At 42.6% G+C, this 117,155-nt stretch overlaps 5 protein-coding genes across 5 annotated transcripts in view; 1 reads left to right on the top strand and 4 right to left on the bottom strand.

Annotated features, from left to right (window-relative positions):
- Nucleotides 1–7,848, bottom strand: part of LOC115104656 (GTPase IMAP family member 8-like) — a 7,984-nt gene extending 136 nt beyond the window's left edge. Inside the window, exons 1-6 of the mRNA XM_029626008.2 lie at nt 6,502–7,848; nt 5,672–6,397; nt 4,266–4,985; nt 3,895–4,019; nt 2,906–3,593; nt 1–2,767 (exon numbers count right to left, since the gene is read on the bottom strand). The exon at nt 1–2,767 is cut by the window's left edge and continues 136 nt beyond it. Of these exons, the coding sequence (XP_029481868.2) occupies nt 2,481–2,767; nt 2,906–3,593; nt 3,895–4,019; nt 4,266–4,985; nt 5,672–6,397; nt 6,502–6,529 (2,574 nt within the window). The 5' untranslated portion in view covers nt 6,530–7,848 and the 3' untranslated portion in view covers nt 1–2,480. The remainder of the gene's footprint in view (nt 2,768–2,905; nt 3,594–3,894; nt 4,020–4,265; nt 4,986–5,671; nt 6,398–6,501) is intronic.
- A 7,772-nt stretch (nt 7,849–15,620) lies between these two features.
- upk3b (uroplakin 3b) lies at nt 15,621–20,320 on the bottom strand. The gene is made up of 6 exons (XM_029627554.2): nt 19,331–20,320; nt 17,893–18,060; nt 17,416–17,647; nt 17,226–17,308; nt 16,991–17,120; nt 15,621–16,832 (listed from the first exon to the last, which is right to left on the bottom strand). The coding sequence occupies exons 1-6, from the start codon at nt 19,563–19,565 to the stop codon at nt 16,637–16,639; spliced, it is 1,044 nt and encodes a 347-aa protein (XP_029483414.2). The 5' UTR covers nt 19,566–20,320; the 3' UTR covers nt 15,621–16,636.
- A 2,815-nt stretch (nt 20,321–23,135) lies between these two features.
- prkrip1 (PRKR interacting protein 1) lies at nt 23,136–32,693 on the bottom strand. The gene is made up of 6 exons (XM_029627555.2): nt 32,539–32,693; nt 29,553–29,631; nt 29,170–29,270; nt 28,996–29,081; nt 28,821–28,885; nt 23,136–23,897 (listed from the first exon to the last, which is right to left on the bottom strand). Exons 1-6 carry the CDS (start codon nt 32,665–32,667, stop codon nt 23,800–23,802), a joined length of 558 nt encoding a protein of 185 aa, XP_029483415.1. The 5' UTR covers nt 32,668–32,693; the 3' UTR covers nt 23,136–23,799.
- A 6,894-nt stretch (nt 32,694–39,587) lies between these two features.
- Nucleotides 39,588–85,878, bottom strand: LOC115105466 (vacuolar protein sorting-associated protein 37D-like). Its single transcript, XM_029627556.2, has 4 exons — nt 85,606–85,878; nt 73,638–73,809; nt 43,441–43,523; nt 39,588–41,032 (listed from the first exon to the last, which is right to left on the bottom strand). The coding sequence occupies exons 1-4, from the start codon at nt 85,726–85,728 to the stop codon at nt 40,499–40,501; spliced, it is 912 nt and encodes a 303-aa protein (XP_029483416.1). The 5' UTR covers nt 85,729–85,878; the 3' UTR covers nt 39,588–40,498.
- Nucleotides 85,879–86,593: 715 nt separating this feature from the next.
- Nucleotides 86,594–103,108, top strand: nup88 (nucleoporin 88). The gene is made up of 17 exons (XM_029627558.2): nt 86,594–86,865; nt 89,787–89,956; nt 90,342–90,467; nt 90,844–90,930; nt 91,031–91,207; nt 92,308–92,494; nt 92,696–92,846; nt 93,017–93,115; nt 93,231–93,318; nt 93,470–93,574; nt 94,128–94,280; nt 94,557–94,682; nt 99,644–99,709; nt 100,339–100,419; nt 100,614–100,740; nt 100,831–100,949; nt 101,603–103,108. The coding sequence occupies exons 1-17, from the start codon at nt 86,629–86,631 to the stop codon at nt 101,664–101,666; spliced, it is 2,163 nt and encodes a 720-aa protein (XP_029483418.1). The 5' UTR covers nt 86,594–86,628; the 3' UTR covers nt 101,667–103,108.
- The last annotated feature ends 14,047 nt before the right edge of the window (nt 103,109–117,155 follow it).

Raw genomic sequence — 117,155 nt, forward strand, 5'->3', positions numbered from 1 at the left:
ACTAAAACACCAAAACTACCACTGCAAGTAGCCCCCAAACTACAACTACATTCTCAGTAAAGGTTACATAAACGTTTGACTTGTTATGACTGTTTTATGAGGTTGTTTATCAACCTCAGTTGCTCTTAATAAGAGCGTCTGCTAAATTACCTAAATGTAAATGTGCAAACTGAGAACTATTCTAATGAGCTCTGCCCCAAACAATTTGTATTTTAACAAAGATTTTACTTACGTTTTTTCGATGCCAAACCCACCACTAGTGTGTGTGTGGTCAAAGAGCTCTATTTTCGTATCATCTGACCATAGCACCGCCTGGAATGCTAAACAGCATTGGCACTTGGTTTGAAACTGGTGCTATGGTCAGATGACATGAAAATAAAGCTCATTAGCCACACACACCAGTGGTAGGTTTGGCGTCGAAAAACTGAAACATGTGCATCTTTTATGTTATGGGGCTATTTTGCCTCCACTGATCCTGGGACCCATGTTAAGGTCAGCAGCATCATGAACTTTACCAAGTACCCGGACATTTTAGCAAAAACCTGGTTTCCTCTAGTCTGGATACCACCTAACTCGAAGTTTCCTGACTTCAGAATCTAGAACGGCTCTTTTGATGTTGTCTGCATGAAAAACTGCATGATGCATTGATAATAAAGGGGATGTTATGTTTTACTGTTTGGTTCTGCTAGGCCTTTCTCACTCAAACAAACACACAGCCCCCGGTGGGAAGTTCATTATACCATATGATGGATATCAAGGATCTAGAAAGATTCTCTATGAAGGAATGGTCTAAGATCCCTCCCAATGTGTTCTCCAATTTCAGAAAACATTTGATAAAAATGCTCAGTGCCATTATCCTCGCAAGGTGCGGTACTGAAATAATTGAAAACAGGGGTCATATTTTTTAGATTTTTTTATTACTATATTACAAAATATTTTTCTCTGAGCATTTGTATTACTTTCAAATAATATATATCACTTTTTGTTTTTGCTTCAGTATTTGTATTATTTAGTTCATACAGTCTTTTTTGCTCATCTTTATCAAGGGTGCCAATAATTGTGAACCTGACTGTTTATGAGTACATTTTTTAGAACCTACACATAAAAAAATGCATATTCGATCAAATAAGCCTCACATAGCAAATTAGCAATATATTTTATTTTGACCAAATTCGACTAACTCATAGACCTCCAAATCCCCACTTCCACTGATTAACGCTATAATTTTGCACAGCCAGATTTTAGGGTGGAGTCAAGCCTCTTGCTTGTTTGGGTACGGAGCTCATTAAAATAATACCATGTGTGCTTTGCAAGTGCTCATTTACATTTAGGGCCACAAAGTTGTGGATAAAACATTTTTTAATAGAGAAGTATTTTATATTTTGAAAATACAAAAATACAGATCTCTAAAGTTTATTGTTACAAAACTAATCTAATTCTTGTTGAGGCCAGTGAAATATAAATGACGGAATACACAAAGTTAATGGAAATACATATTTCAAATACATGTAACAGAAATACTGCCCATCTCTGTCAACATACACTGAGTGTACAAAACATTAGGAACACAATTCATTGCAGCTCTCAATCTTTTCAGTGGCATGTTGAAAGAGTCATAATAGTAGAATAGTAGTATATAGTAGTCACATACATATCTGTTCAACATATCATTTGTTAATTGGTTTGACTTGATAATGTACACTGAGTATACCAAACATTAGGAACACCTTCCTAATATTGAGTTGCACCCTCTTTTGCCCTCAGAACAGCCTCAATTCGTTGTGGCATGGACTCTACAAGGTGTCGAAAGTGTTCCACAGGGATGCTGGCCCATGTTGATTCAATGCTTCCCACAGTTGTGTCAAGTTGGATGGATGTTCTTTGGGTGGTGGACCATTCTTGATACACATGGGAAGCTCTTAAGCCTGAAAAACCCAGCAGTGTTGCAGTATTTGACATAAACCGGTGTGCCTGGCACTTACTACCATGCCCGTTCAAAGGCACTTAAATCTTTTGTCTTGCCCATTCTGAATGGCACACATATACAATCCATGCTTCAAATGGCTTAAAAATCCTTCTTTACCTGTCTCCTACTGATCATCTACACTCATTTAAGTGGATTAAACAAGTGATATCAGTAAGGGATCACAGCTTTCCCCTGGATTCACCTGGTGAAACCAAGAGCAGGTGTTCCTAATGTTTTGTACACTCAGGGTATATGTACACAAATACATGGAAAGATACAAGTAATCTGCCACCATCTTCAACTAAAAAGAAGAACATCAAGAAACTCCCATGACAAAGCTGAAATATCCTGCAAGAACATTTGCTTATGGCAATTCTCGGAGGAGGTCCTGATATTATGCCCCAGATGTGTCAAGCCAAGGCAAGAGCTTGTTCCATGAACAGTACATGTGTTATGTATTTTCTCAAAAGTAGGTATTACTTTTTACTCTTAGTATTGTCATTTTGAACTATGCTCAATGTGAATTCCTACGTTTGGTTTTCACCCCATAAGTGTGGGCCTCTGACTTTGCAGGACTATCCAACATCCTTGCCCTTATCTTGCCGTCCCCCAGACTCTCCTTGACTAGATTCTCCCATCGGTCCAGAGATTCGCCCATATAACTGACTGCTGAACTCATAGTGCCGTGCCCAGAGGATGCAGCAGATCTCCCAGCATACTTCACTCTCCATTCAGACACCTTGGCATGTGCTCCATAATTTATGTAGGAACTCCCAACTTCAGAGGGAGTCTCACAGCTCACTGAAAACCAGGGAAACAAACACTGTTAGAAGATCCCTTTGACTGGAATACCCAACAATAAATGTTAAGGATTCTAAGAAACATTTATAAGATAAAAAAAAAAAAAAAAAAAATTGGAAAACGTAATGTCAAACGTACTGCTGGGGATGAAGAAATCAATGCTTTCCTTCCCCTGTACAAATGGCAGTTTGGAGTCCTCTGGTTCTACCACCACTGCCTTCAACATCCGCTCTATGAGTTCCTCTTCTCTCCTGTTCCATTCCTCTTCGGTCATCATGCCCTTTCCTGCTAACCAGTGAAGCATTGGCTTCTGCCTACTCTTCTGTTCAATCGTGAAATTGTGCCCTTTGTTACGTACAACCATCTCCTTTACCTTCCTCAACAGTGTTGTGACCTGAGAGCTATCATCCCAGCCACGGCAGTTCATTACATGATACCTGTTCCCACATTTTTCAACAAGTTGTTGGAGTGCCTCTCCTTCTCTCTCAATATATTCCTCAATGGCTCTGTCTCCTAGCCAATCTCCCCAGGTGAACAGCACCATTGTGTGTCTCCAGACTTTCTCAGTTAATAGCCCAAGGTGCTCCTCTACTGCTTTGAGGTCTCCCTCTGAAAATGGTGCAGAAATGGGAATGACCAGAAGAAAAGCATGGGGGCCAGGTGGACAGAGAGACACACTGCGCACCACTTCATCTTGAACCCAATCTCGTGCATCCTGTGGGGTTCTCTTCCACCAGCCTGGTGTATCTACAACTTTGAGCTTCATCCCAGCAACTCTCTTTTGTTGCATTACACACTGCATAGTTCTGTTTTGAATTCTGAATTCCTAAATATATCAACAACAAAAACATTTATAATCAGAATAATTAAGCAGAAAATAACTTTACCTGTATTTAGGAGTTACCAACAGGGGAATGTCATAAACAAACATCACTTTATGTTTTTAATTTCAACAAACTCCTTAGTATTAAAGAAACATTTCCTGGGCTTTAATTTCCACTTTAATGATAGAGACACTTTAAACGATAGTTTCAGTTACAGGACAGGAGGACCCAAAATCTCAAAGTATGTTGCACTCATACAGTATCTGAAGGGATATAGAGCAGGGTGAATTCAAGTTTCCATACCTTGGTCAAAGCTGTCGGAAACAACTCTCCAACCAGTATTGTGTTTCCTGCCACACTCTTCCCAGCCTCTCTTCTCCCAACAAGTACAATTCTCAACTCATCCTCAGAGAATATTTGTTCCTCCCCTTAAAAATAAAAATCTACAATTTCTGCATGCTCTTGTTACAAAAAAATTAACTTTTCTTCTATTTCCTCAACTCAAGGGTGTTTACAAAGACTAATTCCAAACTAAATCAATAACAAATGCCTTTTTTTAAACCTAGGAGATATGCACAAATGTTTGTCCACAGAGGAAACAGAAACAACAATGTAGAAGTTGTGAAAGTAGACATAATCTGTTAGTTTTATGCTTACAATTCAAATAAACTCACCTTTAAACAGTTCTCTGAGTGTCGTCATTTGTCTCTGCACCTTCATTGTGATCTTTTGAGCTCTTTCTTTTCCAGCCCTCTTTTTCTGTTCCAAGTCTGCTGAAACATCTGTGTCAATTTCATAAGGACAACCTCTGTTTTCTGCCACCATCTCCTCTACTTTCTCCAGCAGCTCGATTACCTGTGTTGCATCACTTCGATTCTTGTTGTCAAAAACATGGTATCTGTTACCACATTTCTCAATGAGCCACTGAAGACCCTTCCCTTCACTCGCAATGCGCTGCTCAACAGTTGTGTCTCCCAGCCAGTCTCCTCGTGTGAAGAGCACAATCGTGTGCTTCCAGACTGCATCTGTGAGGAGACCCATGTGCTCCTCAACAGCTCTCTCATATGATTTGTTGAATGCTGTTGCAAATGGAACCACCAGAAGGACCGCATGGGGTCCTGGAGGACATTGAAACACACTGTGCACTATCTCAAATCTATCCATCTTGGAGGTGTTCTGTAGAGAACTATTGTAGTGCCAGCCTGGTGTGTCAACCACCGTAAGCTGCCTCCCTGCTACTTCACCATGTCTTGTCACACAGTGCACTGTTCTTCTTGTATTATCAGCAACATCAAACACACCTTCCCCCAGAATGGTGTTTCCTGCTGAGCTCCTGGCAGCCCATTGTGCCCCAACAATCACAAGCCTGAGGTATGTTGGGCTAGTTGCCTCTCCTTAAAAATGGAAAATAAATCAGAAATCTACAGGGAGGATAAAGATCAAATGCTCTGAGGTAAGAGGTGGTTGCTCCTGTGTTATGCAAATTTTCTGGTACTCAAGAAGAAACTATATGTATAATGCTGCCAGGTTTCATTCAATCTTGTCCTTAGTATTTCACATACACATTTTTTTATTTTTTTTTTTTTTTAATTTGACCCCTTTTTCTCCCCAATTTCGTGGTAGCCAATTGTTGTAGTAGCTACTATCTTGTCTCATCGCTACAACTCCCGTACGGGCTCGGGAGAGACGAAGGTTGAAAGTCATGCGTCCTCCGATACACAACCCAACCAAGCCGCACTGCTTCTTAACACAGTGCGCATCCAACCCGGAAGCCAGCCGCACCAATGCGCCGGAGGAAACACTGTGCACCTGGCCACCTTGGCTAGCGCACACTGCGCCCAGCCCGCCACAGGAGTCGCTGGAGCGCGATGAGACAAGGACAACCCTACCGACCAAACCCTCCCTAACCCAGGCGACGCTAGGCCAATTGTGCGTCGCCCCATGGACCTCCCGGTCGCGGCCGGTTACGACAGATCCTGGGCGTGAACCCAGGGACTCTGATGGCACAGCTGGCGCTGCAGTACAGCGCCCTTAACCACTGCGCCACCCAGGAGGCCCCCACACACACATTTAAGCTCACCTTTGATCAGCGCTCTGAGTCTGGTCCTTTGTCTCTGTACCTTAGCCATCATCCGTTTGGCTACTTCAATCACTGCTAATCTCTTCTCTTCCAGCTCTTCAGACAGAGCTTGGTTTGCCTCATAATGATTGCCATCGTTTCCTGCCACCATTTCTTCTATCTTCTCCAGCAGCTCTGTGACCTGGGTGTCATCACCCCTGTTATTGACATTCAAAACATGATACCTGTTCCCACACTTCTTAATAAGCCATTGAAGATCCGGCCAAACGCTTATGTGTTTCTGTAAACGTATGTCATTGGGGGGAGTGATTGTACTAAACAGTACAATAGTGTGTCTCCAGACTCTATCATTGAATAGCTCCAGGTGTTCCTGTAACGATCTTTTGAATATGTTGGGAAAAACGGTGTCCACGGGAATGACCAAGAGAAAGGCTTGGGGTCCAGGATGACATAGATATACACTTCTCATGATTTCCAATTGATCCAATTTGGGAGTATTATCTACAGGATAACCCCACCACCAGCCTGGGGTATCAATCAAAGTTATCTGCCTCCCATACACATAGCGTTGTCCGCTCACACATTGGGCAGTTCTTCTTCCTGTCTCAAAAATGTCTCTGCCCAGGATGGTGTTTCCTATTGAACTCTTCCCGCTGGCTTCTATATCCCACATCTGTCTTCCCCCAATTAGCACAATCTTCATCTCTGACCGATGGTGGGTCTCCCCTGTCAAAGAAAGAGCTCAGTATATTCCTGAGGCACTCCTCAAATGGGAATGAGTTTTTCTTTTACAGGGTACTGTATATCCTGAACATTGCCACAGAACTTACCGAGGGAGGGAGGAGCCCTACTTGCCATTTTGTGTTCTCCACACTTCTTCCTCCTTAGCCGTCACTGGCAGTAAGACTTATTACCCCTAACAAAATAAAACTGACAGACATTATGTTTTTATGAGAAATTTGACTAAATGAAGCACATAATAGAACTTTGAATGTTGCATCGACATCAAATTGCTCTCATAATTAGGTATTTTTCAAGATTATGTTTTTAGACAGATATACATCATACCCAAGAAGACTCAAGGCTGTAATCGCTGCCAAAGGTGCTTCAACAAAGTACTGGGTAAAGGGTCTGAATACTTATGTAAATGTGATGTTTCCGTTTATTTATTTTTTTACCCACTTTTTCTCCCCAATTTTGTGATCTTGTCTCGTCGCAACTCCCCAATGGGCTCGGAAGAGGTGAAGGTCAAGTCAGGCATACTCTAAAACATGACCCGCCAAACCACGCTTCTTAATTAACACCCGCACGATTAACCCGGAAGCCATCTGGACCAATGTGTTGGAGGAAACACCGTTCAACTGAGGAAAAAACGTCCAGCCTGCAGGCGCCCAGCCCACCGCAAGGAGTCACAATTGAATCAATTTTAGAATAAGGCAGTAACGTAACAAAATGGGGAAAACGTCAAGGTGCCTGAATACTTTCCGAATGCACTGTATACCACGGCTAAGGGCTGTTCTTAAGCGTGACGCAACGCGGAGTGCCTGGATACAGCCATTAGCCCGTGGTACATTGACCCTATACCACAAACCCTGGGGTGCCTCATTACTATTATAAACTGGTTACCAACGTAATTAGAACAATAAAAAGTATTTTTTTGTCATACCCATGGTATATGGTCTGATATACCAAGGCGTTCATCCAATCAGCATTAAGTGCTCGAACCAGGTTTATAATTGTAAATAAATCCCCTTTGCGCATGTGCATAACTGTAGATAAATCCGACAGGAGAGTTTGAGTGATGAAAATTGGTCAGAGGATCACTCCAGTGTTAATCTGCTAAATTGTAACTATTCGCTCCTATGGCCTATTTATTGCCTACCTCTTCATGCCTTTTGCACACACTGTATATAGACTTTATTTTTTCTACTGTGTCATTGATGTGTTTATTGTGTTATTGGCATGTTTATTGATTACTCCATGTGTAACTCTGTGTTGTTGTCTGTGTCACACTGCTTTGCTTTATCTTGGCCAGGTCGCAGTTGCAAATGAGAACTTGTTCTCAACTAGCCTACCTGGTTAAATAAAGGTGAAATAACATTTTAAATAATAAACAAATGGCCCATTTGCGAGATCAACTTGTCATTTGGCCTCTGGCCTATTTATTGCCTTACCTCCTCACGCCATTTGCACACACTGTATATAGACTTTTTCTAATGTTTCTAATGTATTACGTAGTTTGTTTATTCCATGTGTAACTCTGTGTTGTTGTTTGTGTCGCACTGCATACATATATATATATATATATATATATATATATATATAAAATCTGGGTTTAGGATTGTAAATTTTGCCATGGTTTGCTTATATAAAGGCAGGTAGCCTATAGCCCCTGATAGGCCTACATCTCATTTCAGATAGTCCACAGTAGCCTAGGCAAGATGTAGGCTAGATGTAAACTGAACGATTTAGCAGCTAAATTAGTTCAAATGAACAGACTAATTTATTCAACATGAATAGCGAGGCGATTTCGAGGTAATAAATGCTTGTGTTTTCCAATAGCCTGCTGGATTGGCTACTGAGGATGGGGTCATAATTTCAATCACTGAATTAAATATGAATAAACCAAATATGCTTGCGAACAACAGCCAGTGTTGTTGACAATCATTTTTTATATATATATTTTTTATACCTGTAGCTTAATCTGACTATTGTTGCGTCAATCTAATGCATTCTAACAACTGATCGGCAATTGCCATAGAGCTTTGATAACTTCCAATTTAATTAACTAAACATGTCCATTAATAATTGCACAAGGCTACAACAACAAACTGAAGTTATAGGCTATTTATTCAAATTGGTTTGACAGCTATACAAGCGGCACAAATTGATTTGCAATGACTCCAGTGATATCGTCATTTCAACATATTGTAATGTTTTACCCATTCGAAAGTCTCAGCCTATCACACAATGTTATACAAATTAGTTGCTGTATGTGAGGATGCGTGAGGCATGCTGATAGTTTTTGGGAAGGCGTTGTGTGCGGTTTGTCAGTGCTGGTGTGCACTCTGTTCATCCCCCAAAAAATCAACTCGATTATTCGATGGGAAATCAGTGTCCAAGACTGTTTTCGCTAGTCAACAAACAACGTGCGAGTTTCGGTGGGATTACAGGATCGTTACAATATGCATTGTATCAAATAGTATCCTATTTGATGGCCAACAGCGGCAAATGTATCATTTTCCACATTTAATGTCAGTTTCATTGAGAACTTTTCCCCATAAAAAGAATCACGTGAGGGAGTTCCATAACTTCCATTTGAAATTTCCACTCGGGCAGCCACCGAGACCCAAGAACTGAGCATGCATAAAACAAATCCGTTTGATACCGTTTTATTTAAGCAAACTCAACATTAGAATACAGTTTAAACCGCCTTCTAGGGAATTATTGTAGTGCGCCAAAGTCGTTTTCCAATGCTTCATTATTTATTGATGTACATTAGTTCTAGCGTATTAATGTTTTATGGAAAAGGGGTTGGAAATAGGTATCTAAATAGCCTATCTACAACTGGTAAAACGTTATCACGTGTGCGCTTGCAGCGGTCTCCTCTCGCTCACGTGACTCAGCCAATAGCTGTACACATGCACTCAATCTCCCTCCCACTACTCAATCAGTAGCCTGACTCGCTTTCTGACAGTCAGTAGCAAGTAACCGTGAATTATATATGTTCTAAGGGATATGCCTTGGCGGCCGCCGTAAGATTTAAGAATATCCCAAAAACCTTCAAACCGCACCAATATATTTCAGCCGTCAAATCGTTTTCAAAGCAAGAAAATGACGAATAGTGCATTACTGGTTACTGTTATTGTCCCCGCCTCTTATTTTCTTCTGTGGGGTTTATCGCGGTTGGCATCCAACGTTGTGGTGCATTACCGCCACCTCGTGTACGCGCCCCCGACTCCCACCTATGTACCGGAGACCTAGTTTAATAAAAATTGACCAACAGATAGAAGTATGAAGAGGGGTTCCAGCACCCTTACAAAAAATATATCAAGTTTGAAACTGCAGTAACGACTGTGGTGTTTGGATGCAGTATTTTTTCGTAAGGGCAGATACAGAAATGCCCACATACTGGAACGGCCCGAAATGAGGACCGCAATTGCACCCCTCTCAGTTTTTGGGGCGACCCGAACAAATTAATCTACAAATGTGAGTGTAAATCTGAGAAGCGGTAGACCTGTTCTATTTGCACCATTTCTTTTCTCCCCTTAAATAAAATTGTAGCTTTTACTTTCGGTTTTGTACACCAGTTTCAAAGTGCTGAAATGGGGTATTTGGGTTATTGATAATATATTTCTCAATGCTTTAGATGGCACAATGATTCTGCACGCTATACATTGCTCGTTTTGTCACAAACTGAAATTAGACGAACCATTCAAATTTCGGCAACTGGGAAGTGTACGCATATTGTAAAGTAGTATTAGTAAGTGTTTTTTCATGTTTAAATACTGCTAATTTATATGTCAAAAGTTTGTCGTCGCAGAATGGTAATAAACAGTATATAAGACAAGATCCTTGTGTTACACTAATTGATTTCAGCAACTTACCATATGTTGAATGAGATGACTTGGTACAGTATCTTGTCGCAAAGTCAACAAAAAGAGTAGCAGGTGAAAGTTAAATCTGAACACACACACACTGGCACTAACTTTCTGAGTCTGCATTCCAGGGTTGCATTTCGAAATATAACATTAGATTCACAATGTTTAAAGGCACAGTCAATTTAGTGTATGTAAACTTCTGACCCACTGGAATTGTGATACGGTGAATTATAAATGAAATAATCTGTCTGTAAACAATTGTTGGAAAAATGACTTGTGTCATACACAAAGTAGATGTCCTAACCGACTTGCCAAAACTATAGTTTGTTAACAAGAAATTTGTGGAGTGGATGAAAAATGAGTTTTAATGACTCCAACCTAAGTGTATATAAACATCCGACTTCAACTGTATGTCCAAGACATCACAAATATTTTTGTGTTGATATTGAGACAGTCCATTTTAAAAACCATCTAGGATCCAGGTAATACACTTGTGTCCCCCGTGCATAGCCGCAGGAAGTAGGGGTGCTGCAGGTCCCTTTGAAAAATCTTAAAATCTTAAAAACTTAAAAAACTAAAATATATATACAGAGTCTTCGGAATGTATTCAGGAATGTACTTTTTCCACATTTTGTTAAGTTACAGCCTTGTTCTAAAATTGATTAATTAAAATGTTTAAAAAAAACTCCAATCTACACACAATGCCCCATAATGACAAAGCGAAAACAAGTTTTTAGATTTTTTTGCCAATTTATAAAGAATAAAAAACAGAAATGTCTTATTTACGTAAGTACTCAGAACCTTTGCTGTGCGACTCGACATTGAGCTCAGGTGCATCCTGTTCCCATTGATCATCCTTGAGATGTTCCTACAACTTGATTGGAGTCCACCTGTGGTAAATTCTTTTGATTGGGCATGATTTGGAAAGACACACGCCTGTCATTATAAGGTCCCACTGTTGACAGTGAATGTCAGAGAAAAACCAAGCCATGAGGTCAAAGGAATTGTCCGTAAAGCACCGAGACAGGATTGTGTGGAGGCACAGATCTGGGGAAGGGTACCAAGAACTGTCTGCAGCATTGAAGGTCCCCAAGTACACAGTGGCCTCCATCATTCTTAAATGGGAGAATGGCCTTGGTCAGGGAGGTGACCGAGAACTCAATGGTCACTCGGGTGGTGAGGGTAGGAAACAACATCTCCACCCCGCTGATCCTCCACACTGGGGCCCCACAAGGGTGCGTTCTCAGCCCTCTCCTGTACTCCCTGAACACCCATGACTGCGTGGCCATGCATGCCTCCAACTCAATCATCAAGTTTGCAGACGACACAACAGTGGTAGGCTTGATTACCAACAAGGACAAGATGGACTACAGGGAGGAGGTGAGGGCCCTCGGAGTGGGGTGTCAGGAAAATAACTTCACAGTCAATGTCAACAAAACAAAGGAGATGATTGTGGACTTCAGGAAACAGCAGAGAGAGCACCCCCATATCCACACCGATGGGACAGTAGTGGAGGTGGAAAGTTTTAAGTTCCTTGGCGTACACATCATGGACAAACTGAAATGGTCCACCCACACAGACAACGTGGTGAAGAAGGCACAACAGCGCCTCTTCAACCTCAGAAGGCAGAAGAAATTTGGCTAGTCACCAAAAACATTCATAAAATTTTACAGATGCCCAATCGAGAGCATCCTGTCGGGCTTGTATCACCGCCTGGTACAGCAACTGCTCCACCCACAACCGCAAGGCTCTCCAGAGGGTGGTGAAGTCTGCACAATGCAACACCGGGGGAAAACTACCTGCCCTCCAGGACAACTACACCACCCGATATCACAGGAAGGCCAAAAAGATCATCAAGGACAACAACCACCCGAGCCACTGCCTGTTCACCCCGCTATCATCCAGAAGGCGGGGTCAGTACAGTCAAAGCTGGGACCGAGAGACTGAAAAGCAGCTTCTATCTCAAGGCCATCAGACTGTTAAACAGCCATCACTAACATTGAGTGGCTGCTGCCAACATACTGACTCAATCTCTAGCCATTTTAATAATAAAAAATTTGATGTAATAAATGTATCACTAGTCACTTTAAACAATGCCACTTTTTATAATGTTTACATACCCTACATTACTCATCTCATATGTATATACTGTACTCTATACCATCTACAGCATCATTCCTTTACACTTGTGTGTATAAGGTAGTTGTTGTGAAATTGTTATATTACTTGTTAGATATTACTGCACGGTCGGAACTAGAAGCACAAGCATTTCGCTACACTCGCATTAACATCTGCTAACCATGTGTATGTGACCAATAACATTTGATTTGACAGAGCTCTTGAGTTCCTCTGTGGAGATGTGAGAACCTTCCAGAAGGACAACCATCTCTGCAGCACTCCAACAATCAGGCATTTATGGTAGAGTGGCCAAACGGAAGCCACTCTTCAGTAAAAGGCACATGACATGACAGTGCGCTTGGAGTTTGCCAAAACTCAGAAGTTGAAGCATGGTGGTGGCAGCATCATGCTGACGTGATGTTTTTCAGTGACAAGGACTGGGAGACTAGTCACGATTGAGGCAAAGATGAACAGAGCAAAGTACATAGATCCTTGATGAAAACCTGCTCCAGAGCACTCAGGACCTCAGACTGGGGCGAAGGTTCACCTTCCAACAGGACAATTACCCTAAGCACACAGCCAAGACTCTACAGGAGTGGCTTCGGGACAAGTCTCTGAATGTTCTTGAGTGGCCCAGCCAAAGCCCAGACTTGAACCCAATCAAACATCTCTGGAGAGACCTGAAAATAACTGTGCAGCAACGCTCCCCATGCAACCTGACAGAGCTTGAGAGAATCTGCAGAGAAGAATGGGAGAAACTCCCCATATACATGTGTGTCAAGCTTGTAGCGTCATACCCAAGAAGACTCGAGGCTGTAATCACTGCCAAAGGTGCTTCAACAAAGTACTGAGTAAAGGGTCTGAATACTAATGTAAATGTGATAGTTCAGCATTTAAAAAAACACATAATGTAAATGTACATTACCATATTATACATATCAATCAATCAAATGTATTTATAAAGCCTTTTTTACAGCAGCAGATGTCACAAAGTTACATAAAATATATATATTTTATTCACAAAAGTAGTGCACTGGGCCTTTACTAGTCCTGTATTAGCAGATGACAGATGTCTTCAGTGCGCACATTTTCCAACAGCAAATCGCAGCCCCACCTCCAAACTACTTCCCACGGCTATGCACTCACTACTGTAAGTTGCTCTGGATAAGAGCATCTACTAAAAGGGAAAAGGAATGAATAGACCATTTCAGTTTCCACATAGAAATACGTTGCATTTCAAGAAACTCTAAAACATACAGTACTGGTCAAAAGTTTGGACACCCCTACTCATTCAAGGGTTTTTCTTTATGTTTTACTATTTTCTACATTGTAGATTATTAGTGAAGACATCAAAACTATGAAATGTCACATATGGAATCTTGCAGTAAGCAAAAAAGTGTTTAAACAAATATTTAGGTTCTTCAAAGTAGCCACCCTTTGCCTTGATAACAGCTTTGTGCTGTACAGTATATCAAGCAGGGGCACAACCTTCCCTGAGGACAGGGGGGACATATTTAAGATTGGAATGTAATACAAAACATGTGTGCTTTAGGACCCTGCGGACGCCTCCGAGCAGTCGGGTAGGCTTTTTGGAGTGTTTGCCCGACTGGATTTTGGACTGTGCAGACACCACAGAGCGGTCTGACAGGCTGTGTGAAGGCAAAGTTGAGCATAGTTCAGTGTGTAACTTTTGCGCTCTTTCACTGAGTTGTAAAAGGTAGCAGAACAGAAACTGGCTACTCTTTAGATGACTAATGTAGCTGGCAAGGTAACTGTTGTTTAACTTAACAGGAAAAACTAAACTAGTGTTTATTCGCAGTGCTGTGCTAGTATTGTAACTGACATGTAACGTTAGCTAATGTTTCATCCCCTCTTGACTGAGGTGAATGAATACACTAGTGAGTAGCAACCACAGCCAGGTCAGCTCTAGCCTCTATTTATCAGTCAGACAGCGATATGAGGTGGCTATTATTACTATCTAACAGCAGTTGTTTGTATGGAAATGTTTTGTAGCCTTTGTTTTGTCCCGTTTCAGAAGTTAATGAACTAGGCAAGCATTCACCAGTCGATGTACCGTTAGAGAGAGAGCTGGTCAAAAGTTGGCTTACATTAGCTATTATTTTTGCCTCACTCAAACTTGACCTGAATCAACGATGAAACAATCGGCCAAACGATTGAAGATTGATCTTTTTTTCATTGCAATGTGAGTTTTATAAGTCAGTATGGCAATGTCATTTTATTGATCTGTTAGTTTGCCTAGCTAATTCCCTACTTTTCACACTGACACAGTAATAAACAGCTCTAACATTACAGGCTTCACTGTCATGGTGCACAGTAGAGGTCTGTGTGGGACCGATTTCTTCATCCTGCTCCTGCTGGCTTTCTGTCTGACTCCCACCCGCTGCAAGAACTTGTCCCAAGTGCAATTTTGCAGTATATTCAGTGAATGATTCAAAGTTCCATCTTGAATTGATGCTTAAACCTATAGTAGCTACATGACAGCTGCTTAAGCTTAAAGCTACTGTCTGGGATCTGGGAATAACTGGTCATTTCAATTATTGCAACACAATATTGATTATTGAATTATCATGGATCTAGTTCAGTCTTATCAATCACTTAAATATATTTAATAATCGCTTACCTAGCTTGATGTCTGTGGGCATTTTTGCTTACTTTTGTTTTTCTAAATAGAGATGGCTAGAAGGGCCATGTGTCATAAAGAATTGTGTAGAAATGTGCTTTAGATGCCCCCAAAAATGGGAGGACCAGGGACTGTAGTGACACCCCTTGCACTGAGATGCAGTGCCTTAGACTGCTGCACCACCCGGGAGCCCTAAAATAAATCATAGATTGACTATCAATAATATAATAATACCTTTAGCAAAAAAAGTGTATTTTTAATTTACAATAATGTAGGATCTATGAGAATAGAAAGGTACAGAACTTTTGTGGAACATCACAGCACAGTTTAAAAATATATGGCACATAGAAATAAAAACTGGATGGTGTTCAGAGGTAGATGGGAGGAGTTGAGTGGAGATGTAGGATGGGAATAAAAACAAAACAAAAGATAACTATTGTAAAATATACTGTGTCCGTAAAATGTATATAGTATGTATAAGCTGGAAGTAGAAACCTAAGTGTTGTTGTCCATGAGTTTACTCTAATTAGGGGAGGGATGCTAGGGTAGGGGAAAATAATAAAGAAAAAAAATTATGCATTAATGGCAATGCTGGTAAATGCTTGAATACATTTAGTTTTTTTTTAATCACAAAAGTAGTGCACTAGGCCTTTACTAGTCAATCAATCACATGTATTTATAAAGCCCTTCTTACATCAGCAGATGTCACAAAGTGCTATACAGAAACCCAGCCAAAAACGCCAAACAGCAAGCAATGCAGATGTAGAAGCATGGTGGCTAGGAAAAACTGCCTAGAAGGGCAGGAACCTGGGAAGAAACCTAGAGAGGAACCAGGCTCTGAGGGGTGGCCAGTCCTCTTCTGGCTGTGCCGGATGGAGATCATAACAGTACATGGCCATGATGTTCAAACTTTCAAAGATGACCAGCAGGGTAGGCCTCCTCCGTCTTGTGACCTTAGCATACGTGTAGGTATGTACGGCAGGACCAGATCGGAGAGATAGGTAGAAGCAAGCCCATGTAATGCTTTGTAGGTTAGCAGTCCTTTATTACTAGTCCTTTCAGCACAGGCATCACCCCCAGCTGTCATTTATGTTGATTTAAAATGTTAAGGGGTTAGCTATTATCTGACAAACTTTGGTAAACAATTTTTTTTCATGTTCATTTTCCTAGAATGACCCATTTACACACTACACAGCAATGATGACAGCATATAGGAGATATGAGAGAAATTGAGTATTATGAACATCTCTTTCTATTTTGATTATTGTAAAAAGGGAGAAAAAAACTATAAATATATGGTTAAAAAATTGAGTTTTGATTAGCTTGGTGCACTCAATTGCATATTTATTTTGTCTAAATAGATTATATTTATGACACAAGTCATTGCCTCCAAATAAATTTAGCCTATAACGTGAATTTAACATTGTATTTTAAACATAGGACTCGACTCCAGCTATTTTAAATGAAGCAACAAAATTAGACCTCTAAATAGCTATCAAACCCCCAGCCTTAATATCATAAACATATTGATCATGAATGACAGTAAGAAATTGATGTTGTGTCAATGAACCACTAAGTGCAACATTTTCCTCTCATAAACACTTACTACAATTCTGTGGCTGGTTTTTTCAAATCATAGTCAGTGTAGCTCTTGAGCCTAATGGGGCTAATGGCTGTGGGTCTCTGTGGCTCATCCTCATAAGCACGGTTTACATAGGGGGAAGGCTCCTTCAAGTTGTGAGTGTCATACATGCGCACTGATCCTGGAACTTGGATTTCCTGTTTCTCCTTCCGACAGCAACTGCAGAGGACATAGAGGGTTGGAGAAATCAATGAATGTCAGGTAGCCTATTAGATACATGCTAAGTAGCCAACTATGGAAATGGAAATGAACATTGTGTCTATGAACCCTATGTCTATGAAGTTTAACTGGGAAAGGCAGTAGGTAATATGACTCACAGGACATAGCTCAGCATGATGAGCAATAGCAGCAGCAGCAAGGCCAGGAAGGAACACAGGATAGCTGTAATGACAATCATGGACGCAGACCTTCCAGCAAAGCCATTCCCAATGCTTTCAAGGTCTTTCACTGGAGGAATAGACAACGGTGTTGTTTTAACGTTTAGCAGAGGTACATGGAGATTTCTGATTTACTGATTACTGTAGATTCAGAAAATATATGGGAAGTCCTTACAAGGGTAAAGAGTGATGTTGTTGGACCACAAACTCTCCGCAACAACTGTTTTGTTCTCTGGGTTGATAAGAACATACCTAAATCTGAAATAGTGGAAGAACATAATTTAGGTTGGTTGCATTGAATTCACACAATGGTACTTCAACTTAGATCCAAAGTCAATGCACTGTGGTGAAGGAGGGGTTCTGACCTGGCAGTGGAGCCAACAGGCAATATTCCATTACAGTTCGTAGTGGAACAGCTACCGTCAGAGCCAACCCTGAAGTAGTCTGTTCCAGCGACGATGGGGCAGGGGTAGTCTTTCTGAAGCCCCAACTTGGTCAGGAAGTATTTCTTTGAGGTGTTGGAAGAGAAGGCGGTTGGATAAGGAGAGAGGGTGTCAATGAAGGATCTGTTCTTGTCGGCATCATAATTGCTGACTCCTGTTGAAATGTAACAAGGTTGTAGAATAAGAAAGAACAAAAATTGCAATACTGTGCTTTTTTTTTTTCTTTGTTCTGTATTTGAAGTACAACATACTGTATCTACTTTGGTGCACCAAAACGTTCTGAAATGTTGACATTGCATGTCTTTTTCTTTATAAATCAAAGACGGAAGAATGTTCAATTGCTCTTCCTGTATGCCATTTGGTTTTATATTTCCTATCAAATGCAGAGGATTCCAGTACCTGTATCTATGGCCGATACGAGCCATAATTCACAGGTAGTAGCAGAATTGCAGGGCAAATTGGCCAGACTGTCGAAGTAACAACTTGGGGACGTCAGTATCACTGAATTAGTGGTCAGTTTCGCAGCCAGGCTGGAAGGGTTTATTGCAGGAGTGTTGTTGACTGGTACTGTGAAAGGACAAAGAAAAAAACATTTAGACTATTCCCAAAATCTATTGATAATTTGATCATTACAATGAAAGAGAACGTTTTCTAGTCTAAACCGTTTCCTCCCTTTGTTTTTACAGATTCTTCTTCTACCTGAAATGTTTCAACACACATTTTTGGTGTGTCGAGTGAAACTGCTAGACGGTTATATAAAAACCCTGTAAAAAAAACTGTTATGGACTTTCTATCCAACTTTGCATCAATATATTTAATTGAAATGACACATCTGTCATCTTGGCCCAATTTCTCAATACTGGCCAAACCAGTGAGGGAGGTCAGGTTATTGTGCAACATGTTCAGTCATGCCAATTGGATCTGAAAACTATACCTAGTAATTACGTCTCCTCCCAATATTGTAGGTGTTCCATTCAGCATTCCTTGTGAGTGTTTTTTTCCACCCGTATTTAAGTGACTAATTTCTGCAATGTTGTTCAGCAGAAACTCAGCACATCTGACTAATACTGGTGGAGCCAGCTTGATAGTTATACACATTAAATCTGAAGAAAGGTTGCTCACTTACAGTACACATTTTGTTTTATGGAACCCACCTGTTTTTCAGTAAAAATTCTGACACGTATGCTTTCCCTGTAGCCAACTGAATACACAACAGGAACTCCAAATGACATTCAACTTTGCAAAACAGTTACATGCAGCCTACATTCAATGCCAAAAAAACACATTTCAAATCCCCACTTTCTTTAATTGCTGTGATTTGTTTTCGATTATGATCCATTTAAAAAACATATGAGCTACCATACCAGGTCTCAGGAATGGCTAATTCTGGAGATCCCTTTGATCTCAACTGAGTTAGATAAATCGGATTTGTTTGGGTTTTTTACACCTTACTTCTGGATTATCTCCAAAGCTCTCTAAAATTGGAAGGGTTAGTTCCTCTAGGGCTGATTGAGGACCTTTTTATTGATTTGATTTGTTTGTTTAATAATGATTGCTTTAATAATGATTTGCTTTTCTTGTATTGATGTTTATAGTGTATATTAATGTATATGTTTGATACAGGGCTCATCTGTAAAAGAGACCTTAGTCTCAGCATGACTCCCAGTCAAAATAATGGTTAAATAAATACTAACTTGCATAACTGAAACTGAGGTAAATACCTTTAAGATCATATGTGAAAGATAATCCTGGATATTAATAACTTTAACAATCCACAAAAAAACCTATTCAGACACTCGACATATTGTGAATATTACAACTGAAAAAATCCACTTACTTTGACAGAACCCAGTCCAGACAGACAGGCACAACACTACATAAAATAGTAATGCCATTTCTTTGAACAATTTGGTATGCTGTATGTTGCTCACTGCGCCTGGGAAAGTGACTGAACTTAGCTGATGTGAACCGTTCCTAAATAGATTCCCTACCCATCCCTTTTTAAAAGAGAATGAATCAAACACAGGTTGGTCTGTATGGGTGTGTGTGTGGTTATTCCTGATTGAAACCATTTGTGGTGTTTGCTACAGGTGTTTTGCACGCCTAGACATGCATACTCTTTTGTTCAATTTTGTTTTATTTGCTTAATACACCAAAACCGCATGGCATAGCCCATGTTGACTATTATTTCATTCAGGTGAATATTCATTTGACATATTCTTGGCAGGTATTACCAGTTACTCAATTGTTAATTCATTTCTCCAGAGATGTGGTTTATTACATTGTAAACGGACAAGTGTACGAAACAATCATTATGTCAAAGCTTGAGAATCTGTAAATATACCTGCAGAACTATTCAAAGTTATTAGTCTTCAGTTTGTATTACAAACATATGTTCACACCTTCAAAGGGTATCCTATGTAAGTCAAATAACACTTGTAGGAATTGAAACATATTAAACAGTTTAGGGTGTTTTTCAAAATGAGACAAACCTGATTTGATCAGCTATGTAAAACTGTAGTGATCACTTTTTTATATAAAAGAAAATACATGTTATGCCTTCATTGTAAAGCAAAGTGTATTTTCCTTAATGGACATTGCTGTAGTAGTTACTAAGGTGGTGTGTGCTGTAATTTGTGATCCCAGGGCTACGTGCAGGAGAAGTCGACATCTATCTGGTCTTTGGAAGACTGAAGTCAAAAACAGACACACCTCAAGATGAGACATTAGTTGGTAAAGAATATGTAATAGGCTGTATAACCTGGTATAACTTAGAAATTCACAATGAGTCATTTTTGTTGCCTTGGCATTCATTGAAATGAACCCCACTAACTACCCATTGTTATGTCCCTGTGTGCCTCACCAGTCCAGCACAGCTCCCATCAGATCCTCAAAAAAGTTATACAGCTGCACCATTGACTGGCTGCATCACCGCTTGGTACGGAAACTGCAAGGCACCCGAACACAAGACGCAATAGAGGGTGGTGAGTACAGGCCAGTACATCACTGGGGCCGAGCTCCCTGCCATCCAGGACCTCTATACCCAGTGGTGACAGAGGAAGGCCCCCAAAACATTGTCAAAGACTACAGCCACCCAAGCACGGCAAACAGTACCAGTGTACCAAGTCGGGAACCAAGAGGACCATGAACAGCTTCTACCCCCAAGCAATAAGACTGCTAAACCAAGCTGCTAAACCAGGCTGCTAAATAGCTACCCGGACTACCTGCATTTACTTAACTAACTCTCTTTCACCGACTCACACTGGTCTCTACCCACATACACTACATAAGCCCACTGACGCCACACACTCACCGTATACGCTTCTGCTACAGCTCAGTCTATTATCTATCCTGTTGCCTACTCATTTTACCCCTACCTATATGTACATAGCTACCTCAATTACCTCGTAACCTTGAACATCAACTTGGTGCTGGTACTCCCTGTATATAGCCATGTTATCTTTACTAGTTGTTATTCACTGTGTATTTATTTCTCGTGTCACTATTTTTATTTTATTTAACTCTGCATTGTTGGAAAATAACCTGTTAGTAAGCATTTCACTTGTTAGTCTAAAAATGTGACATAACATTTGACTTTCATTTGACTACAAACAAAATGCGTTGAGACTGTAAACAAGACATTCAGACAGCTTCATAAATATAGGCAGCTGTTGTTTACATTGTCAACTGCATCTCCAGTTCTACAACTTTAGAGCAACAACCCACTTCGGAGGTAGTCTAGACTTTTCACAAACTTGGTAGATGTGGAAATAAGATTAAGCTTACTTTCTAAAATCTTAGAATAGGAACAATCTAAATAGAATGTTATGTTGAAAACTTAGTTCAGTAGAGAAGTTGACACCTATTCATTTACCATTCAAACGTTTGGACACCTACTCATTCCAGTTTTTTTTAAAGTTTTTTTTACGATTTTCTACATTGTAGAATAGTGAAGACATAAAAACTATGAAATAACATATGGAATCATGTAGTAACCAAAAAAAGTGTTAAAAAATATATATTTTATATTTTTCAAAGTAGTCTCCCTTTGGATTGACATTTTTGCACACTTGGCATTTTGTCAACCAGCTTCATGATGTAGTCACTCGGAATGCATTTCAATTAACAGGTGTGCATTGTTTATTTGTGGAATTTCTTTCCTTCTTAATGCATTTGAGCCAATCAGTTGTGTTGTGACAAGGTAGGGGTGGTTTACAGAAGACAGCCCTACTTGGTAAAAGACCAAGTCCATATTATGGCAAGAACAGCTCAAATAAGCAAAGAGAAATGACAGTGCATCATTACTTTAAGACATGAAGGTCAGTCAATCTGGAACACTTCAAGGACTTTCAAATGCAGTCGCAAAAACATCAAGCGCTATGATGAAACTGGCTCTCGTGAGGACCACCACAGGAAAGGAAGACCCAGAGTTACCTCTGCTGAGGAGGATAAGTTCATTAGAGTTAACTGCACCTCCGATTGTAGCCCAAATAACTGCTTCACAGAGTTCAAGTAACAACTTTTTTTATTTTATTTAAAATCTTTACTTGACTAGGCAAGTCAGTTAAGAACAAATTCTTACTTGAATCAGGCCTTCGTGGTCGAATTGCTGCAAAGAAACCACTACTAAATGACACCAATAAGAAGAGACTTTCTTAGGCCAAGTAACATGAACAATGGACATTAGACCGGTGGAAATATGTCCTTTGCTCTGATGAATCCAAATTTTAGATTTTTGGTTCCAGATGCAGTGTCTTTGTGAGATGCAGAGTAGGTGAACGGATGATCTCCGCATGTGTGGTTCCCACCATGAAGCATGGAGGTGTGATGTGCTTTGCTGGAGACACTTTTGGTGATTTTATTTAGAATTCAAGGCACACTTAACCAGCATTGCCACACCATCCCATCTGGTTTGCACTTACTGGGACTATGATTTGTTTTTCAACAGAACAATGACCCAACACACCTCCAGGCTGCGTAAGGGCTATTTGACCAAGGAGAGTGATGGAGTGCTGCATCAGATGACCTGGCCTCCACAATCACCAGACCTCAACCCAATTGAGATGGTTTGGGATGAGTTGGACCGCAGAGTGAAGGAAAAGCAGCCAACAAGTGCTCAGCATGTGAGACGGTTGGAAAAGCATTCCAGACAATACTTTGAAGAATCACATTTTGATTTGTTTAAACACTTTTTGGATACTAAATGATTCCATGTGTAATTTCATAGTTTGACAATGTAGAAAATAGTTAAACCCTTGAATTAGTAGGTGACCAAAATGTTTTGTTCATTGGATGAACAAGACACATGCAATAAAGATGACAACATACCCTGCAAAGATTGCTTCCTGGTAAAGTAATTGCAGACCCATGTATTACCCAGGTTATTACTGCAAGCACTTCTTTATAAAAATCTTAATACAAGCATCTGCTTTCCTCTTAGAACAAATACTCAAATTTCCATTATCCTTCCCCAAATTCATTTCACGAGTGGAGAGTGACCCTTATAGGAGTTGTCCTGATCAGCACTGTGAAAATAGCTTGACAATGCTTGTCCTTAAGTAAATGTATGGTTTATGAAATTGGGCTATCATTTAGTAATAAACTATTCCAGAAGATTCTACAGGAGGAAAATACAGCAAATATAGGCCTTATTCTTCCCAGATGTTTATTAAAAATATATACACAAGTACAGTATAAAAAAATAAACAAGTGAGCAATTATACTACCACAGAAGAAAATGTTTCAAATGAGAAACACCTGTATCATTGCATTCATTAGGGCACACTGTAGCAAAAGGTTTTGCAACAGAAAACAAAAATATGTATTTCTTATAGGAGCATTTCAAGTTCAGGTATTCCTCCCTGTTTTAGTCAGTTTTCCTCTGTTTGGTGCCTAATAAATGCGAAACCCAGCTTTGTCAACCTCGAATCACTGAATTGGAACAAGGTCCTCTAAAACCAGTGTTTCCCAACCCTGTTCCTTGAGTACCCCCATCGTCAAGACCTCAATGAGTTGAATGAGGTGTGTTTGTCCAGGGCTACAACAAAAAATGTGTACTGTTGGCGGTACCCGAGGACCAGGGCCAGGTAACACTGCTCTAAACTACAAACATTAGTTTGGAATAATGTCAGTTCCCAAATAGAGGCTCATCTCCCTTTGTTCTCTCTCAGATGTCTATGGAGTTCATGACATTGATAAAAGCTGGGCTGTGTTGCTCAGCTGTGTTGATTTCTAAACAGGTATTAGATATTGACCCCCCTGTTCAATTTCTTCCTGAAGTGTGTCTCATGACCCGGTGGCAGGCATTCACCTCTTCCCCATGACGAAGCTGGGCGCCTCTGCATCATCCTCAGCCTCCCTCTCCTGGTCGTCCTCTTCACTGCTGGAGGAGGACTTCTCAGAATCTGAACAGAGGGTACAATCTAAAAATCAGTCTCTTCTGCCATAACTTATTACCTTTCTTAGTGGAAAATGGTAAACTGTACTGGGCCGGGTTTAGTGTTCAATCTAAGCTGTTTTCCAAAACCATTGCTACCAATGTTGCACTTAAATGCTAGTAATCTAACAAATGCATCAGACCACTCATAGAAGTGTCTTTGGATTATATGTTTCCCCTCCCGCGTCACTTTACACCATAAAGGTAAAAAGAGGGCTCTCTAGAGGAGTTATATCCATTTTGGCATGGACATTATCATTGAGGGCTTCCGCAATTTCAATGTCAACTGGGTGGGGATTCCTATGGGTTGGGAGTAATGTTCCCCAAAGAAATGCTGTTCTTTGTAAGCCTACATTCCATAAGACATGCAGGCCTTGACATTAACCTGTTTATCCACTTGTCCTTCAGACAAGGAGGCGACTGAAAACACTGCCACTATAAGTACCTTTCAAAGTGCCTAGAAATGTACACGTTCTGTCCTCTTGTAGGAAGCAATCATTCCCCTAATGCTGGCTACAAATGATAAAACGGTGCTAACAACTAACTAGCAAAGGACATGAACAAAATGTGCAAACGTGGCTACATGCCGCTCTCGCTTTAAACTCAAAACAAGCGTATCTACTCACTACCACTCATGCTGTAAACACAGTCCAGTTAAAAGTAAATGGCACAGATCCATATGAAAATGGTCTATTTGCATATAGGCCTACTGCAGCTCTGATTGGTTATGCCCCACCGGTCTGTGTAGAGTACGGGCTGAGTTGTGTGTACCAATGCAATAGAATCCATCTCCGATGCGTTCTGCCTACAACAAAATCTCTTGCATAGTTCCTTTTGTTGTTTCGGTATGTTGCATATAAAATGGCTAATATTGCATTGATTCGATCACAATTTCCACAGTAAAGGGAAATGTTGATAGTGTTAACAGGGAAAACTGTAGAACAGTGGTCACCAATCTTTTTCAAGACCACAGAGTTAAAATGCAATTTTAACTGGATTTGGGGTTTGAGAAGTCAATGAGAGAAGTGAAAAAAATCTTCCTTAGTTATTAATTTTCTCAATCTAAAGGCACAACCTAGATTCAAGCCAATGTCTTAAGTATTTGAACATGTTATTACTCCAACTTCATGAAAGTGACAAACTGACACGTTTTCCCCCCCGTCAAAAACAACTATTGAAAGCAGTCCCTTTTGATTTGACGGCCTGCATATGCGCAGTTCGGTGCAAGACGAAGGTTGCTGTCTTTTATTCGTATTTACAGATGGCATACAAGTTTGTTGTAAAGGCACATGAATGTTCACATGTTTGAGAAGGCATTTGTTAAATTACGAGCCTAGTTGGTTTAATCACAGAAAAAGTCAGCAATCTTCCCGGCTAGCCGTTGACTGGCTGAGATAATAAGTGGGCTGGGCATGCCGAGAGATGAGTTTGGATTGGTCTGCCATATAGCATGCTTCTGTCTATTTGAGCTGGTCAGTATGTCTAGGTAATCCTGTCTAATGCGGCTTTTTAAAATTATTATTGTGTACTAAAACTACATAAGTGTTGCTCTCCACTTTCTGGAGGACTGAGTTTTTGAAAATCAGTGTAATTCAAATACGATAGCTAAGGAGAGCTGAGAAAACACCTGTCTCCGGATTACATCTTCAAACTAAGGGCAACCATGGCATCCGACAGGAGACGCGTCCAACCATGAATGATGTATATGGGTAAGATAGTCTAGCTAGCTACCTTTTCAGATATTACAAGTTTAAAATTGACAGAAAGAGCCATTTGCGTGGCTAGCCGAATGTTGGCTAGCTAACATTGAACCTGGTTGGTTAATCACCTGCAGATTCAGGCAGAATAATAAAGTCATGAGTTATGATTGTTCATTGTTTAACTAGTTAAATTTAGCTAAATGTGTTTGACATTATTATTCGTATCTCAGCTATTTGCTTGGCTAGCTATAGCCTAATGTTATCTAGTTTACATTAAACCTGGTTGGTTAGCTACATGCAGATTCATGTTGGCCACCACTCGTCTCAGAGTGCCAGAGAGCGCAGAATAACTGATGATTTACGAACGCTCAACACCCGTTGAATGTGGCCAGTGTCAGTAAACGTTGGCAAAAAAGTGTAATTAAATTGTTGCCAGCAGCACAGTTAGTCAACAACGCTCTGGATAACCAGCTCTGCTAGCGTGAGTAAAATGGTTAGAATTCGGGATTTCTTATTATGTGTCTGGAAATAGCTAGCAAGCTAGCCAATGTTAGTCAGTTAGCTCGTCCAGTGTACACTCAACGTGAAACGCTCTGAATTTGCGATCTGACAACACAGTTGCAGCCACCAACGCACTGAATAACGTAACAGCCTAGCCAGCTCTGCTAGGTCGAGTAATGTTCAGTGAGCTGTTCTCTCGCACTTAAAATGTATGGAAACAGCTAGCAAGATAGCTTGGGTGCTTGACTGCTGTTAGTACATTAGGATCAACCCTTAAAGAGAAGGGTGGGGTTAAAGCTTAAGAACGGTGCAGAATCGGGGTACACAAAGGGCTCTCCAATAGTAGTACCAAAACATTCAAATTCCATTTTCTCAAAAGCAAAATTACTTTCCCCTTGTTCCTCAACTGTAGTGTATGATATAACATTTTGTAACTCTGAGTCTCTGCTTTTATCCAATGTAAAACATTTTAAAAACTATTTCAAGTTTTGCTACAAGACTGATTTGAGCCAGTCGGTCACAAATGTCCTCAATTCATCTAAACACAATATCCCATAATGACAAAGCAAAAACAGGTTTTTAGAAATGTTTGCAAATAGAAAACAGAAATACCATTTTTTTTTTTTTTTTTTTAAACCTTTATTTAACTAGGCAAGTATGTTCTTATTCTTAATTACAATAACTGCCCAAGAACAGTTCAGGGGCTGAACAGATGTTTTACCTTGTCAACTCTGGGATTCGATCCACCAACCTTTTGGTTACTGGCCCAACGCTCTAACAACTAGGCCACCTGCCGAATTCATAACTATTCAAACCCTTTGCTAGGAGAATCAAAATTGAGCTCAGGTGCATCTTGTTTCCATTGATCATCCTTGAAGATGTTTCTACAACTTGGAGTCCACCTGTGGTAAATTCAATTGATTTGACATGATTTGAAAAGAAACACACCTGTCTATACAAGGTCTCACAGTTCACAGTGTGTGTCAGAGCAAAACCAAGCCATGAGGTCAAAGGAATTGTCCGTAGAGCTCCGAGACAGGATTGTGTCGAGGCACAGATCTGGGGAAGGGTAACAAAAAATGTCTGCAGCATTGAAGGTCCCTAAGAACACAGTGGCCTCCATCATTCTTAAATGGAAGAAGCTTGGAACCACCAAGACTCTTCCTAGAGCTGGCCGCCCGGCCAAATTGAGCAATAGGGTGAGAAGAGTCTTGGTCAGGAAGGTGACCGAGAACCCGAAGGTCACTGACAGAGCTCCAGAGATCCTCTGTGGAAATAGTTGTCCTTCTGGAAGGTTCTCCCATCTCTGAAGCACTCCACCAATAAGGCCTTTATGGTAGAGTGGCCAGACGGAAGCCACTCCATAGTAAAAGGCACACGACAGCCCGATTGGAGCTTGCCAAATAGCCCCTAAAGGACTGACTATGAAAAACAAGGTTCTCTGTTCTGATAAAACCAAGATTGAACTATTTGGCCTGAATGCCACATCTGGAGGAAACCTGGCACCATCCCTGTGGTGAAGCACGGTGGTGGCAGCATCATGCTGTGGGGATGTTTTTCAGCAGCAGGGACTGGGAGACTAGTCAAGATCGAGGGAAAGATGAATGGAACGAAGTACAAAGAGCTCCTTGATGTAAACCTGCTCCAGAGCGCTCAGTATCTCAGACTGGGGTGAAGGTTCACCTTCCAACAAGACAACGACCCAAAGCATACAGCCAAGACAATGCAGGAGTGACTTCAGGACAAGTCTCAATGTCCTTGAGTGACCCACCCAGAGACCGGACTTGAACCCGATCGAACATCTATGGAGAGACCTGAAAATAGCTGTGCAACAACACTCCCTATCCAACCTGACAGAGCTTGAGAAGATCTGCAGAGAAGAATGGGAGAAACTCCCCAAATACAGGCTATAGTCGCTGCCAAAGGTGCTTCAACAAAGTACTGAATAAAGGGTCTGAATACTTATGTAAATGTTATAAATCAGTTTTTGCTTTGTCATTATGAGGTGGATTGATGAGGGGAAAACAATTTAGTCCATTTTAGAATTAAGCCGTAACATAGCAAAATGTGGAAAAAGTCAAGGGTTCAGAATACTTTCCGAATGCACTGTAAAGTTACTTAAAAGACAATTTACCTATTTTTTTTAATCATATTTGACAACAATCACCTAAATAAAAGCTAGATGGGAGAATTTAAAATTCCAAAACAATGAATTTAGCAATATTGATTTTGTTATCATGTTTGAGCAAAATAAAGCATTAGCCATGGCAAAAGGTATAAATCTTAAGGAAATTAGCTTTAAAAACAGCTAAATCTTCTCTCAGTTTCATGGCAGAATATGTAGTCACAGGAAATCATATTTAAAACTGAAACATTTTCTCTCAGCTCCATGGATACATTTGTAGAATTTCAGGAAATTGGCTTAAAATTACAAAAATGTCTCTACACCGCCAAGATGGGGGTCTCTAAAATTCAGCAACACCGACAGGCTGACCATGCCCATTGCCACGCCCTCCATCTAAGCCCCTTTCTGATCCAGAAAACCCCTGCTGAAGCATAATATGCAAGTACAATTTGGCTCCTGCACTGGCCATAGCAACACAGGTAATGGACTTGCTTTTGCACTTAAAAGTCTGAAGGGAACATGTTTCAATGAAATCCATCACTTAAATATTAATTGTTTAATTTACCTTCAACGTTGTTGGCTTCCTGCTTGGCTTTCTTTGCCATAAGCTTCTTCTGCTTCAGCTTTTCCCTGAAATACACAAACGTGTAATGTAACAAACCAGCAAGTATAAAGTTTATAGCAGAGAATAAAAACTCTATAGATTTTATTTTTAGTGGGTCCTTGATTAATGTACCAACCTTTTCTTCCTGCGTTTGGCTGTTCTTTCATCAGCTGCCTGTTGGTTATCTGACACCTTGTCAAGATAGTCCAAATCCATCTTTTGCTGCAAGAAAAAGAAAAGAGTTTATTGCTGAACCCCAGCGTTTAAAATAAATTGGTTCCCAAGAGAAACGATAAGGTCAGCTGCCCACCTTCTCAGTCATCTTGTCCAGGAAGTCCTGTCTCTGATACTCTCGCCTGCGAAGGTGTCTGTACACATGGAACTCTCCACTGCCAGCCCCTGCACTGGAGCCTGGGGAGATTCATTACACATCTCATCAGCGGGCTTAAAGGGATTTTTTTTAAACCAACTCAGTAGTAGGGGGTAAGATTTCCAGTGCCGGAAATGTGCCAACATGTCATTGCCTACCTAATAATGTGATAGTGTGTATGTGCGTAGATAACGAGTCTTGCAAGATAAATAACCATAATTCTTGCAGAGCTCGCTCGACTCGTTAGCTGCAAAAAAATAACTTGCCCTTGCTAATTCACAAATTAATCCACCACAGGTATTTAGCTAAGTTTGCAGGCTTACCCATCACATCCCGCACAAACTCCGGAGGAGCCCGAGGGTTCCATTCTTTTGGTCGGTCTGGGATAGGAGCAGGTTTATCCTACAAACATACATGAGTATTTATTTTTACGACAATTAGCTAGCTAGTATTGTCACTCACTGTTCTAGCTTGCCTAATACAGACTTACCATGGTTACCCCATGGACATTCAGTCTGAATTAAGTTACCCTAAAAGTCTCTACAAGCCAGAATGTTGAATAAATTATATTTAAACTTACTTTAATGGTTGCCCATTCTGTTGGTCCTTTTGATGGAAGGAAGTGGTGATAAAAATGTCCACAGGAAAGCAGAATTAAATCAACTTTTCAAAGTGCTTCTTCTTTTATGGTATATTGGCGATCACACAATTTAATGTGCATCCTGCCGCCTACTATGCGGGATGGAAACAGGATTCCCCCAAAAAACTAAACTACCAGAAACAAAATATATATATTTTAACATTAAACAACTTTTGTAAAAAAATAAATACATCCCTATACAGGCTCATGGGGAACCTGGGAGTGTGGGTCTTCCAGCGCCAGTACCCCTTGCAAGTCTTCAGATGTAAAAATCCTTGAGTCCCAAAAACATTTCTGCCACAGCCACAATAATGTCCAGTTTCCTCGACTTCTTTGAGACTTGTGCTGTACAGTTTAACTGTGGCAATGAACACAAAATCAATTTATCACACAGGGTCTCTTGTATGGCAGCAAACATTTACTACAGGCTGTGGTGTATCCACTACCATAACTTCACTAGCATCACTTGTTTTCTCAATTCTTTTAAATCGCCTCTGCATAGGAGATTCAATTGACCACTCTGACTTTTGCAACCTCAATTTCCTTCACTCTTACAGGGCATTCCAGGAACTCAGGATCATAATCCCCACCACAATTGCAACAACGTCATCCTTTTACACACCATTCTTCAGTATACTCTGTTCATCTGCACACACTTGAAACATGGCCAAATCCTTCTCAATTCTTACACTGCAGTGGTTTAGGGATGAAAGCCATTACGGCATATCTTACATAACCAAGGTTCACCTGCGTGGGTATTTGCTCTTTATCAAAAAACAACAGGACCGACAGACTTTCTTTTACTCCATTCACCCAGCGGGTCAGACTACGGGCACCAACCACATCAGGAATTCTCTTCAGGTATTCAACATGAACATACTTCGTCACCCCTGAGATGACTCCTTTGTTGTCCTGATTCTTTTGAGGCCCACTGCAATCTTCCTCTGCTCTTCAGAAATTTAATTAAACAAAATATTACCACTCCTGAGCTGTGTTGGAAAACTCATACTAACCATACTATTTGTGACTTAAATTGAGTATGTAGTATGCTTATTGGTCATAGTATGGAAAGAGTTAGTATGCCAAAATGTCCCAGATGTGGTCCTACAGTCGCCAAAATACGAAGTATAAAAGCAATGGACAACATTTCCATGCTTTTAGGGCACATAATGCAATTCTTCGGAAATGGGCGTGGCTTCACAACGTTTTCAGATGTGTTGGCTCCGAGTACATCGAACTTGCCAGTATATCTACTTTATGCTAACAACCCAACATTTATTGACTTGATTATTCACGTCATTCATAGCTTAGCTAAGTGGTATAGTCGTTCGGGTCTGTTCATAAATTCACTCTGAATATCTACTCCGATTTCAGAGCACTCTCGCCTGACTGCCAGAGGCAGAATAGCTGATGAATTTACAAACGATCGTTGAATGTGGCCGGTGTCAGTAAACATTAGCAAAAAAGCGTAATTAAATTGTTGCCAGCAGCACGGTTAGTCACCAACGCTCTGGATAACATGAAAACTGCCTAACCAACTCTGCTGGGGCGAGTAAAATGGTCAGAGTGAGGTGTTCTCTCATTTGTGTCTGGAAGTAGCTAGCCAACATTAGCCAGTTAGCTTGGGTGCAGTTGAGGTCAGAACGCTCAGATCAACCCTACTCCTCCAAAGCACACTCCAGGAGCGAAACTCTCAGAATTTATGAACGGACAATCAACGCCCTGATTTTACAAACGCCCAAAGCACACTCTGGCACTCCAGATTGAATTTACAAACACACTCGAAGTCTAGCTAGTAATTTGTTATGCTAATAAGAGAGCAAGAGGTTGCATAGCAACATAATCAACTTCCTGTAGACAGGCGAAGCGCTAGTATGCTCAACTGAAAGGATACCGTTCGTTTACAGTATAATAAAATGAACTAATAATATATACTCATTAAGTATGTACTACACAGTAAGTTAGTATGGGTATTCGAACACAGTTCATGTCACTCTGACGTCACCATTTTCGAAACCACAAACGGGTTTTCCACATATGCATCCGAACAAGAAGCAATTCATTATAATTTACTGCACTCCAATCTTAGACAAATTCATTTTCGTTAATTTTCGATACTACTCGTCACTACTGACTTCCTGCTTAATTCGATCCACTTCCGCCATCTTCGTCACCTAACTAGTTCCCTGTCGCCCCCTACTAACGAAACCTTTTCAAAGCGCTGGTAGTGCATTCAAGTGCCTTATCACCTGAAACGGTTGCGCATGTAAATACATACACGTGTTTGCATTATTTTGGACGTTTTGTGACATGTGATATAAACCATTACCAGCGTTTGGAAAAGTTGGTTTATTGATACTGTACTTCCCTGCGAATATTTTTCTCAAATTCCTACCCAAAAAAGGACAAACCGCACACACAAATGGCACAGTAACGTTACGTTGAAATACAATGGTATTCAGCATTATGGCTTGTAAGGGCTTGTGAGATGAATTTTTTCAAGCAAATGAATGCCATCAATCTCAGACTCTGAATCAGGGAATGTTCTAGCTAACTATCTGCGTAAACAGAATCGCTGCGTTTGGCGCTAACGTTAGCTAGCCTTGCTGGCTGTGGAGATAAACATGATCTATTTGATTATATCCTCAAATACCACCCCCGACACTTACAGGGTTTCTCATCAATCTCTCCAATTTAAGGCGCTGCTCCTCTGCCGGAGTTTTGGCTATAATCAAAGGTTGAGATTCCTTTCCTGACGGTTTCCCAGGTCGACCATCTTTTTCCCTGGTCGCCGACATCTTTCGAATATGATGTTTGTCTTCTTCTACATTGATTTGTACGTAAAATGTTTAGCTCCACCTAGCGTACTGGGGCTGCATACTTAGTTATAAGGGGGTGCAATGCTGGAAATTAAAAATTAGTATGAACAAAATTGGTGAGGTTATTATTTTACCTATGGTATATTAGGCAAGCACTTGTAGAAAAACACAAATAACGATGTTCTTTCAAATGAAGGTAATGGATTTACCTTTCAGAATGTTATTCTAAAGAAGGCTCAGTACCTCATTGGGAAAATTGCAATGCAGAGTTCTTGATAAGCCAGTAGGGGGCACTCCTCCCTCTAGTTTAAAGGATCGATCTGCATTTGCTACTACCATTTTTTTAACTTGTAAATTCATGATATTTATAAACTGGGTGGTTCGGGCCCTGAATGCTGATTGGCTGACAGCCGTGGTATATGAGACCATATACCATGGGTATGACAAAACATGTATTTTTACTGCTCTAATTACTTTGATAAGCAGTTTATTATAGCATTAAGGCACCTCTGAGGTTTGTGGTATATGGCGAATATACCACGGACAAGGGCTGTATCCATCTACTCTGTGTTGAGTCGTGCATAAGAACAGCCCTTAGCCGTGGTATATTGGCCATATACCACACCCCCTCGTGCCTTATTATTTAAGTACCCATTATTGATTCTTGAACAATATATCTTATAAATGCCTCAAACTTAGTTCAACTGTCTTACCCTATCAGAACCTAAAATATAGGCTAAACTTGTTTTACTCCAATGTTTGTAAACAACGTAAATGTAAACAAACACTGTATAGCCTCAAAACATGCTTCAAACTATATATATGGTCAGTATTTGCATCCATAGATCTATCTATGAATTTGAGTGTTACATTTCTCCAGCCCCATCCCTCAGGTTTTTACACAAACAGTGGCAGGGAAAAATCTTTGTTATTATTTCAACCGCAAATTTCCCCTTTAAAGGAAAAATCTTGGGAGGCTTGGCTCGATTCTGCCTTGAGCAACAGAATCCACAGCTCCTGCGCAGTAAAAGTAGTATCACATTGTGACCAAGTAATCAACTCTCTTACTTTAAATAAGACACATTATTTCTTTATTGCTCATTGGGGAAAGAATTCCTAGTCAGTTGTACAACTGAATGTATTCAACTGAAATGTGTCTTCAGCATTTAACCCAACCCCTCTGAATCAGAGGTGCAGGTGGCTGCCATAATCAACATCCACGACACCCAGGGAACAGTGGGTTAACTGCCTTGCTCAGGGGCAGAAGGACATATTTTTAGCTTGTCAGCTCGGGATTCAATCCAGCAACCTTTCAGTTACTGGCCCAACACTCTAACCACTAAGGCTACCTGTCGCCATTGCTCATCATGTAATGCTTGTTGGGCATGTTGGCATAAGAGGATGAATCACCAAGGAGAAGAGCGAGCTAAGGTTAGCCCTAACCCTCCCAAAAAAGTAAGAATATGCATATAACTCCATTTCTTTTCATAGCATTTTTTAAAACATTTACTGTAGCTTTCCTAGTCAGACTCTAAAGATGCTATAAATTAGCCTCAACATCAACATCATGCACATTGCTCAGTAAAGAGAAAACTAACCTCACGTATCCATACCAAAGCTGACACACAATCAATGGTCTGGTCTCGGTTATGAAAAACATACATCCACTAATGCAAAATGCTCTGAATGGTCAAAGCCACAGTGTTACAGAGAAAATGCTATTTCAAAAGGCTTACTTTCAGTCCCACAGAGAAAGGCAGTTGCGCAAAGCAAATAAGATACACATAAAAAATGCATCAACTCATAGCATTTTAATGCATTAGACTGGTTACATCCCAAACAGAAAGCAGTAGGGATAATTCCTCCCTCTGCACATCCACCTTAGGGAAAATATGTTTATGGACAGTCATCCAGGCAGATATCAACACAATTGAACTCCCCATAGGCACACGTACACCATACACACTTACTGAGTGAGTGAGTGTGTGTGTTTGTTCATGCCTGTGTTAGAGCATGTACGTGTGCTAAACAGGTTGAGGGAGGTCCAGAAGCAACAGGATGGATTCTCACAGTAAATCCTGTCTGAACTGGTTTGTGAAAGCTCTCACAGACTCTCTTCATTAATGCCAGCCCATGTCTTAATAGGCTGTGGCAGCTCTCACAACAGCTCCCTGACTAAAGCAGACACTGCACTCACAAATCACCCCCAACTCTGTAACCTACTCTCCTCTCCCCCCAACCTTCCAATGAGTTTCTCTCTAGGGCACTGGATTTTTTTGTTCATGCCACTCACCCTGCATGGGATTTTCTTGAGGCGTTGTGTGAGCTCTAGTCTTTAAAAAAAAAAATATACATTTCCTTTATCTAACCAGGTAGGCCAGTTGAGAACAAGTTCTCATTTACAACTGCGACCTGGCCAAGATAAAGCAAAGCAGTGCGACAAAAACAACACAAGAGTTACACATGGGATAAACAAATGTACAGTCAATAACACAATAGAAAAATCTGTATACAGTGTGTGCAAATGAAGTAAGGAGGTAAGGCAATAAATAGGCCAATAGTGGCGAATTAATTACAATTTAGTAATTTACACTGGAGTGAGATGTGCAGATGAGGATGTGCAAATAGAAATACTGGTGTGCAAATTTGGGGATGAGGTAGGTAGTTGGTTGAATGGGCTATTTACAGATGGGCTGTGTACAGTTGCAGCGATCGGTAAGCTGCGCTGACAGCTGACCCTTAAAGTAAGTGAGGGAAATATGTCTCTAACTTCAGTGATTTTTGCAATTTGTTCCAGTCATTGGCAGCAGAGAACTGGAAGGAAAGGCGGCCAAAGAAGGTGTTGGCATTGGGGATGACCAGTGAAATATACCTGCTGGAGCATGTGCTACGGGGTGGGTGTTGCTATGTTGACCAGTGAGCTGAGATAAGGCAGAGCTTTACCTAGCAAAGACTTATAGATGACCTGAAGCCAGTGGGTTTGGCGACGAATATGTAGCGAGGACCAGCCAACGAGAGCATACAGGTCACAGTGGTGTTGCGAAATAGGAAGCCAATTCTAGATTTAACTTTGGATTGGAGATGCTTAATGTGAGTCTGGAAGGAGAGTTTACAGTCTAGCTGTCACGGCCGTCAGAATGAGACCAAGGTGCAACGTGCTGAGCGTACATTTTCTTTATTTGTTAAAATGTTGCCAACAAAACAAGAAAAACTAAACGACCTTGAAGTTTACAAAGGCTATAGTGCCCCTAACATAGACAACTTCCCACAATGACAGAAGGGAAAAGGCTGCCTAAGTATGATTCCCAATCAGAGACAACGATAGACAGCTGTCCCTGATTGAGAACCATACCCAGCCAAAACATAGAAATACAAAAACATAGAAAACAGAACATAGAATGCCCACCCAAATCACACCCTGACCAAACCAAATAGAGACATAAAAAGGCTCTCTAAGGTCAGGGCGTGACACTAGCCAGACACCTAGGTATTTATAGTTGTCCACATATTCTAAGTCAGAACCGTCCACAGTAGTGATGCTAGTTGGGGAGGCAGGTGCAGTCAGCGATCGGTTGAAGGAAATGCATTTTGTTTTACTAGCATTTCAGAGCAGTTGGAGGCCAAGGAAGGAGTGTTGTATGGCGTTGAAGCTCGTTTGGAGGTTTGTTAACACAGTGTCCAAAGAAGCGCCAGATGTATACAGAATGGTGTCGTCTGCGTAGAGGTGGATCAATAATCACCTGCAGCAAGAGCGACATCATTGATATATACAGAGAAAAGAGTCGGCCCGAGAATTGAACTCTGTAGCACCCCCATAGAGACTGCCAGAGGTCCGGACAACACGGCCTCCGATTTGACACACTGAACTCTATCTGAGAAGTAGTTAGTGAACCAGGCGAGGCAGTCATTAGAGAAACCAAGGATGTTGAGTCTGCCGATAAGAATACGGTGATTGACAGAGCCGAAAGCCTTGACCAGGTCGATGAAGACGACTGCACAGTACTGTCTTTTATCGATGGTCGGTTATGATATCGTTTAGGACCTTGAGCGTGGCTGAGATGCACCTGTGACCAGCTCGGAAACCAGATTGCATAGCGGAGAAGTTACGTGGGATTCGAAATGGTCGGTGATCTGTTTGTTAACTTGGCTTTCGAAGACTTTAGAAAGGCAGGGCAGGATGGATATAGGTCTGTAACAGTTTAGGTCTAGAGTGTCTCCCCCTTTGAAGAGGGGGATGACCGTGGCCACTTTCCAATCTTTAGGAATCTCAGACATTACGAAAGAGAGGTTGAACAGACTAGTAATAGGGGTTGCAACAATGGCGGCGGATAATTTTAGGAAGAGAGGGTCTAGATTGTCTCGTCTCTATGATTGAATTTTCCCCATTACGCTCACAGCATTTTAATGTAAGCAAGGATGTGCCAATTACATAATATGCAGCACACTCACGCTGTGATGTTTAAAACATGCAGATGGGCGTAAAATGAATCTGAATGGATGGAAGGCTTCGGCATTAACAAGCCAGAAAACCTCAGCCAGAGAGAGGGAGACTGAGTGAGATGTACTGTTTGTGCTGTGCTACAGCCCAATGTCTTGGGGGCGCAGGGACTTACATACATTTGATACGGCCCCCATGAATTGGACATTGATCGGGGCTACCCCCTTCCTCTCTTCAAATTCAGTTCTAACCCAGACCAACCACCAGATAGACGCTGCTAAAAGACCAAAGGCAGATAAATATCTAGGTGGAACATTACAGCTTCTCCCCATGTTGCCTTTCTTGTCTTCCGTTGGGCCTTTCCTTGAATAAACCCCCCCCCCCCCCCCCCCCCCCCCCTCATAGGGCTAAATAGCAGCACACGCACGCACACACACACACACACACACACACACACACACACACACACACATTTTCACCTGATCCCATACTGTGAATAGTTGGAAGGGAAAACAAATATTTAAAAATGTCTGCCTCAATTAAACATTCACCTGACTTAAATATACATGCATAGGAAAAAGGAAAATATGCTTTCATAGATCAAATGTATCTTTCAACTATTAAATATGGCTGATGTGATTTTCTTGGTGTGAATGAAAAGGATTATAACTGGATTTAAGCTTCAAGGATATTGAAGGCCCACCCAATCACTGTGCCACTACCCATTGTCCAGCCGATAGACGGCCAGGCCGGCCGTGTCGCCTACAAGGAATACAAATAAGGCCAACATCTTTAATTTGCGAACATTGTGTGTATTTCTACTTTGTTTGTTAAGATTTGATAATGTAGGCCAGGTTGAAATTATGAGATCAATGAATTCATAGTAAGTGGTGTATTGTAGTGATTCAGGCATGTAGCGTGTAAATTGCTCCTGTATGTCGCTCTGGATAAGAACGTCTGCTAAATGACTTAAAATGTCGAATGTAAATGTGTCTCCACACACAACGGGGACAATGTTTTTTCTCCACCTCAAGAAATCAGGTCACTGGCAGTTCAGTGTCCAGACATCCATACCAATTGACATTTCCCTAATGAGACACCATGATCTTATTCGGAGAGGCCTGCCCTGGGTGCGCTTTCTCTTAGCACTCATATTTTATATGCCACACGTGTTCATACTGAGAACAGGCAGAAAGGGGAAATTGACTTGACTTTATTATTAATAGCTAATTTTCTATGGATTTTCAATACTTTTTGACATTGTGCTTGCAACCACAATCCACTGACATGAAAAGCTATGGTCTTTTCATGTCAATAGTATAGTTTTCGTCTGAGTGAGTCATCACCATATTCCCCTCCATTTACAGGAAAGCTGAAGGAGTATTCGGTTACCTTGATAAGGGAAGGGAAATATACTGTACTGGACAAAATGTAAAAAGCTTTAGATGTGATCCTGAAACAGAAGGAAAATCCCACATAGATATAACACACCATTCCCCTTCATACAGATTTTCTGTGATAGATTCTGTTTATTATCATTAGGCCTAATATCTGGGTTAGAATTGAAATCCCTCTCCAGTGGCTATGGTTGATACTTATGGTAACCTTAACTTCAGGGTGACAGTAGACCTCGCTGTTGCAAAAGTGTTAAAACATGAGTTAAGTCAAATCGCCCAGTACACAAACAATGTGGGTTAATTAAAGTCATCTTATTCTAATCCCTTAGGTTACACATGAACTCTGTACAATCTTCCTGCCGTGAAAAAAATTAGGACATAGGGAAAAACTGGCTTGTTTGTGACTACAGTCCCTCCCAGTCATGGTTGTTCTCTTTGGCATGCCTTGGCACGGGTCTCCTATGGAGAAGGCTCTAAATTCATACTCACCTTTTAGTTCGTCAACCATGTCCTTAGATTGATCCTGAGAGCTAAACAATGTGTTTTGTTTGGTTGGAAGCCTGCCTTGTCACATGGAGATTCCTGTGCCCACTGATGTAATGGACCTGCTGTGATAGTAGTTCTCTCACAATGAATATAATGCTAATCACATCATTGGAGAAATGTATTTTATTGCTGAAAATTTTGCGCCCCATTGATTTGAAGCGCAAAACCAGGACGTTATAATGACCAATTATCCTATTTACCCAAAATTGCACTTCTATGCTGGACTGATAGTAAGAAAATGAAAGAGGTTAGCAATTGTTTCATATTAAATCATGACAGTACGTGCTTCCGGCAGAAGGCTGACTTTCTCACAGAGATTCAATTTACACGCTCTTATACTCAGTTTGGAGGAGAAATAAAAACATTCAGGAAGCCCTGAAAGAAAAACAGCCTCTCATTTATCAGAGTAAACAAAAGCCTTTGAAGCTGGGCATTTAAAATAGGATTTCCATAAATAAGTAAACCATTCACCAATGTGAATGCTTCGACACACTGTTTGTGAAATAACAAAGGCAGAGTTGTGCGCTCCTCGAGGTTTATTTGTGACGGTAATCAACTTCAGCTGAGAAACCTGGTGACCCTTTAGAAAATGTAGCCCTATTTGGGAGCCGGTCCAAAGATAACAATTTTACTGTTCCCCCATATCCACTCTCAGCGATATATTCATCATCATCATTATCCATGTGATAATAAAACATTTGAAAAGCCTGAGCAAACAGTCATGTTGCCAGTATATATCTACGGATAAATAATAAATATTAGACCATCTGCTCTAAATATGCATTTGAAAGGGGAAGCTGCATAAACACTCTGTCACATATTCAGTGTTCTTTGTTCATCTTTGTGTTGTGATGTCTTGTGTTTGCGCATCAGGAAAAAGGCTTGGAAATGATTCCAAAATTGCAGAAATACGACCGCATCGCTTGGGCAGAACTATGAAACAAGTAACAACAGGGATTTAGGTTAATAATAAACACCACCATTTGTACTTTATTGATCATCAGCAAAATGACACCAGGCCATTTCATAGAAGCCTTGCAGTTCTTAGTCGCAGGAATGGACAATGGGGTCCTTTATGACAACCCAGAGGCACTACTCCATTTGAGACATTTCATATCATTGCTGTGCTTCACAACCATGTGACGCCCTGACAGTGTAACATTCAAAGAAAAAAACGAACAACAATGAAAACCACAACCTGTTGCTCCTTCATTCATTCATTAACTTGCTTGCTTTCAACTACACTTACTCCATGCTTAATGGCTTCTGGTTATCTCCCTTTTTAGGTATGTTTACATTTTGTGTCATGGCTGGAGAACGTATGTGTCAGATCAATTCCACAAAGTCTTCAAAGGCCATCTTTGCGTGCATGAGTCTGGTAGCCGCTGTTTGGTTCCATGTCTAGAGACCTCCAGGGCCCATGCCTCAGCTATCGGTATAGAGGCTCAGGCTGGTGAGTGGCGGGTCTATAGAGCTGCTGTAACCGCACCGGTCTGGTTGGCCAGCCACCGGGTAATTGTCCAATGACCCGTAGGTTCACAGGGTGCCCATGTCCCGAGAACTGGGCATTTGGGCTCAGGATGTGGGTCTGGCCCGGCTGGGAGTCCAGCGGAGGTAGACTGGCGTGGGACGGGGCAGAGGGCAAGGTGGTTGGCAGGGGGAAGTGGGGCAGCAGGATGGCGGGGGTGAGGCCGTAGCGGAGCTGGAAGACCCGGGGCGGGCCCTGGGCCACGAAGCCGTTGGGCTGCTGGGTTTCAAGGTGCTCGTCTCTCTTCACCTCCCGCGCCTTGTCCTCTCGCTCCTCTAGCTTTTTGGGTTTGCTGGAATTCTCTTTGGCTCGGCTGAGCTCCTGGATTTTCTCTGCCTGAACACGGCGGATGTGGTAGCTCTTCCTGGAGCTTTGGAAGGAGTCCAGGAACCCCTCCAAGGGCACATTCCCCTCCATGAACTTCTCCAGGAGGTCCTGTGAAGCAGAGGACAGGAAGACAGGAAGTCTAACAAAAGGATTCACAACCCTTGGGAACAGTGTAAACACAGCCCCACATGTAAAACGGGGTTTCACATTGACTTGTAATGCTTGCCATGAACTCTGACACAGATGTGTTGATAATTTAATTGCAATATATATTATTTTACATGGGCCAAAATGTTATATCTAGTAACACTTCCACTGGAACAGCCCTAGAATGACTGTAATCAGTCTGACTGGCAACTGTACCCCCAGTCATTGGGAGCAGGTGGAAAAACCTGTCTAGCCTAGTATTGGGGGAGTGAATAATTGATTACAGTCTGCACAGCCCACCTCCCCACTCTAACCTCTGCCTGAGCATAGTCAATGGGAATTTCTCAATTAGCAGGAAGCGACCGGCTACGCACACGAAAAAGGTTTGGGTCATTGCTGTGTATCTTCCATATCAGAGCAGCACAAATGGTCCCCATGGTACCACCATAATTTCCCTGGACATTTCTTTATTCATAGTTGCCAGCTGTAGATGGCTTGACACTAGGCTTGGGCGATATACTGTATATTGGGTGATATACCGTTTACCTGTATACTGGGGTATTTCGAAATACCAACGGTTTATTATATTTTTTCAATCCACTCCTGGATCAAGATCCATGTTGCCTAAATTGTTTTGTGCGTCAATATATTGATATATTTTTTCAATCCCCTTGTGTGCACATTCGGTAATACCCTATACCCCGGTATTGTACAGAAACGGTATGCCGGTATGAAATCTGGATACCGCCTAACCCTACACAATCAACTCTCTATGATGTTACCTTCGGCCTCGGGGGCTGAAATCTATCAGCTTCAACAGGGAGCCGCTAAAGATATTAATGAGTGGCACTGGCGATACATAAAACCAAATTGCTGGAACACACAAAAGAACCCACCCTTACTGCCATTCATTAGATACGTACATTGATTGTGTGAAATCCATTTAATAAACAAATGGGCCATTTATTATGGCCACGAGTGGACGGCCTTTCATGGCTATATGTTGGAAGGATTGTGTGTGGGGGGATAGTCTATGGTAGTAAGCCTTTCTCATTATGGGAACGTGCTGTATAGGACTATAGTCTGTGCACGGTTATACAGTCACTTTCTTACAGCATATGGTTTGTGAAATTAAGGTTTACAATGGCCACTTGCTAATGGATCAAGCTCAATAAATGTGTAGTGCCATACATTCCTCTCCAAATAAAATGTTATATCACCTAGGAAAGTATGAGATCGGATTAAATGTGTATAGTTTGCACCAATTGCCCTGTAAAAAACAAACTTTCCTACAAGGGTAAAAACATACCAATGTGGGCATGTTTGCTGTGTATTGTCTTGGTTAAAGTATGAAGGAGCTGAATGTAGTTGTATGAAAATTGTAGCTGTAGGTTAATGAGGTATTTAAATTGTTCAGTAAACCGTGGCAGTCAACGTGCAGTGCACATTAAAAAAGTAGCTGACGCGGGTGACAAAACTACACTTATATATCGGGATATTATTTTTGTATCGTATAATTTTGACCATATCACAATATTATTTTTGTATCGTATAATTTTGACCATATCACAACATTATTTTTGTATCGTATAATTTTGACCATATCACAATATTATTTTTGCGCTAGTTTGCTGTAACTGCAACAAAACTCCAGTATTTGTCCACCATAGCTTGCTTTCTATCTTCTTTTTAAATATGGAAACCTTTTATTTTTCCATGGCTGATCAAAACATTTTTTTTCTCATGGCTCTCTCATGTCCCTCTGAAGCAGATATATGGTGAGCAATATTTTTTGAACATTGAATCACAATAATATCACAGTATCGAATCGCAATACATATAGAATTGTGAGAATTGGCATACATATCGTATCGCCACTTAAATATCATGATAATATGGTATCGTGAGGTCTGTGTGTATTTCTATTAACCGTCTAGTCATCTATAACATTATGTGTTTAATAAGCAAATTAACATTTGAAAGACCTGATTATTTTTTAATCAAAAGGTCAAGGCAAATATTCTCGTTCAAATTGTAGACATTTCTATTGAAATCGTGGCCAGATGTAATATAGTGCACAGAAAACTTTGGGCAAAATGCTTTGTTTGATCTCGCTTGAAAAAGGCAACCAGTTCAGTGTGGATCCTAACTCTAACTCCTGCAGGCTTGAATACTCAAGTATGCATGAGTTTCATAGACTATTCCTAGAATTTGTCCGATTTTAATGGAGCGCAGAATGAACAAGTGTGGCCTGGCTGTCGACTTATGTGGAGGCTTTTCAATGATTCTACACTAGTGCTGACAATGCAAAGAACACACTCAGTGGTTTATGCTAAGACCCAACAATAGAGCTCAGGCTTTGGAATTACCTCAGACTGTTCCTCAGCACGCGCCACATCTTCGTGGAGAAGATTCTGTGCTGTTTGGAGGCTGTGCTTCTGTGTGTGGGGCACTGCAAGGACAAGGAAACAAAATTGATTCACAAGGAATGACAGTGACAGAGGGATCAGTTAATTACATAAAAGAGCTTACCAAAAAGAGTGACTTATGACTAGCTCAAGACTGAGGGTGGTTCAGTCAATGAGAAACCAGGAGAGATTAAATCATTTTAAAACACAAAGAACCTTTAGGGTTGTAAAGGGAGATGGTGGATGGACATTTTTTTTGGCTCGGAGAGAGGGGCTAGGGAGCTGCAAACGTTGCCTGTGAGCAAACATTTCAAAACATTGAGGTTTGTTCAGCAGAAGAAGAACCAGTCGCTTCTGTCTCAGTCTGTCAACCAACCGGTGATAGAGGCGTCCACACATCAAGGTTCCACTTCCATTGAATAATGTTTGCAGTGGGCAGAGTACGAATTAAACAATTAAATTCGGGGGTCTCTATTTTCTTCATGGAACCTAAACATTTTCTGGGCCTAATAGTAAAGACATCATATAATCATGTTTTTTTATTAACTTTTTTATTTTGGCATGAACATAATGAACGTAATCTTATTGAACAACAAATCACTTCAAAAAGTATGCTACCTGCGCATGTATGTCCACTACAAAATAATTCCAGCATCCAAACATTGAACTGTGCACTCGAGACATTTGTTACAAAACACCAAAAAGTGTAATGACAGTAACATTAGCACTTTCAAAATATTATAGTAAAGAAAATGTTTTTAAATATACACTACCGTTCAAAAGTTTGGGGTCACTTAGAAATGTAATTGTTTTTGAAAGAAAAGCAAAAAAAATTGTCCATTAAAATAACATCAAATTGATCAGAAATACAGTGTAGACATTGTTAATGTTGTAAATGACTATTTTAGCTGAAAACGGCAGATTTTTTATGGAATATCAACATAGGTGTACAGAGGCCCATTATCAGCAACCATCACTCCTGTGTCCAACGGCACATTGTGTGAGCTAATCCAAGTTTATCATTTTAAAAGGCTAATTGATCATTAGAAAACCCTTTTGCAATTATGTTAGCACAGCTGAAAACTGTTGTTCTGATTAAAGAAGCAATAAAACTGGCCTTCTTTAGACTAGTTGAGTATCTGGAGCATCAGCATTTGTGGGTTCGATTACAGGTTCAAAATGGCCAGAAACAAAGACCTTTCTTCTGAAACTCGGCAGACTATTCTTGTTCTGAGAAATGAAGGGTATTCCATGCGGGAAATTGCCAAGAAACTGAAGATCAACGTCAACAATGAACAGGCGACTCCGGGATGCTGGACTTCTAGGCAGAGTTCCTCTGTCCAGTGTCTGTGTTCTTTTGCCCATCTTAATATTTTATTTTTATTGGCCAGTCTGAGATATGTCTTTTTCTTTGCAACTCCGCCTAGATGGCCAGCATCCCGGAGTCGCCTCTTCACTGTTGCCCCACCAATCTGGATTACTGACCTCTGCCTGCCATTGACCTGCCTTTTGCCTGCCACTGTTTGATTTAATAAACTATTGTTACTTCGACATTGTCTGCATCTGGGTCTTACCTAAAACGTGATAGTAGGATCAGTCCAACTATTATTTTATTCTGATTTATAAAGATTTTCATAGAAGCTTTTAAATTTGTTATTAATAGCATTGTTGTTTCTAAATAAATACTTTTTATAATTCTTTTAAAATTATAACTGGTTTGTCATGTATCCATTTGTCATTTTTTTACCCCTTTTTCTCCCCAATTTCGTGGTATCCAGTTGGTAGTTACAGTCTTCTCTCATCCCTGCAACGGTAGAGAGCCGTGCGTCCTCCGAAACACAACCCAACCAAGCCGCAATACTTCTTGACACAATACCCACTTAACCCGGAAGGCATTGTGTCGGAGGAAACACTGTACACCTGGCGACTGTGTCAGCGTGTACTGCGCTCAGCAAGCCATAGGAGTCGCTAGTGTGCGATGGGACAAGGACATCCCTGCCGGGCCAAACCCTTGCCTAACCCGGACAACGCTAGGCCAATTGTGCGCCGCCCCATGGGTCTCTCGGTTGTGGCCGGCTGCGACAGAGCTTGGACTCGAACCCAGAATCTCTAGTGGCACAGCTAGACCACTGCACCACTCGAGCGTCCAGCATACTTAAATTCACACAAGACACCTGATAAGACAGGAGAATTACACCAGATATAACAGACTGACCCTAGCCCCCCAGCACACTATTGCAGCATAGATACTGTAGACTGAGTCAGGGGTGGGTCGTGGGACACTGTGGCCCCGTCCGAAGATAAATTGAGCTCTGTAGGAGAAAGCCCTGCCTCCAGCAGTTTGCTTAGAAATTCTAAGGACAATAAGGAGGCCTGCGTCTTGTGACCTTAGAGTTTGTGTAGGTATGTACAGCAGGACCAAATTGGAGAGATAGGTAGTGACAAGCCATGTAATGTTTTGTAGGTTAGCAGTACAACCAGGTGTACAGTGTTTCCCCCGACACATTGGTGCAGCTGGCTTCCGGGTTAAGTGGGCATTGTGTCAAGAAGCAGTGCAGCTTGGTTGGTTTTTGTTTCAGAGCACGAACGGCTCTCGACCTTTGCCTCTCTCTCGAGTCCGTACGGGAGTTGCAATGATGAGACAAGAGGAAATTGTGGAGAAAAAGGCAAAAAATATATATAATCCTCTCTACCTCCCCTCCCGGACTACATGGCCTGATGACTCCTGGCTGTCCCCAGTCCACCTTAGATCCTGGTTCCTCTCTAGGTTTCTTCCTAGTTTCCTGCCTTTCTAGGGAGTTTTTCCTAGCCACCGCACCTCTACATCACATTGCTTGCAATTTGGGGTTTTATAGACTGGGTTTCAGTATAGCATTTTGTGACATCTGCTTATGTAAAAAAAAAAGGCTTTAAAAATACATTTGATTGATTCATTGACTGGTGTTTAGACCAGTTTTAGTTGAATGTGTCTCCACAAGCTGTTCCCTTTAATGAGCCAACAAGTCACTTCAGTCAAACAATGGTAATGCATTTTAGCATGATAATGGTTTATTCTGAGCACCACATGCAGTGGGTTCACACATAAAACAACAAACCATAGTGGACGTTCCAACAACAAGCCCATCACAACTACTCGCCCAGTTCATGTCTCTCCATTTTTTGAACATGAATAATCCAAAGCAACAGTAAGGTCTCTACTGGCAAGAGCTGCGTGAACATGTACCTTCATATACGTGAGAACCACGCATGCATGAAGGGAAAATGGTGAGGCGAGGCGTGCCACGTGCATGACCCTGTGCTCCAGTTGTTGGGGGTGTAATGGAAGACGACAGACAGCCAAACAAACACACCAGGAGCAGCTGCATTTAATTCAGCAGGCCTAGAGGATAACTGGCTAAAACAATAGCATTACCAGGTCCTCCTCAGGCGGAATGGGGGAGGGGGGCAGAGCAACACCAACCTCAGACTAGCTGGCTTAAGGGCATAGGCAAATGGGGATCCTAATAAATCAAATCAAGCCTCTGGGAGCGGCATTTGGCACGCTGACACTCACAGCAGAGGATTGAGAATTTTGCTCCCCACTGTTTTCAGAAAACAAGATATGGTCAGTTAACTGCCCCTCTTATCTGAAGCAATGGTCTACTCACGAAAGCTACCCATCCCTGGGTGGGCTTGAACTACTAACCTTTCACTTAAGAGCCAAACAAGATTGCCGTTTGCTCCAAGATACAGGAGCTATAGAAATGTGACACAGCCTGTAATACTGTATGATTGTAAGCCCTACTTGTTCCACATTTAGTTACATTACAGCCTTATTCTAAAATGGATTACATCATTTTTTCTCTCATCAACCTACACACAATACCCCATAATGACGAAATGAAAAAAGTTGATTTTTTAGCAAATGTATTACAAATATAGAACAGAAATACCTTATTTACATAAGTATTCAGACCCTTTGCTATGAGACTCTGTAACAATGGCGCCAGAGAAGAAGGCTAACGATTTACGTGTCCCCAACCGATTGTGGATTTTTGTTTGTTTATTTGCGTTGTTTGCAGCTTATCTTTTAATTTATTTTGTACATAATGTTGCCGCTACCGTCTCTTATGACCGAAAATAACTTCTGGACATCAGGACTGCGATTACTCACCACAGACTGGCAGAATCATTTTTTCCTTTAACGAGTCTGACGAGCCCATGCATCAGTGACCGTACGTACATACCCCAACCAGAAGCCATGGATTACAGGCAACATCCGCACTAAGCTAAAGGCAACAGCTGCCGCTTTCAAGGAGCGGGACTCTAAACCGGAAGCTTATAAGAAATTCCGCTATGTCCTCCGATGAACCATCAAACAGGCAAAGCTTCAATAGACGATAAGATCGAATCGTACTACATTGGCTCTGACGCTTGTTGGATGTGGCAGGGCTTGCAAACCATTACAGACCACAAAGGGAAGCACAGCCAAGAGCTGCCCAGTGACACAAGCCTACCAGACAAGCTAAACTACTTCTATGCTCGCTTCGAGGCAAATAACATTGAAACATGCATGAGAGCACCAGCTGTTCCAGAAGACTGTGTGATCACGCTCTCCGCAGCCGATGTGAGTAGGACCTTTAAGCAGGTCAACATTCACAAGGCCACAGGGCCAGACAGATTAACAGGACGTGTACTGCGAGCATGTGCTGACCCACTGGCAAGTGTCTTCACTGACATTTTCAACCTCTCCCTGTCCAAAATACCAACATGTTTTAAGCAGACAACCATAGTGCCTGTGCCCAAGAACACTAAGGTAACCTGCCTAAATGACTGCCCACCCGTAGCACTCACGTCTGTAGCCATGAAGTGCTTTGAAAGGCTGGTCATGGCTCACAGCAACATCATTATCCCAGAAACCCTAGACCCACTCCAATTTGCATACAGCTTCCTGCCATCCAGGACCTCTATACCAGACGGTGTCAGAGGAAGGCCCTAAACCACACTAGTCACAGACTGTTCTCTCTGCTACCGCACGGAAAGCGGTACCGGAGCACCAAGTCTAAGTCCAAGAGACTTCTAAACAGCTTCTACCCCCAAGCCATAAGTCTCCTGAAATTCTAATCAAATGGCTACCCAGACAATTTGCATTGCCCATCACCCCCCACCCCCTCTAATACGCCGCTGCTACTCTGTTGTTATCATCTATGCATAGTCACTTTATGAATTCTACCTACATGTACATATTACCTCAACTAACTGGTACCCCAGCACATTGACTCTCCGGTACCCCCTTGTAAATAAGCTCAGCAAAAAAATAAACATCCCCTTTCAGGACCCTGTCTTTCAAAGATAATTTGTAAAAATCCAAATAACTTCACAGATCTTCATTGTAAAGGGTTTAAACACCGTTTCCCATGCTTGTTCAATGACCCATAAACAATTAATGAACATGCACCTGTGGAACGGTCATTAAGATACTAACAGCTTACAGACGGTAGGCAATTAAGATCACAGTTATGAAGAATTAGGACACTAAAGAGGCCTTTCTACTGACTCTGAAAAACACCAAAAGAAAGATGCCCAGGGTCCCTGCTCATCTGTGTGAACGTGCCTTAGGCACGCTGCAAGGAGGCATGAGGACTGCAGATGTGACCAGGGCAATAAATTGCAATGTCCTTACTGTGAGACACCTAATGCAGCGCTACAAGGAGACAGGACGAACAGCTGATCGTCCTCGCAGTGGCAGACCATGTGTAACAACACCCGCACAGGATCGGAACATCCGAACATCACACCTGCAGGACAGGTACAGGATGGCAACAACAACTGCCCGAGTTACACCAGGAACGCATAATCCCTCCATCAGTGCTCAGACTGTCCGCAATAGGCTGAGAGAGGCTGGATTGAGGGCTTGTAGGCTTGTTGTAAGGCAGGTCCTCCCTCACCAGACATCACCGGCAACAACGTCACCTATGGGCACAAACCCACTGTCGCTGGACCAGACAGGACAGGCAAAAAGAGCTCTTCACTGATGAGTCACAGTTTTGTCTCACCAGGGGTGATGGTCGGATTTGCGTTTATCATCAAAGAAATGAGCGTTACACCGAGGCCTGTACTCTGGAGCGGGATCGATTTGGAGGTGGATGGCCCATCATGGTCTGGGGCGGTGTGTCACAACATCATCGGGCTGAGCTTATTGTCATTGCAGGCAATCTCAACCCTGTGCGTTACAGGGAAGACATCCTCCTCCCTCATGTGGTACCTTTCCTGCAGGCTCATCCTGACACGACCCTCCATCCAGCATGACATTGCCACCAGCCATAATGCTCGTTCTGTGCGTTATTTCCTGCAAGACAGGAATGTCAGTGTTTTGCCATGGCCAGCGAAGAGCCCGGATCTCAATCCCATTGGGACCTGTTGGATCGGAGGGTGATGGCTAGGGCCATTGCCCCCGGAAATGTCCGGGAACTTTCAGGTGCCTTGGTGGAAGAGAGGGGAGACATCTCACAGCAAGAACTGGCAAATCTGGTGCAGTCCATGAGGAGGAGATACACTGCCGTACTTAATGCAGCTGGTGGCCACACCAGATACTGACTGTTACTTTTGATTTTGACCTCCCTTTGTTCAGGTACACATTATTCAATTTCTGTTAGTCACATGTCTGTGGAACTTGTTCAGTTTATGTCTCAGTTGTTGAATCTTGTTATGTTAATACAAATATTTACACGTTAAGACATGTTAAGTCTTTTTTGCTGAGTTTAGTCTCGCTATTGTTATTTTACTGCTGCTCTTTAATTTCTTGTTACTTTTATTTCTTATACTTATCCGTATTTTTTAACTGCATTGTTGGTTAGGGGCTTGTAAGTAAGCATTTCACTGTAGGGTCTACACTTGTTGTGTTCGGCGCATTTGACTAATAAAATGTGATTTGATTTGATTGAGCTCAGGTGCATTCTATTTCCATTGACCATCCTTGAGATGTTTCTACAACTTGATTGGAGTCCACCTGTGGTAAATTCTATTGATTGGAAATGATTTGGGAAGGCACACACCTATCTATATAAGAATTAATTGTCAAATTAATTGTCCGTAGAGCTCCGAGACAGGATTGTGTCGAGGCACAGATCTGGGGAAGAGTACCAAAACATTTCTGCAGCATTGAAGGTTCCCAAGAACACAGTGGCCTCCATTGTTCTTAAATGGAAGAAGTTTGGAAACGCCAAGACTCTTCCAAGAGCTGGCTGCCTAGCCAAACTGAGCAATCGGGGGAGAAGGGCCTCGGTCAGGGAGGTAACCAAGAACCCGATGGTCACTCTGAAAGATTTCCAAAGTTTCTGTGTGGAGATAGGAGAACCTTCCAGAAGGAGAACCATCTCTGCAGCACTCCATCAATCAGACATTTATGGTAGTGGCCAGATGGAAGCCACTCCTCAGTAAAAGGCACATGACAGCCCGTTTGGAGATTTGCAAATAGGCACCTAAAGGAATCTCAGACCATGAGAAACAAAATTCTCTGGTCTGATGAAACCAATATTGAACTCTTTGGCCTGAATGCCAAGTGTCACGTCTGGAGGAAACCTGGCACCATCCCTGTGATGAAGCATGGTGGTGGCAGCATCATGCTGTGGGGATGTTTTTCAGTGGCAGGGACTGGGAGACTAGTCAGGATCGAGGCAAAGATGAACCAAGAAAAGTACAGAGAGATCCTTGATGAAAACCTGCTCCAGAGTACTCAGGACCTCAGAATGGGCCAGATGTTCATCTTCCAACAGGGCAACGACCCTAAGCACACAACCAAGACAACGCAGGAGCGGCTTCGGTACACGTCTCTGAATGTCTTTGAGTGGCCTAGCCAGAGCCCAGACTCGAACCCGATCGAACATCCCTGGTTCTGAAGTGCTAGGACCATCTCCTAAAGTTGATTCAGCTGCACCACCAGTACAGAGATTGCTCAGGAATGGCAGCAGGCAGGTGTGAGTGCATTTCTTATTTTTTTTATTTAACCTTTATTTAACCAGGTAGTAAAAATGGGTGGGCTATTTACCGATAGACTATGTACAGCTACAGCGATCGGTTAGCTGCTCAGATAGCAGATGTTTGAAGTTGGTGAGGGAGATAAAAGTCTCCAACTTCAGTGATTTTTGCAATTCGTTCCAGTCACAGGCAGCAGAGAACTGGAACGAAAGGCGGCCAAATGAGGTGTTGGCTTTAGGGATGATCAGTGAGATACACCTGCTGGAGCGCGTGCTACGGATGGGTGTTGCCATCGTGACCAGTGAACTGAGATAAGGCGGAGCTTTACCTAGCATGGACTTGTAGATAACCTGGAGCCAGTGGGTCTGGCGACGAATATGTAGCGAGGGCCAGCCGACTAGAGCATACAAGTCGCAGCGGTGGGTGGTATAAGGTGCTTTAGTGACAAAACGGATGGCACTGTGATAAACTGCATCCAGTTTGCTGAGTAAAGTGTTGGAAGCAATTTTGTAGATGACATTGCCGAAGTCGAGGATCAGTAGGATAGTCAGTTTTACTAGGGTAAGTTTGGCGGCGTGAGTGAAGGAGGCTTTGTTGCGGAATAGAAAGCCGACTCTTGATTTGATTTTCGATTGGAGATGTTTGATATGAGTCTGGAAGGAGAGTTTACAGTCTAGCCAGACACCTAGGTACTTATAGATGTCCACATATTCAAGGTTGGAACCATCCAGGGTGATGATGCTGGTCAGGCGTGCGGGTGCAGGGAGCAAACGGTTGAAAAGCATGCATTTGGTTTTACTAGCGTTTAAGAGCAGTTGGAGGCCACGGAAGGAGTGTTGTATGGCATTGAAGCTCGTTTGGAGGTTAGATAGCACAGTGTCCAAGGACGGGCCGGAAGTATATAGAATGGTGTCGTCTGCATAGAGGTGGATCAGGGAATCGCCCGCAGCAAGAGCAACATCATTGATATATACAGAAAAAAGAGTCGGCCCGAGGATTGAACCCTGTGGCACCCCCATAGAGACTGCCAGAGGACCGGACAGCATGCCCTCCGATTTGACACACTGAACTCTGTCTGCAAAGTAATTGGTGAACCGGGCAAGGCAGTCATCCGAAAAACCGAGGCTACTGAGTCTGCCGATAAGAATATGGTGATTGACCGAGTCGAAAGCCTTGGCAAGGTCGATGAAGACGGCTGCACAGTACTGTCTTTTATCGATGGCGGTTATGATATCGTTTAGTACCCTGAGCGTGGCTGAGGTGCACCCGTGACCGGCTCGGAAACCAGATTGCACAGCGGAGAAGGTACGGTGGGATCCGAGATGGTCAGTGACCTGTTTGTTGACTTGGCTTTCGAAGACCTTAGATAGGCAGGGCAGGATGGATATAGGTCTGTAACAGTTTGGGTCCAGGGTGTCTCCCCCTTTGAAGAGGGGGATGACTGCGGCAGCTTTCCAATCCTTGGGGATCTCAGACGATATGAAAGAGAGGTTGAACAGGCTGGTAATAGGGGTTGCGACAATGGCGGCGGATAGTTTCAGAAATACAGGGTCCAGATTGTCAAGCCCAGCTGATTTGTACGGGTCCAGGTTTTGCAGCTCTTTCAGAACATCTGCTATTTGGATTTGGGTAAAGGAGAACCTGGAGAGGCTTGGACGAGTAGCTGCGGGGGGGGCGGAGTTGTTGGCCGAGGTTGGAGTAGCCAGGCGGAAGGCATGGCCAGCCGTTGAGAAATGCTTGTTGAAGTTTTCGATAATCATGGATTTATCGGTGGTGACCGTGTTACCTAGCCTCAGTGCAGTGGGCAGCTGGGAGGAGGACACGCACAGTGAGGCAAAGACTTTTGGAGGATGGCCTGGTGTCATGAAGGGCAGCAAAGAAGCCACTTCTGTCCAGGAAAAACAGCAGCGAGAGACTGATATTCTGCAAAAGGTACAGAAATTGGACTGCTGAGGACTGGGGTAAAGTCATCTTCTCTGATGAATCCCCTTTCCGATTGTTTGGGGCATCCGGAAAAAAGCTTGTCCGGAGAAGACAAGGTAAGCGCTACCATCAGTCCTGTGTCATGCCAACAGTAAAACATCCTGAGACCATTCATGTGTGGGGTTGCTTCTCAGCCAATGGTGTGGGCGCACTCACAATTTTGCCTCAGAACACAGCCATGAATAAAGAATGGTACCAACACATCCTCCGAGAGCAACTTCTCCCAACCATCCAGGAACAGTTTGGTGATGAACAATGCCTTTTCCAGCATGATGGAGCACCTTACCAGAAGGCGAAAGTGATAACTAAGTGGCTCGGGGAACAAAAAATCTATATTTTGGGTCCATGGCCAGGAAACCCCCCAGGCCTTAATCCCATTGAGAACTTGTGGTCAATCCTCAAGAGGCGGGTGGACAAAACAAAAACCCACAAATTTTGACAAACTCTAAGCATTGATTATGCAAGAATGGGCTGCCATCAGTCAGGATGTGGCCCAGAAGTTAATTGACAGCACGCCAGGGCGGATTGCAGAGGTCTTGAAAAAGAATGGTCAACCCTGCAAATATTGACTCTTTGGAATACTTCATGTAATTGTCAATAAAAGCCTTTGACACTTATGAAATGCTTGTAATTATACTTCAGTATTAAATAGTAATATCTGACAAAAATATCTAAAGACACTGAGGCAGCAGACTTTGTGAAAATTAATATTTGTGTCATTCTCAAAACTTTTGGCCACGACAGTACATGTGGATGTATTTCAAGGCCTACCTTCAAACTCAGTGCCTCTTCGCTTGACATCATGGGAAAATCAAACGAAATCAGCCCAGAATAAAAACCTCAGAATAAAAATTGTAGATCTCCACAAGTCTGATTCATCCTTGGTAGCAATTTCCAAAAGCCTGAAGGTACCACGTTCATCTGAACAGACAATAGTACGCAAGTATAAACACCTTGGGACCACGCAGCCATCATATCGCTTAGGAAGGAGATGTGTTCTGTCTCCTAGAGATGAACGTACTTTGGTGCGAAAAGTGTGACTCAATCCCAGAACATTTACATTTAAGTCATTTAGCAGACGCTCTTATCCAGAGCGACTTACAAATTGGTGCGTTCACCTTATGACATCCAATGGAACAGCCACTTTACAATAGTGCATCTAAATCTTTTAAGGGGGGTGAGAAGGATTACTTTATCCTATCCTAGGTATTCCTTAAAGAGGTGGGGTTTCAGGTGTCTCCGGAAGGTGGTGATTGACTCCGCTGTCCTGGCGTCGTGAGGGAGTTTGTTCCACCATTGGGGGGCCAGAGCAGCGAACAGTTTTGACTGGGCTGAGCGGGAACTGAACTTCCTCAGTGGTAGGGAGGCGAGCAGGCCAGAGGTGGATGAACGCAGTGCCCTTGTTTGGGTGTAGGGCCTGATCAGAGCCTGGAGGTACTGAGGTGCCGTTCCCCTCACAGCTCCGTAGGCAAGCACCATGGTCTTGTAGCGGATGCGAGCTTCAACTGGAAGCCAGTGGAGGGAGCGGAGGAGCGGGGTGACGTGAGAGAACTTGGGAAGGTTGAACACCAGACGGGCTGCGGCGTTCTGGATGAGTTGTAGGGGTTTAATGGCACAGGCAGGGAGCCCAGCCAACAGCGAGTTGCAGTAATCCAGACGGGAGATGACAAGTGCCTGGATTAGGACCTGCGCCGCTTCCTGTGTGAGGCAGGGTCGTACTCTGCGGATGTTGTAGAGCATGAACCTACAGGAACGGGCCACCGCCTTGATGTTAGCTGAGAACGACAGGGTGTTGTCCAGGATCACGCCAAGGTTCTTAGCGCTCTGGGAGGAGGACACAATGGAGTTGTCAACCGTGATGGCGAGATCATGGAACGGGCAGTCCTTCCCCGGGAGGAAGAGCAGCTCCGTCTTGCCGAGGTTCAGCTTGAGGTGGTGATCCGTCATCCACACTGATATGTCTGCCAGACATGCAGAGATGCGATTCGCCACCTGGTCATCAGAAGGGGAAAGGAGAAGATTAATTGTGTGTCGTCTGCATAGCAATGATAGGAGAGACCATGTGAGGTTATGACAGAGCCAAGTGACTTGGTGTATAGCGAGAATAGGAGAGGGCCTAGAACAGAGCCCTGGGAGACGCCAGTGGTGAGAGCGCATGGTGAGGAGACAGATTCTCGCCACGCCACCTGGTAGGAGCGACCTGTCAGGTAGGACGCAATCCAAGCGTGGGCCGCGCCGGAGATGCCCAACTCGGAGAGGGTGGAGAGGAGGATCTGATGGTTCACAGTATCGAAGGCAGCCGATAGGTCTAGAAGGATGAGAGCAGAGGAGAGAGAGTTAGCTTTAGCAGTGCGGAGCGCCTCCGTGATACAGAGAAGAGCAGTCTCAGTTGAATGACTAGTCTTGAAACCTGACTGATTTGGATCAAGAAGGTCATTCTGAGAGAGATAGCGGGAGAGCTGGCCAAGGACGGCACGTTCAAGAGTTTTGGAGAGAAAAGAAAGAAGGGATACTGGTCTGTAGTTGTTGACATCGGAGGGATCGAGTGTAGGTTTTTTCAGAAGGGGTGCAACTCTCGCTCTCTTGAAGACGGAAGGGACGTAGCCAGCGGTCAGGGATGAGTTGATGAGCGAGGTGAGGTAAGGGAGAAGGTCTCCGGAAATGGTCTGGAGAAGAGAGGAGGGGATAGGGTCAAGCAGGCAGGTTGTTGGGCGGCCGGCCGTCACAAGACGTGAGATTTCATCTGGAGAGAGAGGGGAGAAAGAGGTCAGAGCACAGGGTAGGGCAGTGTGAGCAGAACCAGCGGTGTCGTTTGACTTAGCAAACGAGGATCGGATGTCGTCGACCTTCTTTTCAAAATGGTTGACGAAGTCATCTGCAGAGAGGGAGGAGGGGGGAGGAGGAGGATTCAGGAGGGAGGAGAAGGTGGCAAAGAGCTTCCTAGGGTTAGAGGCAGATGCTTGGAATTTAGAGTGGAAGAAAGTGGCTTTAGCAGTAGAGACAGAAGAGGAAAATGTAGAGAGGAGGGAGTGAAAGGATGCCAGGTCCGCAGGGAGGCGAGTTTTCCTCCATTTCCGCTCGGCTGCCCGGAGCCTTGTTCTGTGAGCTCGCAATGAGTCGTCGAGCCACGGAGCGGGAGGGGAGGACCGAGCCGGCCTGGAGGATAGGGGACATAGAGAGTCAAAGGATGCAGAAAGGGAGGAGAGGAGGGTTGAGGAGGCAGAATCAGGAGATAGGTTGGAGAAGGTTTGAGCAGAGGGAAGAGATGATAGGATGGAAGAGGAGAGAGTAGCGGGGGAGAGAGAGCGAAGGTTGGGACGGCGCGATACCATCCGAGTAGGGGCAGTGTGGGACGTGTTGGATGAGAGCGAGAGGGAAAAGGATACAAGGTAGTGGTCGGAGACTTGGAGGGGAGTTGCAATGAGGTTAGTGGAAGAACAGCATCTAGTAAAGATGAGGTCGAGCGTATTGCCTGCCTTGTGAGTAGGGGGGGAAGGTGAGAGGGTGAGGTCACCGGAGACCTGGAACTCCACGTGGGTCGTGCGCGCTGGGACCACCAGATTAGGGTGGCCGCGGCCACGCGGTGTGGAGCGTTTGTATGGTCTGTGCAGAGAGGAGAGAACAGGGATAGACAGACACATAGTTGACAGGCTACAGAAGAGGCTACGCTAATGCAAAGGAGATTGGAATGACAAGTGGACTACACGTCTCGAATGTTCAGAAAGTTAAGCTTACGTAGCAAGAATCTTATTGACTAAAATGATTAAAATGATACAGTACTGCTGAAGTAGGCTAGCTGGCAGTGGCTGCGTTGTTGACTTTGTAGGCTAGCTGGCAGTGGCTGCGTTGTTGACACTACACTAATCAAGTCGTTCCGTTGAGTGTGATAGTTTCCACAGTGCTGCTATTCGGGGCTAGCTGGCTAGCTAGCAGTGTTGATTACGTTACGTTGCGTTAAAAGAACGACAATAGCTGGCTAGCTAACCTAGAAAATCGCTCTAGACTACACAATTATCTTTGATACAAAGACGGCTATGTAGCTAGCTATGTAGCTAGCTACGATCAAACAAATCAAACCGTTGTACTGTAATGAAATGAAATGAAAATGTGATACTACCTGTGGAGCGAAGCGGAATGCGACCGGGTTGTTGAGTGAGGAAGTTCTATTCGGCAGACGTTGGCTAGCTGTTGGCTAGCTAGCAGTGTCTCCTACGTTAAGGACGACAAATAGCTGGCTAGCTAACCTCGGTAAATTAAGATAATCACTCTAAGACTACACACTCTAAACTACACAATTATCTTGGATACGAAGACAGCAAAGACAGCAAAGACAACTGGTAGACGGTGGACGTTAGCTAGCTGGCTAGCTGGCTAGCTGCTGGGCAGATAGCAGTGTAGACTACGTTAGGACGACGAAATACGATGATTACGCAATTATCTTTGATACAAAGACGGCTATGTAGCTAGCTAAGGAGAAATTGCTAAGATTAGACAAATCAAACCGTTGTGCTATAGTGAAATGTAATGAAATGTAATGAAAAGTTATACTACCTGCGAGCCGAGGTGCGAATGCGACCGCTCGCTCCAACCCGGAAGTACTTTATATACTATTTAATGAAGCTGTCAGTTGAGGACTTGTGAGGCTTCTGTTTCTCAAACTAGACACTCTAATGTACTTGTCCTCTTGCCCAGGTGTGCACCGGGGCCTCCCGCTTCTCTTTCTATTCTGGTTAGAGCCAGTTTGCGCTGTTCTAGCCACCGTGCTTCTACACCTGCATTGCTTGCTGTTTGGGGTTTTAGGCTGGGTTTCTGTACAGCACTTTGAGATATCAGCTGATGTACGAAGGGCTATATAAATACATTTGATTTGATTTGATTTCTGTGAAGGGAGTAGTATACAGCGTTATATGAGATCTTCAGTTTCTTGGCAATTTCTCGCATGGACTACCCTTCATTTCTCAGAACAAGAATAGACTGGCAAGTTTCAGAAGAAAGGTCTTTGTTTCTGGCCATTTTGAGCCTGTAATCGAACCCACAAATGCTGATGCTCCAGATACTCAACTAGTCTAAAGAAGGACCATTTTATTTATTTTTTAATCAGAACAAAAGTTTTCAGCTGTTCTAACATAATTGCAAAAGGGTTTTCTAATGATCAATTAGCCTTTTAATCACACAATGTGCCATTGGAACACAGGAGAGATGGTTGCTGATAATGGGCCTCTGTACGCCTATGTAGATATTCCATTAAAAATCTGCCGTTTACAGCTACAATAGTCATTTACAACATTAACAATATCTACACTGTATTTCTGGTCAATTTGATGTTATTTTAATGGACAAAGAATGTGCTTGTCTTTCAAAAACAAGGATATTTCTAAGTGACCCCAAACGATAGTGTGTATATATATATAATTTATAAGTCTAAAAATGGATGTAGCAACTACAGATTGCCCCATTAAGTCTATCAAAAGTGTGTGAGTTTGAGAATGTGTCCATTGGGCCTATGGATGTATTTTAGAAATCAGCATGAATTAAAACCCAACTTTTAATCCATAGGCTTGGATTCGCACACTGTCCACTGGTTTCAAAAACAATGATTGATAGGCAGCTTAAACTTCTTGAATTCAACCATTATTGGGTTCAAATACAGATTTAGATTTGTGAACATCCATCCACAACAACCACAATCTCTAAGGTGCAAATAGCTTAATGAGAGAGCAGCAGTGTGATTCACATCAATGCGCTATGTAGATATCAATAATAAGTGATATCCGTATCACCGTAGACTACAACCACTGCTGTCATCCTTACCTCCAAGCGTTTATTCAAGTTGGATAATCTTTGGATGCCGACAGCAGTCGCACTATTGGAAGGCATAGCTTGGACTGTAGCCTACAAAAGCCTATTCCTGCTCTTTTCCCGTGATCCATCAAACCCATTTGGTGTGTCATCATAGTGGTCTCTGACTTGTGGTCAGACTCATTCAGGTGGAACAAACTTAAACTTGTGGCTTTTTTCAGTGTTGAATTGAATGTCATTGAGAAAACAGAGAAGTGTCAAAGGTTTTTTTCAGCAAACATCCTTTCTGAATTTAAAAGTAATCCTTGAAGTAACCATCTAGTTTTTCAAAAATATCTGTAATCTGACTACAATATTGTTGCTGGTAACGTAACGGATTACATATACCATTTTTTGTAATCCGTTACTCCCCAATCCTGGCCGCCGCACTGAAGTGGTAGATCTGGTGACGGATTTTACTGAAAAAACACTGACCACAGTAGAAACAAGCCCATGTTAATCTGTATATGAACTGGTTATTAATAATACATTTGAAAAAGAGAATGCAGTATACTGAACATTTTGTGAAATCCTTTGAAAAATTCCTTGGACAATTCTTTCAGTAAAGCATACAGTATAAAGGTCTCCAAGCAAGCCAACAGAAAGAAGACCAATTTCATGACTGAACTGCAGCTGACATCGTCTCATCAATGGCTATTAGATAGAATTTCTGCTGACTGGTATGCCTGAAGCACCGCAGCTAGACACCAATATAAGGCCATGTGTCCAAAGGAATCTCATATTTTCTAATGGTAATGTACTGTACCTATCAGCTCATACTGATGCCACGAAAATAAATCATAGTATCACAGATGGGGCCTCGCAGGGCTTGGAATATTTGAATGTTCAGAATCAGCCAGTGGGTCAGCAGTAAATTATAACCCTGCAGGACCCTGGCCCAGTTTAGATGCCTACATAGACCAACATGTCTTCTCTCTCAAATTAGGTCAGGATGAAAAAGACAAAGCACGCAAGCTCCGAGGCCACTTCATACAGCGAAACGAAAGCCCCCTCACACACACACACACACACACACACACACACACACATACACACACACATACTCTTCCTGTCAATAACAGTGGGTGTTATTTCGTCTGTGGAGATAAATACTGATGACTGGTACTGCTCTGCTTGACTGGGGATGATAAAATGAGCTTGATGGGCTTCACACAAAGAGACGCATGTTTCCTGAATGTGTCAACCTGTCTCCTCAAAGCTTTTATAACACCATACACTGTGCTGACATCATCTATTTCTCCCTATGACAAGTTTGGTAGAGACTTCCCAAAAATCTTTTAGGATGGAGATGAGGCAGAGAAAATGCACACCAGCATCTTGTGTAATGTCATTTGTACAGAATGTTTTCTCAGATCAAAAGAGACAGCGTGCGAGCAGAGGAGGTTAGAGCATAGTGCTTGCTCTCCAGACTGACGCTGAGTGTGTAGCAACTCTGTGGCTTCATCTTTACTTTACCACAGTCTGACAACAGCAACACAGTTAGCAGCCAGTGCCTTCAGCAGCTAACGACATAGCTGTTTCTCCACTGCAGCTAAAAATAACATGAAAAGCATTCTTTAGACAAATCCAGCAAGATAGATTACACCTTTGGGCTAGTTGAAAGGTGGAGGATTTTGCTTCTAGATAACGTCCTACAGTGTGTGCTTTAATAGCTCACCACTATATCACATTTGTTGGGACTTTTATTTTCTCCTTACAGTATGAGGTATTGAGCTAATTATTTCACAAGCTCTATTTCACAATCTCTTTATGACAACTTTAAGGCCTACATACTGTGTGAAGGAATGGAGGCCTCTCACACGTCTGTGTGTGTGTGTTTATCATCCTTTACCTTAATGTATGCTGATAGTCTTTTCGCTTCTTGGGCTGTGCTTTCCAGTGCTCTTGAGTCTATATAACATGCAGTGGTGCCATTTAAGATTAGGGAGGATGATTACAGAATATTGGATGACTGTCATTCATATTCCATTCACCCAGCTCAATGTAACATCGATAGGTTCAGGCTACTACATGATACTTGACTTTTCCAGGTATCCATCATGAGGTTGCTACAATCTAGCCTATGAATTAAAGTTTAAAACCTAGCTAAGTGAAAGTTTTTAAAAATAAAACCAAAAATAGCTTTCTCTCTCTCTCTCGCTTTTCCTTCATTTTGGAATAAATTAATTTGTTCAAAATTGTTCAACTATTGTCTTTCTCTCTCTTTGAGTCAACTACTCACCACATGTGATGCACTGCAGTGCTAATTGTAGCTTATGCATTCAGTACTAGAAACATTTTCTGTTCCTTTGATTGGGTGGACAACATGTCAGTTCATGCTGCAAGAGCTCTGATAGGTTGGAGGACATCCTCCAGAAGTTGACATAATTACATAATTACTTTGTAATTCTATGGAACCATGTGCCTCCTAGGTGTTGTACTGAAGTCAATGTACCCAGAGGAGGACAGAAGCTAGCTGTCCTCTGGCTACAACACTGTGCTACCCTACAGAGTGCTGCTGAGTCTAGTGTAGACCTTCATTGCAAAACAGTATGTTTTCATCAATTATTTGCTGACATGTGAATATATTTAGTGTAGTTTTATCTAAAAATGATAATTTTTTAAATGTTTAACTATTATTTATTTTTATGAAATTCACTGAAGATAGTCCTCCCCTTCCTCCTCTGAGGAGCCTCCACGGATAACATGGCCTAAACTATTTATAGAAAGGAAAAACCTATTCCAATGTGACCTCAATATCACCCCTTAAATTAAAATAGAAAACAAATATAAATATACAAATATAAAACCCCTGAATATGAGTCTGATTTGTGATCTTTTCTAAATTGCACAAAACTATGGGTACACAATTCCCATTGGAATGCGCAATGCTAAGAAAAACTGTTTTGCATTTGTTACATATAAGTGAGGGCTGTCTTTGTCTAGCTGGCAGTTGTGGTTTGATTGTCAGGGGGATCGAGTACTAAAGCCTGCAAAGGGCCCCATTCTCCTCCCATGTGGTAAAGAGTAGTGTAAGGGGAGTTCAATAGCCTTAATCCAATTTAGATAACTACCCCTACCAACACTCATACCAAAATTAAACTGAGACATTTTTGACTCTTCCACCAGTCACTGTGCGATCTCACACCTTCACACTAAAGTAGCTGGCTTCCGATCAGTCTAAAGACGTGGGTGCGTGAGCGGCCATTAAAGGCCTTGCACGTCAAGGTCACTCAAAGTGGATTTCATTTGTCTAGGTCCTTCTTTTCACATTTGCATTTGTAATCACCTGATTCTTCTACCCACCTGAGGGGGTCCCTTCATATTTTTTCTTTGATCGATCTCTGTCGAGATGATCGATCTTTGTCGAGGTGATTGATCTTTGTCGAGGGAGGAGCAGATTTTTACATATTGTGTATTCTTTTTAATTTTGAACACATTTCTGTTTGTTGGCAATGCCAATTCTCTGAAAACTTACTTTCATGTTCGCTAGCTGGACAGGAAAACGCCGCTGAGTACTAAACCGTAAACCAGATAACGCGTGTACTATCCATGGTACTATCTCTGTTGATCTCGTCTGCCAATCACATTATCTGTATCTAAGGTAGTAGACAGCTGGTGACATCTCGAGACAGATCTTCTATAGAACAAGTAGTGTAAATCTAATACTGTCATCAAGGCAGGACCCACTCATTTCATTCTGACAAATAAGAAATTCCACATTACCCCCTGTCAATAATAGGATGATTGCAGAGCACCCTGACTCAGATTGTCAGGATGTTCATTTTCAAGCTCACAAACTACATTCCTTTGCTGTGATCAGGCTTCGGCGATATACCATGTATACCATATATTGGGAATTTGGAAATAGCCACAAGATGGTTTTTCAATACCGCCAATACCGGTAACTATTCCTTTGAAGTTTTTAAATACATTTTTATATTTGTAGCTAGATTTGAAGTAGATAGGAGATAAAGCAGATCGCGTTCTTCATTTAACCTGTCACATTATTTAACATTGTGAAACTTACCATAGTTCCCCCTGAACTGTTGAGCCAGTCACGTGTTTGTTTGTAAATAGCATAAAGTTGAGAAAGCGGGTGTCAGGATTTGGCCAGGGTTGTTCCGGTTTTTGGTCACTAGATGCCCCCATTGTGCCTTTTGACCTTTTGTTTTCCCTTGATCCCCATTATTATTTGCACCTGTGCCTCGTTTCCCCTGATTGTATTTAAACCCTTTGTTTTCCTCAGTCCTTTGCTCTGTGTTTGTATGTTAGCACCCAGCCCTAGTATTCTGTTAACTCTTGTTGATCCCGGTGGATGCTCTTGTGGAATTCTGTTTTTTGTTCTTGTTTATTTATTTTTTGAGTATCTTTTGAGGCTTTTTGTGCTATACCTACCACCTTGTGGATTTACCTTTTTTGTCTTGGAGGATTACCTTTGTTCTTGTGGAATTCCTTTTGAGGTTGTGGAGTTACATGTGTTCCTGAAGGACTTCACTTTTTACTACATTAAATACACCGTCTCAAGTACTGCTGTGTCTGCCTCATCTTCTGGGTTCTGCCGACTATTCGTGGCTCAGTTGGTTAAGTGATTGTTTCTCACTCCGGAGACCCGGGTTCGTAACCGGGTCCTGACAGCGGGAGCAGGTGAGTCCAGCTGTGTATTGACAGGTCGCATTTTATATGGCACGTCAACACTTTATATGGCACGTTTCAAAAGAGTGATCAGGGAGTGCAATTATATTTTTCCTTTACAGTATATATATATTAGTGCAACAAATTCGGCAGAAAAAAGTGCAAAGCTATTTAGCTGTAAGCCACACAAGTAAACAAGCTTACAAAAAAAGCAAGGTCTTTTTTGCAAAAACAATGCATGGCCATAATATTTGCAAAGTTTATCATAGAAAGAATGTAGCCAGCTACAATTCCTAATGTTTTGCTTAATAAAAAGCATTTTAGATCTGCATTCAAGAAAGATATTTATTGTGCGTTTTATCTTTTTTCTCTGGTTGAAAAATGCTGAATTCGCCGTTAACGTGACTCCTAAGTTTAACTTGCTAGTTATCTAAGTAAGTGGCTGAATTAATAAGCAGATGGGGTGTTATAACATGATATAGTGTTAGCTTTCTGCCATGTTTGAGAAATCTGTACAGCTGCCAATGCTATCTTGATTTTCTTGATTTTTTTTCTCCTTTCCATTCTCGGCCCATCTGCCCCCCCCCCCCCCCCCCAACAGGCAGGCCTGTTGCCCTAGCGACTCCAGACTCCACACAGACACAGCGTGTACACATGCTGAACCAGAGCCAGTACCGTTCTTCCATCAGACAAACACGTGGCAAAACGTTGTTAATTTGCACAATGTCTCTTGTTCACATTCACTTGTAAATGTCCAAACTCACCAAAAATTACATTCGGTAGCTCCTTCCAGTATACAGTACCAGTCAAAAGTTTGGACACACCTCCTCATTCAAGGGGTTTTATTTATTTGTACTATTTCCTACATTGTAGAATAATAGTGAAGACATGAAAACTATGAAATAACACATATGGAATCATGTAGTAACCAAAAAAGTGTTAAACAAATCAAAATATATTTGAGATTCTTCAAAGTAGCCACCCTTTGCCTTGATGACAGCTTTGCACACTCTTGGCATTCTCTCAACCAGCTTCATGAGGTAGTTACCTGGAATGAGTTTCAATTAACAGGTGTGCCTTGTTAAAAGTTAATTTGTGGAATTTCTTTCTTTCTTAATGCATTTGAGCTAATCAGTCGTGTTGTGACAAGGTTGGGGGGTATACAGAAGATAGCCCTATTTGGTAAAAGACCAAGTCCATATTATGGCAAGAACAGCTCAAGTAACAGACACATCTCAACATCAACTGTTCAGAGGAGACTGTGAATCAGGCCTTCATGGTCGAATTGCTTCACAGAAACCACTACAAAAGGACACCAATAATAAGAAGAGACTTGCTTGGGCCAAGAAACATGAGCAATGGATATTAGACCAGTGGAAATCTGTCCTTTGGTCTGATGAGTCCAAATTTGTTTTTGTGAGACGCAGAGTAGGTGAACGGATTATGTGTGGTTCCCACTGTGAAGCATGGAGGAGGAAGTGTGATGGTGTGGGGTGCTTTGCTGGTGGCACTGTCTGTGATTTATTTAGAATTCAAGGCACACTTAACCAGCATGGCTACCACAGCATTCTGCAGCGATCTGCCATCATATCTGGTTTGTGCTTAGTCTGGATACCGCCCAACCCTAGCTGTGATTTATTTGTTTAATTACTGTCTCTCACTTTTGTCTCACATGATCTACTCAGCTCTCCTGTGTCTGAGAGAAGCAGAAATGAAAGAGAAAACTTCACCGATTTCAATTCGATTGTTGACGATACATTGATCTTTCTATCGATATATGACATTCTGGTAAGCAAGGCTTTATGTATTATTCTAGACAAGCATCAAGTAATGACAGAAGAGAAGCTGCATGTATCTAATTATAGTGTCACACCCTGATCTGTTTCACCTGTCTTGTGATTGTCTCCACCCCCTTCCAGGTGTCGCTTATTTCCCTGGTGTTTATATCCCTGTGTGTCCTGTCTCTCTGTGCCAGTTCGTCTTGTATGCCTTTCAAGTCAACCAGCGTTTTTCCCATACTCCTGCTTCTATTCTCTTTTGCTAGTCCTCACAGTTTTTGTCCCTTGCCTGTTTTCTGGACTCCGTACCCGCCTGCCTGACCATTCCTGCTGCCACTCTGTACCTCCTGGACTGGTTTTGACCTTTTGCCTATCCACAACCATTCTCTTGCCTACCCCTTTCGGATTGTTTAATAAATATCAAGACTCAAACCATCTGCATCTGGGTCTCGCCTTGTGCCCTTATATATAGACAAGTCGACTAACAAATAGCTTACCAAATGTAAGAAAATATAAGCATAAAAATAGCTAAATGAGTCTTAAAAACAAATTTTCCTGCATTTTTTCCGCCGTCCCTGAACAATGTGCACATGTACCCTACATGAGCCTTTTGAAGTAGCATAATTGTTTGATTATCATATGAAAACATCAGGAAACATCAAATCTTTACTTTACTATTAGGTCCATAGAGATCCTATTAATTTAATAGGAATTCTATATCTTTCAATGATTAAGCCCATAACAAAATAAAGAGTGTGCACACATGAGGTCCCCATACCGGTAAGAAATAAAATCTACTTTCACCCCTGGTTTCTATGCAAAGTATATGATTGAATGTTTCTTTAAACCTGCAACTAGTTACTTAAAATGAGACATATAATCATGCCAAAACATGATTCGTAAATGTTATTCACTGACAGAGATAGCTAATGAAAGACAAATTTACAGTATCTGGCTAGGCTAGTCAAACTGTAACATTGGCTAGCTTTCAATAAATTGGCTAAATGGTCAACGGAGTTATCTCTTCATTACAATCAGGACAAATCGTATTGCATGCTGCATATTTCAAGTGTACTCGAAAACAGATATTTATCTTATTTAAGTCTTTGGGAGCTAACTATATCTGTCCTCTTCATCAGACAGCAGCTCACATTTTCACAAGCTGTGCTTACATCACAAGTGGTATGTACGGGAGTTCTGATTGGTTCCAAGTTAAGCAGTTTGGCAAATTTGCCTAAGCAGACCATTTTGAAATATACTTATTATGAGCAAATTTGCATGAATTGAAGGTGCCAATAAAATGCCATATTCATCATAAGAGTGTTTTACTGCCATATAAAAAATAAGTCAGCTCCTCCCTCGACGGGGATCAATCAACTTCACGTTTTTTGGCTTCAGTCCACCACCTAACAGACACACAAGGAAATCGTGTGTTTTCATCTTCAAGTAGCATTGAGAGAAGGAGAAACTGAGCTGAATAATTTGGTATAACTGTTTAGATTGAGCACATCTAAGCGAAGTACTCTATACAGTGGCATGCGGAAGTATTCACCCCCCTTGGCATTATTCCTATTTTGTTGCCTTACAGCCTGGAATTAAATGAGATTTTGGGGGGGTTCGAAACATTTGATATACACTACATGCCTACCAATTTGAAGATGCAAAATATTTTATATTGTAAAACAAACAAGAAATAAGACAAAAAAACAGAAGACTTGAGCGTGGGGTATGTCTCTATAAGCTTGGCACATCTAGCCACTGGGATTTTGGCCCATTCTTCAAGGCAAAATTGTTCCAGCTCCTTCAAGTTGGATGGGTTCCGCTGGTGTACAGCAATTTGTAGGTCATAACACAGATTCTCAATTGGATTGAGGTCTGGGCTTTGACTAGGCCATTCCGAGACATTAAAATGTTTCCCCTTAAACCACTCAAGTCCTGCTGGAAGGTGAACCTCCGTACCAGTCTCAAATCTCATGAAGACAAACTGGTTTCCCTCAAGAATTTACCTGTATGTAGCACCATCCATCCTTCCTTTAATTCTGACCAGTTTCCAAGTCCCTGCCGATGAAAAACATCCTCACAGCATGATGCTGCCACCACCATGCTTCACTGTGGGGATGTTGTTCTCGGGGTGATGAGGTGTTGGGTTTGCGCCAGACATAGCGTTTGCCTTGATGGTTAAATAGCTACATTTTAGTCTCATCTGACCAGTACCTTCTTCCATATGTGTGGTTAGTCTCCCACATGCCTTTTGGCGAACACCAAACGTGTTTGCTATTTTTCTTCTTTAAGCAATCGCTTTTTTCTGGCCACTCTTCTGTAAAGCCCAGCTCTGTGGACTGTACGGCTTAAAGTGGTCCTATGATACTCAAATCTCCGCTGTGGAGCTTTGCAGCTCCTTCAGGGTTATCTTTGGTCTCTTTGTTGCCTCTCTGATTAAGGCCCTCCTTGCCTGGTCAGTGAGTTTTGGTGGGCGGCCCTCTCTTGGCAGGTTTGTTGTGGTGCTATTTTCTTTCAATTTTTTAACAATGGATTTGATGGCGCTCCATGGGATGTTCGAAGTTTCTGACATTTTTTATAACCCCACTCTGATCTGTACTTCTGCCCAACTTTGTCCCTAACCTGTTTGGAGAGCACCTTGGTCTTCATGGTGCCGCTTGCTTAGTGGTGTTGCAGACTGTGGGGCCTTTCAGAACAGGTGTGTATATACACTGAGATCATGTGGCAAATCATGTGACACTTAGATTGCACACAGGTGGACTTTAGTTAACTAATTATGTGAATCCGGTAGGTAATTGGTTGCACCAGATCTTACTTAGGGGCTTCATAGCAAAGGGGGTGAATACACGTGCACGCAACAATTTTCCGTTTTTTTTTTGTTGAATTATTTTAAATAAGTTGTTTTTTTCATTTCACTTCACCAATTTTGACTATTTTGTGTATGTCCATTACATGAAATCCAAATAAAAATACAATTAAATTACAGGTTGTAATGCAACAAAATAGGAAAAATGAAAGGGGATGAATACATTTGCAAGGCACTGTATACTTTGTCATGATGATATAAATGGATGGATGTGAGTCTTAGATGGGTATGCACATACCATCTATTGGCTAAGTTGGTGATCTAGAGTGCAGGCAATTGTTTTAAAAGCGTTATAGAATGTTATAGTGTGTTATCCCCTATCTACTATTACGAGAACCATGTAGCTATGTGCTCCTACACAATTTCCTGATTTCAAGTCGGACCACGTTGAATTTAAATCATGGAGGAAACAATTATTTTACCCACGGATAGAACATAGGCTTTCATCAAATTGACAGGAGTTTCATGATTATTTTTTCTGGGGTTGGATTATCCCTTCAATGTCTTCCATCTCTAAGCAAGCCGCATTACTCAATAGGTCTTTACCTTGAGCCAAAACACAGTCTAACAGCTAGACTCTAACTCATCTGCGATTGCTTGCCTCAGGAATTCTTCCTTTTTTCCCACAATTTTTCCCCGTATTTTCCCCGTCATCAGGCCAAATGAGAATCAGATGTTTTGTGGAGGAAGGAAGGACTCCCACCCATCCTGCTTTGCTGGTGCAGCTGGAGTGTTGGTACAGTGTGTGTGTGTGTGTGTGTGGTGGCAGGAAGGTGAACATTCCACCCTCCTTCCATCATTGGACAGCTGCTAAGGCTGTAGAAAGGGAGAAAAGGGGAGAAACGCCGGGCTACAAAACATGCTGGTTGTCACGTTCTGACCTTAGTTCCTTTGTTTTGTCTCTGTTTTAGTATGGTCAGGGCGTGAGTTGGGGTGGGCAGTCTATGTTCTTTTTTCTAAAATTTGGGATTTCTGTGCTTGGCCTGGTATGGTTCTCAATCAGAGGCAGCTGTCAATCATCCCTGATTGAGAACCATACTTAGGTAGCCTGGTTTTCACCTTTGAGTTGTGGGTGATTATTTTCTGTTATGTGTATGTCACCTTTCAGAACTGTTTTGTTTTGTTTCTCCTTTATTATTTTGTTTAGTGTTCTCGGTTTAGTAAATATATGATGAAAACTTACCACGCTGCGCTTTGGTCCTCACCTCATTCCAACAACGATCGTTACACTGGTTGTACACAAGGATCAGTTTAAATCTGCTGGTTTTGAGATTTCCTATCTGTACATAATATGGATAAGTTTGTCTAAACATCAAAATAGTTAACTGATTTAAACACGTTGAGCTGAACAGCACCTGCTTCAGCCTGACTCATGAAGAGTAACATTTTTCTGAGTTTCACCCATGAGGCTCAGGATTCAGGAAGAGGGGTTTAAAATGTCCTCTACTGAGCGGCTGCTGCTCTGCTAAAGCTAAGAGTTCTCACATACCCTACTGGTGCAGCTCTACTATTGTCCTGTCAACAGCATGAATCTGCTAAGAAAAGACAAGGCACCTTTCCACCTCCAAAAATCCCCTGACAACGGTTCAGTTTCCTGCTGGCATTGATGCGCCCAATATTTACCATGACCATTAGCTGGTGAGCTTGCACACAGTTACAGCAGAGAAAACAGAGCCTGTGGAGTGGGCCACCTGCCTTCAGAGGCTTTTGGAAACAGTTCTCTACAGTCATGTGAAACTTTCCCTTGTCTTTGAAATCCCTGATAGCAGCAGGCAAAAGGCCTGACAAATAGATTTGCTGCATCACTTGGCAGCGGTGTAAAGTACTTAAGTAGGTTTTGGGGTATCTGCACTTTACTTTACTATTTATATTTTTGACAACTTTTACATTTACTCCACTACATTCCTAAAGAAAATAATGTACTTTTTACTCCTTACATTTTCCCTGACACCCAAAAGTACTCGTTACATTTTGAATGCTTAGCAAGACAGGAAATGTCTAATTCACACACTTATCAAGAGCACATCCCTGGTCATCCCTACTGCCTCTGATCTGGCAGACTCACGAAACACAAATACTTTGTTTGGGAATTTTTGTGTTGAACTGTGCCACTGGCTATCTGTACATTTTTTAAAAACTAGAAAATCTGATTGTCTGGTTTGCTTAATATATGAAATATTTTATGATTTATACATTTTCTTTTGATACTTAAGTACATTTAAAACAAAATACATTTAGACTTTTACTCAAGTAGTATTTGACTTTGACTTTACTTTTCTTTTAAGATTTACTTTACTTTTACTCAAGTATGAAAATGTGGTACTTGTTCCACCACTGCCACTTGTACAATGGTGGGGAGGGGAGAGGGGGGGTTGAAAGTCAACATTTAACTCATATCTCCTTGTCTGCTTTGAATGCTAGAACACTGGCTGAGGCTGTAGGAGAATGTGGGTCAGGATTGAATGGAAGTAGGATGGGGAAGTGTTGCAATCTCATTCCTATGCTTGTCCTCATATCGACTGCATAAATTGATGCACCTGGGAGACTTAAAGCTAATCTAGACCTTGTTAGTTTTTTTGTGCTCTCCCTAAATTTTCATAATCTAAATCATTCATTCTCAGTGTGCCGAAACCGGGGTGTTGAAGATTCCAAGACGAGTTCAATCTGAGATTACCCCTTAAGAAAAGAAAGCGAGACTGAAGCTTTCTCTCTCAAGTCTCGGCAGGACTGCTTCAATAAGTGCCCCTTTGTCTCTTACCTAAAACGAGGTAAGACAATGAGGGCCACTGCGGACTAAACCATGCAATTACTCAGCCTGATGAGGTTAGAGTGATTGTTCTTCTTTGGGTGCTGAGGTTTCTGCCGTTCCCTTTGGCCTTGTGGGTAGCTAAACAAGATGCATGAACAGTACCATATCAATGAAACATTAGTTTATATTTTTATTGTCTGTTTGAATAACATATTCTTTGGTTCAGCGAGAAAGATGACTCTGAGATGTGTACGTTTTTCTGACTGTGAGAAAACAGTCAGTTTCTTACACAGCCAAGAAGAAAACATTCTCATCGACGGGGCTGTAGTGGAGCAGGTTGAGAGCTTCAAGTTCCTTGGTGTCCACATCACCAACAAACTAACATGGTCCAAGCACACCAAGACAGTTGTGAAGAGGGCACGAGACTGAAAAAATTTGGCATGGGTCCTCAGATCCTCAAAAGGTTCTACAGCTGAACCATCGAGAGCATCCTGACTGGTTGCATCACTGCCTGGTATAGCTGCTCGTCCTCCGACCGCAAGGCACTATAGAGGGTAGTGCGTACGGCTTAGTACATCACTGGGGCCAAGCTTCCTGCCATCCAGGACATCTACACCAGGCGGTGTCAAAGGAAGGCCCTAAAAATGGTCAAAAACTCCAGTCACACTAGTCGTAGACTGTTCTTTCTGCTACCGCACAGCAAGTGGTACCGGAGCACCAAGTCTAGGTCCAAAAGGCTTCTAAACAGCTTCTACCCCCAAGCCATAATTATTATTCAACCATGCTGGTCATTTATGAACATTTGAACATCTTGGCCACGTTCTGTTATTATCTCCACCCGGCACAGCCAGAAGAGGACTGGCCACCCCACATATGCTCTCTCTAATTCTCTCTTTCTTTCTCTCTCTCGGAGGACCTGAGCCCTAGGACCGTGCCCCAGGACTACCTGACATGATGACTCCTTGCTGTCCCCAGTCCACCTGACTGTGCTGCTGCTCCAGTTTCAACTGTTCTGCCTTATTATTATTCGACCATGCTGGTCATTTATGAACATTTGAACATCTTGGTCATGTTCTGTTATAATCTCTACCCGGCACAGCCAGAAGAGGACTGGCCACCCCACATAGCCTGGTTCCTCTCTAGGTTTCTTCCTAGGTTTTGGCCTTTCTAGGGAGTTTTTCCTAGCCACCGTGCTTTTACACCTGCATTGTTTGCTGTTTGGGGTTTTAGGCTGGGTTTCTGTACAGCACTTTGAGATATCAGCTGATGTACGAAGGGCTATATAAATAAATTTGATTTGATTTGATAAGACTCCTGAACATCTAATCAAATGTCTACCTAGACTATTTGCATTGTTTCCCCCCCCCCCCCTTTTACACAGCTGCTACTCTGTTGTTATCCATGCATAGTCACTTTAATAACTCTACCTACATGTACATATTACCTCAACTATCCGGTGCCCTCGCACATTGACTCTGTACTGGTACCCCCCTGTGTATAGTCTCGTTATTGTTATTTTACTGCTGCTCTTTAATTACTTGTTACTTTTATTTCTTTGTCTTACTCATATACTTTTTTTTAAACTGTAATGTTGGTTAGGGACATGTGACTAATAAAATGTGATTTTAACAGGGAGGAACACAATAATATTTCAGTAGAGGAGCGACCCTGTTCACTGTTTGGGAAGTGAAACAGGCTCATGTGGAGCAGGACTTCTATTTCATACCTGCTCCAGTGGTTATTCTTGGCTAGTGTTGAAAGTGGGGTGGAACAGCCAGGTGGGGCCTGAGCTCACCTATGGGGATACGATAGCTCTGCTACACCCCCGCCTCTGGCTCCAACCCTCACACCCATGAGGGGGACGGGATGGGAGAAGGGTGGACCATGGTTTGGATCCCAAAAATGCCAGCAGATTTCACCCAGCCAACCAGCCATATGGGATAACAATCCACACAAGAGGTTGTGACACTGTTCATAGCTGCCTCATAAATGAAACACAGTGGACATTAGGGTGTGTTGTTATTGAACCTTGTTGCTCTGTGATGTGTTTCCACCGACACAAAGGCACACGCCCTGGGGTTGTTTGAATGTTATTAATAAACCATTTGCAGCTTATATAAAAAATAGTCTGCTAGAACAGCTCATCAAAACCTCATTCCCTGGTCTATGATCACACCACATACAGACAATAAGACATATATTTACATACATTCTTATCCAGATGTCTGTGTATATTCTTAATCCTGACTCATGGTGGACAGCATTATTCCCTGAACATCTGGTAACAGAAAAGAAACAAAGACAGTCTTCCCTTCCTTTCTCCTCTGTCTCTCTTGGGCACATGTACACTCACCGAGCCGGCTCTGTTTTTCCCAACAGATGGTTGCCAGATTGGCCAGCTCCTTGTATTTCTCGGCAAGCTGGAGTTTTCCGTTGTTGAGGCGGGGTCGCCTGGCGATGCTCTCCTCGGCCAAGCTCCGGTTGGAGGTCAGCAGGATCGCTCTGTCCACCTGCAGCTCCTGAAACTGGAGACAAACATGGCATCAGGACCCTGAGGATGTACAGCTCAGCACACACAAAGAAAAGGTTGATTGATTAACTAAAACAATAGCAGACTGTGATGATGGCGTGCCATGTTTAAAATAGTATTCCAGTAATACTGGTGTATCAACCCACTTATAACTTCTTGATAAACAGGAGTTTAACATTGGCATAACAGTTGAAAAGTACTTATTTATTTAGCTATTTAGAGATTGATGTTTACAAATCTGCTCAACTGAGCCTTCCCAGAATGTATAGTTAATCAAACACTTGTCAAGCAACAACAGATCTTCAAGGCTAACCTCACTCCGCATTAAATGCTCTACACACTACGATTGAAATGTGGTGAGCTGGAACACTTAGGGTTTGAGCAGAGAACGCAACAGCAAGGGGATGAGTCAAAGGGGAAAGTATGAAACTGTGAGAAACAACAGAGTTATTGGGGGTTAGAAACACAGGAAGGAACAAGGGTGTCTATACAGTACATACATGTTTGACGGCCAGTTACTTAAGAACTAAACTTGTTCCGTGGTGTGAACTTCAGCCAGTAAGTCTATGCTACATATTGAATGTATGAAAAGTGGTTCTCAGCCAGGCTAAAGAAAGCTGAGGGCACATAATACTAAGAGCAACTCAGCCCGTCTCAAATCTACTTTCATGTGATGGTTAAGTAAAGATGTGTTAAACAAGATAAATAAAAGTTGGTGTTAAAAAAAATACTTATAGGCCACATTTCCAAAACCAATGTGACTTTCCACATCTGTCAAACAGAGGACTGAATTCCTGGTCAAGAGCCTTGCTCGTGTTACACATGGAAAGCATGGCTACGCTTGTGGCTTTGTCATACACACTGGGAGCATTCAGTTGATGACTTGGCATGAGTGAAGTCCAATTTTGCTTACTTCACATATCAGCCCTTTAAAGTTGTTTAAAAACCAAACTCAGGACTAAACTCAGGCTATTGCTTACACTTTCATCAATCCTCATACCACAAGCCAGAACATTCATATATGTGCAGTAATTAATAGTGACAGTTCCGCAGACTAAGGCTTCAATTAAGCAAAAATCAATTTAGCATTTAAGTAAGCATCCATATATGGCAATAACCCCCAAACTGAAGGACAATTAGAAATGATGCATTGAGAAGTATTCCATTTAAAGAGCCAGCCCCAATGGTCAGGAACTAATGGCGTTTCCAGTGGCTTTTTTTACTATGCATCGCTCTGGACCAAATGAGAAAAAATGATGAAGAGATTCTGTGGCCTGTCATTGGGGGCTCCCTCCATTTTGTTCCCAAAACGACACAAAAGGCTCCTTCGAGATGAATCCAACAGCCACAGGCAACCTTTAGCTATGGAGCTCAGGAGGAATTCAAGAATGTCGTCATGGAAGACATTTGCATAGCACAGACAGGACAGCAAACCACAAACCCCACTGTTAACTCCAATTGTTTGAGGCCAAAAGAGCATGGAGGTTTTATAAAGATTCACTATTTTCCATCTGCCTGAAGTGAAATTATTAGTTTTTTTAGCTGCCAATTTCACTGTTTAAAACTCAGGATATTGTTAACTCTGGCTGAGCTCACCAAAGCATAAAGGATTAATGATGTATTACTTCAATGAATATGAGATTTTTGCCTCATGATATTCTGCTTTAAGACCAAAACACAGTTTAGCTGTATTCATGTGGAAAGCCTCCACTTGAAATTATTTGCTTACAGGGATGTGAGAATTTATGTTCATTGCGTAATTTCTACAATCAAACATGCAACAAAATTAGTCTGTTGAAAGTGATTGAGACTGAGAAATAGCCAAGGAGGAAAAGCTTCTCAGTGACATCAGAAAGTGGGCTATGTTACTGAGTCACAGTCACTAATAGTGATCTTTGTCAATGATGCAGTGAGGGTGCATTGAGTTTTCTTGCAGATTGAATTATGGATTTGAAATGCTCAGTCAAATCAGATCAAATGTTATTGGTCGCATACACATATTTAGCAGGTGTTCTTCCGGGTGCAGCGAAATGCTTACTTTCCTAGCTCCAACAGTGCAGTTACATCTAACAATACAAAACACGCAAATCTAAAGTACAATAATGGAATTAAGAAATATACAAATATTAGGATGAGCAATATCAGAATCCAGAATATAAATATATACAGTGCCTTGCGAAAGTATTCGGCCCCCTTGAACTTTGCGACCTTTTGCCACATTTCAGGCTTCAAACATAAAGATATAAAACTGTATTTTTTTGTGAAGAATCAACAACAAGTGGGACACAATCATGAAGTGGAACGACATTTATTGGATATTTCAAACTTTTTTAACAAATCAAAAACTGAAAAATTGGGCGTGCAAAATTATTCAGCCCCCTTAAGTTAATACTTTGTAGCGCCATCTTTTGCTGCGATTACAGCTGTAAGTCGCTTGGGGTATGTCTCTATCAGTTTTGCACATCGAGAGACTGAAATGTTTTCCCATTCCTCCTTGCAAAACAGCTCGAGCTCAGTGAGGTTGGATGGAGAGCATTTGTGAACAGCAGTTTTCAGTTCTTTCCACAGATTCTCGTTTGGATTCAGGTCTGGACTTTGACTTTGACATTCTAACACCTGGATATGTTTATTTTTTAACCATTCCATTGTAGATTTTGCTTTATGTTTTGGATAATTGTCTTGTTGGAAGACAAATCTCCGTCCCAGTCTCAGGTCTTTTGCAGACTCCATCAGGTTTTCTTCCAGAATGTTCCTGTATTTGGCTCCATCCATCTTCCCATCAATTTGAACCATCTTCCCTGTCCCTGCTGAAGAAAAGCAGGCCCAAACCATGATGCTGCCACCACCATGTTTGACAGTGGGGATGGTGTGTTCAGGGTGATGGGCTGTGTTGCTTTTACGCCAAACATAACGTTTTGCATTGTTGCCAAAAAGTTCAATTTTGGTTTCATCTGACCAAAGCACCTTCTTCCACATGTTTGGTGTGTCTTGTGGCAAACTTTAAACAACACTTTTTATGGATATCTTTAAGAAATGGCTTTCTTCTTGCCACTCTTCCATAAAGGCCAGATTTGTGCAATATACGACTGATTGTTGTCCTATGGACAGAGTCTCCCACCTCAGCTGTAGATCTCTGCAGTTCATCCAGAGTGATCATGGGCTTCTTGGCTGCATCTCTGATCAGTCTTCTCCTTGTATGAGCTGAAAGTTTAGAGGGACGGCCAGGTCTTGGTAGATTTTCAGTGGTCTGATACTCCTTCCATTTCAATATTATCGCTTGCACAGTGCTCCTTGGGATGTTTAAAGCTTGGGAAAACTTTTTGTATCCAAATCCGGCTTTAAACTTCTTCACAACAGTATCTCGGACCTGCCTGGTGTGTTCCTTGTTCTTCATGGTGCTCTCTGCGCTTTTAACGGACCTCTGAGACTATCACAGTGCAGGTGCATTTATACGGAGACTTGATTACACACAGGTGGATTGTATTTATCATCATTAGTCATTTAGGTCAACATTGGATCATTCAGAGATCCTCACTGAACTTCTGGAGAGAGTTTGCTGCACTGAAAGTAAAGGGGCTGAATAATTTTGCACACCCAATATTTCAGTTTTTGATTTGTTAAAAAAGTTTGAAATATCCAATAAATGTCGTTCCACTTCATGATTGTGTCCCACTTGTTGTTGATTCTTCACAAAAAAATACAGTTTTATATCTTTATGTTTGAAGCCTGAAATGTGGCAAAAGGTCGCAAAGTTCAAGGCGGCCGAATACTTTCGCAAGGCACTGTATGTATATGATGGGATGTATAGACATTATGGACAGTACATGTCATACACAGTGTCTTCGGAAGTATTAAGACCCCTTGACTTTTTCCACATTTTGTTACGTTACAGCCGTATTCTAAAAATGATTAAATAGTTTTTTTCTACACACAATACCCCATAATGACAAAGCAAAAATTATTTTTTTGACATTTTTGCAAATGTATTACAAATTTTAAAAAAATGTAAATATCACATTTACATAAGTGTTCAGATCCTTTACTCAGTACTTTGTTGAACCACCTTTGGCAGCGATTACAGCATCGAGTCTTCTTGGGTATGACGCTACAAGCTTGGCACAACTGTATTTGTGGAGTTTCTCCCATTCTTCTCTGCAGATCCTCTCAAGCTCTGTCAGGTTGCATGGGGAGCGCTGCTGCACAGCTATTTTCAGGTCCCTCCAGAGATGGTTGATCGGGTTCAAGTCCGGGCTCTGGCTGGGCCACTCAAGGACATTCAGAGACTTGTCCCAAAAACACTCCTGCATTGTCTTGGCTGTGTGCTTAGGGTCGTTGTCCTGTTGGAAGGCGAACCTTGGCACCAGTCTTTAAGCTGTGTTCTTTCATTATTAATCAAATGGAGGAAAATAAGAAGTCTTAGAAATAGGGACTTTATAACAAGGGCCCCCATCCTCAAATGAATAAAGGGGCGTTCTCAGAACTGCTTAAGACCCAGCCCTCTCCCTCAGCATCATCAAGAGACTTGGCCATGTAAGAATGCTGTTCATCGACTACTGCTTAGCCTTCAACACCATAGTGCCCTCCAACTTCATCACTAAGCTCGGGGCCCTGGGTCTGAACCCTGTCATGTGCAACTGGGACCTGGACTCCCCGACGGGCCAATCCCAGGTGGTGAAGATGGGCAACAACACCTCCGCTACACTGATCCTCAAAACGTGGGCCCCACAAGGGTGCGTGCGCAGTCCTCTCCTGTACTCCCTGTTCCCCCATGACTGCGTGGCCACGCACATCTCCAACTCAATCATCAAGTATATGGATGACACAACACTGGTAGGCCTGATTACCAACAACAACGAGACCACCTACAGGGAGGAGGTGAGGGCCCTGGTGGAGTGTTGATAGGAAAATAATCTCTCCCTCAACATCAACAAAATGAAGGAGCTGATCGTGGACTTCAAGAGACAGCAGAGGGGACACTCTTTTAACAACGCTGAGAGGCTGATGACTTCAAAGGTGTTTGCTGTGTAAACACAAAAGAGATTGACTGCCGACACTCTGGTCAGAGGTGCTAAGTACTGTTGGCAGGCAAATGTTTGACAATCCTACCGGTGTGGCTGAGCTTTTAGGCTTGTCACACCTCTTTGTGCATACTTAAGTCTTGTCATGGATGAAGCTTGAAATATCTGCTTTGTCACATCACAGCTTGCAAGATGGCAAAGTCTGTAGAGTATTATAATACCATGACACCACACTGTGTGGCCCGCACGCAATTTAGAGAGACCACAAATCTTAGCAGCCAATCTGAAAGTGCTCTAAAGATGTGTGATTCAGCTCCAAATGTTTTTCAAATGTCTCCCTCAAAACTGGGCTACTTCAGTCCATCCACAAGTGTCGCACTGTGCATTTCTCTCACACTTGTGGTTTGTATAATGAACATTTGCAAGGCAATCAGAGCCCCAGGTTCTGTGGAATCCAGAGCATTTGGCCCATTCAAAAGAAGCACTTTGTACACAAATCCACTGCAAATCCACTGTTTTCCCTTGAATTTCCTGTGACTACAAGTACACTGTACAGCTCATTTCACTCCAAATCCGTGTCATCCGTGGCTATTCATATTCACCAGAAGTTTTCCCCTAAACAGGAATCGCAACAGACCTTCCATTTCCTGCTGTGGCTGCTCATACCCCTGTTTACCATTGAAGAGAGAGTTCCAGGAGCCCCCGGGACAGTGTGCTTGGTATGATGCACTGGTTGTAAAGCAAACCTGACAGTGTTTACCGTCACTGACAAACAACACTTGAAGAGCACTTTGGATATGGAAAGATGTTGTTTGCACTTCTCGAGTTGAAAATGTACTGTTTAGTTTTTGTGGGTCAATGTGTGAAGACACAAAAACTGGAAATACAATACAAATGGATGTGAACCTAGTACAAAATATAATTGTTCGACATTTGATATTGGGATATATACAGTGCATTCGGAAGGTGTTCAGACCCCTTGACTTTTTCCACATTTCGTTAAGTTACAACCTTATGCTAAAATTGATTCCAATGTTTTTTCCCTCATCAATCAACACACAATACCCCATATTGAGAAAGCAAAATCCGTTTTTTAGAAAACTGAAATATCACATTTACATAAGTATTCAGACCCATTAATAAGTCCTTTGTTGAAGCACCTTTTGCAGTGATTACAGCCTCGAGTCTTCTTGGGTACGACGCTTTAAGATTGGCACACCTGTATTTGGGGAGTTCTACCATTCTTCTCTGCAGATCCTCTCAAGGTCTGTCAGGTTGCATGGGGAGCGTCGCTACACAGCTATTTTCAGGTCTCTCCAGAAATGTTTGATAGATTTCAAGTCCGGGCTCTGGCTGGACCACTCAAGGACATTCAGAGACTTGTCCCGAAGCCACTCCTGCGTTGTCTTGGCTGTGTGCTTAGGGTCATTGTCCTGTTAGAAGGTGAACCTTCACCCCAGTCTGAGGTCCTGAGCCCTCTGGAGCAGGTTTTCATGGAGGATCTCTCTATACTTTGCTCTGTTCATCTTTCCCTCGATCCTGACTAGTCTCCCAGTCTCTGCCGCTGAAAAACATCCCCACAGCATGATGCTGCCACCAACATGCTTCACCGTAGGGATGGTGCCAGGTTTCCTCCAGACGTGACGCTTGGCATTGAGGCCAAAGAGTTCAATCTTGGTTTCATCAGATCAGAGAATCTTGTTTCTCATAGTCTGAGAGTCCTTTAGGTGCCCTTTACTGATCGGGCTGTCATGTGCATTTTACTGAGGAGTAGCTTCCGTCTGACCACTCTACCATCAAGGCCTGATTAGTGGAGTACTGCAGAGATGGTTGTCCTTCTGGAAGGTTCTCCCATCTCCACAGAGGAACTCTGGAGCTCTGTCAGGGTGACCATTGGGTTCTTGGTCACCTCCCTGACCAAGGCCCTTCTCCCCCGATTGCTCAGTTTGGCCTTGCTGCCAGATCTAGGAAGAGTCTTGGTGGTTGCAAACTTCTTCCATTTAAGAATGATGGAGGCCTTCAATGCTGCAGAAATATTTTGGTACCCTTCCCCAGATCTGTGCCTCGACACAATCCTGTCTTGGATCTCTACGGACAATTCATTTGACTTATTGGCTTGGTTTTTGTTCTGACATACACTGTCAACTGTGGGACCTTATGTAGACAGGTGTGTTCCTTTTCAAATCAATTGAGTTTACCACAGGTGGACACCAATCAAGTTGTAGAAACTTCTCAAGGGATGATCAATGGAAACAAGATGCACCTGAGCTCAATTTTGAGTCTCAAAGCAAAGGGTCTGAATACTTATGTAAATAAAGTATTTTCAGTTTTTCTATTTTATAAATTTGCAAACATTTAAAAAAAAAACTGTTTTCACTTTCTTATAACGGGGGCAATGTGTGTAGGTTGATGAGGAAAAATATTGATTTAATTACTTTTCAAATAAGGCTGTAACATAGCAAAATTTGGAAAAAGTAAAGTGGTCGGAATACTTTCCGAATGCACTGAATATTATACAAATGTGAAAAATGTAATTTATTATGCCAGCTTAAGAATACTGGCTCATTTTCCATCAAGTCAACCTGCTAGAATCGATCAGATTTGTTTTGGGGGGGAAAGGGCTTGAGTGTTACTCTTCTCCTTCACTGCCATTTATGGTAAGACGAGGTGCTCAAGGAGTCACTGAGTGTTTTAAAATGTAGCAGTGACAGTGTCCAGATTTCTGTAATTGAATTTTCACAGTTCGGCTAATACCCCATGTCAAATCCTATGGAGCCACTAGAGGATAGCAATTCCGCCAGTCAGAAGGCTTAGAACATTTCTCCACAAGGAGCTAGCTAGTGATATGTGGGCTATTTACACAAGCATCCATCTTATTATGTCATTAAATCAAATCAAATTGTATTAGTCACATGCGCCGAATACAACAGGTACAACCTTACAGTGAAATGCTTACTTACGAGCCCCTAACCAACATTGCAGTTTTTTAAAAATATGAGTAAAAAAAATGTAACAAGTAATTAAAGAGCAGCAGTAAAATAACAATAGCGAGACTATTTACAGGGGGGTACCAGTACAGAGTCAATGTGCAGGGGCATCGATTACTTGAGGTAATACGTACATGTAGGTAGAGTTATCAAAGTGACTATACATAAATGATAACAACAGAGAGTAGCAGCGGTGTAAAAGAGATGGACGGGGAGGGATGCAAATAGTCTCGGTAGCCATTTGATTAGATGTTCAGGAGTCTTATGGCTTGGAGGTAGAAGTTGTTCAGAAGCCTTTTGGACCTAGACTTTGCGCTCCGGTACCGCTTGTCGTGCGGTAGCAGAGAGAACAGTCTATGACGAGTGTGGCTGGAGTTTTTGACCATTTTTAGGGCCTTCCTCTGACACCGTCTGTTGTAGAGGTCTTGGATGGCAGGAAGCTTGGACCCAGTGATGTACTGGGCCGTACGCACTACCTTCTGTAGTGCTTTGCAGTCGGAGACCGAGCAGTTGCCATACCAGGCAGTGATGCAACCAGTCAGGATGCTCTCGATGGTGCAGCTGTAGAACCTTTTGAGGATCTGAGGACCCATGCCAAATCTTTTCAGTCTCCTGAGAGGGAATAGGCTTTGTCGTGCCCTCTTCCCGACTGTCTTGGCGTGCTTGGGCCATGTTAGTTTGTTGGTGATGTGGACACCAAGGAACTTGAATCTTTCAACCTGCTCCACTACAGCCCCGTCGATGAGAATGGAGTTGTGCTTGGTCCTCTTTTTCCTGTAGTTCACAATCATCTCCATTGTCTTGATCACGTTGAGGGAGAGGTTGTTGTCCTGGCACCACACAGCCAGGTCTCTGACCTCCTCCCTATAGGCTGTCTTGTTGTTGTCTGTGATCAGGCCTACCACTTTCATGTCACCGGCAAACTTGATGATGGTGTTGGTTGGAGTTGTGCCTGGCCGTGCAGTCATGAGTGAACAGGGAGTACAGCAGGGAACTGAGCACGCACCCCTGAGGGGCCCTTGTGTTGAGGATCAGAGTGGTGGATGTGTTGCTACCTACCCTTACCACCTGGGGGCAGCCCGTCAGGAAGTCCAGGATCCAGTTGCTGAGGGAGGTGTTTAGTCCCAGGGTCCTTAGCTTATTGATGAGCTTTGAGGGCAGTATGGTGTTGAACGCTGAGCGGTAAACAATGAATAGCATTCTCACAAAGGTGTTCCTTTTGTCCAGGTGGGAAAGGGTAGTGTGAAGTGCAATAGAGATTGCATCTTCTGAGGATCTGTTAGGCCGGTATGCAAATTGGAGTGGGTCTAGGGTTTCTGGAATAAGGGTGTTGATGTGAGCCATGACCAGCCTTTCAAAGCACTTCATGGCTACAGACGTGAGTGCTACGGTCGGTAGTTCTTTAGGCAGGTTACCTTAGTGTTCTTGGGCACAAGGACTATGGTGGTCTGCTTAAAACATGTTAGTATTACAGACTTGGACAGGGAGAGGTTGAAAATGTCAGTAAAGACACTTGCCAGTTGGTCAGCGCATGCTCACAGTACACGTCCTGTTAATCTGTCTGCGGCCTGCGGCCGTTGACCTGTTTAAAGGTCCTACTCACATCAGCTGCGGAGAGCGTGATCACAGTCTTGTTGTTTCAGTGTTATTTGCCTCGAAGCAAACATAGAAGTACTTTAGCTCATCTGGTAGGCTCGTGTCACTGGGCAGCTCTTGGCTGTGCTTCCCTTTGTAGTCTGTAATGGTTTACAAGCCCTGCTACATCCGACGAAGGTCAGAGCCGTTGTAGTACGATTCGATCTTAGTCCTGTATTGACACTTTGCCTGTTTGATGGTTCGTCGGAGGGCATAGCGGGATTTCTTTTAAGCTTCGGGTTAGAGTCCCTGCTGCTTAAAAGCGGCAGCTCTAGCCTTTAGCTCAGTGCAGATGTTGCCTGTAATCTATGGCTTTTGGTTGGGGTATGTACGTACGGTCACTGTGGGGACGACGTCATCAATGCTCTTATTGATGAAGCTAATGACTGATGTGGTGTACTCCTTAATAATGCCATCGGAGAAATGCCGGACCATATTCCAGTCTGTGCTAGCAAAACAGTCCTGTAGCTTAGCATCTGCTTCATCTGACTACTTTTTTATTGATCGAGTCACTGATGCTTCCTGCTTTAAGCAGGAATCAGGAGGATAGAATTATAGTCAGATTTGCCAAATGGGGGGCGATGAAGAGCTTTGTATGCGTCTCTGTGTGTAGAGTAAAGCTGTTCCAGAGTTTTTTCCCCTCTGGTTGCACATTTTACATGCTGATAGAAATTTGGTAAGATAGATTTAAGTTTCTCTGCATGAAAGTCCCCGGGCTACTAGGAGCACTGCCTCTGGGTGAGCGTTTTCCTGTTTGCTTATGGCAGAATACAGCTCCTTCAGTGCGGTCTTAGTGCCATCATCAGTCTGTGGTGGTATGTAGACAGCTACATACCACCACAGACTGGGTGATTGCCGCCGGAGACCCCAACCCGTTACTGAATTGGAGCGCTGCTCACCAGTGGATCATAGGGGCTGTGGAGCCATCCACTACAATGAGCTCAACTACCATCACATGTTAGCCAACTACGCATATGTGTGCTTTATTAAACTGTAATGGCATCTGCAGGAAGGGCAATGGGAGGGGAGCACACCCAGACACCCTAGTGATGTTTAGTTACACACAGTGTAAATGAGAATGTGTGTGTGAATGTCTCAACTAACTACTGGCATGTAACACTTTGTACATTTATTTTCGATTAAACGTCTTGGTCAAGTCGAATATAACTGCAACTACAACCATTACTGAAATCCCGACCATGGCTCTAGCTAAGAAATTCTGATCCAGTCCCTTGGGAGAATTCCATGGCCTCTCTCGGTGAGATGCGACCACTTTGGAAACATCGCTCTAATTCATTTGCTGCAGCAACGAGGAAGGTTTCAAATGTCATGTCTTGCTCTGAATTGGACACACCCACGTCTATTCCCAAATGAGTAACGATTTTATCTCTGTCCAAGAATGAATGCCACACCTGATGATTTCAGACAGAGGGCTATGTACCATGAATGACAATGTTTTGGAACTGTGCAAGACTGCGGGTTCAAATAGGAAAATAAAAAACTGCCCTAGTAATTTAACATTACATTCAGGAATATTTGTTCTAGTGAGGAGTAAGACAGAAATATATGTGTGTGTGTGTGTGTGTGTGTGTGTGTGTGTGTGTGTGTGTGTGTGTGTGCAACAGAGAGACCAAGATTTGTTTTCAAATTAAAATTTGAGTGCCTTTATAGTATTTCGAATAGGTTGATCCTGCTGCTCACTGAACATGTCCTGTATGGCAAGCAGGAATTCCCTGTTCAGGTTCAGTGGTATGGAAAAACATCCTGTAAAAAACGAATGGAATGTGAACAAAGCCAATTGTAAATAACTATCCTACGTTTAGTTTACATTCACATGAAATTCATAGGATCGAAGGAGAACGTGGGGGGAAATGAAAGGCTTTCGAAAGCCATTGGAAGCCACGCAGACAATAATGCAGAGAGTCATGGGAGGCTACTAAAGCGGCTCATGCTTTGGCCATATCCTATATCATGTGCCATAAGATGAGGCATGAAAGAAATCATAGAAATTTGAAGAGAACATAATGTATACCTATTTAAGTTTGAATACAATATCTGGAAGAGGAAATATCAACTACATGTAACACACAGATATATTTAGCAAAACTGTGTGGCTGTATTCGATAGTTGCCACATTGTTGAACCAAATACCTTCTCATTGAGTCGGACGATCTGGTCCATTTTTTCTTTATCTTGTAAAAGCTCCTGCAATTCACTCATGTTTAGAGCCCTATACCCGTCTGGGGTAGAGTTTGTGTCCTTAAAATTGGACATTGTATTTCCTTCACAAGCAATTCAGACGAGTTCGTTTGCAAGCCCATCTGGTTCCATGTCGTTCGCAGTGAATAGCACAGCCACAAGCGCCTAGTGAAAATGGGTTAAAGCTTCTGTTGGCAGAGTCAATACAAGATGCAGTGACACATACTTACCACGATTGCATTGCAGCTAATGTAATGCTACCGACAACCACGAGAACCTCGTCACTAGTTACCACAACCACGAAGTCAGAAACGCCGCCTATTTCTACAATTACTCTTCTTAAAATATTATTTTAAACCTAACCCTAACCTTTACCACAAATGTAACCACACTGCTAACGTTGTGCCTAACCTTAACACTATATTAAAACTAAAAAGACAATTTTTGTTTTCATACATTTTTACGATATATTCATATATTGACTTTGTGGCTGTGGTAACTAGTCGAAACCCCCACGGGAAGGCATGGTCGTGGTATAAAACGTTTATAAGCAGGTTATAAAAGTAATAACCCTCTGCCAGGATTTTGTTTGGCAATGTTTGATTCTTGCCTACGTACAACCTGTATTTCCTACATTCCTATTTCCTACACCTGTATTTCCTACATTCACAATTATTTGTAATGTAGGCGAGTGTGCATGTACACTGGGAACTGGAATGCTGAAAGCATTTTCACTTCGCTGACTGTTATAACATAAATTATTGTTCTATCTGTGGTTACTTTGTATCATTTTGTAGCAACTACCGGTATTTTATGTATCAACTTTTGAGGCAACTTTCATTTCAGTGGCTCTAAAAACTATTTGTACGCCTTTAGTTTGCCGCTGGATCTGATTGGATGATCGAGTAGTATGTATTCTGAAGTTCGTGTTCAATTGGTACGTTTCTGACGACGTCATTTTCAGACGACGGGAAAATGGCGGCGTTTTCTGGCGAGCGATGGAGAAGCGAGCTACCAAGTCATTATATATTTTTTAAATTACGAGAGAAACTTGATTTGGAACCCAAAGCGAATTGCAGGAAAACTGCAAAGAATCTGACATTTTGCCTCAATGGTGACATATTCGTGTGGAACGACGCAGACAGTGTTTTTTACACGACCAACCTGAGGCAGCTGAATTCGGAGGACAGCATTGAGAGTGTGAAATATCAGGTGAGCACGTTATTCTCGATGGATAACGATTTTAAAGGGTGGTTGTTCATCTTTTTAACGTATTATATTAGCTAAAATAGTAGCTGCGACTCCCATTCATTCTTGGCGCAACATGCAATTGTATTTCACATTAACCTCATCCAGAACAACCCATAATTACCCCTGTACTGTCCCCCTAGTCGCTTGTGGAGATATGGGAGGATTGTACAGGTGTAAGCAATATGGAATATATTCCACTACTGTTACATATTGTAAATTACGCCAGACGCGATAGCTATGTTTCCATTACTGGGCGTTACAGGTTAGTTTATACAAAACGCTCCAGTATATGTTTCAACGAACCTGCTCTTGGGGATACTGTCAGAAAGATATTACATCTATGTTTTGTACCGCGACAGGTTCCTAACCATCTTAGCTGCCACTCATCTAGCATTTCCAATCATATTGGCAGGAACTACTCGTTTACATGCGACATGGCCACGTGTAGAAGACGGTGCGACCCAAGCAAAGATCTTGTTAGATATTTGTTTTGGTCGCACTGCCATCTACTTCTACACCTGGTCATGTAAGAGGCATTTCTCACTCGATAAAAAAACATTAATTTAATGTAGTTGAGTTTTCTCTGGTTTTTGTAGAACCAACAGCAACTGGACACATGTATTTATTAAGACACCCTCTTCGTTCTCGATTCAGAGAAAAGCGTATCGCCAAGAGCAGGTTAGTTTCAACATGTATGGTGGCATTTTGAATAAGCTAACCTGAAACGCCTAGTAATGGAATCATAGTTAGCACATATCTAGCGTCCAATCTCTAGCTAATAGTCCACCTAGCCCCGGCAAGTTAAACCTAATGAACTCCTCTCAAATCTTAATTCTCCTTCAGGGGTGAGGGTTTTCTGCTGGACAAGGTCACTGACTTCATCAGCTCCTGATCAATGTTACCATATATTTTTTGGTGATAAGCATTGGGGTTGAGCGATGTCAACCTTTATCCTATTGTGATTATGTAGCCATTAAACTTTGTGATATACTATGCTATCGCCCCTATTGGCCACCCCCCAAAAAATCTAATATAAAAAAAACAGCTAAACCAACCGTTGGTCTATAGCTGAAATGTAATGCAACTGGACAAATCATGATGAAAGACAATGTTGAATGCCTGGGCAGAGGCTAAGTGCAGGCAATGGCAAGTGTTTTCTATTATTCCTTTCTGGGGGAGGAGCAGAACAGGTTTGTGTGTCTGTCTGTGTGATGCGGTCATGATGGAGCAGTGACTGTCTGGTGAGAAACGTGCCGTCTTACCGTATAGTGAGCTACAGTATTTTATATGCCTACACCATGGGCTGAATAGAAGCACAATGGGATAATAATAGCTTTATTTGCCTCATAAAATAATAGAACAAATAATATTATTTATTTTCCTCATAAAGCTGTGATTGAGAATAGCCTATGCATTTTGGTTTTTGCTCTTGCACTACACAGCAGATTCAAATAACAAGCTTTCATCATTTGAAATCAGCTGTGTAGTGTTAGGGCAAAAAACTAAATATGCACCAATTGGGTTCCTGAGGACCGAGTTTGGGAAACGTTGGCCTGTGCTTAGGCTATAGACATTCATTCTTGTTATTTTTGAAAGCTACAACTTTAGGACAACACCCTCACAGTCTAGAATATTTGAGAAATAAGCTACTGTTCATAACGGCAAAAATCTCTGAAACTGGAAACACTTATCCCCCTCACTAGCTTTAAGCACCAGCTGTCAGAGCAGCTCACAGATTACTGCAACTGTACATAGCCCATCTATAATTTAGCCCAAACAACTACCTCTCTCCCTACTGTATTTATTTATTTATTTTGCTCTTTTGCACCCCCATTATTTCTCTCTACTTTGCACATTCTTCCACTGCAAATCTACCATTCCAGTGTTTTTTTTTTTGTTACTTGCTATATTGTATTTACTTCGCCACCATGGCCTTTTTTGCCTTTACCTCCCTTATCTCACCTCATTTGCTCACATTGTATATAGACTTATTTTTCTACTGTATTAGTGACTGTATGTTTGTTTTACTCCATGTGTAACTCTGTGTTGTTGTACCTGTCGAACTGCTTTGCTTTATCTTGGCCAGGTCGCAATTGTAAATGAGAACTTGTTCTCAACTTGCCTACCTGTTTAAATAAAAATATAAAATAAATACAAATTAGTGTCTAGCCACTCAAGTCCTCAATTGGCAGCTTCATTAAATAGTACCCGAAAACATCAATCTCAACGTCAACAGTGAAGAGGTGACTACGGGATGTTAGCCTTCTAGGCAGAGTTGCAAAGAAAAAGCCATATCTCAGGCTGGCTAATAAGTAGAAAAGATTCAGATGGGAATAAGAACAAACACTGGACAGAGGAAGATTGGGAAAAAAGTGTTATGGACAGACAAATCCAAGTTTGAGGTGTTTGGATCAAGAACATTTGTGAGGCAGAAAAAATGAAAATGTGCTGGAAGAGTGCTTGACGCCATCTGTCAAGCATGGTGGAGGCAATGTGATGGTCTGGGGGTGCTTTGGTGGTGGTAAAGTGGGAGATTTGTACAGGGTAAAAGGGATCTTGAAGAAGGAAGGCTATCACACCATTTTGCAACGCCATGCAATACCCTGTGGACAGTGCTCTGTCTGGCCTGCATTCCTCTCTTGCGGTCCCGTAGGCTATATAACATATTTATTGAAACAGTAATAGGCAAATTACTCGGAATGGCACATGTGTTCTGCCCTGCTGTGCGCTGTGATTTTAGTTCAAATAGGCTGAACCATTATCTGACACATCAAGATGTCGTCACCATCAACGATGGCTGTCAATAGACAATGCTGTTGTAATATCACCCAAGCCGGTGAAGTTGAAGACTAACGTCAGATGACTTTCATTTCTTTCCTCAGACTCTGTTGTGCATCAATCCACCACGGTTTGAAGTGTGCCAGGTGTTGCTGAGCCCGACACAGTACCATGTTGCACTCATTGGACAACGGGGTGTCACCGTTCTAGAATTACCACAGCGGTGGGGCAAGAGGTCCGAGTTTGAAGGAGGACGGAGTGAAGTTAACTGCAAGTGAGTATGAAATGTTAGCCCAATACCCCATCTAACATAAATAACTATCTGACCCATCAAAGCATTTTTTCAGGTTATGCTGGTCCCTTTAGGGATATATAGAACACTGTCAGCACTCAGCGGGGTGCCTACTAGAACAGTTAGGAAGAACCTGGTTCATTAGTTTATTTGTCTGTATAACTGAAGCGTGCAGTGGGCTGGAACTAACTCACCCATATAGCCTACCGTAAGAAAGGATCCCCATCCCACACTCATTGTCTTGAGTTATAGGAAAACGAATTTCAGTCCATATGAAATAAACATTCTTTACACCACTCCAAATCCTGTGTTGACTCTAATCCATGGAGTAGATTAACTAAAGATTTGGTTGTTTCCTCTCTACCAGGACTATTCCTGTGGCTGAGCGTTTCTTCACCAGCTCAGCCTCCGTGACCCTGCGGCAGGCCGCCTGGTTCCCCAGTGAGACGGAGGAGCCCCACCTAGTGCTACTGACCTCTGACAACACCATCAGGTAAACATACATGGACCATTGACAAAGCACAATGTCAATTCATTGATGAAATGACTTGTTGTGATAGTGTTTTCTTTTAGAATTTATTTTTTGTCTCATCAATCAATGGGTTTGTTAGATATAGGGCCCCTAGTTATCTGAGGCCTGCAGGTGATGTATGTGTGTATTAATAGTTTAATATTCATTGTATTTTTGTACTCCCTGACAAAGGCCATGCAGCTGAAATGTGTCTGTTGGTTCCATTGAACATGGCGTACAAATAAAGGAATTTTAATTAATTATATGTAGAGTGCCTTGGTCCTCCTTTCTTTTCGATAGTTTTATACCTTATTGACCATACTATTGCACTGCATTGACATTGTATTGTCGTGTATAGGTTCTACGGGTTGAAAGAGCCTCAGACTCCCGCTAGAGCACTATCAGTTTCCCAGTCAGAGGAGGACAGCAGTGTACACACTCGTGGGTGAGTTATTTCACCCTCTATATTAACCAAATCAAAATGGAATTGACCTACACCCTGCTATGTAGTTTACTAATAAGATCTGTCTCTCACCCCTCCTTAGGCGCTCCTATGCAGCCTCTCTGGGCGAGATCGCTGTGGCTTTTGACTTTGGGCCAGTGGCCGGCGCCCCTCAACAGCTCACAGGCCAGCGGTCCAAGGAGGATGTGCTGGTGTACCCCCTCTACATCCTCTACGAGAACGGAGAGACCTATCTGAGTTACACCAGCCTCGCACACAGGTAAGTGGCTTAGCACCCTCAGCGGAACGTTAGAAACTGGAAGCATCCGGTTTTCAGGGGAAAAGCAGGGAAAGGAGGCGAAGCCTGAACTGGATGCTTCCTGTGTTCTAAACTTGAAAGTGTGATCTTCTACAATTTTCTACATTGTAGAATAATAGTGAAGACATCAAAACGATAAAGTAAAGCATGGAATCATGTAGTAACCAAAAAAGTGTTAAAAAAATGAATAAAATATAAATATTAGATTCTTCAAATTAGCCTTGATGACAGCTTTGCACACTTGGCATTCTCTCAACCAGCTTCATGAGGAATGCTTTTCCAACAGTCTTGAAGGAGTTCCCACGTATGCTGAGCAGTTGTTGCCTGCTTTTCCTTCACTTAGCAGTCCAACTCATCCCAAACCACCTCAATTGGGTTGAGGTTGGGTGATTGTGGCGGCCAGGTCATCTGATACAGCACGCCATCACTCTCCTTGGTCAAATAGTGGATAAAATCAAAGTGGAGCGAGTTCCAGGTCGCGCGCACCAAACAAGAGTCCTTAACACATGGCAACAACAGGACTACTTCTTCATTACTCAAAAGAAAAACATCAACCAATTTCTAAAGACTGTTGACATCTAGTGGAAGCCATAGGAACTGCAACCAGGTGCAGTTCCTCAAAAAAATCCTGGATGGTTTGTCCTCAGGTTTTCACCTGCCAAATAAGTTCTGTTATACTCAGATCTACAAAGTGTGGCTACTTTGAAGAATATCCTATATATATATATATATATTTTTTTTTTTAATTTGTTCAACACTTTTGGTTACTTCATGATTCCATGTGTTATTTCATAGTTTTTATGTCTTCACTATTATTCTACAATGTAGAAAATAGTCAAAATAAAGAAAAACCCTTGAATGAGTAGATGTGTCCAAAATTTTGACTGGTACTGTAGGTCAGCTTAACATTTAGTTTTGTCTGACTGAATTTCAGTTAAGCTTATTCAGTGGACCTTTACAAATATATTATGCTACTGTTTGAGGACATTTGAATAAAAATCATCCATTAGTAAGAATCTTATTTGAATCTCATCCCTAGACCGTGTTCTTCTGTTTTTCAGTTTGGGAAGCCTCAGTAAGCCCATTGGGCCCTTACCCATGTACCCCGCGGCGGAGGATAACTATGGTTATGACGCCTGTGCCGTGCTCTGCCTGCCCTGTGTTCCCAATATCCTGGTCATCGCCACAGAAACAGGCACACTGTACCATTGCGTGGTGCTGGAAGCAGAGGAGGAGGAGGAGACTGGAGTAAGTACTGTACTAGAGTGCAACGTTACAGAATATTCAGATATAAATGTTCTGTGTAGAATGGTTAAGATTGTCTATCTGTTAGAACAGGGAACCTGTTGGCTGTATTCTTTACATGTATATCTGCAACATTGACAATTTCACCCCACTGAATACACTTCAGGAGTGTACACTGAGGACTTCTCTGTGTGTGATTGACAGGCAGTGGAGCGGTGGTTGCGGGGCTCTGAGGCAGTGCCCTCTCTCTACGTGTTTGAGTGTGTGGAGCTGGAGCTCACCCTGAAACTGCCCGCAGGGGAGGAGGAAGAGCCTGTGGAGTCCGACTTCACTTGCCCAATCCGACTGCACAGAGGTGAGTGGGTCATGCTGATATAGTTCAATGCTAAAATTGGATCCATTGGTACTTCCCACCAAGTCTCAAAGGTCCACACCCCATCATTATGTTTGTCTAATGTACTTTCAATGTGTTTTTCTTTCTGTGGTGTCTTGTTTCAATGAAACTTGCTTTATGCCCAATTTCAGACCCCCTGTGCCAGCACAGATACCACTGCACACATGAGGCAGGAGTGCACAGTGTAGGCCTCACTTGGTTCAACAAACTACACAAGTTCCTCCAGTCAGGTGAGTCCTTCATGTCCAGATGGGGGTGTCAATTCAATTGTGTTGTTTACCATATAAATCAGAGGTGGTTAGTGCATTAATTTGCCTGCTTTGCCATAATGCTCTTTCTCCACAGATGAGGACAAGGATAGTCTCCAGGAGCTGGCTGCTGAGCACCGCTGCATCGTAGAGCACATTCTCTGTACCAGGCCTCTAAGTAGCAGGTATCACAATTATCAAGGCATCAGATATTAATGACATCAAGTTAGGAGAACCAGCTGACTTGTCATTGATTGTCAGCTTGGCAGTAAAGGTAGTTGACTTTATGTTTATTGAACAATTATCTCCTCTCTTTCTTTCTTTTTCACTCTCCAGCTTATCAGCTCCAGTACGGGGCTTCTTGATCGTGTCAGACCTGTCTTTGGGTGCAACCATGATCTGCATTACCAGCACCTATGAGTGTCTACTACTGCCTCTCCTGTACGGTTCAGTATGGACTCAAGTGTTTTGGTCAATTACACTTATTTTTTATTTCACCTTTATTTAACCAGGTAAGCTAGTTGAGAACACGTTCTCATCTATAACTGTGACCAGAGTTACACATGGAATAAACAAACATACTGTCAATAATACAGTAGAAAAAAAGAAAAGTCTATATACAGTGAGTGCAAATGAGGTAAGATAAGGGAGGTAAGGCAATAAATAGCCCATGGTGGCAAAGTAAGTACAATATAGCAATTAAACACGGGAATGGTAGATGTGCAGAAGATGAATGTGCAAGTAGAGATACTGGGTGCAAAGGAGCAAGATAAATAAATACAGTATGGGGATGAGGTAGTTGGATGGGCTGTTTACAGATGGGCTATGTTCAGGTGCAGTGATCTGTGAGCTGCTCTGACAACTGGTGCTTTTGATTCTGGAATGATAATAGCCTATTATTTTTAGATTCATTATTATATCAGTTCAATTATTGAAACTGCTATAGATGGGAAACTGTGTCATAGGCTGATGGTGGATGTCTGTGTGTGCCTAGGAGTTCCATTCGGCCTCCCTCTCCTCCCCTGCTGTGTTCCCACCCGGGGGTAGGCTCAGCTAGCTCTCCTCTGCGTGGATTGCATGACGACTCCTTTGAGCAGCACATCCGCAACATCCTGGCCCGGAGCTCCACCAACCCTCTCATGCTCAGGTAACGCACTCACTACAGTGCATTGAAAACACCCCTTGAGGAGATCTTGGATTTGCACAGATCCCAATTGACTCCATGGCAACATGCTTTGGCATCATGCTGTGTTATTTTTTACATGTAGTATCCTCCCTTGTTGCTGTTTTTGTGAAGGACAATTGTTTCTCCATGACCTGACCTGATAAAGCTTAGATAAAACTCCCCCTATAACATGCACAAAGGAACACTGTTAGCCTTGGTTTAGTGTGTGTACTCGGTCCTGTTGTCCTGTGTGTTTAGGGCAGGGGACAAGGACACATCGTCTCCTCCTCCAGAGTGTCTCCAGCTGCTGAGCAGAGCCACCCAGGTTTTCAGGGAGGAGTACATCCTCAAACAGGACATTGCCCGTGAGGAGATGCAAAGAAGGTAAATGTCACTCCCATTAACAGATACACTAATGCACATACAGTACCAGTCAAAAGTTTGGACACACCTACTCATTCAGGGGGTTTTCATTATTTTTACTATTTTCTACATTTTAGAACAATAGTGAAGACAAACTATGAAATAACACACGGAATCATGAAGTAATTAAAGTGTTAAACAAATCAAAATATATTTTATATGGGAGATTCTTCAAAGTAGCCACCCTTTGTCTTGATGACAGCTTTGTACGCTCTTGGCATTCTCTCAGCCAGTTTCATGAAGTGGTCACCTCGAATGCATTTCAATTAACATGTGTGCCCTGTTAAAAGTTCATTTTTGGAATTTCTTTCCTCAATGAGTTTGAGTCACTCAGTTGTGATGTGACAAGGTAGGAGTGGTATACAGAAGATATCCCTATTTGGTCAAAGACCAAGTCCATATTATGGCAAGAACAGCTCAAATAAGCATAGAGAAACAACAGTTCATCATTACGAACTGCCTTGTTCAGGGGCAGACCGACAGATTTACCTTGTCAGCTCGGGGATTCAATCTAGCAACCGAAACGCTCTAACCACTAGGCTAACTGCCGCTAACTGGTTGAGAGAAGGCCAAGAGTGTGCAAAGCTGTCAGGGCAAAGGGTGGCTACTTAGAAACAAATCAAAATATATTTGAGATTTTTCAAACAATTTCTTTTGGTTACTACATGATTCCATATGTTATTTCATAGATTTGATGTCTTCACTATTATTCTACAATGTAGACAATAGTACAAATAAAAACCCTTGAATGAAAGTAGGTGTGTCAACTTTTGACTGGTACTGTATAATTAATCAATAACACATATGATCACTTGAAGTTTTAGTTTGGATATTAGTGCTGAGCGTTTAACCAACATTTCGAAGGGCTGTTTTGTTTTTTTAAATCAACTAATTGACCGACGTCACTTGAATTATGTTAACTCAATGTACGATCATTCAAGAGGGAGTGAAATTAAGTCAAGAACTATGTGGGACGCTGAGCTGCTTGGGAGTTTAGGTAATTGGAAGTTTAGGTAAATATTTAACCTAGTTCAGCATAAACTTGGTAATGAACTACAATTACCATAATCCATTGCACCTGTTCTTTCCGGTCACAGACAGAGGTTGTTACAGGCACACCATGTGAGACTGCATGAGAGAGTAATGACAACACAATGACGAGAGGGATAGAGACAGTTCGTAAGGTAGCTCTACCCGATTGTTAATTAAAGTAGTTGGTAAAAAACAGTCTTGAAAGTATGCCTTATCTACTTTGAAGAACTAGTAAAAATAATTTGTCACCCGGAAAGCTACTGATAGCCTAGCCAAATAGGATGACTTGTTCGAATGGGGAGCACAGAGATGATAACAGATGGCTGGCTGCCACTTACTGCCTGAGCAGAGATGAGATGATGACTTATTTTTCATTCTTTAAAGTCATCAAATTAAAACCTAGTAATATATACAACTGAAATGTGAATGAATTATGGTTAATAAGTGATGAGCAGTAATGGGCATTCACTACCATCATGGGGCTCTTATGAATTGTTTTATTCTGTGTTAGTATTCCACCCACTGTCGGTGTCATGGAAAAGGCAGACGATGACTGAGGGGAGCTCTAAAATCATTTTAATGTCTGTTATGCATTTTTTTTTTTTTTTTTTTTGCAATCAAACTGATTGAAAAATACATTTAAAAAATGATCAAACTGGCCTCAAAATGCACTTACTGCTCAGCACTTTCTGATACCCACACATCATGATGGCTCCGACGGACATAGTCTTTAGAATGTTTTTTTGCATTATTACCTACAGCCAAAAATAACTTTTGAATATTAGTTCAGCGGTCACTCATCAGCATTTTGACCAGAAATTTGAATTTCCTAAATTGGATCCTTTGTTTGAACTCCGAGGCAATTCCATTAATCCCGGGGGCTGCTCCAAGTTGCCATCGCCAGAGAAGAGGAACATGGAGTGGGCTCTTAGACTCAGGAGGCGTGCATACCATCCACCACTCCCAAATATTACTCGCTAATGTTCAGTCCCTGGACAAGAAAGTAGATGAGCTCAGGGTGAGGATCTCCTTCCAGAGAGATATCAGGGACTGTAAAATAGTGTTTTACAGAATCATGGTTCCTTCCGGATATACTATCCCCGTCCATTCAGCCAGCGGGGTTCTCCGTCGATCACTAAGACAGGAAGAAAGAAAGGTGTTGTATGTTTCATGATTAACTACTCATGGTGTGACTGGTAACAAACAGGAACTCAAGTCCTTTTGTTCTCCCGATCTGTAATACCTCACCATCAAATGCTGACCGCATTAGGTCCGGAGAGAATTTTCTTTGGTCATCGTCACAGCCTTGTATATACCCCCCTCCCCGACACTGCAACGCCTAGTGCCTTGAATGTTTTGGAGGATTTAAAAAAAAATCTGTACAGGCTTCCTTTTCAGTCTGTCATCTGTTAGTATTGTGGAGTATCTGCAATGTTGTTGTTTCAGTTTTGTCCTATTACAGCCATTAAACACTGTTTTAAAATCACCATTGGCCTCATGGTGAAATCCCTGAGCGTCTTCCTTCCTCTCCGGCAACTGAGTTAGGAAGGACGCCTGTATTTTTGTAGTGACTAGATGTATTGATACACTTGAGATGGTGTAATTAATAACTTCACCATGTTCAAAGGAATATTCAATGTCTGCTTTTTATTTTAACCCATCTACCAATTAGATGCCCTTGTTTGCGAGGCTTTAGAAAACCTCCCTGGTCTTTGTGGTTGAATCTGTAGGAAATTCACTGCTCCCCGGCCAAACCCACCCCTAAACCCAGACAACACTGGGCCAATTGTGCGCCGCCCTATGGGACTCCCGATCATGGCCGGTTGCGACGCAGCCCGGGATCGAACCCGACTTTGTAGTGACGCCTCTAGCACTGTGATGCAGTGCCTTACACTGCTGCTCCACTTGGCAGGCCAACACATCTCAATTTTAAATCCATTTTAAATTCAGGCTGTAACAACTAAATTTGGAAAAAGTCAAGGTGTGAATACTTTCAAGGTACTGTGTATATACAGTGCATTTGTAAAGTAGTCAGACCCCTTGACCTTTTCCACATTGTTACGTTACAGCCTTATTCTAAAGTTGATTTGTTTATTTTCCCTTAATCTATACAGTACCGCATAATGACAAATCCCTATTTTTTTTTGCATTTTTTGGAAATTTGAAACTGAAATCACATTTACATAAGTATTCAGATCCTTTACTCTGTACTTTGTTGAAGCATCTTTGGCAGCGATTACAGCCTCTGGTCTTCTTGGGTATGATGCTACAAGCTTGGCACACCTGTATTTGGGGAGTGTCTCCCATTTTTTTTCTCTGTAGATCCTCTCAAGCTCTGTCAGGTTGGATGGGGTGTGTTGCTGCACAGCTATTTTCAGGCCTCCAGAGATGTTCGAACAGGTTCAAGTCTGGGCTTTGGCTGGGCCACTCAAGGACATTTAGAGACGTGTCCGAAGCCACTCCTGCGTTGTCTTGGCAGTGTGCGTAGTGTCGTTGTCCTGTTAGAAGGTGACCCTTCTCCCCAGTCTGAGAACCTGCTCCAGAGCGCTCAGGACTTCATGGAGGATGTCTGTACATTGCTCCGTTCATCTCTCCCTCGATCCTGACTAGTCTCCCAGTCCCTGCCACTGAAAAACATCCCACATGATCCTGCCACCACCATGCTTTACCGTTGGGATGGTGCCAGGTTTCCTCCAGATGTGACGCTTGGCATTCAGGACAAAGAGTTAAGTCTTAGTTTCATCAGACCAGAGAATCTTGTTTTTCATGGTCAGAGTCCTTTAGGTGCCCTTTGGCAAACTCCAAGCGGGCTGTCATGTGCCTTTTTTTACTGAGGAGTGGCTTCCATTTGGCCACTCTACCATCAAGGCCTGATTGGTGGAGTGCTGCAGAGATGGGTTATCCTTCTGGAAGGTTCTCCAATCTCCACAGAGGAACTCTGGAGCTCTTTCAGAGTGACCATCGGTTCTTGGTCACCTCCCTGACCAAGGCCCTTCTCCCCCGATTGCTCAGTTTAGCCGGGCGGCCAACTCTAGGAAGAGTTGGTGGTTCTAAAATTCTTTGGCCACTGTGTTCTTGGACTTTCAATTATTGCCCTGTTAAGAAACAAATGATACGCCATCCCATCTGGTTTGTGCTATCGCTACAGAGTGCTGTGGTATCCATGCTTGTTAAGTGTGCCTTGAATTCTAAATAAATCACTGACAGTGTCACCATCACACCACCACCATGTTTCACGGTGGGAACCACACATGCGGAGATCATCCGTTCACCTACTCTGCGTCTCACAAAGTTAGTGGTTGTAACCAAAAATCTCACATTTGGACAGATTTCTATCGGTCTAATGTCCATTGCTAGTGTTTCTTCGCCCAAGTAAGTCTCTTCTTATTGGTGGCCTTTAGTCGTGGTTTCTATGCAGCAATTCGACCAGATTTGCGCAGTCTCTGAACAGTTGATGTGTCTGTTACTTGAACTCTGAAGCATTTATTTGAGCTGCAATTTGAGGCTGGTAACTCTAATGAACTTATCCTCTACAGCAGAGGTTACTCTTGGTCTTCCTTTCCTGTGCTTTTTGCAACTGCACTTAAAATGTAAAAGTTCTTAATTTTCTGGATTGACTGACCTTCATGTCTTATATTAATGATGGACTGTCGTTTCTCCTTGCTTATTTGAGCTGTTCTTGCCATCTGACATTCCTATTCTGATATCATTATTTTGGGGGATGTGTGTATTAGGTATTACTGCACTGTTGAATGTAGAAACATAAGTGTTTCACCACCCATGTGATAAAATCTGCAAAATATGCGTACACTACCAATTAAAATGTGATTTTACACACACACACACACGTCCATGTGAGGAAGCATGTTGTTGACTGGTTTCTTTTTCAGGGTGAAACTGCTGACCGGACAGAAGAACAAGCAGCTGGAGGACCTAGCCCTGTGCCGAGAGGAAAGGTGAAATCGGGACAAGTTTCCCAATAAACATAGAACTTGATGCCCATGGCCAATGTTCCCTCTAAACATGTGCGTAGTTGCTCACTTCCTCCAGACTGCCGCACAGAAGAAATGCAAGAGATCGAACTTAACTGAGTTCACCCAATTTTAGTTTGCACAATATAGATTTTTTTCTCTGATTGTATCAACATTTTAATGAGAAAAATCTAGCTTTACAAGATCGAGTCTGATTTTGTTGTAGGCAGAGCCAGAGCGCGTGGGTAGTCCCTACTAGCGGTCTTTCAATCACTTGAATGAAAGCCCTATTCAGATCAGTTTAGCCCAGTAAGGGGCGCAATTTTCAATAGGGACTGGGACATGTCGTCCCCCCCCCCCACAGTTTTATCATTTGAATGTGATAGAGGCAACAGTTGGCTTTAGGACCATGCAGACTCCGAGCGGTTGGGTAGGCTGTTTCTAAAACCAAAGTTGCACCTCTGAGCCCAGTTATAAGTATAGGTCAGCAATGGGCAGTTACTGCTTCCTACCAGCAAACGGAAGCATTTGAAGTACAGAGGCTTCATATGAGCTTCACCTGCATTTCATATACTTGAGAGCTATTCTTCATTGTGTATTTATTTTATCAATAGGAAAAGTCTGCGAGAGTCTGCAGAGCTTCTGGCTGATAAGTACGAGGATGCCAAGTATCGCCAGGAAGCCACCATGAACAGGTAGCTAGATACGCTCGTCTTTCAAATCTAAACTTTCTTCCGGGCTTTAGTTTCAGAAGTCATTGAAATGGTCAGATGCCCAAGCAACATAACTGGCTTCATCTCAAAACTAATGCGATCTGCTTCAGAGCTTCTATTACAACAGATATGACCCTATTTCCTCATTCTCTGACTTGTGTTCTGTACTATTCCAGGGTGAAGCAGGTTCTGGGCAGTCTGCGCAGTCAGCTGCCCGTTCTGTCTGACAGCGAGAAGGACATGAAGAAAGAGCTGCAGACCATCAACGACCAGCTGCGTCACCTGGACAATGGCATTAAACAAGTGGGCTGCCTTCTTGAGGTTTATTGTTGTCATCATCACAGAGCTCGTACTGGTTCACAGTAATAATTGGACTGGTGTTTTATCTTCCAGGTAAATGTGAAGAAGGAGTACCAGAAGAAACAGATGGACAAAGGGCTGTCTCCAGCCAGAGCTACTGTCGCCCTCAACCCCCACCAGAGGAAGTGTGTCCAGGGAGTGATAAAGGAACAGTGAGTATGGGCAGCTCTTCCCTGGGTGGCATACTAGTTTTTGCCAGCCTGTTGACCTTATGACACCCATTGATCTCCTTTGTTTGTAGAATTTAATGTTGGTCCTGAGTCTTGTCTAATATGATCTGGTGTAACGGAGTTAATGTACCATAAGCTCACTCCACAGCTAGCTTGAAATGTTGCAGATGGGAGACATTGGTACCTTTTTGGGTGGCTCAAACCATTGGAATGTTGTTAAGGAGGGCGGTCACGTGTTAGCAAAGCAGAGGTCTCAAGTTCGAGCCAGGTATGAACTGAATCGGAGAGGGAAGGGGTACTCGCTAAGCAAGCAATGTGACATGTGTAACAATGGTGCCGAGTGACTCCAGTGCGTAGTTGGGCTTAGCTCGGCGGCTGGGGTGACTGTGGCGAGTTTAATGTGAGTGAGTGTAACAGAGTGAAGAACGTACCATAAGCGCACTCCACAGCTAGATTGATTGAGCCATCCCATTTGTAGCTTTTGGGTTGCTCAAACCGTTTGATTGTTTGAGGGCGGTCACGTGTTAGCCAAGCAGAGTTCCCAAGTTCAAGTTAGCTAGGAGCCGAAGGGGGGGGGGAATCCGTAACACTTGCAGTGTTCTTTCCTGACAGCCTTGTTTCCTTCTCTCTTCCAGGGGAGAGCACATAGGAGAAATGATGAAACAGATCAAGGACATCAAGAACCATTTCAGTGTCTGAGCCATCTTTCATCCACAGCTGTACCACTGCTTTCCAAACAACCAAAATAATAATAATGAAGCGCTATTGTGAATATTCAGTCAACGCTTGCTAAAATAGTCTGTCTTATAAGGCTAGTCATTGTGTCTGCCAGTCACATTTTTGGAACCAGTAGTTGAAATGAGAAAATCACCAAGGTTTTATACACTATGTATGTTTGTCTATAATACTGCCTATATTAACTGCCTGAACAGTTAGCTCTGCATATGGGCCTTGGTGGAGATGTTCTTCAGTGTCACCATTAGACAATGGATCCTTATCTCAGTTAATCTCCTATCGTGTGATTTACTCCTCCGTCAGTGTGACATGAACCATGGATCGCCATACCTTTTGATGCATAGGTTAGACCAGCTAAATCTATTCATTGTCTTAAAACAAAGGGAGATTCAATCCGCTCTATAGCACGATTTGAATTTAAAAGCAATGATCCTGCATTTGTGGAGACTGCATTCACAGTAAATGCTGCATATGTCGGGTCAATGGGAAATTACCTTTTTTGAATGTAAATTGCGCTATGATCTTCAAGGTCAAGATTGAATCTAGCCCTAATACTCGTTTTCCATAGCATACCCATCTTCGACCCTTGGGTGGATGAGCTTTCTGCCCGAGATGCATTTCCCATTTATTTTAGTATCTGAAATGCCATTTGTTTTATAGCTTCTAAGAGCCTTTGAGGATTGCCCTCCATCGAAGCATTGTTTTTGAGGGATAGTCACGCATACCATAAAGTACAATTTGATTTATTAGATAATACAGAAATACACAGTACTGTATAGACTTTTGTGAAGGGGGGCCTAGCAGAAGCATGCAGAGAACTCATGATTTACTTTAGATTCCTCACAATATTACTGTTCTGCAGGCAACATTACACCACAGTGAAATCCTAAAATGAAAGCCATGGCCTTGTTTATGGCCAGCCCAAATAAAGGGGTTGTTTGAGACAATTACACACAGTAGCACTATCCAAGGGAAAGGTAGGCGAGTTATTCTATAAAAATGATAGAACCCCAACGTCTTTTGTTAAGTCCGACTGTTAAGAATTCAATGCTTTACAAATAAATGTGCTGTGAGCATGTGGTAGTGAAGGAGTTAAGAATACATGGCTTAGACACTTAAGCTTTAAACACCTGTTGTATCCGGTGCATGTGACCAATACAATGTCTTTATATGAATCAACCCTTTTCTGGGTAATTTGGTTCAATTTCTGCTGTCATTACCAAATGGGGAACATTGTCATGAACACACCAACCCAATGCAAGAGGTCTCTTGATGGATATCCAACACACGCACAGTATAGAAGTCCTACTGTGCCAGATCAAACTTTCAGGGAGTGAAGTGAATTTAAAAATATTACACGGAATCCCTTTTTTTTTAACAAGCAATAAACATTCATTTATCTTTCAGTACAAGTTCATCTGGCTTCCTTACTCATATCCTCAAACTATTAGATGGACAAAACATAGCAGGATTCTTTGATACATCTAAATGTCTTGAGGTGATATTGTAGTACATGCAAGTCAAATAATCAATGATCTCCAATGTATTCTTAATCACATTAATACAACAATGTTCAACCAAGATTAAGCTGCAGGAAATATTTTTCTAGGTATTGTTTTACAACAATTAAAAGCAATACATCAATGTCTAAAGAGTTTCCATAGAATCACCCTAAGAACCCCAGTCACATCAGCCAATGAGTGATAAAGCATTTTACCCACAGATAACTTTAACTACCAGCATTTAAAACTGACTAGAGAAATGAGCTGAAACATTCAAATGCAAATAGTCCACGGTGCATTACATTTTTGGAAAAGTCTGTATTAAGTAGATCAAAATGTAGAAGCTTTTTCTTCTCCAAAGCCAACCATTCTTTGACTTTAACTGCCTGTTGAGATTCCTTGAACAACCCATGTTGAAAAAAGTGCTATGTTGCTGAACTAGCTTTTCTGATGCCAGGGACTGAACTTTTTGTACAGTTCTTGCTATTGGTAATGATCATAACCCTCATTGCCAAAACCATATTCATTCTGATCCAAAAATTCCATCTTCCATCCATGCCCAGTGATCATTTGTCAATGATTTGACCGTTCTGTCCAAGGGACATGAAACCAACAGGAAGAGTACTCAACCAGTTCCTTGGAAACAAAGTCAAACTCAAAAGTAGGATACAACCATGATGAGCCAACTGATTTTTCACACTATTCATAATTTCCACTGAGACGTGACACCTACACTTAAGCGGACCAGGATGCCTTCTCTATTCCCTAGTAGAGGTGAGTGGTTATGTTTTATCCACTGTTAGAGAAACGTCAGAAGGTGCTCAAGAAATTATGTGCCAGAAACTCCATGAAACTAGTGACAGTGTTGGTGAATCAGATAATGTTCAATGTGGACAGATTTTACAGAAATACTAATTATGTCATTGCCCCCCTCAAATGACTTGAGGTTGCAAGAGTATTGGTGACTAGTGATGCAGCCGGAACAAAACTATACATGTGAAATGAAATACAAAATATCAAGTAGAGAGAATCATTTTTTTGCAAGAGAAACAAGCCAGACTATATTTTCAAAAACAATTTACCGTTAATTAACATCCAGGCCTGTCGCACAAAAAGATGCACTGAAAATTTGAAAAGGAATATTGTCAACAGTGATCCTGACCAGTTAAAAATCCACCCTTCAGAAGTCAATTAGTTAGTTCTACGGATTATCCATTCCCAGGGTTGGGTAGTTTACTTTCTAAATGTAATCTGTTAGTTACTAGTTACCTGTCAAATTGTAACAGTAACTTTTGGATTACCCAAACTCTAACAATCTGATTAAATTCCATTACTGTCCCTTTATTAAGAGGCATTAGAAGACAATGTATGTTACCAATTGAACCACATCTATTGCAGGAAAAATCAATGATAATGCCTCTAGCTGGCCATGGATGTTACATTTTACTTTATGGGTTGGTTATGTAGGCTTCTTCTAACCCATTGCTTTCTACCACATATAATAATGATTCAATTATATCTTTACATTTAAAAAAACGAACTATCAGAATTCCAGTCAATCCAATAAATGTTATACCCCTTGATCTTCAAGAATAGGATTTGGGAATATGGAAGTATAGATTAGCCACATTGTTTTACCTGAGCATGACCCCAAAACTAAGGATTTATTAGCCAGCCCTACTCTGTTTTTTTATGACTTTGTTGTCATGGAGGACTGATTGGGCTCATTGAGTTGAGTTGAAAAATACATGCTGCGCTCATGGAATGGCATGCTTTGAGCTCTACTGAAAAATGATATTTACATGTGAAAAATGAATGCCATTTGCTATAGGCCTATTGTGTACCTTTTTGTTGGTGACACTGATAGCTTGATAATATGCAGCTGTTTAAAGGGCAAATCCACAGATGAAAAAATAACATAACGGACACCCCGCCTGTGTTTTGGTTAAAAAAAACTGAGGGATGGGCCTGGAGAAATATAACCACACTCAGATTAATAGACAGAGCGATCGATGCAAGGACTGACCATCCAATATATAAAAAAATGTAACGATGTTGAGGCTATACATTTACAAACATCGGACTTAAACAAGCTCATATTTTGGATACTCATGGAGACAATTGAACTAAGCTCATGAGCCATTTTTAAGTTATATTCTTCAAGAATCAATGGAATCAAAGTCCAAACATGGATGTAGCAACTACAGATTTCCCCATCAAGTCTATCAAAAGTGTGCAAGTTTGAGCATGTGTCAATTGGGACTTTTTAAATGTAGTTTTAAAATCAGCAGCATGAATTAGATTGAGCAATAAAATATCCACTTTTATAACATTGGCTTGGATCCGCGCTACGCAGCTTTTGCAAGAGCACATTTTTTCACTGGCTGTCCATTGGTTTCAAAAACAATGATTGATAGGCAGCTTAAACTAATTGAATTCAACTTTTATTGGATTCAAATACACATTTAGATTTGTGAACAGACATCCGCAACCACACTCCGTAAGGCATAAATAGCTTAATGAGAGAGCAGGAGTGATTCACATCAATGATCTATGTAGATATATGAAGTGATTTCCGTATCGCCGGACTACACCACTGTTGTCATCCTTACCTCCGAGCGTTTAGTGGAGTGTGGTGTCAGGAAAATAACCTCACACTCAACGTCAACAAAACAAAGGAGATGATGGTGGACTTCAGGAAACAGCAGAGGGAGCACCCCCCTATCCACATCGATGGGACAATAGTGGAGAGGGTGGTAAGTTAAGTTCCTAGGCGTACACATCACGGACAAATTGGTCCACCCACACAGACAGCGTCTGCACAACGCATCACCGGGGGCAAACTACCTGCCCTCCAGGACACCTACACCACCCGATGTCACAGGAAGGCCATAAAGAGCCTTCCTGTGAAGGACTACCTGACATGATGACTCCTTGCTGTCCCCAGTCCACCTGACCGTGCTGCTGCTCCAGTTTCAACTGTTCTGCCTTATTATTATTCGACCATGCTGGTCATTTATGAACATTTGAACGTCTTGGCCATGTTCTGTTATAATCTCCACCCGGCACAGCCAGAAGAGGACTGGCCACCCCACATATGCTCTCTCTAATTCTCTCTTTCTTTCTTTCTCTCTCTCGGAGGACCTGAGCCCTAGGACCATGCCCCAGGACTACCTGACATGATGACTCCTTGCTGTCCCCAGTCCACCTGACCGTGCTGCTGCTCCAGTTTCAACTGTTCTGCCTTATTATTATTCGACCATGCTGGTCATTTATGAACATTTGAACGTCTTGGCCATGTTCTGTTATAATCTCCACCCGGCACAGCCAGAAGAGGACTGGCCACCCCACATATGCTCTCTCTAATTCTCTCTTTCTTTCTCTCTCTCGGAGGACCTGAGCCCTAGGACCATGCCCCAGGACTACCTGACATGATGACTCCTTGCTGTCCCCAGTCCACCTGGCCGTGCTGCTGCTCCAGTTTCAACTGTTCTGCCTTATTATTATTCGACCATGCTGGTCATTTATGAACATTTGAACATCTTGGCCATGTTCTGTTATAATCTCCACCCGGCACAGCCAGAAGAGGACTGGCCACCCCACATATGCTCTCTCTAATTCTCTCTTTCTTTCTCTCTCTCGGAGGACCTGAGCCCTAGGACCATGCCCCAGGACTACCTGACATGATGACTCCTTGCTGTCCCCAGTCCACCTGACCGTGCTGCTGCTTCAGTTTCAACTGTTCTGCCTTATTATTATTCGACCATGCTGGTCATTTATGAACATTTGAACATCTTGGCCATGTTCTGTTATAATCTCCACCCGGCACAGCCAGAAGAGGACTGGCCACCCCACATAGCCTGGTTCCTCTCTAGGTTTCTTCCTAGGTTTTGGCCTTTCTAGGGAGTTTTTCCTAGCCACCATGCTTCTACACCTACATTGCTTGCTGTTTGAGGTTTTAGGCTGGGTTTCTGTACAGCACTTTGAGATATCAGCTGATGTACGAAGGGCTATAAAAATACATTTGATTTGATTTGATTTAACGCAAAAAGTGTTAAATCCAAAATATATTTGAGCGTTTTCATAGTAGCCACCCTTCACCTTGATTACAGCTTTGCACACTTGGCAGTGGTTTGTGTTGTTAAACGTTAATGTGGAATTTCTTTGCTTCCTAATGCATTTGAGCCAATCAGTTGTGTTGTGACAAGATACGTGTGGTATACAGAAAATAGCCCTATTTGGTAAAAAAAAACAAGTCCATATTATGGCAAGAACAGCTCAAATAAGCAAATTGAAACGACAGTGCTGCATTAGATGACCTGGCCTTCAACCCAATTGAGGTAGTTTGGGATGAGTTGAAGGAAAAGCAGCCAACAAGTGCTCAGCATATATGGGAACTCCTTCAAGACTGATGGAAAAGCATTCCAGATGAAGCTGGTTGAGAGAATGCCAAGAGTGTGCAAAGATTTCATCAAGGCAAAGGGTGGCTACGTTGAAGAATTTCAAATATAAAATATATTTTAATTTGTTCAACACTTTTGGTTACTACATGATTCCATGTGTGTTATTTCATAGTTTTGATGTCTTCACTATTATTCTACAATGTAGAAAATAGTAAAAACAAAGAAAAACCCTTGAATGAGTAGGTGTGTCCAAACTTTTGACTAGTAGTGTATATGTGTAAACATAGACACGTATATACATAGTTTTTTAAATTTAAACTAGGCAAGTCCGTTAAGAACAAATTCTTATTTTACAATGACGGCCTACTGGCCTCAACTATAATGGCATTCCAAGAAATGAATCCAAATAACTTCACAGATCTTCATTGTAAAGGGTTTAAACACTGTTTCCCATGCTTGTTCAATGAACCATAAACAATTCATGAACATGCACCTGTGGAACGGTCCACTAACAGCTTACAGACGGTAGGCAATTAAGGTCACAGTTATGAAAACTTAGGACACTAAAAGAGGCCTTTCTACTGACTCTGAAAATCCTCAAAAGGCATGAGGACTGCAGATGTGGCAAGGGCAATAAATTGCAATGTCCTTAATGTGAGGCACATAAGACAGCACTACAGGGAGACAGGACGGACAGTTGATCGTCCTCACAGTGGCAGACCACGTGTAACAACACCTGCACAGGATCGGTACATCCGAACATCACACCTGCGGGAAAGGTACAGGATGGCAACAACAACTGCCCGAGTTACACCAGGAATGCATAATCCCTCTAACAGTGCTCAGACTCTCCGCAATAGGCTGAGAGGGCCAGGACTGAGGACTTGTAGGCCTGTTGTAAGGCAGGTCCTCACCAGACAGCACGGGCAACAACGTCGCCTATGGGCACAAACCCACCGTCGCTGGACCAGACAGGACTGGCAAAAAGTGCTCGTCTTCACTGACAAGTCGTGGTTTTGTCTCACTAGGGGTGGTCGGATGTGCATTTATCAAAATGAGCGTTACACCAAGGCCTGTACTCTGGAGCAGGATCGATTTGGAGGTGGAGGGTCTGTCATGGGGCGGTGTGTTACAGCATCAGACTGCCTGCAATGACAAGCTCAATCTCAACGCTGTGCGTTACAGGGAAGACCTCCTCCTCCCTCATGTGGTACCCTTCCTGCAGGCTCATCCTAACATGACCCTCCAGCATGACAATGCCACCAGCCATACTGCTTGTTCTGTGCATGATTTCCTGCAAGACAGGAATGTCAGTGTTCTGCCAGTGCCAGCGAAGAGCCCGGATCTCAATCCCATTGAGCATGTCTGGGACCTGTTGGATCGGAGGGTGAGGGCTACAGCCATTCCTCCCAGAAATGTCTGGGAACTTATAGGTGCCTTGGTGGAAGAGTGGGGTAATATCTCACAGCAAGAACGGGCAAATCTGGTGCAGTCCATGAGGAGATGCACTGCAGTACTTAATGCAGCTGGTGGCCACACCAGATACTGACTTACTTTTGATTTTGACCCCCGCCTTTGTTCAGGAACACATTATTCAATTTCTGTGGAACTTGTTCAGTTTGTCTCAGTTGTTGAATCTTATGTTCATACAAATATTTACATGTTAAGTTTGCTGAAAATAAATGCAGTTGATTGTGAGAGGATATTTTTTTTGTTGTTGCTGGGTTTACATACAGTTTATTAGGTACACCCCTCAGTTTATTAAGTACACCCCTCTGTTTATTAAGTACACCCCTCTAGTACCAGGTCAGACCCCCCCTTTGCCCCCAGAACAGCCAGAATTCTTTGGGGCATGGAAACATTGCTCAATTAATATCAAAGATACCTAACATGTGCCAGGAAAATATTCCCTACACCAGTGGTTCCCAAACTTTTTATAGTCCCGTACCCCTTCAAACATTCAACCTCCAGCTGCGTACCCCCTCTAGCACCAGGGTCAGTGCACTCTCAAATAATACTTTTTGCTATCATTGTAAGCCTGTCACACACACACACACACACACACACACACACACACACACACACACACACACACACACACACACACACACACACACACACACACACACACACACACACACACACACACACACACACACACACACACACACACACACACACACACACACACACACTATATGATACATTTATTAAACATAAGAATGGGTGTGAGTTGTCACAACCCGGTTCGTGGGAAGTGACAAACAGCTCTTATAGGACCAGGGCACAAATAATAATTTTGCTCTTTATTTAACCATCTTACATATAAACCATTTTTTGTTCATTGAAAATTGTGAATAACTCGCCACAGGTTAATGAGAAGGGTGTGCTTGAAAGGATGCACATAACTGCAATGTTGGGTTGTATTGGAGTCTCAGTCTTAAATCATTTTCCACAGTCTGTGCCTGTACTTAGTTTCATGCTAGTGAGGGCCAGAAATCCAGTCTCACATAGGTACGTGGTTGCAAAGGGCATCAGTGTCTTAACAGCACGATTTGCCAAGGCAGGATACTCTGAGCGCAGCCCAATCCAGAAATCTGGCAGTAGCTTCTGATTAAATTCAATTTTCACAGAACCGCTTGTTGCAATTTTGACGAGGCTCTCTTGTTCAAATATCGGTAAGTGGACTGGAGACAGGGCATGAAAGGAATAACTAATCCAGTTGTTTGTCATCCGTTCAGGAAAGTACCTGGGTAATTGCACACCCAACTCACTCAGGTGCTTCGCTATATCACATTTGGCATTGTCCGTAAGCTTGAGTTAATTTGCACACAAAACATACAATGATGATAAAACATGTGTTGTCCTTGTTAATGCAGAGAAGGGCACCAACTTCAATTTTGTCCCGCACATTGAATATTGTTGGAGAGTCACCCAGATAGGCCAGTCGTGTGAGCAACTCATCATGCAAGCGGTCAGACAATTGAAAATTATGGTCAGTAAAGAAAACTTAAAGCTCATCTCTCAATTTAAAAAAACATGTCAATACTTTGCCCCTTGATAACCAGCTCAGTTCTGTATGTAGTAAAAAGCACTACATGGTTGCTGCCCAAATCATTGCATAATACAGAAAATACACAAGAGTTCAGGGGCCTTGCTCTTTTATGCTGTCAGGCATTCCCTTGGCAGCAAGAGCCTCTCGGTAGATGCTGCAGTGTACCCAAGTGGCATTGGGAGCAACTGCTTGCACGCACGTTACCACTCCCCTATGTCTCCCTGTCATGGCTTTTGTGTCATCAGTACAGATAAACATAAGAATGGGTGTAATAGTACTTCCGGGTTGGAGCGAGCGGTCGCATCCGCACTTCGGTCCGCAGGTAGTATAACTTTTCATTACATTTCATTACATTTCATTATAGTACAACGGTTTGATTTGTCTAATCTTAGCAATTTCTTCTTAGCTAGCTACATAGCCGTCTTTGTATCAAAGATAATTGCGTAATTATCGTATTTCGTCGTCCTAACGTAGTCTACACTGCTATCTGCCCAGCAGCTAGCCAGCTAGCAAACGTCCACCGTCTACCGAATAGCAGCACTGTAGAAACTATTACACTCAACTGAACGACTTGATTAGTGTAGTGTTAGCTAGCTACATAGTTGTCTTTGCTGTCTTCGTATCCAAGATAATTGTGTAGTTTAGAGTGTGTAGTTTTAGAATGATTATCTTAATTTACCTAGGTTAGCTAGCCAGCTATTTGTCGTCCTTAACGTAGGAGACACTGCTAGCTAGCCAACAGCTAGCCAACGTCTACCTAATAGAACTTCCGCACTCAACAACCCGGTCGCATTTCGCTTCGCTCCACAGGTAGTATCACATTTTCATTTCATTTCATTACAGTACAACGGTTTGATTTGTTTGATCGTAGCTAGCTACATAGCTAGCTACATAGCCGTCTTTGTATCAAAGATAATTGTGTAGTCTAGAGCGATTTTCTAGGTTAGCTAGCCAGCTATTGTCATTCTTTTAACACAACGTAACGTAATCAACACTGCTAGCTAGCCAGCTAGCCCCCGAATAGCAGCACTGTAGAAACTATTACACTCAACGGAACGACTTGATTAGTGTAGTGTCAACAACGCAGCCACTGCCAGCTAGCCTACAAAGTCAACAACGCAGCCACTGCCAGCTAGCCTACTTCAGCAGTACTGTATCATTTTAATAATTTTAGTCAATAAGATTCTTGCTACGTAAGCTTAACTTTCTGAACATTCGAGACGTGTAGTCCACTTGTCATTCCAATCTCCTTTGCATTAGCGTAGCCTCTTCTGTCGCCTGTCAACTATGTGTCTGTCTATCCCTGTTCTCTCCTCTCTGCACAGACCATACAAACGCTCCACACCGCGTGGCCGCGGCCACCCTAATCTGGTGGTCCCAGCGCGCACGACCCACGTGGAGTTCCAGGTCTCCGGTAGCCTCTGGAACTGCCGATCTGCGGCCAACAAGGCAGAGTTCATCTCAGCCTATGCCTCCCTCCAGTCCCTCGACTTCTTGGCACTGACGGAAACATGGATCACCACAGATAACACTGCTACTCCTACTGCTCTCTCTTCGTCCGCCCACGTGTTCTCGCACACCCGAGAGCTTCTGGTCAGCGGGGTGGTGGCACCGGGATCCTCATCTCTCCCAAGTGGTCATTCTCTCTTTCTCCCCTTACCCATCTGTCTATCGCCTCCTTTGAATTCCATGCTGTCACAGTTACCAGCCCTTTCAAGCTTAACATCCTTATCATTTATCGCCTTCCAGGTTCCCTCGGAGAGTTCATCAATGAGCTTGATGCCTTGATAAGCTCCTTTCCTGAGGACGGCTCACCTCTCACAGTTCTGGGCGACTTTAACCTCCCCACGTCTACCTTTGACTCATTCCTCTCTGCCTCCTTCTTTCCACTCCTCTCCTCTTTTGACCTCACCCTCTCACCTTCCCCCTACTCACAAGGCAGGCAATACGCTCGACCTCATCTTTACTAGATGCTGTTCTTCCACTAACCTCATTGCAACTCCCCTCCAAGTCTCCGACCACTACCTTGTATCCTTTTCCCTCTCGCTCTCATCCAACACTTCCCACACTGCCCCTACTCGGATGGTATCGCGCCGTCCCAACCTTCGCTCTCTCTCCCCCGCTACTCTCTCCTCTTCCATCCTATCATCTCTTCCCTCTGCTCAAACCTTCTCCAACCTATCTCCTGATTCTGCCTCCTCAACCCTCCTCTCCTCCCTTTCTGCATCCTTTGACTCTCTATGTCCCCTATCCTCCAGGCCGGCTCGGTCCTCCCCTCCCGCTCCGTGGCTCGACGACTCATTGCGAGCTCACAGAACAGGGCTCCGGGCAGCCGAGCGGAAATGGAGGAAAACTACCGCCTCCCTGCGGACCTGGCATCCTTTCACTCCCTCCTCTCTACATTTTCCTCTTCTGTCTCTGCTGCTAAAGCCACTTTCTACCACTCTAAATTCCAAGCATCTGCCTCTAACCCTAGGAAGCTCTTTGCCACCTTCTCCTCCCTCCTGAATCCTCCTCCCCCTCCCCCCTCCTCCCTCTCTGCAGATGACTTCGTCAACCATTTTGAAAAGAAGGTCGACGACATCCGATCCTCGTTTGCTAAGTCAAACGACACCGCTGGTTCTGCTCACACTGCCCTACCCCGTGCTCTGACCTCTTTCTCCCCTCTCTCTCCAGATGAAATCTCGCGTCTTGTGACGGCCGGCCGCCCAACAACCTGCCCGCTTGACCCTATCCCCTCCTCTCTTCTCCAGACCATTTCCGGAGACCTTCTCCCTTACCTCACCTCGCTCATCAACTCATCCCTGACCGCTGGCTACGTCCCTTCCGTCTTCAAGAGAGCGAGAGTTGCACCCTTCTGAAAAAACCTACACTCGATCCCTCCGATGTCAACAACTACAGACCAGTATCCCTTCTTTCTTTTCTCTCCAAAACTCTTGAACGTGCCGTCCTTGGCCAGCTCTCCCGCTATCTCTCTCAGAATGACCTTCTTGATCCAAATCAGTCAGGTTTCAAGACTAGTCATTCAACTGAGACTGCTTCTTCTCTGTATCACGGAGGCGCTCCGCACTGCTAAAGCTAACTCTCTCTCCTCTGCTCTCATCCTTCTAGACCTATCGGCTGCCTTCGATACTGTGAACCATCAGATCCTCCTCTCCACCCTCTCCGAGTTGGGCATCTCCGGCGCGGCCCACGCTTGGATTGCGTCCTACCTGACAGGTCGCTCCTACCAGGTGGCGTGGCGAGAATCTGTCTCCTCACCACGTGCTCTCACCACTGGTGTCCCCAGGGCTCTGTTCTAGGCCCTCTCCTATTCTCGCTATACACCAAGTCACTTGGCTCTGTCATAACCTCACATGGTCTCTCCTATCATTGCTATGCAGACGACACACAATTAATCTTCTCCTTTCCCCTTCTGATGACCAGGTGGCGAATCGCATCTCTGCATGTCTGGCAGACATATCAGTGTGGATGACGGATCACCACCTCAAGCTGAACCTCGGCAAGACGGAGCTGCTCTTCCTCCCGGGGAAGGGCTGCCCGTTCCATGATCTCGCCATCACGGTTGACAACTCCATTGTGTCCTCCTCCCAGAGCGCTAAGAACCTTGGCGTGATCCTGGACAACACCCTGTCGTTCTCAACTAACATCAAGGCGGTGGCCCGTTCCTGTAGGTTCATGCTCTACAACATCCGCAGAGTACGACCCTGCCTCACACAGGATGCGGCGCAGGTCCTAATCCAGGCACTTGTCATCTCCCGTCTGGATTACTGCAACTCGCTGTTGGCTGGGCTCCCTGCCTGTGCCATTAAACCCCTACAACTCATCCAGAACGCCGCAGCCCGTCTGGTGTTCAACCTTCCCAAGTTCTCTCACGTCACCCCGCTCCTCCGCTCTCTCCACTGGCTTCCAGTTGAAGCTCGCATCCGCTACAAGACCATGGTGCTTGCCTACGGAGCTGTGAGGGGAACGGCACCTCAGTACCTCCAGGCTCTGATCAGGCCCTACACTCAAACAAGGGCACTGCGTTCATCCACCTCTGGCCTGCTCGCCTCCCTACCACTGAGGAAGTACAGTTCCCGCTCAGCCCAGTCAAAACTGTTCGCTGCTCTGGCCCCCCAATGGTGGAACAAACTCCCTCACGACGCCAGGACAGCGGAGTCAATCACCACCTTCCGGAGACACCTGAAACCCCACCTCTTTAAGGAATACCTAGGATAGGATAAAGTAATCCTTCTCACCCCCCTTAAAAGATTTAGATGCACTATTGTAAAGTGGCTGTTCCACTGGATGTCATAAGGTGAATGCACCAATTTGTAAGTCGCTCTGGATAAGAGCGTCTGCTAAATGACTTAAATGTAAATGTAAATGTAGATACCAACACATTTTGACCACCAAAGTCCATTTGATGTCACAAAGCTGCCCAGTACTTTAAAATGATCCTCCCCTGTTGTCCTGGTTTCCAGTGGTTTGCAGAAGAGGATGTCTTCCTTAATGGAACCCCCATAAATATAACAGACATATACCAGGAGCTGTGCAAGGCCCGCCACTTCTGTTGACACATCCAGCTGTAAAACATAAAATTCACTGGCTTGTATGCGAAGCAGTAATTGTTTCAAAACATCTCCTGCCATGTCACTGATGCGTCGAGAAACAGTGTTGTTTGATGAAGACATTGTCTGTATCGTTTTTTGGGGGCCTTTTCCCCAGCATTGTCCCAGCCATATCTGCGGTAGCAGGAAGAATGAAGTCCTTCACAATAGTATGGTGCTTGACTGTCCTAGCCACACGGTAGCTCACCATATAAGACACTTCTAGCCCCTACTTATTAATGGTATCTGTTGCTTTTATACATGTCTTACTACTCGAAAGTCGTCTTAATTCTCGCTCAAAAAACTCCTGAATCTTATTTTTGAAATTGCCATGTTTTGTTTCTAAATGTCTGCTCAAGAGTGGAGGTTTCATCTAGTTGTGAGATAGCCAGTGTGTTATATGTGCGAAGGTACTGAGGAAAGGCACTACTCCCAATATAAGTGAACCCCAAATCAATGTAGTCATCATATTTGCGCATCTTTGATGGTTCAACGACACTGTCTGTTGTTCGGTGCTTTCCGGGGTAAGGTGGCAGTAGCTCTTCGGCTTCATCAGATTCACAACTGTCAGTGTCCATGCTAGCTGGGCTAACAACAAATGTAGAATTACTGATGCTAGCATTGGATGTGCTCGTGGAAGCAGAACAACTTGTGTAGTCGCCAGGTGCACTACTGTTGGTAGTGGTAGCAGTACTACCTGTAGAACTGGTATGTGTCTCTATGGACACCGGCCTTATTTATTTTAGCCATTAATCCATTTTCGAGCAAACGGAATGAGCAGCAGCTACATTTGGCTACATACGGACCGTTGTGGAATTCCCGTGAGTGTAACGGTTCATGTGATTGGATGTTAATTTTTTGACTAGGCTACCTGCATTTGACAATGTGTTATTTCGCTGAACACTAGATGGTTTAATTTTACATTTGGCAGTGAAGCGAGGCTACTCAGGCGAGAAAAAAACCTCACCCAAACGTATAGTCCTGTTCGAAAATGTAAATGGACTGTTTGAAAATGTGAAGAAGAAAATAATCTACATTAAAAAAAAAACATTTCATTCACTTTTATTTGCTGTACCCCGGATGGCTTTGCGCATATCCCAGTTTGGGAATACCTGCCCTACACCATTACACCAGCAGCCTGTACCGTTGACACCAGGCGGGATGGGGCCATGGTTTCATGCTGCTTATGTCAAATCTTGCATGACGTATCAGGGACCGGGATTCGTTGGACACGGCAATGTTTTCCATTCCTCAATTGTCCAGTGATCGCGTGCCTACTGGAGCTGCTGCGTCTTGTTTTTAGCTGATAGGAGTGGAACCCGGTGTGGTGGTCTGCTGCAATAGCCCATCCGTGACAAGGACCGACGAGTTGTGCGTTCCGAGATGCCGTCTGCACACCACTGTTGAACTGCGCCGTTATTTCCCTGTTCGTGGGGGGAAAGCCCAGGCTAACAGTTTGAGATACTGTAATGGGTGCGCCTGGCGATCATCACGCTCAAAGTCGCATTGGTCAGTCATTTAGCTCATTCGAACATTCCATCGGACAGTAACTGAATGAATGCCCCGATACCCGCTGCCTGCTTTATATAGATAGCCACGGCCACATGACTCAGTCTGTAGGAGTGAACCATTTTTGTGAAAGGGTGGTTTACCTAATACTGTGTATATTCTGTTTACATTATTATGTACACATATTTCTATGAATCTCCTTCATTAAGTCTTTGCCATAGGCCCAACAGGATGAAAAGGAACTACAAAAGCATGGAGAGAGAAAGAAAGAGTAAACCCAAGGGTGTGTGAGTGAGAAAAAGTGGGAGCATTTTATTAACCACTTGCAGACATGGCAGAAATTTTGTGGATCCATTTGTTCCCATTACCTGAAAGAAGTTGGGAGTTCAGGG

Source organism: Oncorhynchus nerka, linkage group LG22, assembly GCF_034236695.1.
Source record: "Oncorhynchus nerka isolate Pitt River linkage group LG22, Oner_Uvic_2.0, whole genome shotgun sequence".
NCBI classification, from domain to species: Eukaryota; Metazoa; Chordata; class Actinopteri; order Salmoniformes; family Salmonidae; genus Oncorhynchus; species Oncorhynchus nerka.

What these genes read in the sequence shown, in the direction of transcription:
- upk3b (XM_029627554.2), bottom strand. Translation starts at nt 19,565, where the DNA reads ATGGTTTCAATCAGGAATAACCACACACACACCCATACAGACCAACCT. An exon ending in CGTATCGGCCATAGATACAG is followed by an intron (nt 17,648 to 17,892) that starts GTACTGGAATCC and finishes ACATTTCAACAG; the next exon opens with GAGTCAGCAATTATGATGCC. An exon ending in CAACATCACTCTTTACCCTT is followed by an intron (nt 17,121 to 17,225) that starts GTAAGGACTTCC and finishes CTATTCCTCCAG; the next exon opens with TGAAAGACCTTGAAAGCATT.
- prkrip1 (XM_029627555.2), bottom strand. Translation starts at nt 32,667, where the DNA reads ATGTCGGCGACCAGGGAAAAAGATGGTCGACCTGGGAAACCGTCAGGA. An exon ending in TGGACAAGATGACTGAGAAG is followed by an intron (nt 29,082 to 29,169) that starts GTGGGCAGCTGA and finishes TTTTTCTTGCAG; the next exon opens with CAAAAGATGGATTTGGACTA. An exon ending in GGAAGCCAACAACGTTGAAG is followed by an intron (nt 23,898 to 28,820) that starts GTAAATTAAACA and finishes CCCTCTGTTCAG; the next exon opens with ATTCTGAGAAGTCCTCCTCC.
- LOC115105466 (XM_029627556.2), bottom strand. Translation starts at nt 85,728, where the DNA reads ATGTCCAATTTTAAGGACACAAACTCTACCCCAGACGGGTATAGGGCT. An exon ending in GGAAAAACAGAGCCGGCTCG is followed by an intron (nt 43,524 to 73,637) that starts GTGAGTGTACAT and finishes TTGTCCTTGCAG; the next exon opens with TGCCCCACACACAGAAGCAC. An exon ending in GTGCTGAGGAACAGTCTGAG is followed by an intron (nt 41,033 to 43,440) that starts GTAATTCCAAAG and finishes TCTGCTTCACAG; the next exon opens with GACCTCCTGGAGAAGTTCAT.
- nup88 (XM_029627558.2), top strand. Translation starts at nt 86,629, where the DNA reads ATGGCGGCGTTTTCTGGCGAGCGATGGAGAAGCGAGCTACCAAGTCAT. An exon ending in TTGAGAGTGTGAAATATCAG is followed by an intron (nt 86,866 to 89,786) that starts GTGAGCACGTTA and finishes TTCTTTCCTCAG; the next exon opens with ACTCTGTTGTGCATCAATCC. An exon ending in CAGGGAGTGATAAAGGAACA is followed by an intron (nt 100,950 to 101,602) that starts GTGAGTATGGGC and finishes TCTCTCTTCCAG; the next exon opens with GGGAGAGCACATAGGAGAAA.